The sequence below is a fragment of the Chrysemys picta genome, chromosome 15, assembly GCF_011386835.1.
Source record: "Chrysemys picta bellii isolate R12L10 chromosome 15, ASM1138683v2, whole genome shotgun sequence".
Taxonomy (NCBI): domain Eukaryota; kingdom Metazoa; phylum Chordata; order Testudines; family Emydidae; genus Chrysemys; species Chrysemys picta.
The window spans coordinates 25,042,993-25,185,749 of record NC_088805.1 but is presented as its reverse complement, the minus strand read 5'-3'; the positions used below and the strand labels follow the sequence as shown (position 1 = coordinate 25,185,749).

The window sequence follows — 142,757 nt, the reverse complement described above, 5'->3', positions numbered from 1 at the left end:
AAGTGAATTGAACCGGGGCTCTGGCATGAACTGGCACCTGGCCTGCCAGTGTCACAGTCACAAAATGAAGAAAATTCCTGCTGCTTTCCTAGCCATTTGCTGAGTTCTGGACCATAAACATCCCATTTTGGATCTATGAGCATATTGAAACCGGATCTAAAGCCCATCAGAACCTATGGGAACCTTTCCACTGACTTCAACGTGCTTTGGATCAGGCCCTTAGTGAATGAAAGATTTACTGACTGACTGACAACTGGCGAGTGTGGGCAACATTTATATTAACTCTGCTTACTAATATACTCCTCAGTTTTAGACCTTCTGGTCCCCTGGAACTAGGTACTTGGTGTGCATTGCATAGGGAGGGGGTTAAGAAGGCAGATAGGCGAGTTTGTTCTCTCAAGTCATTGAGTATCCAAGATCAGAAATCAGGCCGAAGGCTCTAATGAAACAGCTCTGATAAGTTGAATAGGAAAAGTGTTTGTACATTAATGAGTATTTACCAAAGTCACCAGACACTCACACGTGGCCAAAACTTAGTTCAGCAGCCAGTCACTTAAAATAATGCACAGCCACTCATTTTGCAAGAAAACGACATGCTAATTCTTTATAGTGGAGCCAAAGTAATTAGCCGTTACCAGCACAGAGTGCAAAATTATCATCTCGGTCACTGAAATGCGGCCCATCAGGCATAGCACAAAAGGTGCTGCAGAGATTGCACTCAAAGACTCCAGACCTGCTGATGACTAATTCCGAAGAACAGTTAATCAGGAACGCAGGCATTCAGAGACGAAAAGCTATGCCAAGCACATTGATCCCAAGAATATATTTAAGAAGTGACTAGGATATTAGCACTACTAGCATCTTTTTTTCTTCAATATGGTTATCAATTTTCTTTTTGCAATGCAGAGTTTACAGGCAGGTTTGTCTTGATTCACTGGAGTGTGCAATAAGAATACTGAATGACCCAAGTGGTTTATGTTTTCCGCAGCAGTGACGGAGATCAGTATATTTCCCATTACATTACGACCGAGAGGTGAGGGCCATAAATCTGATGCAAATGCTGCACTCTGGAGCATTTTTAAGTCATCAGTTGCCAGAGACCTGACACGTGCCAACCCGTACGCAGTTGTCGGAGAGCAGAGATGCCATTTTTAAAGTTAGTTTTTAGACGTTATTCTAGAAAGTTAGAATAAAAGAACCTAGTTAGAAAGAAAGCTTAGGGCCCAATTTTCAGAGAGGTTGAGCATCTGCAGTTCCCGTTGACTTCAGTTGGAACTCAGCACCTCTGAAAAGCAGGCCCAACTCAGCAACGCATTCCAGCTTGTGCGTAAGTCCATCTCTGTTCAGCAAAGCGCGTAAACACTTGCTTTAAGTCACACTGAGGTCAAAGCCGCCTTCCCACCAAACGGACGTCAAAGGAGAGCATACGCTTAAGTGCTTTTCTCAATCAGGGGCTGGGCCTTAATGATTTTCTGGATAGGGTGAAAAGGAGAATGAAAAGAAAAGGCAAAGATGAAAGAGAGTAGATAAAATCTTTGAGACCCAAGAAATTTTAAGATCACTGTATTTTTTCCATAGTGCTAATTATGTGCTCATTTATTTTTTACCTTGAATGTTTATAATCAATCATGTACTGCAACTGTATGTTTCTATACCAGTACCACTATTTATCACAGTGGAGGTGTGGAACCCAGGAGGTTTCGAAGGATACAGCTACACTTACACCACTACAGCTGTGCCCCTGTGGGGTTTCAGCGTAGACGTAATGCACCTCCCCGAGAAGCGATAGCTAGGATGACGGAAGAATTCTTCTGTCAACCTAGCACTGTCTACGCTGGAGATTAGGTCAGCAGAGCTACACCTCTCAGCGGTATAGATTTCTCACACCCTTGAGCGATGTAGCTTTGCCAATGTAAGTTCCCAGTTAGACCAGCCCTAAAAGTCACAGCTCCTGCAATTTATTCCTTCTTGTTAAATACCCACCCCTCGATGACATACATCTAGACCTTGCTTTGTCGAATGAATGCCTTTCACCTGTCCTAGTCAAAACCAACCAACAAAAACCAGCCCTGCCAACCTCTCCAATAATCATATCTAGTACGTGATGATTTTGCATGAAAGTTAAGACTAATCCATAGAAAGATATGTTCTTGACTCATACTGGTAGAAAGATGGCATTTTCTGTATATATTATTCTCTTATAGCCTCTTAAATACCTTTATTCTGGGGGAGGGGGATCTCTCAGGAAAATCCACTTTACAGAAGTTTGTTTCTGTGGGGCTAGAGCCAATGATAGAGCAGTGGCTAGGCCAATAGCCTAGAAGTTAAGCAGACCTGAGTTCAAGTCCCTCCTCCCAACAATTTCCCATGTGATCTTGGGCAAGCCACTTAACTTCCCTGTGCCTCAGTTCTGCATCTGTACAATGGGGATAATGCACTGCCATACTTCACAGGGGTGTTGTAAGGCTATACAAACAAAGATACTGGAATAATAGGGACCATATCAGCACCTGAGATAGCAAGACCATTAGCCTAGCAGTATTTGACCAGAGTAAGGTTGGCCCTGCTTTACCACACAAGTCCGCTTGGTTATAAACCATTTGTTACCTACATTGTGTCATTGATTTGTATCTTATAGCACCAACTTGACCCTAGACTCCTCCCAAAGTTAAAGACAATAATGTTTCCATGCTCCGTTTAAACTCATCCACATACTTACCGAATGGCCTTAATGGCAAGTCCCATCTCTAATGAAAGAAGCACATTGGCTATTCAACTCCCACCACTGGCTAATTTTGGAATCTTCAGTAAGCAGATTGCATCAAGCAAGGAGAAGTGGTAAGAAGTAGTCTTAAAAAAAAAATAAAAAAAATTGGTCCACGGATTGTCTTTAATTTCAATGCATCTAAACAGACTGTCCCCTATGGGGTGAATTTAAGAGTTTTCAAATTAAAGAGTAATGTTCTTTTGGCACTTTAATTACAAAGCAATGGGTAAGAACTTCTGTAATGTTCAGCAGGAAATTCAACTGCATAAGCAAATCAGCCATATTCTTATAAGGCTCCCTTAGCAGCTCTGGGACAGTTTCCAAATTGCTGCACCATGAACACTTAAGGAATCGTCTATGAACTCTAGTACTTAAACAGTAAGACGAAACAAGAAACAGCCTTCCAAGGGGAGCAGTGGGGGCAAAAGACATATCTGGCTTCAAGACTAAGCTTGATACGTTTATGGAGGGGATGGTATGATGGGATAGCCTAATTTCTACAAATAATTGGTCTTTGACTCTTAGCAGTAAATATGCCCAATGGCCTGTGATGGGGTGGGATCTGAGTTACTACAGAGAATTCTTTCCTGGGTGTCTAGCTGGTGAGTCTTGCCCACATGCTCAGGGTTTAGCTGATGGCCATATTTGGGGTCAGGAAGGAATTTTCCTCCAGGGCAGATTGCCCAGGGTTTTTTTTGCCTTCCTCTGCAGCAGGGGTCACTTGCTGGTGGATTCTCTGCACCTTGAAATCTTTAAACCATGATTTGAGGACTTCAATAGCTCAGACATAGTTTAGGGGTTTGATACAGGAGTGGGTGGGTGAGATTCTGTGGCCTACGTTGTGTAGGACGCCAGACTAGACGATCATAATGGTCCCTTCTGACCTTAAAATCTATGATTCTATGAAGATACTGCTCCATGTTGCTGCTTTACAACTTACATGAGAGCCCTGTCTTAAAAAAAATCAGTCATCTTAACTTTTCCTCCTATTGTGACCATTGTCTGACTATAGCAATATCTTAACATCAGAACTTCCAGAGTCACGGAGCAGAGGGGATAGCTAACAGGATACAAAGCCTTTCAATCTGAAGTATTAGTTCAAATCCAGATCACAACAGGATTTAGTGGCCTTTGTTAAATAAATTGGTGGTCTTAGTCCCATTTCTTTGTCACCAGTAACTACCAACCCCACAGGATGTCTCAGCAGAAATGTCACAAGAAGATCCTGACTGAGGGTAACGCAGAGATGATTTCCCAAGCAAGGCTGGTCTCTACTGATGAGCATGGTAGCTGCTATCTCTACACCTGGTAATCAGGCTCCATTCCTGAGCACCTACTTCACTTCAGAGGACTGTCTTGGGGACCGATGCAGCAACTCCACTGAAGTTGCTTTTAAGGGGGCTAGAAAAGCACACATATGGCTCAAATACAAACACATTTTATTTTCAACTCTAGTAGTTGCTCGTTGCCTTTTTTTCCAGACTGTTTCACATAAAGACAAAGGCCAACTGTCTCTGAAAGGACCTGACCCTCAACAAACATGAACCCTGCCAGGGAAACCTCATTTATTTTGATATCAGTAGGTGGTAGGCTGCGAGATCAGAAATGCCTCCGATTCACACTCAGTTGTGTTTGAATAATTTAGTGCCGTATTTCCTGGCCAATTCCCTGCGTATGTACATTGGGCTGAGAGATGACAGCGTGTGTAACAGCTCATTGAGTAGGCAGCTCGTTATTTCTAAGACCACTGATGCAATAGTTACATACCATTATGGGGTATTTTATATACATCAATGCGTATTACAGATGTGATTCTCCACTCCTTTGTGCTAGTTATGCTCGGGCTTCAACAGGCTCTCAGCTTTTTTGGAAGCTAGTTCCCTTCTTTAGGTGAAAAAACATGAATTTAGGCATCTAGCTTTAGCACCCAATTAAAAAAACCACAACCTTGAACATAACCTATGACCTACAGACTCTGGGAGAGATTCTCAGGTCTGCTGCATTTTCACTGGATTCTCTAAGGGTACGTCTACACTGGAGTCGGAAGGTGTCGTTTCCAGCTCAAGGAGACATACCCAGGCTAGCTCGATCAGAGCTAAACACACTAAAGACAGACACGTAGCTGCCATGGTATAAGCAGTAGGAGGGATTGGCTGCACTGAATACACGCCTAGGGTCAGGGAACAGATGGTCAACTAGTTGGTCCCGCCAGTCACGCCACAGCAGTTGCACTTCTGTTTTTAGCATGCTAGTTCTAATCAAGTGTGGGCACGTACGTCTCCTTGGTTTGGACATTACACCTTCCTGCTCTAGTGTAGACATACCCCAAGAGGCACAGCACAGATTAGAACTCAGAGCCCAGAGGGGTTAGAATGTATTAAAGCCAGCTTTACAACCTCCTGGCTCCCCTGGGGGGCATGTATGGATTGCAGCCCCACCCCAACACCCCTCTCATCCACCTCAGCCCTGCCCCGATCCACCCCCAACACCAGAGCTCAGAGGGGGAGGCTCAGAAGGCAGCCTTGCCATGGTCTCTGCAGTGCCTACATCAGGGGGTGGAGGGTGGGGGCATGAGAAATCTCCCCCAGCTGGATATGGGGCCTTTTAGGGCTGAAGTGCCATAAAGGGTCCCTTTTTCCTCACCTGCCATAAAGAAGCTGGAGCAAGGGCAAAAACCTGGCTCTCTGTAAGCCATCAGCAATCCTCTAAGCCAGCCCGGTGCCTCTAGCAAGACTTTTGTTGAAAACCTGACATTGCTTGCTCTAGCTTAGCCCTGGTGCAGCCAGGCAAGTAGCACAGTGCAACAAAAGCCACAGCAAATGCCAAATCTTTATATTCAAGCCTATTCAGCAAGCCCCTGCCTTCTACAGCTCCTGCGTCTCTTGGAGCAAATAAATAGGATAAACGCTCACTGTAATTTATTGTTCCGCTGAAAAGTTAGCCCCCGCTCAGAACCTAAGTGGATATACCCAGCCTATAATGCATTCAGTTGAACTGTTCAGAAGCCAGTTCTAAGCACCATGTGAAGTATTAACGTAAGTACAGTCCCCCAAAGAAGGTTACAGAAACAATTAAGAGCTCATTGAATCCTGGTGAACCTGCATTTCATTACCCTGTGAATAATGAGGATCTTAAACCAGTGCCACTTATAAGCATTTTAAAAAGTTGCCTGCCTGCCATTTCCTCTGGCGCAGAGCTGCCACCTGACGCATGGCACCGTAGCAGGTGAATCAAGAACACAGGTATGAATGTTCAAGTGTCAAGAGCATCTATCCCTATTGTCTGGCTGTGGGCTGTCACTCACTTGGCTACACTCCCCACTCAGCCTGCTCTCCTGGGAGCTATGAATGCACACTCACTGCAGGTCTTCACAGCTGAGTTAGCTCAGGTGATAGGCTGACCCAGGTGCCAATCCAGGCACTGCAGTATCCTACCCAGGTTGCTGTATCCTCACCGGCGCTGCACTCACCTGCACATGTTGCTAGGACTCCTGGGGGCCTAGCCTGTGATTCTTGCTGCAGCGACACTCTGATAATTGCCCAGTGAGATGTGGGAGAACTTGTCTGTTTTTCTGGGCACCCGGGGGGAATTGTGGGAAGGCATTGGAGGACTGCCAGCATTTGGGTGATTTAGCCTGCCTCGTCACTCCAAAACAGGCAGTTCACCAACCCCAGTGAAATCAGAATCCGCATTCCCAACCAGGCCAATTAGCCCAGGTTGAAAGCACCACCAAACTTGGGTGAGAGATGTGTGTGGGGACTGGAAAGGGGCTAGGGACAACACCCACGTAAACTCTGCAGTGAAGACACACCCTAAGAAGGGACCCTTAAATACAGTGGCTGAGGTCTAGCACATCAGGACCACACACATATAGGCCTCATCGAAGCTACACGTTCAAACCCCAGCAGTTCTGAAGCAGAGATGACTGTTTTTAGGGAAGGGCGGGCAGGAGGAGCAGAGCGCATGGGAACTAGGTGATAGCTGTAAGTAGTTTGGCAGCCCATTAGTGACCCTCCCTGTCTTCTGCTGCAGAAGCCGCAGGATCCTCACAGACTAACAGCATCTGTATGTAGTTAGGCCTTTTATGTTTGTATGCAAGTTACCAAACTCAGTTATTTGGAACCCAACTGGGTCTATGCGGTTTTCTCATATTCTTCACACTGTGTGGAGAGCAAAGACCTAACAGGAGGTATCATTTGGACAAGACCTTAGAAACAGACCCTCTCTGGTTTGTGGAGACATTAAGTTCTCACAGCCATTGCAAAAAGAGGCTTCTGGGAACAGCATGACCACATACAGGATGCCATTTTGATGAGCGCACCGGCCCACCCCTGCCAGCATGACCTCGCAAGCACCATGTGTGCAAGGTCACACCAGTGGGGGCGGGGCAGGGCATTCTTCAAACTGGGGTTCCCTGTCCGATACCAGACAAAACCAGAGGTGGTTTTGTCTGAATACCGGATGGACACAGACCTTAGGAAAGCAGGACAAATGGCCTGTCTGTGCTGAGTGGAGATATTAAAGTTGGTTACATCTACACAAACCCCACACAAACCGTGGGACTCTGTCCCCCTCTAGTGGCTGGATCACATACAAGTTTGGATCCAGAGTTTGATCTCCACTACTACTCACCCATTCAGGCTGTTGCGTTACAAGTGATGGCCCATGTATTTTGGGCCTCTTCCGGATGAAGAACTGTGCGTGTGTATATTTTACAGTATTATATATGTGTACAGTGATTTAGAGAGAGAAATGTTATTTTAAATACAAGCAGGCAATGGCATGCTATACCAATGCCTAGCACTACGGGGCCTGGATCTCATTTATGGCTTCAAGGTGCTACAATAATACAAACTAATTAATTAATTAATTAAATCCTGTGTAACAAAGTCATAAAGCCACCACCAATTCCCTAGTGGTTGTCCTGGACATACAATAAAGCAGATTATGCTACGTTATGAACCATAGTGCCAGAGGCGCTGACTTTCTGGTTTCCCCAGGGGTTCTTGACCCCACCCCACCCCCACTTCACCCAAGGCCCCACCCCACCCCTTCCCATCCCTGCTCCGCCCCCTCCCCTCCTCCTGCCCTGCTCCTCCCCTTCCCCCCAGGGCCTCCAGGACACCACTCAACAGCTGAGCCGTGGCAGGCGGGCGGCACTGGAAGGGAGAGGGAGGAGAGGGTTGGTGGGGCTCGCTGGTGGGCAGGAGGTGCTGGAGGGGTGGGGGAAGAGCTGATGGGCAGGGCCACTGGTGGGTGCTAAGCACCCACTATTTTTTCCCCAGGGATGCTCCAGCCCCAGAGCACCCATGGAGTCGGCACCTATGCCCAGTGCCATTCCGTCTCTTCCTCTTTCCTCAGTTCAGTGCCTCTCACACACTGCAGTGCAAGAAACTCCTACTTCAACACCCAGAACATTTGCAAGAACCAAAAATGTACCCCATCCCCCACTACCAACATTTGTACACGAGATACCAGAGGCAGCCTAAGAAACTGGGATTCACCAGGGGCGCTGGAACAATTTGCCTAGGTGGGGGTGCTGAGAGCCATTGAACCAAACTGTAAACCCTGTATATGATGGAAACCACTTCAAGGCAGCACCCCGAGTTCCAGAACCAATGAGAGTCACTGTCTGGAGAAGATACAAAGCACTTGTATTTCTATTCATCCCAGATGTTTAATAAAAAATGTTGTTTTTCTCATGTTTGCAGTGAAGAGAATGAGGTTTCTGGAAGGGTTCTGAGAACCCCTCGTGGGATTCTGGTTCAATAATTGCTGGTTATAGAGACTTTTTTTCCCCTTACGCATTATTGCCCTTGTAACTTTTTCTAAAGCAAACTGAAGATGAAAGCCCCAAGCTGCTCCCTCTCACCGCCCTCTGGGTATGTGGTAATTGCAACATGTATCACTTCAGAGCACCACATGTCTATCTGCAGAGGCCTGTGGATTTAAAACTACACCCAGCACTTATTGCAATAAAGTGCTTCGTCCCAAAGGGCTTTACAAGGCATGCCCATGCTGAAATGCACTCACCCCTGGGCTGGAATGAATTCTACTGCAGTAGTGTTTAGGAACACCAGTCTTGGACCTCATTGTGTCAGGTGCTGAACAAACAGAACAGAAGAACACAGCCAGATTCACCATTGCTCTACACCTTGTGCAAGCATATTGTGCACCAGTGTAAAACGATTGCAGAGGGAGTGTGAAACGGTGCTAGATCCAAAGGGTGACATTTACATCCACTGTGAACTCACGTAAGTAACCACCCAAAGTGCCAGGCAATGGAGAACTGGGCTCCAATTCAGCAGGAATTGGAGCCAAACCCTAGCATGGTGCTAAGCTAACGCTTTGTTTAATGGCAGCAGTGTCACTGGTGCTGTACAAACCTGGGCCCTAACAGCTTGCAAACCTAGAAGACGGATGAAACAGAAAAGACTGGCTATTCTGGGAAACCCAGGAATGAGAGGGGGGGAGCTAGGTTTTGGTGCACAGCACACTGGACTATACTGGGAGGTCCCCTATCCAAGTACCAGACTGACCTGCAGCTGCATAGCTTGAGACCCGACAAGATCAAAGCCGAAGAATGGAGACTACTGTAGCAACATGTAGTGTGCAGGGGCACTGGAACAATTAGCATAGGGGGGTGCCGAGAGCATTGAACCAAACTGTGAACCTGGTATAGGATGGAAACCACTTCAAGACGGGGTTGCAGCAGCTGCAGCACCCCTAGTTCCAGCTAGGGTGACCAAACATCCTGCAAGCGCTGGATGGAGGCCTGGGGGACGCAGGGGAGCGAGTCCGGCCTGGCCCCGAGCACAGGCAGGAGGGCGGGGCAATACCTGCAGGGGCAGCCCCGGGTCTGGCCTGGGGAAACCCGCTTCCTGTACGCACCCATGGGTGGGGGTGGGGGGGCAGCAGCTGCCCGCGCGGGGACTCCGACGGGGCTTCACCTCCCGCCACGTGGAGGCAGCTAGGGTGACCAGACAGCAAATGTGAAAAATCAGGACAGGGGGTGGGGGGGGGGGTAATATGAGCCTATAGAAGAAAAAGACCCAAAAATCGGGACTGTCCGTATAAAATCGGGACATCTGGTCACCCTAGAAGCAGCGGCAGCCCTGTTCGTTCGCCTGCGTGACCCGAGCGGGACGGGGGGGCTGGGACCTGCTGCCTCCACTCCGGGGCCGCCTGCAGTGCTCTGCGGGGCAGCTGGGCGCGGGCGGACCCGGGCACACTCGGGGTGACGGGATTGCGTCGCCCCACAGGCCGGGCTGTAGGGAAACCCTGCCCCTGGGCGGAGGCAGCGGCAGCCCCGTGCGTCCCCCTGTGGGACCCGAGCGGGACTGGGGCCTGCTGCCCCCACCCCAGGGCCACCCGCGGGATTGCACCAGCTGGGCACCTTCCCCTACGGGGGGAGGTGGAGATGAGGCGAGCTGGTGGACGGGGCACTCCCCTCCCACCGCCCCCCCACGTCCCGATATTTCAGTTTTGTCATCTGGTCACCCTAGTTCCAGCCCCTAGGTTAGTGTTCTGTAGTAATGCCCTTTCCTCATTATACAGGTGGTGGGCCGGGGCCCCTTGAGTCCCCACCAGACCACGATTTGGGGTGCTCTCTTTCTAGCAGGACAGAGGCTTTCCCCTGCTTGTGGCATTCAAGGGTTTCTCTAAACAAACAAGATTCTTTCCCTCCCCCTCTCCAGGGGCAGGGAGAATCAGAGCAAATAGATAAAGGTGCTCAGCTTACCCGCAGGCTCCAGCATCCAAGATCAGGGTTAGGGCCTGTCCTTAAGCCCCCTGCTTTTGGGAGCCCCCGCTCTGTACCTGGTCCCTACAGTCTGAGGGGCAGCAGAGTCTGCAACGGTCTTTTCCTCCTTGCTGCTCTCTCCCAGGCACAGCAGGCTTCCCCTGATTACCACCCCTTCCTGGCGGGGGCTTTCCTTTTCTAAGCTTCCTGTCTCCAGGCCCAGCAAGCCCTCAGGTGTGTCCGGTTAGTGCTGGCTGAGCCCATAAGAGTTCGTTAGCCTTCTCTCTGCCAGGGTGCAGGCGTGCCCCCTCACGTGCCTCTTGTAGGAGGATTTGACTTATTCACATGATAGTTGCGCCTCGAAGCCTCAAGAGACTGGAGCCCCATTGGCAGGGCCGGCTCCAGGCATCAGCTAAGCAAGCTGGTGCTTGGGGCGGCAGATTGTTGGAGGCGGCATTCTGCCCAATCCTAGGGTGGCACGGCCGCTTTTTTATTTTGGTTCTTGTTCCGCTCCGGCCGCCCTGTATGGGGCGGCGGTGCGGAGAACCAGAGCGCCCTGCAGGGCAGTCCTCTTCCTTCCCTCCCCGCCGACCGGAGCGGAGCCCTGGCGGCAGCGCAGCGGGAGGGGCCGCGTGGCAGCGCCCCTGTTATAGCCCCCTTCTCTCTCTCTCTCCCCCGCCCGCTGCCCCCCCCCAGCCAGTCCCCCTGCACCCGCACGCCGGCTGCACCGCAGGTTTTTTGGGTTTTTTTTGCTTTGCCGTTCTGGCCGCCCCGATTTTTGTTTTGGTTTTGGTATTTTTGTGCTTGGGGCGGCCAAAAAGCCAGAGCCAGCCCTGCCCATTGGGCTAGGCATTGTACAAACACATGTCATGGGCTAGTCTTAGCCCTGACCAGCATACAGGCTAAATAGACAAGCTGGGGAAAGAAAGGAAGGGAAAGAGACACAAAGAGATGAGCTCAAAACAGGTCACTGCAGACAGCAAATGAGAGGCAGAGTTCACATCAGAATCCAGGCCTTCTGAGTCCCAGCCCAGTGCTCCATCAAAAAGGGAAAACATAACCCCGCTCTGTCTTCTCCTCTGCCTTGTGCTGTCTGTGATTTTAAAAAGTAATTTTACTTTTCATTAAGTATCAGTTGCTGGGGGAGAAGGAGATGACAGCGCCTGGGAGAAAGGGCATAAGTGCCCCCTATTCCTTCCCATAATAAAGATCCCGCTATTTAGACAGGAGACCAACTAAAACCTGGAGCTGAACTTTCCCCAACTCTGATGAAGTTTGGATCCAGATGTGAACTCTGGAGCGTGAGTAGGCTCTGACATAACGCAATGCCTCCCAGCCAGAATGCTGGAGGGGGCCCATTCACCTCTCACCCATTCACAATTTCAGCCAGCTAGGAACCAGAGCATTCAAAGCACTAGACCGCTTTAAAGCTGAGTTATATACACACACAAAAACACACACCACATTTGTGACCACTGCTCCTTGATTTATTGTATATTTCAGCCAGTCAAAATGCAGCTGGTCAATAACGGTACAGTCATAAAGCATCACTCAGCTGCACCAGCAGCCCTCAGATAAAATGATCCATCGGCACCCATCACTTGGGATAGGAGAAATAAAGGCATTGGACTATTGTCCCAGGATTAATGCCACCTGCTGCTACGACAAACGTCCCAGCGTTGCCTCAACATTTATTTTTGATAAATGATTTGACTTTGCCTTGACACTTCTGTAGCAACAGGAGACTGTTATCCTGTGACAATGTTTTATTCTATTGACATTATCTCATAATTATAATGTGAGTAATGTAGAAAAGAGAGAGAGACAGACCACCAATGGCTCAGATGGAAGTTGTCATAGTTTATCCTGTCAGGGTGTCTTGGAAAGATTATACTCTGCTGTTTTATGAACCGGTCAGCTTTGAGACGCAAAGAGCTCATTAACAAAGGGCCGTATGCTCAGCTGGTGTAAACCGGCGTGGCTCCACAGAAGCCGTGACAATTTATGCCAGCTGAAGATCTGCATGTTGAACGACATCCACTTGCCTGGGATTCAAAAAAAGAACAAAACAAGACATGCAACAGGGAAGTGGGATTTTTGGGGAAAAACGTCATTTGCATATTTTTTTAGAATGAGAATTTAGCAAGATTCAAAAAGGGATTGGACATTTACATGGCTCTCAAGAATATTCAGAGTTATAATTAATTAGAAAGTTTTTGGATGGGATATTAAACCTCATGCCTGAAGGCTTGAGCCAACTATTAGACATCAGGATGAGACGTAGTGTGGGGACAGATTATCGCACAACTGCCAACGGCAGGGTTTGGCACCTTCCTCCAAAGCATGGGATTCTGGCCACTGTCAGAGACAGAATACTGGACTAGATGCACACGGGGCCAGACCAGAGTTCCGAGTTCCTAGGAGATGCTGCTGCATGGTGGGCAAGTTTATGCTCTGCACTGATTGTTTGCTAGAGTTTACAAAACTGTTTTGCATATGTTGAATAATGGCTGGCGTTAATTTAATAAGAAAGGACATCCCACTAAGGGGATTCCAAAAGCAAAATCTAGGCAGTCCCATTTATAGTCTCTTTTTTACACAATCTCTGGTTTTAGAACACAGACTGGGAATTCCGAAGGAAGCTCCACATGGGACATGGGTACTGAACTCCCTTAAAATACGTAACTAATATAGAAGCCCCGGTCCCATAGCGAGTCTGCCTTGGTGGATCCCTGATTGGATTGGAGCCCGATAATAACCTTACTATGAAGGCATATCTGTCTTCAACACGGGTGGCACTTCACCTATTTTAAAAAAATAGTCTGTACAAAGAATACCCAGACAGCAGCATGACAAAGGCCACACCTACAATGAACTAGTAAATTTAAAAACAGCAAACGAATACACCACTCCACCCATTCCAGCAATACCTTCAGCCGTCTCCAAAAGCCCTAGCCCATAGATGACCTTTGCAGCATGCCCCGAAAGTCAGAGGGGAGCTATTTTACACCAAAAGGGTTCGGGGAGGGAACAAGTTCTAGAACCTAGAGGCTCTTGTGGAAAACGGCATGCCAACAACCACCGCTCTTTTCTATCGAGGGAGATCCAATTCAAGTGACCATACCGCCAGGAGAGTAGTGCAATGATTCTGCTAGAAAGGAAACCTGCTAAAAAGGTGATTCAAGTCTCAAGTTAGAGAGGATCTAGTCCATTTTGGAGCCCACAGGTCGGCAGCCATGTTTAGCTGTTGTAGTCAGATACTTCCCCTTTACATTTCTAAGGAGTCCACTTCTGTAGGGGTGTAGCTGCCACTTTGGGAGGCAAAGTGATGCTGTAGGATAGAAAGGAAACAGACACTCTGCTCTCGCATGGAGACCTAACTGATTCTTCCTTGTTTTACACGGCTGCTTTTTGTGCATGGAAAACGTAACCTGGTGACTTTTTCTTTTATTGAACGCTAGAATTTCCAGAATATATTGATGTTCTTCATATATCTCTTCCCAAGCTGCCTTGATCCTGAACTGCTTGTTGTTTACAACGGTCATATTTATCAGATTCCCCCACAGAAGCAGTTGCCTTACTAATAGGTTATTCCAAATCAAGAGTATATCCTGCTAAGAAAAGGAACTCACACTTCATATCCTTTATAAATCCCTGAGTCAGGAAATCACATCTGCTCCTTTTAGCAAGAACACTGCAGAACATCAGGTTGGAGCTTTTGAACTGTCTTTGTAGAAAAACAAAATATTCAGAGAACTGCATTTTAATATTTAAACAGAGCCGATTTAATTAACTTCCAAGAGAATGCAGCTTGGTACTTAGCTACCAGGATACACATATATTTAGGACATGCAGACAGCCCTAGTTTTCATCTCCTACGGCTTACGTTAATGCATACCTATTGTCGTTGTTTTAATGCAGACCATCTAGAAGCATCAGCTGTTAAAACATTTAACAAAACAGGATAAGAAAAACTATATGGACTACCATGACATCTTCATTCTTCTTCTGCAGCCTCCAGATCAGGGGTTCTCAAACTGTGGGTCAGGACCCCAAAGTAGGCTGGTGTTGGCCCTGGGCCCCAGCAAGTCTGAAGCCCAAGCCCCACTGCCCAGAGCTAAGGTTACATGCCCCCCCCCCCAGGCAGAAGCCCTTGGGCTTCAGCTTTGGCCCTGCTGCCCACGGTGGTGGGGTTCAGGTGGGCTTGGTCTTCAATCCCCCCTCCTGGGGTCATGTAGTAATTTTTATTGTCAGAAGCGAATCACTGCTGAGGCAATGAAGTTTGAGAACCGCTGCTCTAGATTTTGGTTTCCTCAAATATCAATAGTATTTATTTGTATTAGTGAGATCAGGTTGCATTATGCCCAGCACTTTACAAACACATACAGATAGGTGCTTTTTGAAAATCCCAAGCAGGTTAAGTGTCTGAGTCTCATTGAGTCCAATGGGAATTAGGCACGTAATCCACTTAGGTGCTTCTGAAAATTCCACTAAGCACCTCCCTCCCTCGTTAGGCACTTAAATAGCTTTGGGAATCTGGCCCAAAGTGAGTTGAGTAAGGTCTGGCAGTAACTCAGTGGCTGAGCTGGAAATGGAACCAAGTGTCTTGGCTCCCAGCCCGGTGCGCTCCATCACCTTATGTCCAGACAGCAAACATGGACGCAGAGGAGAGTGGAAAGCAACTGATAAGACTTAAAAAAAAAAATTAAATGCACATTTTGGTCAGCAAAGTCCAGCAAGAGAGGAGTGACTCACTGGGGAACCTTGGGGGGGGGTTGGACATGATTGCTGGAAGAGGAAGTGTATTGTCACCACAACATGTAGCAATATTCAGATAGTTCCCATTGCTATTGACCTGCCAGAAGCACCCCGCGTTTTCTTCATTTCATGTCTCTGTCCGAGGGCGTGTTCGCAATGAGCGAAAGACACCCCAGCACAAAGAGTCACGACAAGGCCCACGTACCACTTTGGTCCCAAGGATTAAGCAGCGAGTGAACTCTGGGCTGGTCGTCTACACTGGGGGAAAATGTCACTCTCAGCATTTGACCTGGCACCACACTGAAGCTCTAATACAGAGGTTCCCAAACTTATTTGGCCTACCGCCCCCGTTTCAGAAAAAAAATTACTCAGCGCCCCCCTGGAAATCTACCTTCTTTAAGCGAACAAACAGAAAGATGCAGTGACAAATCTGTGTTCTTTTATGTATCTATATTTCTACCTACGTCCTACAATATAGTAAAGAAAGATGTGTTATTAGAATATCGCCCACGACATCAGGTATACAGTGGTTTTTGCGTAAGATGGCAAAAGACAACCAAACTAAAATACTAATGAAACTAATAAACTGGGTTTTGTTCTTTGCTCAGCATTAGATATATGTATTTGATATTAAACTGTCAAATATCAAACTAAATTTATCAAGAAATAATTAATTAAAAAATAATCAATATGCAATTAAAAATCAGTTAATAGTTTTAATTTAGTTTGCCCTTATTTAAATAATTGTTCCTTATTAACACAGGCCTTATTTACCAATTAACACTGATGATTCGATAGATATAAATAAATGTTAATAGTTAACATTTTTTTTACGATTTCATTCCCGTTTTCGTTAATATTGTAATAAAAAATATGACAAATATATTGACTGTACACTTCAAATAGTACTGTACCGACACAAGCCTGCTACGATTTTATTATTAGTAAGCACTAGAGACACAGAAACGTACGGTAGATATGTAAGAAAATGTATAAAAATACTCACATGTAAATTGCTGTTTTATTGAAACAACAATAATACAATTTGCTTTGTATGTGATCCGTAATCCGTAAAGATCGAAGGTATTGCATATGAATAAAAAAATTTAAATACTTGTTGCACTATTGTTAACCGCTTTTTACACAATTAAGAAACAATCTAAATTAGATTTCATACATGTCGCCTATTTATAGTATCGTATTGTAAACAAGTCATTACACGCACATATTCCTGCCGATGCATGCTGGACTTCCCGACAATGCGCGACATGCTCGCCTGCCAACACTTGCTTGTTAAGAGCTGTTGGTGGACTTGACACCTGATCGGTTATAATTTGTGAATTTATTTGGAAAATAAAGTAATCACTACAACTTTAACTCTATGTTACACAACAGATGAAACATGTACGAACGGTTTTTCAGAATTTTCGTATATTCTTTCTTTATGCTTCCACCGCCCCCTTATTTTTATTCAATGCCCCCCAATTGCACCCGAGGCTATTACTGCCCCCCTGGATCATTCCAGCGCCTCCCAGGGGGCAGTATCGCCCACTTTGGGAACCTCTGCTCTAATATAATTAGAGGCAGTTCGGGAACGGCTTGCACCAAACTGAACTAATGCACGCGATGCACAAAGCTAATTGATCACTAAGCTGTCACAGCGGAAACCAGCCCTCTCCTGGAAAGCCAGTTACCTCTAGGTAGTGCCCATTCGGCTGATCTTATTCTATAATTGAAGTCAGTCTGTGGTTGAGAAACTGTGGCTTTTGGAGGGCAGGGGAAGGGGCAGGGAATGTAGGTCATCTTAAATGAAGGAATACAGATGATGTGGATTGATTGTGACCCTCTCCAGAAAGCGCACACAATGCCAATAGAACTGTCCTATTACGACAAGCACTGTACAAATATGAGAGCGACATTCCCTGCCCCAGAACTTACAGATAGAAAAAACAGAGAAAAAAAAAATTAAGATGCAGGTCATGTTAGCAGGGATTTCCTTACACCCCCCTGAACTCCTCCATCCCCCTAGTGGTCAACTGGTTACGTCATGTAACTAATGTTACCAATTTAGTCGTTTTCCACCCCGCTACCCCCGTAAACTCAAACATCCCCTCTAATTTCAGTTCCTGGGGAAGACTCTGCCCGTGAGTTACATTAGACCACGATAGAGCCGGCGTAGGTTCAGTACAGCGCGACATAGGCCGACACAGCCTCTCCCTTGGAGATGGTCAAAATCACTCTTCTACTGAGGCATGAGCCCTTGGTCAAGACTTGAACAACCTCTTTCAGAAGTGGTTACCAAAGATAAAACAATAGGAAAGACTTTTTATGTCTAAAAGTAACCCTGGCTCCCAGGACTTCCATCCCATTGATATGCTGCCCTTGAAAAAGTCTGTCTACACTGAAGTTAAACACCCACGGCTGGACTGCGCCAGCTGACTCGGGTTCAGGCTGTGGGGCTGTTTAATTGCAGTATAAACTTCCGGGCTCAGGCTGGCACCCAGGCTCTAGGACCCTGTGAGGTGGAAGGGTCCCAGAACTTGGACTGCAGCCCCTGTCAGCTGATACAGGCCAGCCACGGGTTTTTAAATTGCAGTGTAGACACACCCCAAGACTCTAGTCAAATACACCACTTCCCTCCCCTAATCTGACTTAAACATTCACCCTTCTCCAGCAAGAAGCCATCACAAGAGTCCCTAACTCAAGGATAGACTGGGCCTTTTGAACATGCTCATGTATTGTTTAGCTTTAGCCTACAGCCCATGCCATGCCCACATGTCGTACAGAGATGCAAAGGACCTACTATCAGCTGTAGCTTTCAAGGGTTACTTGACATATGATGAAATAGATCAAGTGTAAATGGGGATTTACTAAAATTGCTAAATCCTCTGGTTTCTTTCAGAAGTCTTGCAGCTGGGAAGCCAAGCTTCCGATCAATTATTTGCCTTAGGAGGTGGCGGGAGAAGGGTAGGCTTTTCAAGCCAAAGAAGATCTGAAAGGTGTGCCCCTAGTGCTGCCCTCCATCGGAGCTGATGCATGTTAGCTGCACTAAGCCAGGTTAAGCCCAGGAACGAAGGAACATAATCTATACAGACCTTTCCCTCCCCCCCCCCTCCCCAGGATGGACAGGATTGGTTACCTCTGTGAGAATCCTACTGCAGGGATCTCAACCTTTCTATCCATTGAAGATTGCAGATGGTAAGAGCGATAATCTATATAACAATCACTCCCCTCCCACTAGCCACCACACAACATCCCTGGAGCAACCACAGCAACAGCTTTCATGGAAAAGTAACATTGGTAACCTACTTCAAGTGCATTAAAAGAAGCTGAAATTGCATTAACAGGCATACACAAGGAGAAGTCAGTGCCATGTGACTAGCCAGATGTCCACTGCTTGAGAACCACTGTGCTAGAGTAGAATGGGGAAGTCTCACTCTTTGCAGCCCAAACAGTCTATTCAGTGATGTGGGATGAAACACAATTACCATTCCTGGCATGGCGAAGCTGTGTGAGGCAGAGCGCCGAAGTAACACACAGGAGGGGACTCCTTATTCCTAAGAGGAAGATGGTTTATAAAAGGGCATCACACAATCAGTGCAAAAAAGTCAGAGCAACTCCCTCAGGGCTTTGGGAGTGGGGATGTTCATGGTTTTGAGGGCAGAGGAGAAAGACAGGAGTTGGCTCATCAACTATGATTCACCAGTACAGAGCGTAAAGCTTTAACCATTTGTCTTTTCTTGGCATCGGGGATCGTCTCAGTGCAGCACTAGGCACATCAGCGCATAATAAATAAAGCTATACCCACAAGAAGGGTACTTAGGACAAGACACTAGAAGTGCTTATCCCTCCGAAAACGAGAGAGAGAGAGAGAGAGAGAGAGAGAGTGTGTGTGTGCGTCTGTCTGTGTCTGTGTGTGAGATAAAGAGGGCCAGCCCGAACCTGCAGCTCAAAGCACTATTCCAATGGATCCAGCCGGTGGCTCATTCGATTTTCTAGAAACATGGAGCCAAACCAAAGATTGACTTGGAAAAACAGAGAACATCTCGGCAGGGGAGGGGGAGTTTCCTTTAAGTGTTCTTAGCTTTGGGGAAGAGATTTGTAATCCCTGGCATTCCTTCACCGTCAAAGAAATTGAGACAAAGGGTAACTCTCACTTCTGGTCACATCCAACCTAGAGAATTTAGTCTGCTCATCATCATTTGCAGGGGGGTGGGTGGAGGAAACTCAGACTACCAACCTCAGCGGGTGGAAGATAACGGAGGGAGCATGCAGCTATTGTACAAAGGAGCAAGAAATGGAGATGTGCTCCTTGACACCCCGGAATCAACAGGAGGCTTCTGATGGGAACTGCAGGCCCCAAGGAACAATGGCTCACAGATGAAAGAGACAAAGCAGCAGGGTGCTTACCCAAGGAAGAGGTTGCTGCTTTCCCAGATTTCTGAAAGCACAGAATTAACCCTCAAGTGCAGTCAAGGAAGTTCTTGGCAAGAGATCAACAACTTCAATAAACCTACAGACACAAGAATACCACATAATCATTATATACACACACACACACACACACACACATACCCAAAAGGGTGGCAGTCTTTAGACTATCTAGCTGCAGTCAGAGAGTTTGGTATAAAGCAGAGGTCGTCAACCTACGGCACGCGCGCCAATTCCGAGTGGCACGCTGCTGCCTGCCCGGGGAGAGGAGGCGGAGGAGGGGCGGAGGGGCCTGAACGCACCACGTTGTGGGAAGAAGCGGGGGAGGGGAGAAGCTTGGCTGCCGCAGGACCAAGCTTCTGCCTCCTGCCCCCGCAGGGGGGAGGGGTCCCGGCCCCCCGCCCCACTCAACCCCCGGCCCCCCCCCACCGCTCTCCCCTGCGGGGGCAGGAGGCAGAAGCTTGATCCTGCGGCAGCCAAGCTTCTCCCCTCCCCCGCTTCTTCCCACAATGTGGCGCTTTCCGGCCCCTCCTCCTGCTCCCTCCCTCTCCCTGCCCGCGATGGCCCTTGCGAGGGGGAGCGGAGCCGAGCGCAGCGTGCTCGCTGCTCCGTAGAGCAGGCAGAGAGAGGTAGGGACGGGCCTTGGGGAAGGGGGTGGATCAGGGCATATCCCTCTCAGCCCCCTGCCATGAGCCGCTCAGGGCAGGAGACTGGGAGCACCCCCACGAACCGAGCACCCCAGTCCTCTGCCCTGAACCCCCCCAACACACACCCAGCCCTCTGCCCTGCACCTCCCACCCCTCCAGCCCTCTGCCCTGACCTCGAGTCACCCCCAACACCCAGCCTTCTTCCCTGCACCTCCACACACACCCCAGCCTTCTGCCCTGCACCCCCCCCACCCCTCCAGCCCTCTGCCCAGACCTCAAGTCGCCCCCACACCCAGCCTTCTGCCCTGCACCCCCACACCCGCCAGCCTTCTGCCCTGACCTCTGAACCCCCCACACACACACATACACCCAGCCTTCTGCCCTGCACCCTCTGCCCTGTCCCCTGAACCCACTCCCCCAGCTCTGGGGTCCCGGCTGCCGGCCCCTTGCCAGCCGGCGTCCCAGCCACAGGCCCTGCTCAGCCCGCTGCCAGCCTAGGAGAACAGAACCCCAGGTGGGAAGCGGGCTGAGCAGGCTGGCAGCGTAAGATCAGCATTTTAATTTAATTTTAAATGAAGCTTCTTAAACATTTTGAAAACCTTGTTTACTTTCCATACAACAATAGTTTATTTATATAATATAGACTTAGAGAGAGACCCCTTCTAAAAAACGTTAACATGTATTACCGGCACGCGAAACCTTAAATTAAAGTGAATAAAGGAAGCCTCGGCACACCACTGCTGAAAGGTTGCCGACCCCTGGTATAAAGCAATTAAGGCTCAGCATCAATCTCAGGAACCAGCAGCTGCGTGGCGCACATCTTCTCCGGTGTAAAATCAGCCTAGAGCTAGAACCGCCAAGGCATCCTGTCCCAGCGTGTGCTAAAACACTCCGGAGTACCAGTAAGAAGCTGCCCCTCAAGGAGCCATCCTAAGCAAAGCAGGTCAGGAATTTTCCAATGAAATGTTCTTTTTCTTTGGAAAACACCGCGTCGTTGAAACCAAAACGGTTCGTGGTAATGGATCAGTTTCAACAAATGTTTTGCACAACGTATCAAAATCATCAAAAGATTGTTTTGACATTTTCAAAATGAAAAGTTCGGTTTTTCTGGCTCAATATGATTGTTCATTATAGTAAAACAAATAAAAAAAATGGTCGAAACTGAAATGATAGGACCTCACCCACCTGGTCTCTCTAATATCCTGAGACCAACACAGCTACAACACGACTGCATCCATCTGAAATGAAACAGGATTGACCTGAAACCTTTTTTTATTTTTTTAAATTTTTGGATCATAATTTTTGAGGTTGACTTTTTGTCCTAATTAGGTATGGGAATATTTTTCAATATCTCAAGAATTTTCACAGGACAAGACAACTGTTTCCTGCCCAGCTGTACTTCTAAACCCTGGTCTTTCAAGTAGCCATTTTAAAGTATCTCTAGCAATCATTTACCTGCATTTAGCAAAAGTCTAGCTCAGAAACTCTATGCCAGAATTTCAGATCCAAGAGAGCAGAAAGGCCTCGACTTCAATCCACATCTTTTCCCGCACTGCATCCCAGCATGCTGGGCTTTTACAGCTCACAAAGTGGTACTCTGAAGGTTAAGCAGGAAAGTGTGGACCCCACTTGAAAGACATGATCTAAAATGGACACTTTACAATGATAGCATCACTCATCAGAGACAATCTCAAAACACTTTTCCTTAAGCCAAGGGGTAAACATACTTCCATGTTAGAGACTGGGAAACTGTCAGACAGCCTGGTTAAGAGGCATTTCAGAGACAGGGAATTCCTCTTTTCCTCCTCAATCTTCTGCTCTCAAATCAATAGATACCATCGCCTCCACAGTCAATAGGAAACATTTGACAGTAACATTCAAGTTGTCAGTGACCCCTAATGGAGGAAGCAAGAACATACTTACACAACCAACTCCTTAAGTTCAGTACTGTACACTCCTTTTTACTGCTGTCGGCTTGCAAACTATTTAAGCTCCTCACTCAAATTCCATAAACTCTGTTTGCTAGCTACTGCTTCAGATGTTCCAGCAACACTTCACATGTTGTTATAAAAGCAAACTCAGCCTATGTACTTAATCACGACTGAATGGCTGCGAGACTCAATGGCCACTAGGAAGAGGCAGCCCGCGCAGCTGAAGAATTAGCATTGCAGGCAAACTGACCAAGGCACTGGGGATGAAAAGCAGGGCTCGTTCTCTCTGCACTTCATTTGCAGCCACAGGACTGCAAAGTAAAAGACACTTGGAATAACTTTTACGTGCATACTTGAAGAAGTGCTCCCGGCAAGGTAGAAGCGTCTCCCCTGTAATTCCAGCCACAGCAGAGAAAGAGATCTGGGAGTAGCACGGTTTTATAGGTAAGCAAATAAAGGGATTTTAGAAGGGAACATTTGAAAAGGCAGGAGGGAATGTAGCCAGCTGGTAAGAGCTTGGGACAGTGGCGAGTCAGGCCTCCGTCCCTGATTTGCAGCACAACCTTGAGCAAGACAGACTGAGGCAGGAGGATGTTAGCTGCAAGCACAGGTATAGCATTATTCACAGTGTGGGTATCTATAGTTTGCCAGGCACCATCAGCATGCTCGGAGCTGCCAGACAAGACTCTTGCTCCCAGGAGTTTACAATCCATGGCCCTCATCCTGCAAAGCAGTGGGTTCAGGCCATGCAGGAGCCCAGAGAAGTGCAAGGCTCTACCCGTGTGCATCACGCTGCAGGATCAGAACCCGAGACAACCCAGCCAAGCCCCCATTTAGAGTGGTTTGCAGTCCGCGGATGAAGGTGCTATGAAAGCGCAAGGAATAAAACTGAGAGTCACAAAATGTTTCCATTGGCTCTGGATTTCAGTGACACAGCTCAAGGTTATCAAAGGAGAACACAACACCATGCCATAAGTCTGCTTCAGAGGCTGCACAATACTAACCCCCCCCTCTCCCCCATGAAATTTTGTTTGCACTGGAAAACAAACTTTGATTTCCACCCCAGAGATGGCTGCCTTTCAGCCGTTGTTTAGAGAACACGTTGGAGTCACGGTACAGAAAATAAAATATGACGAACTTTAATCAAGAACCTTTGGTTCTGAGGAGAGTTGTCCCAGCATGTAGTAGTGGCTATGGTACCTCAGAGAGAAGGCAGGTGATGTACTTACCTGGCCCCAGCACCACAGTGTCTGAGCACCTCCGCGTCTTCAATATATTGATCCTCACAGCACCCCTGTGAGGCCGGGCAGTGCTATTATCCCCATTTCGCAGATGGGAAGCTGAGGCCCAGGGAGACTCAATGACTTGCCCAAGGTCACACAGAGCGTCTATGGTGGAGTGGGGACTTGAACCTGGCTCTCCTAGGCCCCAGCCTAGAGGCACTGGACCATCCTTCTCTCTCCTGCTTTTCAATGACTGAGATACTATGCTTATCACAGGCCCCATTTACAAGGCGCCAAAGCCTTTGGGATTTGCCCGGCTCTGGTTTTGCAGCTGAGCCCATTTTCCGGTGTGCTTTTAAATAAATAAATAAATAAAGACGCAGTAGGGTTCACTCATTACAAGACAGAAAGCCTGAGGGGAACACGGTTTTAGAGCATCGTTCGTACAGTCTGCATCCCAGCAGGTTCAATACAGTGAGTCTTTGCCGGATCGGGGCCTTCAATACTGTATATTGATGAGTGAGGCAGAAAACCGAGTGAGACAGACAGACGAGGGGCATTATTGTAAGCATGACATTTTCCTTGTGTTCCTTAAAGGCCAATGGCCAAGCCAAGCTGACCGCACTTTGACTGATGGCAGCGGCCAGTGCTAAGGTGGCCAAGGAGCTTACCGGGCCACAGAAGAGCCCTGCAAACTCCCAGGGACAGACGCCATACTGCCCCTCACAAGTGCGCTGCCTTTGTGGTACGTGGGTACTGAGCTGGCTGGCCACGAAACCTGGTGTAACTTACAGCAGCCTTCAGCCCGGCTGCCCCACCTCCCAGAATCTCCATGGTGCTCCTCTTCCCACCCCGACACATCCCCTCCCGCACCTATGATGGGTGCAGCAGCAGGACATGTAGGTGAATCCTCCTCTGTAAGGGTCAGGCCCCTGTCCGGTGCCTGTGCATTGCCAGAGCCGTATATAAGGGCCGGGGTGGGGGCCAGAGCTGGGCCTGGTGGCTCTCCTCACTCAGTGCGTGTCAATATGCAGCACTCATCCTAGAAAGGACATCACAGGCCATTACATCCAAAACAACTGCCTATGCCATCTTTCACTCGTTCGTTTCTGGGAAAACCCGTTCATTTCTGGGAAAAACAAACTTAAGACACCCCCAAAGCAGCATGCGTATCTCCATCGCCTCCACCCAAGGGGCACAGGTTTAGAAATAAAACCCTATTTCCAGGGGGAGCGATATCCCCACTTGGGATCGTTTGGGGGAATGTTTTCTGCAGGGACAGAAACTGCATTCCCAGCAAGCCTCTGAACAGAGGGAGGGGGAGGTCCTGGACTACGGCCCGCGTGGCACTGTGTAGTTTGAGGGCCTGGCGTGCACCGACAACACGAGCATCGCTTTTCCCTCGGGGGAGCTCCTCCCAGTGCCATGCACTCAGTCTTTAACGGAGCACGGCCAAGTGGGACAGAGACCACCCAGAGAGGATTGCAGCGGCTTGCGCACACATGCACCATGGAACGGTATGTTGATGGAATCTGAATCCATCCCTTCTCCTGCCAAAAGCCAAGCAAGGTATTCAAAAATAATCCCTTTCTTTAGCTCACCTGGAAGGCCTGGCTTCTAGGGGAACCCTGGCATGGGAAGAGAACAGCATGGAAACAGTGCGTCTCCTCACCCACCCCCAGCAGCAAAGAGAAAGCAACCCAGCCCAGACACACCACCTGTGCCTGTCTGAGTGACACTTTCAGGGATGGTCCCAGCTGGGGCAGAGCCAGGCTCGGATCTCATTACAGGTGACCTCCCAAGGGGAAAGAAGTGGCCTGTACCCTCTCTGTCCATCATAAAGAAACAAGAAAGCCTGAAAGGTTTGGTCAGAAGGGGTTCCCTCCCCAAGTACACACACTTGTTTTTCCAAATAAGAACTTCAGCTCTTACCTACCCTGGAGGAACACAATGACTGAAAGCATAAAAGGTAAGCACCTGGAGTGGGGAGGAGAATGGGAATTTAGTCAGACCACTTAAACCCAGTTGGTGTTTTCAATTCCTTATTTAACTCCAGTGGCCAATAAACATTTTGGAGACAGGACATCTTTGTTAAATATTCAGCAGCCCTCCACCCTTCCCTTGAGGCAAGAACTGACAGTGCGCATCTCTGAAACTCTCCAAATGTCTCCAGCCAAACAAAGGTGGTGGGGGGTGTGAGAAGCACACTTTTTCTGACAGACGGGGAGATGGGACGGACTATACAATCCAATGTTTTATATCATAAAGATCAGAGGGAGCAAAACCCCATCCCTAACCCCTTTTTTTTTTAAATCCTTTTTATCCTAAGGGATGAAGCGTCACACTGCCAAACTAGTGACGATTGGGCCAATTTCTGCAGTCGCCAAACAGGCTTGTGTCTGGAGTGGCTGCTTTATATACACACTGCACGCTCGCCATGCTTGTGCACCGGGCTAGAGAGATGCCTGTTTAGCTGGGATTTGATGCCTGTATCAGGCCACAAGCCTGTGGAAATGAGCAGCGACCTAGGCTCCACGTCTCACATCTGGGAGGAAGGGCCAACTAGCAAGGCACCCAGAGCAATCACAGGCAGAATGACCTGTGCACAGCCAGCCACGGCCCCGGGCCACACAGCAGAGCTTTACGTTAGTTCTGCTCTCGGAGAGCTCGAGTGACTGGCACTCAGCTGCCCAACAAGCCCAGCCAACCTTGGCCGTGCTGCAGGGGCAATCGTTATGCAAAGGGCAAACCGTCCCTGAACAATTTCTTCAGCGTATCAGGCCCACATGTGCTTTTCCCCCAACATCCAGCAAGTGCCTCATCCTCCGTCCAGCTGTTTTCCTCCTTGGACAGAGGCCAAATCCAAGAGAAACCAGGCTCCACAATGATGTTCAATTTCCCTTCGCACCTCTGAGGCTGGTTCCCCCCCATACTGCAACGCAGCCTCCTCACCGGGTTTGTTTGTGGCCCATATCCCCAGCCTTCAGCAACCGGCCCAACGGCCCTGCAACCATCTGCACCAGCAATGCTGCTTTGACCGCAAGAGGAAAGAAGGAGAGCGTTCCATGGCTAGATCCACAGCATGGTACCTTCCACCCCACCTTGCAAGCCTAGATCAGCAATAACTGCGGAAGGTGCCCTGTCTACAGATCGGTCAACTTCAGCATGAAGGTTATGTGCAGGGGAGGTGGGGCTCCTGTAATCTTGACTAAAGCGCCCGATTACCACCCTCCCCCCAGCCAGACTTTCATTGCCAAGCACTGTGGTCAGTTACCAACAAGCAGTAACTCTGAGTTTTCTCAATGGCTCCACAACCAAGGAAAGTGCCCTAGAATTTAGACTAGGGTTTTCCAAGGAGCCTAAGGGAGTTAGGTGGCCCAATCCCAGTGCAAATTGAACATCCAACTCCCTTTAGCATTGTCACAGGAGCTTTAGAGTCCAACCGAAAGCCCAGCAACACTGTTAACTACATACACCCTCTACCCCGATAGAACCCGACCTGATATAACACGAATTCGGATAGAACGCGGTAAAGCGGCGCTCCGGGGGGCGGCGGGGGGGGGCACGTTCCAGCACATCAAAGCAAGTTCGATAGAACGCGGTAAGATTTTTTGGCTCCCGAGGACAGCGTTCTATCGAGGTAGAGGTGTAACTGCTAAGCAACGCAGGGCCTGAGTTTTCTTACATGGGTGTATATCAGGAGCTAGTCCCCTGAAAGCTCTGGTGTAATACAGGTGTCAATGAAAGAAGAATCAATCAGCAGAAGGGAGGAGATTAAAATCATATTTTAGAAAGGACAAGACCTAGGAGGAAAGAAAGTACTTCCAGTAGATTTAGCTTCAGATGGGCTGGAATGAGACAACAGCAATTGTCTGTGTCACACAGGCAAAATCAGCCACTGGACAAAGTGCAGCAGATTTTTTCCAGGGCTCTTAAAAGACGAGCCCTCAGGCTTTCACTCACATTCACCATCCTGCACAGCTGTAGCTTTGTGTTACCGCTTGGGTACCGAGGGGTCTTCTGGCACAGAGGAGGTGGAATTGCATCATGGTTACATTGAGCTTAGCCTGGAGGAAGTAGTTCACTGGCAAAGCTTCTGCTCTATAATGCAATGCAAAGCAAAGCAAAGCAAAGCAACTCCCCCCCATCTAGAGAATGAAGGGAAAACATACACCTGTATGACGCTAGGAAGTTACACTTAGGGCTACTGCTAAACCTTAACAAGCCTGCTAGGTTTTTAACACAATCCAACGAGCTGGGCCAACCCCCTCCACTCCTACACCTGGCAGCGCTTGACAGCCAGCCTGGACAGGTGTATGGGACAACACAAAGGGCAAGGCCATGGGAATCAGGTCCCAGAGCTCAGCCATTTGGACAGTTCAAACCCAACCCTTTTTCTGCCTCACCTGGGCTTGCCTTTGTGCCCATTAACCTGTTACAGGTGACTTTAGCTGATTTCCTTGGTTCCAACCCTGGGGCTTATCAGATTGCTGACAGCCCCAAACTGGGCTATAATTAGCACTGAGGAGAAGGGAATATAAAGGGAGAAGAAGGGCTAGAGGGATGTGGCAGTGGGAAGAGAAAGTAATGATCATCTTCTGTTTATAAGGTGCCTTTCCTGGATTCTCTCAGACTGAAAAGCGGCCACCTCTGGGGTGGAACGTGGCAGCTGTTTAAAACCATACAACAGTTTAAGGCAGGAAATAAAGAAGGTCACATTCAGCTGACACTGCAGAGGGAACCTAGTAACAGAAAATAATTACCCAGACTCAGTTGGGTGGTTGCTCTTCCTCTTACGGACAGTGTGACGGGCTCTTCAGTGATCACAACTCATGGGCAGTTTTCCAAAGGGTGCAGAGAGAAAGAGCAGGATAAAGCAAAGGGGCAGTAGAGACTTTGCAGCTGGATCAGAAGAGCTTTGGCTGGCTCTGTGTAGAAAATGAACAACAGGTGCGTCCCCAACCTGCCTTCCTCGCTGCTGACCACCTCCTCTTTGAAAGTGGACCCTGGAGCCCCAGTGTGAGTGTATTAGAAGTGCTAATTAATGTACATGCCCTGAGAGCAGTCTCTGGGGAAGCAGGCTAGGCTGGGAGCAGGCCTGTTGTCACAAAAGCATAGCATCTCCTCGGCTTTCAGGTTTTGGAGACCCCAGCCTCAAACAAAAGGAAAGAACACCGGAGCCCAGGCTGACACCCAGTCCTCTGCACTAACCACTGGATAATACTGTAATGCTCAATCACTCGCTCTCAGCATTCCTGGTCACAATAATTCTGAGTCAAATGGGCAAGTGAGCTTTTCAAAGTGAATTTGCTCCACTTCAGTTCATCAGGAGACAAGCCACAGAGATTTCTGTTGGTTAAATGCATTTTGATTAGCAATAATTCGTTTATTTATGGGCATTTTTATGGCACTAATCCCCATCGAACATTAATGAATTGTGTCTCCCATTCTTTGCGTGATTTTTCAGGGGCTAAAGCCCTGCTCTTCAATGAGATTCAGGTGCCTAAATACCTTTGTGGATCTGAGCCTAAGTGACTTGCCCACGGTGACATGAAGTTTGTGGTAGAACTGGGACTAGAACCCATATAAAACATGTTCCAGACTCAGCTCTAAATCACATGCCTCTCTGTAGTATTTGACGCCTGAATGACCCAGAGGATTGTTGACGGGGGACTGGAGAGAGTCTTTCTTCGCTGGGTCCCTCCTAGAAGTGGGTCTGAAGCAAAATCCAGGCCTGAATCCTACTAAATTTGAGGGCATATGGATCTGTTTTGTCCTATTTCTAGAAGTCTCTGAGTTCAACTAAGGCAGGATGGATAATACCTTTCCAAAGGAGCCTCCCAAGGCTCTGTACAGTAACATGAGATCATTCTAATAATTACCAAGCTGATTTTGGCCAATTAAAATCCTCAGGAGAACATGAATGTCTTTAACTTAGCTTGGAACAGAGAGCGAGAGAGGCTGCTGACCTGACAGCAGAAAGCAGAGGGGGCACATTAACCAAGGCAGGGGTACCTGCTGTGCTTCATCTCTATTTGCGGACATAATAGTCCTGTGGCCAAGGAACAGAATGTACACAGCCGAGTGGAAAGGAAAAGGAAATTGGCCAGGGAGAGCGAGTCAGGGCCATGAAAGGACTTGGAGGTTGCTCGAAGCATTTTAAACAAATTGGAAACTTCAGAGGGAGCCAACGAGGTGGCTGAAGCACGGGGGAAATAGAATCAGAATGCTCCGAGCCGATGAGTAACCATATTGCAGAGCTGCCGACCAGCTGTGGCTTCCGGACAGCGTGTGCCGAGAGCTGGAGCAATGCAGATCAATCCACAAAGGCACAAACAACCAGGACGGAGGCAGCCGAGGCGAGAAAGTGGCTTAATCGCCTGGTGAGCCTTGTCCATTGATCAAAGATCTCATTAGCGGGCTTCGAGCAGAGAAAAGGGATCCTGGACACTTACATTCTATTCCCAGCTCTGCCACACCCTCACAGCAATGCTCTGTGCCTCGGTTTCCCCTGTTGCAAAACAAACATCATAAGGATGCTCCCCCTTCATCTCCAGGGTGTCGTGAGCCTGGCTTGTGAAGTGCTTTGAGATTTGCTGAACATCTAGGCAACTTATATGTATCTATGGAAATTATTATACAATCTGAGATTCACATTTTGACTGGGTGGGTGGGAGTGCGAAAAAGGAGCCTAGATGTCAGGTGGGAGCAGCTCCCACGTTCATCAGAAATGAGCATTCACCATTTCTGAAGTGCCCAGCTGCGTCTGTCATGCTGCTAGGGAGGGAGCCAGGAGATGCTGCCACTTGGAGCTGCGGAGAAAACCAAATCAAGCCAGGTATTGTTAGCCCAAGAGAGGTGAGTAGGCCGGTGAGACAGCACGTAACCACTGTGCTGAAAGCGGCACGCCCAGCCCACCCCTGAGATAGCACCACCTCTTAGCTCCACTGATTCAGATCTTGTGAATATTCTGGTCTTGCAAGTGAACCCCAATGAGACAAGGGACAATAAAATGATCGTGGATGACATCAGTATTGCATCATGGCTGCAGTCCTTAGCTTTCCCTTCAGTCTGCAGGTGTTACTAGCGGAAGAAGTGCTGCACAGTGGTTAGAACAGGGGCTTGGGAACCTGGTTCTGTTCCCTGGCATGCCACTGACTCACTATATTGCATTAAGTGAGTCATTTAACCTCTCTGTCCCTAACCTTATACTTGGCTGTAAAACGAGTATGTTGATGGAAGAGGTGGGGCTGTATGTGCACCATTGCCCTCTACTGAACAGAATCAGAACTGCTCAACTGTGTGTCATGTGCCCTGCACTGCTGACAGCTAATGAAGGTTCTCCAGATGGAAACTGTGTTTTATCCCAGCTGTTGCCATGTTGTTCTAAGTGGCTGTGTTGGATGCAGCAAAGCAACCACCATGAATTCCTAGCCAACCATAGATCTATTGCAATATAATAGCGCCTGACCCAACTGAGTGTTTGGGAGACTTAATCGATGTTCGTAAAAAACTTGAAGATCTTCAGGCCCTTTAAACATGTGCAAGGTGTTATTGTCCGGGGCACATACTGGGAAGAATCAGAGGTTAAAAATGTATTGCCAAGTGATAGGAAGCATTATTAAAATTGTCCTGTGAGCAGCTGCAAAGGGACGAGCTGGGTCGTCAGACAGACAAAACAAGATGAAAAGCTTGTACGTTCCATCCTTTTCCCTGCATTGGGAGATTAAATTAAAACTTTATACAAAGTTCCCTTGGCTCAGTCAGTTTTATCTGCCTACAGCACTAACAGCAGCCGCTCCACCCTCCTTGTATTACTGGACTGGGAATGTGGGTTTGCTGACATAAAACATTCATCCTACCTCCCATGTACCAACAGTGCCCCCCAGTGACCACTCGGATGTACTTCTAGCAGGAGTTGTTTCCTGAAAAACCCTATTTCATGCCCCATGAAACTCAAGCCCTCAGGCTTTTATCAGTGATTAATTATAGGGTAGACTTCTAAATCTTTTTATTCCTCTAGATGAGGCTTTACAAACAACTCCACATGATTTACAGAATACTGCTTTCCAGTCTACGTAAAATCCACTATCTGCTATTTTAAAAAGACACTAGCTTGTCCATTTCAGATTTGTTTGCAGAAGCGTCATAGTAGCTCCAGCAAGCTCTTGAATAAGTGAGGCCTTTAAGTCATTGCTGCTGGTCTGGACACTGTCCTAAAAGGCTGGGGCAGCCTGGAAAAATGTCATGTTCCTATTTCACTTGCTTAAAGATCATATGGCTAGAGTGATAGTGATATATGTTTACTTGCAATATGTTATTCAGCCAGTAGATATCTCCATGGTCTAGCGTTCCAGACAGCGGAGAACCAGATAAACAAGAGAAACAAAGCTGGCCCTCAAACTCCGTGTCTGTAGTTAGAACTGTTCTCTTCAATAAATACCTCCTGATTAATGTAGTTCCACGCAGCATGACGGCAAGAGAACAAGCCTGGAGAGGGGTCCCAGAGGTGGGGTCTAATATTTGTACTTTGAAAGACCACTGTGAAACTAGAGTTCCTATTTTTAAAACAATTCCTTACCTCTTAGCGGCTAGGTACTTGGTAATGAGCATGCTAAAATTCAGGTTATTTATAGGAGAAACTAGAATAAAACCAACTTCCTTCCTGGGAACTGGTTGGAAGTTTTTAGATGAGGGTGACCAGATGTCCCGATTTTTGGGTCTTTTTCTTATACAGGCTCCTCTTACCCCCCACCCCCTGTCCCGATTTTTCACATTTGCTGTCTGGTCACCCTATTTTAGATAGTAATTTCTGAGCACACAATGGTGCTTAAAATAATGCAGCAGCACCTCTACCCCTATGCTCCCATCCACAGGACATTTTGCAAAAGAAAAAAAAAGCATAAGGTGGCCCCATTGCCTGGTTTGTCAATCACCTGCCCCTCCCACACACACACCGTATGCAGAGACTGGGTGAGCATGGTATTTCTCAGAACTTTGGCACAATAGAGATGGTGACAGACTGTCCCTAGGCAGTGTTGGTTTGTTTTTTAAGGGCTCGTGGTGGCTTTATACATCCCAGAATGACAGACCTCAAACAAACAGAGGAAATTCAGCTGGTTGCAGGAGGGCGGCTGCTTTCTGAGGGCAGGGTGAATGAACATCACAGCAAATTTTGCAAGTACCATTTACGATGGGGCGAGAAGAGTGTAAGGAATGCAGGGCTTGCACAGCCATCTCACTGCATCCGTTTTGGAGAGTTAATATTCCCCATCTCCGATACACAACTCACGTAGCACAGGACCAATGCCAAGCTGGGCATATGGTTCAAGCTACTGGAGCCCTGTAAGCAGATGGGTTAGCGGCCATTATTTCTACTCCCATAGCACCTATGAAACCGTCTGTGTAAAGACAGTCAGGCTTAGTCTACATTGAAAATGTTTTACTGCTATCACTATGGGGTGTGATTGGTGTATGTGCATATATATATATATATATATATCTACTTGCACCAACATAGCTATGCTGGAAAAAGCCTTCATGCAGACAGTTATACCACTCACTATAAGGGATTTTATAACAGTATAGCTTATTTTGCTTCAGCAAATGCTACATTAGCCTAATGTAGGGGAGGGATAGTTCAGGGGTTTGAGCATTGGCCTGCTAAACCCAGGGTTATGAGCTCAATCCTTGAGGGGGCCACTTAGATATCTAGGGCAAAACTCAGTACTTGGTCCTGCTAGTGAAGGCAGGGGGCTGGACTTGATGACCTTTCAAGCTCCCTGCCAGCTTTCTGAGATAGGTATATCTCCATATATTATAAGAATTTTTATAGACACACATAACTGCATCAACATGGGGGGAGGGGTTTGCCAATTTTGCTATGCTACCGCAGTAAAAAAAATTTTTTTTTTTTTAAGTATAGACAAGGTGTAGGAGCAGAAAGGGACCCATATGCACAGACGGGAGAGAGTTATTTTAAATGATCAGGTTGCTTTGGGGTAGCAAAGGCATTACAGTGATATGGTTATGCATTGATATTAAAGTGCTTTCAATGCAATGGCTGAGCTAACTTCACTGTTTAAACATCATCTCAATGCCCTGCACCCCATCCCCTCTCTGCATTACCTTTATAGCCCTGGATGGGGAAGGACCCACACATCAGGCAGCCAGTATTTTGCCTTTCCCTGGGAGCAGCAAGGATTTTGAGTCTGGCCCCACCCACCTACAGCTGATGCCCACCCAAAGAAGAGGGTAGATTGCCACTACGGCTGCTGCACCTCGAATTGCTCTGATCCCATCCCAGGGCTACAGACAATTTTTACCAGGGGAAGGGTTGGGCTAGAATTAAAAATATTAGCTGTTGAATGTCACTTTAATGAGGAGTTTTGTACCGTGACTAAAGTTGTCCACTTTTAATAAAGCTTCTGTTCCCAACTCACTGTTTCCTTTGTTAAAGCAACTCCTTCAATTTGGAGAGCCCCAGCTGGAGTCCACCCCCCACCACCCTGGGTGAGGGTCACCACTCTCACAGAGGGGACCTGGCCTAGATCCTGTTAGTGCACAAGACTGGAGCTAATGAACGGTAATTCCTAGACCTTGTTCAATTAATGATCAGGCCCTAGCCCTAGAGTTCCAATGGAGGAGCAGTGCTGGCAGCGAGGTGCAGCTGTCCCACCTGTGCCACCCAACACCCGCATGCCCCAGGGCCCCAGCTTTGTTATTGCATCAGACTTCAGAATGCTGCTGGGGGCCATGTCCAGAGCCTGCCTGCCACTCGTGCATGGCCCCACTGCTGCCAACCTCGAGAGATTAAAACATCTGAGTCGGAGCCTCCTGCACCCTGCCCAAAGATTTTGTTTAGCGAGGACACAGTCGTTCTTGTTCTGTCTTTTGACCTCCCCCACACCCAGTCTGAGCCCCACGTGTGCAGGTCACACCAAGCATTGCTCAATCTCCCGTTTGCCAGGTAATGGGATGTTTGTTCCTGCTGCCCAGCAATTAATTCTGGCCCCATGAGCACCCATCACCCTCCCCTCCTCCATTTCTAGGGCTCTCCATCCCCTTCTCCCAGGCCTGGGGAGGCTCCAACATGGTCCCCTCTCTCAGGCTAGGGAGCAGCTCCAGGGGCTCTTCTCCTGCCCAGCTCTGGGGCTGCAGAGACAAGGCAGGAGCAAAGCACCTGGCCTGTCCCCATGGCTCACAGGTGAGGAGAGGCCTGGGACCACTGTGAGCTGCCTCTCCCTTCCTGAGGGTGCAGTGGGAAGGGAAGGGAAGGGACTCAGAGATGCAAGAAGCTCTACCCTGAGCATCAGCCATAGACTGGCTCCAGCCCCTGCCAAAGTCATGGGCCTTGGGAAAGTGGTGCGAGTTGGCATGACTGAGGGTAGAGGGAGCTAGGAGAGGCAGGATACTCGGAAAAGCTTTTGCCCTAGGGTACAGGCCCTCACCCCTGGAAGAGTTAGATTCTCCTCTCTTCCCCTGCTCCGGGGGCCTGTTGGACTTTTAGGGAAGGACACGATCCCACCCTGACTTGCAGAGTGGTTCGGAGGCAGGGGACTGCTCACCCCTGCTTTGACATGGGCACTCACCTTAGCCTTCAACAAGCTGCTAGGGAAGGAGGACACTTGGTGTAGGATTGGGCCATCCACAGAGGGAAGTGTATTAAACCTGCGCCCTGCCATCAGCCCCTCCCAGCTGCACTGGTGGGACTTTAGCTGCATCTACATAGGCAAATATGGGGGTAGGGTTTTTCCATTTCCTCCCTCCCCTACTAGAAGCAGCCAGGGAGGCCCTAGGGCAGGGGTGGGAGGTGGAAATAGGCCCCTCAACAGAAGGTTAGGGCAAAGTTAGATGCGGTCTTTGATGTTGGAACCTGTGCACAGATGTCACATCCTAACCCCAGGTCACATCCAAAAGTGACAGCTATGTGTGACATTAACCACACTATTTATACACCTCAAGAAAGAGTCCTGCTTTGAGTTGGGAACATTTTATTTTGCTCTTAAGCAGTTGGACCTGGGTGATTACACTCTAAAACCTTTCAGTTCCTCAGCGTACAATTTGGCCTGAAGACAGAGGAAAGTTATCACAACAGTTTTAGATGTATTCTTGAAAGAAGTTTCATTTTTTCCTAAGTGCTAAGGACGGGAAGAGTCTGTTCAAAACTAGTAAGACATACATCACAGTGCAAAGTGCAGGCCTTTCTTGGGCATTTGCTACTTTAGAAATGTTCCATCTTTCTCCACGCAGATTCAGTAACTTTCCCTGCTACTAGCATTTAAGTGTTAGTGGTTGTATTAAAGTAGCATTTTTCCCCATAGAAAGGAGAGAGTGATCAGCACCAGCACCTCACACCCTTCAGTAGTGCAGACAGTTAAAAGATCTATAAAACCCTCAAGTCAACCTAGAATCCAAATGATGGTTATTGGATAGTGAAAGTTTTCCAGTTGTCTAATGTCCCATTTGGTAATTGCCATCAGATTATAAAAAGCTGGGTCTTAACTAATGACTCACATACATGTGTTTGGCAGATTTCAGAATCCATTTTATGGACACAGTCTTGACCCCTACTAGAGCTACTTGTATTCAGGCATTGCTAGCTCATGTTCCTGTTGGTTGTGCCTTGTATTCCACTTAGCCTCAGCGCCCAAGAGGGTGGGTGTTTTAGACAAGGCCACAGATCATTTGACTACTAGGATTTAACTGATTAACACATGGATACTTGTCGGTATCCAGCTAGCACCTGGGTTCCCTTCTCCTCCACCCCAAAACACAGCAGCAAGATGCAGGAGGGACTTTGGGAACAACCTTCCATTAAGGGAATGAAGCAGCCAGAGAGGATTCACTTAAAAGTTCCACTATTTGATACAGTGCATCAAATGGCACCTAAAGCCACCTTAAAGGATAGAAGCACCACAAGTGACAGATGGAACACAGCCATGGATGGGCTCAGGATTCCGAGCAGAGGCCAACAACTATGCTTTGGCCAGGGCTTCTGCGGGTGCCCCGAATGCTTTAATAGTCTCAGCCTTCAAGCTTTACTGTCCTTGTATTACAGGCAAGGGGAGTTTTCCTAATCCAACGTACTGCCTGCTACGCCAGGGAGGCTTCTGGCCCAGCCATCACTGGTATTAAAGCTTTAGCTACAGAAAGATGGTGGTGGGGGGGGGGTAGGAGAGAAGAGTAATAGCCCCATAGAGCACCAAAAAGGGAAGCTACCATACACTTGCTCCACTAGGGAAGTCCAGCTATAGCTTGACAGAATGCAGAGTTGGCTGGAGATCGGAGGTGGGGGTGTGTGTGACCTCTATGAGAGATTTGCCAAGAGTCTAAGATCTAAGCTAGTGTCTCGATACATGTCCCTCAATATACCATACCTGCTGGGCACGCCCAGCACTAGCACAAGAGCCGTAAGACCAGCGCAAAGTTTAAGCCACAGGAGTGGTTTTCCTACCATTCGGGTGTATTTCAGCTGTTGCTGGTCTGCAGCATCTAAGGCGCCCTCAGAGCCACCCACTAAGAATTATGGAATTGCCTGACGTGGCAAAGGCTTTACAGGGTGGAAAGCTACAGGGAACACGTTACCTACAGAATGACTATTTTCACTCTGCTGTTACAAAACAGGCCCCAGATCTTCTTGGCTGGAGTGTGACCTGCCTCTCATTCTATCAGCTAATTTTCAGTTCCCATCCTTAAGTGTCACTGCAGAATAGCTCTTACCCATGGTGACATTTTACAGTGTCATGCTTAAAGACATTTCTCATTATTCTGTTAGTCTGATGTCATGTGTGGAACAATGCAATGCACCTGGTTGGCTCTGTGTAGGTAGAAGAGCTCTGCTTAATTTGAAATCCAGGGAAAAACTAAAGACTTGTAAAGAGTAAGTGGTCACCATACAAGTTAAAAGAAGTCAGTGGCTTCTGCATGAGTGCACCACAAAAGTACAGGCAGGATAGCCAGGGAGCTAAACAATATTGCTTTGGCAAAAAATCAAATGAGAGCCACTGCCCTGTGTCTAAACAATGGCACTTGGGAACCAACTAGCCAGATAAACCAAGATGCTCATTTTGGAAAAACCCACTACACTTTAAAGTAGTGATGAATGAGCCTTCAGTCTAGAGCAGCACCCCTCCAAAACTGCAATCACAACCTTGAATCTTACACCCGTACATGGCTGCCTAGCCTAATACTGGTCTATTAAAAAAGTTGGCAGCATATGTCTCTTAAGATGTGTGGCATGTGAGAACAGATTTCCACTCACTCAGTGAACTTGAGCAAGTGAACCCATCCCCCCCCAGATCGGCGTGAACGTCAGCCAGTGTAGATCTATTTAGTAAACACCTCTCCATAAGCCTTGAGCAGCCCAAGTTGTTAAATACAGACATTTTCCTATATTAAACCAGTCATTTCTACACCACATGTAAGCCTTGTTTGCTTTACAGGATTAGCTATTAAAGTGCCTATTTCTTTTAGGATTCTCATCTTCTAGGTGGAAAGACATTATGTGGGTAGAGGAAAGGACTCTGCAGGGGATTAGCCAGCAGGTATTCTTCATCCCTGCCAGGCTGGAAGTAGCAGGTGAGAGGTCTCAGCCCATGCCAGCCCCAGGCCAACAAATGTTGAATATTTTGTATTTCAAAAGCTAGGACTGAACTGGTTTTATCCTCATCTCATGTCTTGGTGCAGGAAGCCTGAGCTGTGGCAATACAGTTCAATAGCCTCGGAGAGTATTTTGTGCCTCGCTCAAGATTGTTCAGAATCAGTTATTTTACCCAACTCTGCATCTCCTTTCTAGGATTCTGCCAATGGACCCAGAGTGAGTCTGATCCCTAAGCACAGTCACGGGTACCAGTGGGAATCACCCTCCTGTAAGACTGGCACTTCAGGCTTCAGCAGCATCGTTCTGGTTTGTTTTACTAGCGTCTTGAAGGAGTGGTGTTGTTTCTGAAGACCAAGATGGTTCAGTCTGTGGGTCTGGCTGTTGTGGGCTCTTCTCTCGGGCGTTTCTCTGAATGAATAAAAACAAGGACAGGTGACTCAGGGTGCAGCTAGACACCAGCACTGGCATCACACAACCCAGTGACTAAAGATTTACATAGGATACCTGACAGTATGTTCAGCACTGGAATTTATCATGTAAAAACTCCAGACTAATCTGCAGTTTAGTGACACCCACAAAGGGGGAGCCAGCTGCTCCCCCACAACATGTCCCATTCAGAGACCAGAAACTGGGTGTTTATTAACCCACAGCTACTGTCCTCCCAAGGGCAGCAATAAACACTGGGATGAAGTAAATGCTTAAGAGCACCAACACATGGTCCATTTGCTCACAGAACTTTCGACACAGGTTTCAAAACAAAGCCAGGATGAAACAAATCTGGAGAACTACAGGTTTCAAGAGGGGTGTAAAATTGGCATTTACAACAGTAGCATCTCAATGAGACAGTAAATACATCAGGCATTCTAGATTAATACATTACCCCAGCAACCTATAGCACTTGGTCCATTCCTGGGCTGTTCCATCCTGCCAATGAAAGTTTACTGCAAAAGCCTTTTGCATAGACAAACAAGCTGTATGGCAACTTAACCCCAAAAGCTTTCCAAAGTAAGCATCATGCATGAGCACAGAGTGACCTGGTGACTCATTCTTTAGGAAGTGGTTGACTTACTTTTCTGTAATAAATGAAGAGCAATCCTAATGTATGTAAGCAGTATGAGATAGTCAAACTAATACTGGGCCACATCTTGTCAGAGTATTCTTTAAGTCTAAAGATCAGAAGCAATACAACCCTCTATTCTGCCTAATGAGAGAAGTATTCTCAGCTCCATGTGGGGGCTCCATATTTGGACAGAGCTCCCACCGGGACCTCATGGAATCCCAGGAGAGGCCCCTCCTGGGAGATTTTTACCCCAAGGGAGGTTAAGCAATCTCAGGCTGCTCCACCTGGAAAGTACTTAAGTGTGTGTGTTAGACTCCCTTTTAGGAAGGGCTCTTTTCTGGATTACAGGGCCTTTAACTGGAGTATGTCTCTCGAGCCACAAAGCGAGCACACATTTAAAAGGTTGAACAGTTCAACACCTTGATATAGAAGCTAAAAATATTTAGCATGTGCCAAGAAAGTTTTAATCAATCCATTCCTAATTCACCGCCTTTAAAAGTGTTGCTTAGTCTCGACTGGTGTTGACTGTATCTGTTATAACACTTAAGACTGAAGAGTAACAAGTTTTGGTCTCCAAATTCATTTTCAGATTTGGCCGAAGTGAGGCAGATCCACAGGTGTCACCCAGGCTCTTGTAGGTCATTGCTGATTTTACCCCCCCTCTATGCCCCAGCAAGCAAACGTTCTTACAGATGATAGGACCTCACCTCCATGCCAACTGTCACATACATCTAGCCAATATTGCACCCACCTCCAGAACTGCAGCTAGTGCTTCCCAGGAATCCACCAAGAAGGGGGTTTTGAAAGAAGAGTTACCTGCACCTTCTCTTCCCAACACCTAATGAAGTGCGATCTAAACGCATGCAATAGTCCCATTTCCTAGTTTAACCCAAAGCAAGCTTATTGCCACAGAGCATGAATAAAGTTTACCAAGAGGGCGTGTAGTGTACATGTGAACATTGAGCACTTTAGTTTGATAGATTTAAGCAACATTTCAGCAGATTTATCAAGTTAGCATTGTTTAGAGAAGAGTTTTACCTTTACTGGGTACCCACCTACAGGCTGGCTTCCTGCAGCACCGTCCCCTTAACTGATGTCAACGGTTTTTCGGACAAGGCCTGGTCGGCCTCTTTAGTCTTTTTATTGCTACTCCAAAATAAAAAGCATTTTTCCTAGAAAATAATCAGGCTAGTTTATGTTGTATTTTAAAAGACATTTGGAAGATGTTTCCACTTGAAAAAGGGTGGCTGTATTTAAGTTGTAATCATGGTTTACTTAGTTACTAAATTCTAGTTCTTTACACGGAGTTTAAATTAGAGCTACAACTTTATTAATCTTCTTAAAATAAGAACAATCTGTACCAAGCCATCTTTAAAATGGTCTGTTCACATTTCAGACTCGAGAGACTTCTAATGAAACATAAGAGGGTTTGTTCAGTGGATCGGGATTGTTGCACACAGTCACTGCATGCAAACTTTGCTGTGGTTGTTTTTAAAGCTTTTGGTTGGATTGGTGGGACAGACAGACACCATTTTAAATTGGCTCAAGTTATAATTCAGAATCTAACTTTGCATTTAAGAGACTATTTAACATTTTCCAGTATCTCATTGAGGTTGAGTAAGCAACAGTGCTCCCTCTAGAAAGCTGCTCTGGGAAATGAAGTACATTTTATATGCAGTTGCAAGAATTTAAGGAGATTTCATAATGGATCACAGATGGATTTAGAGCCTTTGCCTTAACCACAGGCACTCAGTCAAGAGCATTCTGGCTCTTCAGAGGGAGGACTGTGGTTGATTAAGCAATCTATTAAGAGCTGATTATTAACACTTCACTAGAACAATCAAGAATGTACCTTAAATGCAGCTTTTATTTTGACCTGTGTTGCAGTTTGTATTATGCATCTATTGATCACTATGTAGTTACATAACCCTAAATGCTCAACATGATTCCCTTACAAATTTATAGGGCCACTTCCAGGTTCTCTGCTGTGATTTTTGTTCACTCATTTTTCAGTGGGTAAGAAGAAAGTTTCTTGAAGTCACATTTGGTTGTGTAGCACCAATACAGGCTCAGTTGTGGCTTTGCTGGCAACACTAGTTGCTCACCAATGGATAATTGCAACTGCCTTGTGCCTAGGATTCTCTTTTGCAGATCAGTATTCACAGTTTGCTACCAGAGGCCTCCATTCATGCAAGTGGCCAATTGGAGTTCGTTGACCCTATACTGAATCCCCATTGGTAGAGTGCTCCCTGTATAGGATACCCATGTTTTAGGGTCTGTTGTGGTGTTTGTGTTAAAACCAACTCCTGTAGAGTGGCCACTGGAAGGAGCTGTGAGACAGTGTCTGACAGCAATACACTGGTTGCAATTGCTCTGCATAAACACCCCCACAGGAAGTTTTGGGCTGGGCTTCCCTACAGAGTTAACTAGGTTCCTTGCTCTGCGCTCAAAGCCCCGCCTGCACCTAAGGGTGCAAGAGCTGGATAGAGCAGGGGTGTAAAGTCTCAGACCAGCATAAATGTGGAGTAGCTTCTGGTTTCCTTAGATTCCAAGGCTAGGGGGGGACCATTGATCTAGTCTAACTGCCTGTATCACACAGGCCATAGAACTTCCCCATAATATTTCCTTTCAAACTACAGCCTTTTTAAAAAAAAACAAAAAACCACACCCTTGATTTAAAGGATGCCAGGAATTGAGAACGCACCCACAACTCTTGTTACATTTTCCTATGGTTAATTATCCTCCTTGTTAAAGTACGATCAAAGTCAATTGTGTGGTTCCCACTTTATGCCAAGGAATAGCAGCACTTTTGCTTTTCACATGATGGCGCTCACTACTAACAGGTCAGTCACTTGTACAATAGTTTTGATCATCATTTATGCCAGCTAATTTACTAATCTAAATCACTTCAGAGAACCATCAAGTGAATCAAACACTATTGAATCAGTTTCACTATACAGTAAATGGTTTAGCTTTAAGATTACAGACCTGGTATTCCTTTGGAATTGTTCATCCACGCTCACTTTGCAACAAAGGGATTTGGAAATAATATGCCCAAGTCAATTATGCTGCCGTGTGGCTTAGTTTAAATCCAATTATTTACCACTTGGAAAACCCTGGCAACTAGTTAACTGCTGATATTCAAACCCATTTTAAGGTAAGTGGGATAAGGAACAGCCTGCCATGTCTTTAGTGTAGGCAGAAGTCAGGATTGTTTCAAGGATTTAAGGACTGGAGGGTAAAGTAGGATCTGCTTGGGCATCTGTTGCAGATATCACAATTGCAGGCAAGTTGAGCAATTTAAAGCCAGAATCAAATGAGCTAGTTGGGAGGAGTATGTACACACACACGTGACTTGCTAGTCAATAACCAGGAGGCTGTTTTAAAGCAAACAGACTATTTGGAGTCTTTCCAGGTGCACATTTTGGGGCCAAAGTTCAAAGATGTCATCATCAAGGGTTGTTTTAAAGCATTAACTTTTGGCATCTTCATGCGTTATCCTCATGTTACACAGCAATCCTCAAGATTACTCCAGCACAGTAAGGGAGTGGGATCACCCCATACTGTCTCTAAGTCCCAAGGCCACTCATGTTGAAGTATCCTATATGCTGCACTCTGAGTAAACAGCAGATTCTCAATACCACTTGATGATCCTCCTCAAGAGAAAGGGCCCCAGGAAGTTTTCCCATCTTAAGTGTACCTGGGAGGAACTACTGCATATGTACACTGGTTTACAGACTTGTTAGGAACTTGGGAGCTGGCTTGAGTCACTAAGGCCTGGTCTACACTACAGTTAGATTGACAGAAGCTGCCTTGCATCGACCTAACTACATCCATGTCTACACTTCAGCCTTGTCCCACCCACGTAAGTGCCTTACTACACCAGCATAACTACTCCACCTGCACGAGAGGCTAATTTTGGTGTAGTTAGGGCGATACAGTGTCTGTGTAAACACTGTTACTTACATGGGTTGGCCCCTGCTCCCAGGAGGGAATGGAGAGGTGGGGAGGGCAGCTTATCAGGAACTGGTGGGCTCTCAGCTCCCCACACTGCCCCTCTGAGGTTGGTGGAAGTGCTCCTGGTGAGAATGCAGACCACCAAGCCAAGGAAGGTAGAGCGGACATGCACCACTGTAGTAATTACTGGGGTGGCTGTAAGTCGACCTAACAAAATTCAGTGTCGAAATATCCTAAAGTTGCTAAATGCACAGAATCCATTGCTGGAGTCTGAAGTCTAGAATCTGAACTACTGTCATATTGCTGCCTTTGGTACTGGGGGGGCAGGAGGGGAATAGGAATCAGGGTTCCAGGAAAGAGGGAGAAAGCAGCTCATCCTCTTCTTTCCTGCTTGCTGCATTGAACATAGTGAGCTCCTGGCCCTATTCCAGTCTATTTTACCCACTGCAAAAGGATCCCAGCCACTACAGAAAGTGGTTGCAGTCCAGACTTCTAGGAGGTTTAGCAAACCCCACTGCTAAGGCACCTAGTGATCTGAAATAGAGATGTCACTCAGTGACAAGCAGCAGCTAGGCAAGGGAATATCTTTTACTGGACCAACTTCTGTTATGAACAGAAACAGACAAGCTTTTGAGCTCGAGGTCATCTAAAGCAGCGCTCTGTGAGCTTGAAAGCTGGTCTGTCTCTCTTGGCAACAGAAGTTGGTCCAATAAAAGATATTACCTCACCCACCTTGTCTGGCTAATATCCTGGGACCAACTGCCACAACACTGTATAATAAGCCAGACTTCTGGAGAGTAAGCTTGGGGTTTAGCTCGTGAAAGGAAATGTTCATATACTTTGAGCCATTCAAGCAATAACTAACAAGCATCAGTGGCTACTTCAACACTTGCTCTGGTCAGACCAAAAAAAGAAGGGAGAGTGACCTTCCCACACCTATCACATGGCGGAAATGGCTTGTAGGAATGTTGATGAGGAATTTGGAGGCAGGGCTGGAAGATACAAGACAAAGAAGCCTCATTGATCTTAGTGTCAGCTAAAAAGGCCCACTCATTTGTTGAAGTCTTTCAGGTGTTCAGAGTTAGAAGTGAGCAGAGGTGAGCAATGCCCCCTAGTGCCTACTTCGCAGCAGGGAGTATGGCCATCAAGTATGACATCTCAAGACATCTGCAATCTTACATTAGATTAACTAGCACTACAATTGAAAAAAAAAATCAGAAATTTCTGGATTAGGTTGAAAGTTGGCATCAGTTGATTAAGCCATGAGTTTTGCCATTTGCTTGTTCCTACCTGTCTCTTTACCTCCAGTACAATGGCAGCAACAATCAAAGCGACACCCAGACCGATGCAGATATATTGCACATACTCCAGCACAGATGGGATCAGTACCAGGTTGGTGTAGAACTGCTTTAAGACTGAACCTTCAATGGCCCCGCTCTGCCCAGAAGAGAGTAGTTTTCAGTGGTAGTTTTGCAGATCATAGTTCACAGCACAGCAATTCTGTATTAGTGGTGTCCCTGCTTCCTCTAAGGCATGGCTTGGAAAACTTATTTTGGCATAGAGCAATTCAGTGATGTGTAAGAAGTTAACAGACCACAAGGAAATAAATGCTAGTCTTTAAAACAGAAGCTGCATTGAAGTTTGTACTACCAATAGTAGGTTTAAGACTTCCCGTAGGCATTTTAACTTGTAATAAATGCCTAGGTAGCCGGGGCTAAAATGTTTGGGCTAGCGACATTAAGTTTTATTCATTTCATTAAGTGAATAATACCCAGCATGCCCTTCCAGCTTGTACAGCTGGTAGGAGTTTGCCCACCTGTGTTAACTTGGGAGACCTAGACCGAGAAGTTAAGCGAGAATATCACTGATGCTTTCTAAACACACAAGTGATCAGAAGAGGTTACGCACTCAAATTGCAAGATTAAGTGTGCAGACAAGTGTTTCTAATCCATTTATGCAAAGTTCCAATTAAGAACAGTGCAGCTTAGACCTTTACTCCAGTTGCAGTTTCTCCAGTAAAGACATGTAACGCTGCCCTTCTAGTCCCTTCCCACACTGCTCTCATTACAAACCATCTACTTCTTCCAACTGCCCCTGCATTTCCTCCTTTTCAGTACAGATTTTGCATGGTTAACATTACTTTTCCAACCAAGGGGAGTCAATCCAACTCACCTCTGCAAACCAAAGTATAGGCAAGACAACCGGCTTGATCTGTCCTGTTTGACTAAACAGAAAGAAAGGTTCACACTTATATTTATAATCAGTCAATCGACACATACCAGCGTTATGCTCCAATGGTTTCTAAGGAGCTGGTCAGTTTTTACCAGACATTTCAAAATTTGATAGGCCTGAAGACAATGGAAAAAAGTTGATTTCCCCCCCCTCCCATTTCAGTGAATTCTTTCTATGCAATATTAGGTCTGATTAAACTGCTCAGATGCAAAACTTTAAAGTTGTTAGTTTTTAGGGGAAGAACTTGAATTTTAGTTGATGTTTAATAAGTACAGTCAGCATTTCCCAGATATTACCGTAGTATCTGAAATACCATGGTTCTTCCCTTAGACTTCCAAAAGGGATCACTTTGGAAGCATTGAGTTTAATGGGAACCTCTGTGCTTAATCCAAGAGTTGTTATAATGCATTCTGGCAACCTATGTGGTACTGGAAGTGTAGGTCATAGGTGTTGCTGCCTCAGCTAATTGTTAGAGGCTGGAATAAACCTGGTCTAGAGAGCGCAAGTTTACCTCCTCCTCCAAGAGCAAGTAACCTACTGCTCCAAGAGCTATTGCACCAGATTTCAAGAAGAGCTCAGCACCCAGTTTGGAAGTCTGGCCACTTGTTTTGATACTTGAGTGGCAGGAGCGTGCTTTTGGAAGGCCGACTGCAATTGTGAGCACACAACATTTCAGAACTCTGACCCAGGGAGTCTACTTTGTATTTCATTTGCAACAGGGCCATCAGAACACGGATGCTATTGCATGACTAGGCACTGCTCCATTCCAAGCTCTTAAAGCTGCAGTCTGGTGTTAGGCTATGTCTACACTAGAAATGCTTTGCCAATATATCTCCTAATGTGGATGCAACTGTAAAAGCAAAACTGCACTTTGCACCAGTATAGAAGCCACCCCCACTCCAAGTGAAACAAGCTACACCGGTAAGAGCAGTTTTGCCAGTATCACCGTGTCTGCACTTGGGTGTTCTGATGGCATAGCTGTGTCAGGGGTGTGAACACCACAGCCATGTTGTCAGGACTCTAGTGTAGACATAGCCATGAACTGGTACAGAGGTTTCGTCCACACAAATAGCTAAAGCAAGATAAAGAAGAAAGCCAACTGAAGAGGCATATACCTGCATATGGTGCGTTACATGGGGAAAGCCACATGGGGCTTGTCTGTTCATGAGCTCAGCTGAGTAGAAATGTCTCAGAGAAGGCACTGGGCTTTGAGGTATTTTTATGACAATATCTTGACAAGTTTAGGTTTGACAACTGACGTGAAATTGAGGAATGGGATTAGACAGTGAATAGATTGTACTACATAGAGCTGGTTTTGGATCCAGAAGAATTATAACAAAGAAGCTATTCAAACAGCATTACATTTGTGAAGCACGTAAGCCACATGTCTCTTGGACATCCCCAAAGCAAGCTACTTACCTTATGCCAGAGACCTTCTTTATATACAGACTCAGTTGCAGCTTGATGGAGCAGTTCATTGGAATTCCCGTGACCTGCATTAAAACAGGAAACCAAGCACATCTCAGCAATACTGCCTGGTGTTCATGTAGAAGAAAGCTCTTTTTTAAAAAAAAAAAAAAACACCCAAACCACTAACAGAATTGCAACACGTGAAAGCGCCTAGCACATGCAAAACAGGTGAGGGAAGGAGAACAGAAAGCGGGTAAACGGCTCTGAGGAAGACCTTGCCTTAGGAGGCAAACTGTATCATTGCTTTTCACTTTAAGCCTGGGCTATGGGGAGTGCTTAAGCAGAGACAAGGTGGTGTGGCAGTTGAGTCAGGATTCAGAAAACAGAACAGAACAGTTTTCTAGGAAGATCATAACCTCTTCTGGGAAATCTGATGAGTTAGCAGAAGAACTCTGCTTTCAGAAGGTACTTGAAAGGGTTCTCCAAGGTGGGCGACCAAACCATTCCTCAAATCACAAGACAAGATTAAAAGCCAAAGCTGGCACAGAAGAACTGCTACTACTGATACAGAGTAGTGCTAACAGAGAAACACTGTAGCAGACCAATATTGTCAAGTCAGCACACAGCAAGGCCAAATAACTGACTTACACTCTAAAAAACAACAAGTCCTTGTGGCACCTTAGAGACTAAAATTTGGGCGTAAGCTTTTGTGGGCTAAAACCCACTTCATCAGATGCACTCAAAGGCCTAAAGGCAAGTTGGCACTATTAAGAAATTGGGTGTTTGTATCCTAGTCTAATTTATGAAAAGATAGTTTTAGTGCAATGTCAGCTTGCTTTGACGTTTAAGAGCATGAGTTGTCTGCAGGGCAATATCCTAAGTGTCAAGGTGGTAAGATGCACAAAAAGCCCTGTCACTGGGGAATTTGGCAAGCGAACGACCACCCACACAAGGTTTCATTCTTTGATTCAAGCCACTTACTAATCATTTAGTCACATTACTTCCACAGTGGTGCCAACATCCATGAGGATGACTGACAGGTGTTTAGATACAAACTGTTGGACTATCAAAACATCTGCCAAAATGATGTTACTATGGAGAGTTAAAGCTAACAAGATTAAGGCTTTAGTAGGATTGCAACATCACTACAGCATCCTGTCTATGGGTAGCATAATACTCATACACCTATTTAATATCTTCCCCACCCTCACTAGCCTTTCCCACGCCTCTGCTACTAACCTTCAATAGCTTTGTAGTGCGAAGCAACAGAACATTATGAATTGTGCAACTGAGGTTTTATCTCCATGGCTCGTGTTTATTACGGCTATTTTAATTAAGCCTTATTGCCATGGACTTTATTTTATGGTCTACACAGATCAGCAAGTAATGGGGGAAAATTAATCTTTTCCTTTTAAAGAGCCAAAGTACACTTCTCTGCCCAAATAGTGTAAAAGCCATGGACTGATGGCGCACAGCCGTAGTCGCAAGAAACTGCTTAGCTCTAGACCAGGGGTCAGCAACCTTTCAGCAGTGGTGCGCCAAACCTTCATTTATTCACTATTTTAAGGTGTTGTGTGCCAGCAATATATTTTAATGTTTTTAGAATGTCTTCCTATAAAACTAAAATATAGAACTAAACTATTGTATGTAAAGTAAATAAGGTTTTTAAAAGGTTTAAGAATCTTCATTTAAAATTAAATTAAAATGCAGAGCCCTTCCCCCCCAGACTGGTGGCCAGGACCTGGGCAGCATGAGTACCACTGAAAATCAACTCACGTGTGCCATAGGTTACCTACCCCTGCTCTAGAAGAGCTTACCCCTCCTTATCCCTGAAGATTGACAAGACACTTGCATGAGAGCTATTGTTTTGGTTAACCAGAGGAGTTTATTTTAAGCCTGTGCATTTGTCTAAAGGCAGGCTTAAAACAGCTCTACAAGTGATACCTAGAAGTCAGAACACAGCCCCTTAATGGGGTCAAGATTGCTTCATTGCCCTGCAACCCAACCTCTGGTAAGAGCACCACTGCACGTTGTAAGTCCTATAGCTGCTGGTCAGGAGGCGATCCTCAAATTGCATTCTCTAGAGTTTTAAAAAAGCCTTTAGAGAGCATGCCTTGGTGCTTGTTTCCTGGAGAAGCCCTATAAAATATGGGATCCAGGACAGCAACTGGACTTGAGGATTGACCTGGTAGCCTACCAAGCTGGAGGTAGGTATTATACATTGGAAGTGGAAGAGAAACAGGTGAGAAATAGAACAAAGTCACAAGAGGAGCCAGCAAAAGCTAGTAACCAGAGGGGAACAGAATAAGGAAGATTCCCCCAGAAGGTTCAGTTAAGTTTTAGAACAAAGTTTAAGTTTTAGGATCGGCTCATCCAAAAGTGTGTTGAAAGGGGGTCCAATAGCAGTAAGAAGTGCAGGATGCAGCAAAGTATTTATTCCTCCACGTTTGTAGTGACAACAGCCTGTCAGGAGGGCACCTACAGTTATAGCTGTTGCAGTCACTAGGAAGTGTGCCCTGTTTGTACATTTGAGTATGCCACTGGGCTACTTCTCACAGCATCAAAATGGCTTTGCTCTGTAACTTCATGGACAGTATTCCTGTTTGCACCACAGAGCAGAGTCTTACTGCCTGATACTAAGGAAGACCACGACATTTCACCCACTACAATAGGTGGGCAGTCAACTCCAGGTAAGTATTTCTCCAGGATTAGCTGGTGCTCGTCAGACCTGTATGTTGTCTTGACAGACTGTGCAAGAGAACAGCTAAGTTCTGACTAGCTACAGCCTAGTGCAGGTTCTTGGTGAGGTTTGATGTGCAGTGAGGAAGGGGGGAGAAAAGGGTTTGAACCTCATTTATTCTCCCTTAGCACATATTAGACTTTTATTCACTAATTTTGAAAAGCCCCTTAATGGACTGAGAAGTCATTCCCAGCAGGGCAATTAGACCAGAGCCATCAACACATTTATGCTGGTGATGTGTCTATCTGGCACGCTGTACTTTGCAATTCTCTGACAGTAGATCAGTGAGTTTGGTTTTACAGCCATTTTATCTAAACACATCTCAGCAATAACCATTTAAAATCCTTGTACTATGGAATCTGCTCTTGTGCCAGTTTTAGTGCCAGAGTGTGAGTAAGTTGACAGGCAGCTAATGTGTGGCGCTGTCTAAAGCCTACACTGAAAACATTCCCAGACACCTCTTTGTGCAGAGCTTAGACAGAAAAACCATCTAGAGTCATTCTCTCAAGAAAGCCTGCATGCGACTTGAAGCCAGCTCACCGGATGAACGTCAAGGAAGAGCCCATGCTGCTCCTTATTGGGATGTAATCCATCGACAGCTTCCACCAAGACAGGGTCAGCATCGTAGAAGTGTGGGTGGGATATGAACACTGGTGCATCTGAACAGAGTTAGGTCACCTTAGAGGGCTTGCATGAACATGCTTATTTAGAGGAGTTAGCCGGCTAAGAAAACGCAGACAAGATCTTTTGGGTTGGAAGCTGGATCCTGGGGTGTCTGCATCCCTCCCCTGGCCCCCAGCAGCCCACCACCCCATGCTCCAGACTTGGGTAGAAAAATTAGTCCTAAGCCTGCTTTGGCAGAGGAGTGTGAAGGAGATTTCCATACCTTCCCTGGCAGTTTATTCCATTGCTTAGTGAAGCTTAAAATTTCTTAATCCTTAACCTACTTTTTCCCCTGCAGCTTAATCCAATCACTTCTCACAGTCCATGTCGATTTAATGACACTGTCATCAGGCATCTATGCATTTGGAGATTGTGAAACCTCTGGCTTCACAAAACTGGACAATTACCTTTCTGGGGCCTGCTGTTCTCCAGAGAAACAGCTGAAAGGTGATTTGGCTTCAGCTTAGCTCTTTGTGTGCCCCCAACTGATGCATTTCTCTCTTCAATTGTGCTTAACTATTTCCCCTCCACATCAGGTTAGAGATGTACAGCTTGAACACAGGACAAAAACCTTGCATGAAAATGTATCTGTCCTTATTGCTAATCCCCTGGAAATGCTCAGGATACAATGAAGGGGCTTTTGTACAGCCTATAGACCCATGCCATCTCTGTACACAGCACAAGCCAAGAGTAAAAGGCTTGGTTCTAGAGGGCAACAGTCACCGAGTTCTCGTTAGGATCTGGATATTTGCAATTTTTAAAACCGATTGCATGGGCAACAAGTGCTGCCAGAGGTGGCATGCCAAAAGGTAATCTATATAGCCCATCAAAAGTTGTGCAATCTCAAATTAAGACCTGTTGCCTATTTTTCTTGGGCCATCACTGCCTTACGCAAGGCAACACAGCCTAGAATGATCTTTTAAAAAAGCCACACGCAATAGAATTAGAACTGTGCCCATTTTGTAAGTTAGAGGTGTAGCATAACTGCTTGGAGCAAAAACAAGTATCCCAAGTATTTTGTCACCTATTTTCATTGAGCTTTACAGAGACATTTGTAGTAATTCTAGAAAAAGCAACAAAGAGTCCTGTGGCACCTGATAGACTAACAGATGTATTGGAGCATAAGCTTTTTGCATGTGTCTGAGGAAGTGAGTATTCACCCACGAAAGCTTATGCTCCAATGCATCTGTTAGTTTATCAGGTGCCACAGGACTCTTGCTTTTTACAGGTCTAGACTAACAGCTATCCCTCTGATATTAGTAATTCTAGAGTGACTGACAATATCCTAAAACTAGTTCTTGATTTTCCTTTGTTTGTTTTAAAGCTTCAGGCCCTCCTCCCCACCTCCTTGCACCTTACTTTACTTACACAGGTGAACAGCATGGGTGAAAGTGCTACACAATCGGAATTCCCCAGGCATGCTGCCATTGGTAACTAGTTGTATTGCTTAAGCAGTAGGAAGACCATAAAGAGATTTGCCTCAAGGGAGTGATGGGAAAACTACTGCTTATGGCTTGAGATTAGCCTAGCCAACACAAGAGTAGCTAGGGTGCATTCTCTGCAATGAAAGGGAATGGACTGCATTGCATAATAGCTCTGTCTCCAACTGCTATTGGAGAGAGACTGACATACAACTCACTCATTCTACAGGTGCTGACATTCTGGATTCCAGATTCCCTGCAGGGGCAGAAGCCTTCGTTTGGGGGATAATCTGTTCCGTTAGCAAATAAAGTCTTCGGAGCCACAAAGCGATAGGTCGGCACCCCTTTAAATACTCCAGACTGCTCATACACTAGCTTCATGGATCTAGAGAAATTACAGTGAAATATTAGAGGGAAGGAGAAAGCTTTTCTTACAGATAACTAAGGGATGCAGATGAGCTGCTTTGTGGGGTCAGCGGACTATTCGATGGGCCATATCTGCTCTCCCTTGTTTAGTCTCAAGTTTAAGAGAAGGCTGTCAGGAGAAAGTTCACCCCTATTACATCTGGGGCATCTCTCTCAGGGGTCCTGAGCAGTGGCACAAACAGTCTATGGGGCACTCTGGTAAGAGGGGAATCAGGAAAGAACATGTTGCTGCACTCAAGCAGGACCGCCCAGAGGATTCCAGGGGCCTGGGGTCTTTGGCAGTGGGGGGGCCCCTTGCCACCGAAGACCTGGCACTTTGGCTGCAGGTCCCGGGGTGGAAGAACCCCCCGCTGCAGGTCTTTGGGGCACTTTGGCAGTAAGTCCCGGAGCGGAGGGACCCCTGCCGCTGGAGACCCAGAGCAGAAGCAGCTCCGGGCGCCCAGTCCCTGCAAGAGTTTTCCGGAGGGATGGGGGGGTTGTGAAGAAACCAGAGGAAGTGAAGGACCCTGCTCCAGGGGCCCTGAAAAATTCTTGTGGGGGCCCCTGTGGGGCCCAGGGCAAATTGCCCCACTTGCCCCGCCCTGCACTCAAGGAAAGTGAACAGGGATGCAGAGAAGATTCCACGCCCCCTTCCTCATGTAGTTTCACCCATGTGACTCTAGGAGTCAGAGTCCGTCCAGTGGGAGAGCTCTTCCCTTGTCTAGTTCTGGGATAGCTGTACTCAGAGCATGTTACTGACCCCTTGATTGGAGACTAAGTACTTAACCCTGCATTCTCCCTTCCAGGAAGCCAAGTTTTTTCTCCTACAGGAAGGGCAGGTGATCCCGATAGACAGCAGCCTGCAAGGTTCACATAAATACCATGCCAGGCACTGGGGAAACATTCTGTATAGGCATAGTGTTAATTTCAGTTTGTAAGAGCATGAGAACAAGGCAAGGGGACTGAATTGGAAGTGACCAATGTCATTTCCTCACTGGGACCCACAACACCATGACCTGACTGGAGCACGTTGGACTCCACAGGCTTCCATATGCAGAGCGAGCTATTTATTTGGAGGTGAGTGGTGACTGCTGCATGGCATGGAGTGCCAAGAGAAACAGACGGTTACTTTGGCCTGCAGGTTATTGCTCATCCTTGGAAGGGGATCTTTTGGCTTTGTTAGAGAAAGCTAAGGCCAACCGATTATCCTTGCTCGATTCTCACAACCCACATCTCGGGACTCTTAACTACTAGGGTGCCCAAACCTGGGTCCTTAGCACTAAGTTATCTTGGTATTACGGAATACCTTCGGCACACAGATGTTAAGTTTCTATTTTAAGACACCCTTTGGCTTAGTGAACTAGTTTGCATGATAACTGGGAAAAGTTAAAAACCAAACGTTTTCTATTCTGTTTGCTGTCATAGCAAGAACTTACTGTTTTGCATTGCAACTGCTACCGAGTAATGCAATTAGTGTTGTCAGTGTTGCAGACTGAATCAGTTTTGAAATAAATGAACTTCTCTGCCCCAGCGATGCAGACAATGCATGTTAAACACTTTATACAAATATCAGGACTCTTTCCTGTTCACTCTACTGCCAGGAAAATAACCTCCTGGCTTTTCAGCCCCTATAGAATCTGTGGAAATGCATCACTGCTTCCAACTGGGCCATTCCAAGTACTGTTAACAATAAAGGTCACCACTTTAATACCAAAAGGGACATGCTGCAGATCCTTTAAATTCAGGAAACAGCCCAAAGGCAGCAATTGGAGTAATTAAGCTGGTTAGAAAGTGAAGAGTACTTTTAGCTTCCCTGAAGTTACTTCTGCAATTGACTTTCCTAGAATTCATAGAAGCTGAAACCAGATGGCACCACAGCAAACGTGGTCTGACCTTCTGTCTAACAGGCTGTAGGACTTCCCTGTATTCATTCTAGCTTGAAATAGAGCAGAGAGGAAAAACACCCAGTCCTGATTTTTAAGGAAGTTTCCAGTGATAGAGAAACCACAGCCACCCTTGTGAAGATGTTGTAATGGTTGCTTACCCTGTTAGAAGTTCGCACCTTATTCCTAGTCTGAGTTTATCTAGCTTCAACTTCCAGCAATTGGATCTGCTATACCTTTGTCTGCTAGGTTGTTTGAGTCTTTGAACACAGCTGTTCTAGAACATTTGATAGTGTGGTCTACAGGCTAAAGCAGAGATTGGACTAAGGAAGCCTTGATTCTATTCCTCTGCCTTGCATGATTTCCAGCCTCCATTTTCCCCTTTTGGGGATGCTAATATCTGCTCACCTTTGAGTTTGCACTGGTCTACTGCCTTTTCATCATTTTTTGAGAGCAGCAGATCTTTTGATAGTAAGATGTGCCCAATCAGACAAACAACTGTACTCTGAATATCTGAGATCACTTCAGAACTCTACCTTGAACACTGGGTGGTAGTTGAAGTTTAGTTCTACAAATCAGTGTTATTTTAGAGGACAGGTGAGTTATAATGAAGATAGCTATTTAACTAAGCAAGACCACACGTCTTCCAGCAACACTGCATTCTGAAGCTGAAGACTTTGCACTTCCAGTCACGGTTAGACATGCAGATACAGCATACACGACAAAATTTAAACTAATCTTACCGACAGGCATCAGGACTATAAAACTCTAGAGAAGAGGAAGGGGTCATGAAAGGAGGCCACATCTCTCCAGAAGTCCCATTGATCATGTTACACTCATTGGAGTGCCAGTAATTCACCTGCAAGAAAAGTTGCAAGAGGAATTTAAAAGCCAGACTGACAGCTATGTTAGCCAAACAATTTCCTCTATATTTTAGCCTTGAGTGGTTTGCTTGTTCCTCATCCTCCACTTCAAAATAACGAGTCTTCCAGCAGTTCTACTTGGTAAGCAGCAAAGCAAGAGTTCAAAGAAGTCTAGAAAGCTCAAACTAGACCTTTCAAAAGAGTGTCAGGTAAACCTTGTCTCCCATCCAACAAGAGGAATCCAGTCCCTCACTATTTAAGATGGACAATTCATGCAGTGGTGCCTCCTGAGATGTCATTTCTTGCCAGAATAAGCAAGAGGTGGTAGGACCTCTCTAGAGCTCCACAGGTGCTTGGAAGGTTTTTTTTAAATAAAGGGAATGAAAAAAGGGAAGTAACGTTAAGAGGGTCTTCAAGTTTCCCCATGCATGAGTGCCATCTTTATGTTTCAAAGTCCCATTTCCCTCCAAACGGACTTTGATGCCCTCATATTTGAGGAGAGGGCAAATAAATACCAGTGCTTCATGACAAAATAGATTTAGGGAATCAGAGGCTAGCATTGCTGACTTCTTATCTGGGAACAGCAGGCTTTGAATTGCAGCTACAAAAAACCACACCCCACTTTGTAGGGCTGCTAAAATTGGCCATTAGACAGGCAGTAGTATGATCCAGAGGCCGCTGGAGAGTTTTTCCACTTGAAGTTGCATCACTACCAAGTCAGTCTTACTAAAATATCCAGAGTTTGAAAAAAAGCCTGAGAACTTGTTAGTCATTGTCTTGATTGTCAGTGTGTTATTCACAGGAAGCCAATATTTATTTAGCTTGCCTTCTCCAAGCACTAACCTTCCAGCTAGGTTACAAGTCTTAAATCTTAGAAGGGGGTCATGGTGCAATGTTTGAGACCCCCTGATCTGACAAAAATAATCAAGAAACAACCCCAGAAGGGGGACTGGAAGCCTGAGCACCGCTGCCCTTGGGGGGTGGGGAGGAGAGGGCAAAGCAAAATCCCACTGGCCCTGGTGGGGGGGGGGAGGGGGAGAAAAGGGGAGAGAACAAAGCCAAAGTCCAAGGACTTCAGCCCCAGGCAGGTAGCCTGTAACCTGAGCCCTGCCACTCAGGGCTGAAGCCCTCAGGCTTTGGCTTCGGCCCTGGGCGGTGAGGCTCGGACTTTGGCTTTGGCCCTGTGCCCCAGCAAGTCTAAGCCAGCCTTGGCAAACCCATTAAACCAGGGTGGCAACCCACTTTGGGATCCTGACCCACAATTTGAGAACCCATCTTAGAACTTTGTCTAGCATCAGGCACCATTTTAACTTCAGGTGAGAAAAAAACCACACAGTCAGCCATAGAGAGCTCTCGACTGATTAGCAGAACGTTGTTAGGCGAAGAGGTGTCATTATAGAAAGCTAGAGTCGCTTTCTAGAAAACAAGGGTACATTTACCTTTTTTAATCCATTCCATGTATCCACTATGTGGATCTGATTGATGTCTGTGGCCCCAGTATACACAGTGAACAGTCCTGTATTCGAGTTGTTAAACTGTACAAAAAAAAAAAATGAATAACTTCCCCAGACCCATCCTATGCAGCAAGATGACAGCCTGTGGCAGCATCGCTACCTACGTAAGCTTAGTTCTGTGGACGCTGTCTGAAGACTAACCAGGTTAACAATGACTTTGCTGACTAACTCCTTCCTAGGTATGCCTAGGGACATTTTAAGTGCCTCCCCTGCTGGGGCAGTGCGGCCTAGTATTTAGAGAAGGGGAATGGGAGTCAGGACTCCCAGGTTCCATCCCAGTCTTGGCACAGACTTACTATGGGACCTCAAGCAAGTGTGCATCAGGTCCCCTATATGCAAGACAGATAATACGGAACAGGAATGTGGGAGGCTAAATGAACTACTGTTTCAATGCAAGGTTGCAAGCAGTGCAGAAGTGAACACAGCAATACTTAGCTTCTTGAAAGAGATGGGTTATGAGACACATGTCCTTGTGGGCGACATTCACCTGCATGAACAATCCTATGTTGGTAAAGGGGTAACCTAAGAGTTGGTTTTAATGTTACCAAGCATGAGTTTACTTACATCTATAAATAAGCCAAACTTCCCCTTGAAAGGGATCAAACCGGGCACAAAATTGTTCAGCACGTCTATAAGCGGGTCGTCATAGCCCCACAAGATCTCTCCCACAGTTCGGTTCATAAAAGCGTCCTGTCCCAAGCCAGCCAGTGCGCCACTTATTAACACCTTCAAAAAGTGAGGTAGCTTCTCCATCATAATGGCTGCGCCCTAGGGTAGAGAGAGATTCAGACAGCAGATACCAGGATGCCATTTGGTACAGGAAGTGAATGTTAACAAGTAACAAGTGAAAGTTAGTGTCGGCTCCATTGTTCAGCCAGCGGGTCTGAAGCTCCAGGATGGATTCCTCAAGCCAGAGAGTTCTCCCACAACTTGAGCCTTTTGCAGTTACGGTGTATCCTGTGCTTGCAGTGGGAGGTAATATTTTCTGCTCTGAGTTCTGCTAAATTCTCATTCAAATCCCATGTGACCCCCTGGTTTTACACTGTCACAAACTACACTCACCCTGGCTTAGCTAAGACTAATGAACCAAACTCACCATTTCTCCCCCTGCCCCTCATCAATTCCCTGGAAACACCCATTTGGTTTTAGAAAAAAACAGACCCCAGTGACACTCAATCACATTGTAACAAGGTCACCAATTATCACAATCCAAGGTACTTTCAGTAGTCCTCTGTGGAGAAGGCAGGGACAGTTTGAAGTGCTAAGGTGATGCTTTCTGTACATGCTCCAGTACCACATGGTGTGAGCAGTGGCTCTTGTATTGTCCAAGAGCTTTGTTGGAGAGACTTGATGCTGGCTTCCCCCAGCCGCTTTACCTCAGCGCTGGCTGCAACACACCATTGGTTTAATAGGATACCCCTCATCTACTTGAGAACTGAGCCTGCCCCCCAAAAACACACCTGTTCTGGACAATTTCATAGTTGCCTATACCTCCCCCCTTTTGCAGGAGTGAGCTATTAACACCCCACCCTTCACTTCCAAGTTTTGGAAGTAGGGATGAACAGGGTAGTATTGTCTGAGGTGGACTGCTCCATTTTGGGTTTTGTGGCTACCCCCCCCCCCCCCCCCCCCCCCGTCATCTGTATCTTGACAGAATGCCTTTATTCTTGTCAGAGACACATTTTGCTCAATCACCCCTCCTGCTTACCCAAGAGCAGGTGATTACAACTGTGCAAAGCTATCAAAATACCCACAAAGAGAGAAACAAGTTCCTCACGTCCTGTAGGCCACAGCAGCCATACGGAGCCTGTCCTGGATTAGTCTAGTGTCTATAGCCTAAGCAGGGGAATGCACAGCCTTTGCAAGGCAGGCTGGTAGATTGTCATTTTAGGGTGCTGCAGCAGGGTAACTCTCCCAACCCCTGCAGACACAAGAGTAAGGAATACCCCTCTGGAGTTTAAAGTAGTCTTACCATCACAAGGATGTTTGGCACAACAATGTAATCCTCTTCCATCCCATCAGACAGGTCTGGCTGGAAGAAAAATCTCCGGTATTCCAGGAAGGAAACTGTACCATTGTCATGGAAAGTTATATTGGTTTTATACCTGTATTCTCTAGTTAAAAAAATTAAAAAAGCAGGCATAAGTAATCATAGGGGCACTTTCCCCAACAGCTCCAGATTACATTTCTCCAACTCCCATGTTGCAGGAGTCAGAGCAAAGCTCACACAACCTGCTAAGGTTTTGCTGGCATGTTACTAGTGCCCTTTCAGCTCTGGCTTCATTAACTCCATGGCTGAAGTTGCTATTAGGTTCTCTTCTGCAAGAGTAGGTGCTTATCTGGCACTTCATGAAGTATTCTGCAGGAACCATTTCAAGAGATTTGGCTTTGAGATGGGGGTGGGAGGAGACTTGTGGTGGGAATATAGCCATTATAACTGGCCACCTCTCTGCTGTTTTCAGTCTGATCTAAAAGAGAGTAGTACTGAAGCACTTCTTGAACTGCAGAAGGCCAGCTCTAGTACAATTCTGTGCAGAAGAGTGAAAAGCAGAGGCAGGAGGCAGCGGATGTAGCAGAGAAGAAAAACAGGAAGCCAGAGTGAAATGAAACTTGAAGGAAGGGAGTCAATTGGGGAACAAAGTAAAATCAGGCCGAGAGAGATAAGATGAATAGCAGAGTGCCTGGCTACTTGATTTAATACCCTTTGCTAGTGGAGAGAGTCTGTAGCTAGCAGACAGCGATCTGAAGAACCAATACATTCTGGGAAACACTGGCTGTTTGAAGATAGCTACTGGAACCCATCTAGGACAGCAACTATTTGCTATTAGTACCTAGTTACCCTCCAAACCAGTTGGCAATCAATGAAATGCAAACTGCTTCTATGAATATTGCCCCCTCCTCCAATCTGAGGGAAAAAAACAGTTTTGTCTGCTACTGGCTTGCACAAATTCAGCAAATCAGTGCTATTAACGAGGGGCAGGAATGCATGACCCTACTCACTGGGGAGCCCAACAAAAATGAGGCCACATGTTAAGAATTTATCTTCCCCTCCCCAAGACAGATACCAGCACAACATCTAGCACATCCAACTGGCAGAATTCCCATGCGGATTTAAGTAAAGATCAGGGATTCAATTCAAGATTCATGTGGCAAGTACAGTACAACAGACCTGCTCCACTGGGCTGGGAGTTTTTAGTTTGTAACACAAAGTGGGCACCTTATAGGATTCTGAAGAACTAGCTAATTATGCAGCTTTGAATCAGTGGCAGCCCAACAGAAAGCCTTGTATTGTATGGGCCAGGTAAGATTGGATGCCCAATAATTACAGCAGAGAAAGGACAAGAGTCTCGATTTGCTTTAAGTAATCCTAATCAGCTGGAAAACAGACATTTATATTAAGCAGCTTTGCCTTTATTCATTCAGTTTGTAGACTCATAATAAACCCATTCAAAAACTGAAAGCATGTTAAGGTATCTCAACCTACAGGCGGTCAACATGGTTTTAGCAGAGTGCTGACTTGCCAGTTCTGATGGCAACTCCAATGCATATATACAATCAGGCTCCCAAATCCTACCCAACCAAAAAAACGCTTTAATCCCAAAGAGCTAATCTTCCCACACAAGCTTTCTTGGTCTACTGAATTGACTTTGGGTACGAGTTTGTGCCAGGGATGTCTGATAAGATTGCTGTTAACAAATGGGAGGCCATCTGGTCTAATGCCTCCCCCCCAAATGCACCAAAGCCAAGATTTTCAACAAGTTATTGGTTTTTGGATGTACTCCTTAACACTTCTGCTCCCTTTAAAAAGGGCCAGATTTCAGAAGGTAGGAGCCTGGTACTTCTGGAAAAAAAATCAGGCTTGTTAAGTGGGTGGGTGGGAGGGAGGAAGGAGTGCACCTCAATTTGGCTGGAGTTTAAAAAAAACAAAAGTAGTGCTTTCAGCCCAAGTTTTTACAATGCATTTTTCTCCTGTGCCTCCTAGCTGCTCCCTTGTTTGCTCAGCCTGCTTACAACCTTGATCATCTTAGCTAGCTTTGTTTTAACTGATATAGTCATGAGCTGGAGGATTAAATGAAGACTAAAAACAAACTGTTCCCAGTCTTGCCTTGTCTAGGTTCAGTGATGTACCAGACAGAAGCCCTAGCATGGATTTCAACTATTCCTCCCCCCAGATCTGCATCACTCAGCCCCACGTAAACCTTCACCAAGCTGGAGCAGAACTCCAGGAATAAGAGTAACAGTGAACGCTTCATTTCTGCTCAGCATGCATGCAGGTGATTATGCCAATAGCAATACTAGACCTGTAAACATAGGGCCCACGCTGATTCACCACTGGCTTGGCTCCCAGATGAATCTCTTTTGGATTCAGCACCTCAAAGAAGTAGGCTGACAGGTAAAAAGGAACAGGAACGTCTTTCCACATACTGAAGGCGATGCTATTGGGATCGATCCTCACGTTCTGGAAGAGAAAGCAGACATTTGGGCTAGGCTTTATCGCACCTGTATTATTGCCTCTCACAGAAGACAGTGATTTTACTGTCATTGATGCAACCTGCTCATTATGAAGCAGCTTTTAAAGTGTACAAGACAGAAAACAGACAAGCTATCCTTACATTGGTCATACTAAGAGCTAAGCTGGAAGAGGGTCTTCATATGCCAAACTTTTTTTGCACAGTTAAAGCCCCTTGTGACTGTGGGGGAGGATCAGCCTTTCATTGAATTAGTGAGAACTAGCCTGGATTAACAAGTACAACTTGATCAAATAGAGCAGGTTAAGAAGATGCAGGCAGCCTGGTCTTCTAGGGCACTGGGGCTGCTCCACTTTGCGGTCCTTGTTTTGGATTTAAATTAGTCATCCCTGTACTACCACCTTCAACACATGCACATACAGTGGGCTCTTGATATATGGAGCTTTGATCTATGGAGCTGGCTTTGAGTCACTAACTCACACCCAGTGTTCACACCACACTAAATGCTTACGCTATCTTTGAACAAGCCAGCACTGGAGGGTAGAATCATGTTCAGACTAATTTTCTTCACACCTGGTGCTCTGCCCTGAAGTGCTTACAGTCTAACGGCACCATGGATGAATAAACACAGCTGAGTGCGTGGGATAGGCGAGCTTTGGGAAACCTTTGCACATGGGGCTGTTCCAGACATAGGGGAAGGCGAGACAGCATGAACTAAAGCATACGCGGAGAGCGGTGGAAATAGACAGAGGGAATGGCCAGGACAGGAGCACAGGTGGTGCGAATAGTGCAGGAGACTGTTTTGCCATAAGCTGCTTTATTTAAGACAGTAATTTGAGCGGCTACAACATGCTTCCCTGTAATCTCCCTGTAATTGTATTCAAGCTGTAACAAGCCATGGTAGGAGGTACATGTCAGCAGCACTGGCAAGAGCAATCTGGGTTTGGAGGAAGGAGATAAAGCCCTTGATCATGCAGGCTGATCTACATGAGGCCCACTGACTCCCAAGGAACCCTACCTGCATGGATCGAGACAGCTTCGCTGCTAATGGGATCCCCCCAGGGATGCAAGACTGCTGTGCCTCCTTAACTCTCTCCAGCCTGGGCTGCCTCTCAATGCCTTGCTAGTGACCAGCAGCAAGCCCCTCCAGGTGTGTGATCACTCAGCACAAAAGCATGTGGAGCCCCCACCCCTGGCTAGATTGCATGAATGCTCCCAGAGCCACTCATGTATCAGACAGAGAAAGGCACCAGAGGCACATCCTCCCAGCACTGTACCCCAGGAATAGACAGTCTTGCCCTGCTCAAGATGGGCAGTGCAGATTTATGAATCGGTTCACCACTTCAAGAATGGAAAGTGGACATACACCAGCCCTGAGCAGATTTGCCCACACTTCATACAAACTTACAGGTAAAGACAAGCAGTAAAACCAAGTGTATTGACCACAAGAGTTAGATTTTAAGTGATAGGCAAAAAGTCAGAGTTAGTTACCAAAAGAAATAAAACAACCATGCAGTCTAAACTCTCAACCCTATTAGACTGGGCAGCAACGAGACGAAGCAGTTTTTCCTCACTCCACTGGATATTGCAATCCTTAATATACAGACTTGTTCCTTAAACTTGGGCCAATCTCCTCTGCTGGGGTCTTCAGTGTCTTGGTTGCTCGCAGTGTAGGTTGGGGCAGGAGAAGGGCCCAGTATGTGTCCACTCTGTTTCATACCCTCAGTCCATGTGCTTGGAAAACAAGTTCAGGCATGTCTGGGCATTGCGGAGTCTCCAGACAAGATTGAGCAATCCTCTAGTGTGGCCTCATGCAGGGAGTCACTGAATTGTAGCGGCCTTGATGGACAATGGTTGATGGGTTGTTTGAAACCCTGCCTGGGTGTTGGTTACTTTCCTTGCTGTTATCTCTGGGGAGCTAATATCTGGCTGATTCCCCAACTTGTAGCCTGTTTTAGTGACAACCAAACAATTCTCATAACTTCATATGCATTAATGGTATACATATGTGGATAGAGAAATTACTTTCAGCAGGTCATAACCTTTCCCTAGATAGCTTACAAGGCATGCTTTATATGCAAGATCACAATTATATAAAAAATTAGGAATATGGGGTTACAGGATGCTCCCCCAAGGTAAAGCATGTCACAGGTATATCTGGGAAAGGGCACTGCACTCTCTACTAAGGGGGTGGGCAGAGGGAACCTTACAGCTTGTTAAGTTATTGACTGTCAGGGACTCAACTGATATTGAGAGGACATTGATTGTGGTTTCCTCTGTTTGAAAATTGTCAAGTCCTATTTGGCACAAGATCATCAAATGGGCATCAGAGCATCAGCTTTGGTGTTTCCCCTCCAGTGGGGAGTTAAGACACTACTCAGTCAGGCATAAGGGAGGAAGAGAAAGGATAAGCTACACAACTTCACTTGTTTGTCCTCAGACAAGCAAAAACTTCCTTCAAAATAAGGAAGAGGAGGAGGGTCTATTAAGTAACATGGGTCAGACAGCAGAAAGCAACAAGATTTTAGCTATTCTAATTGGAGAAGTACTTCCACCAGATCCAGATTACACAGAGCCTTGCTTCCTCTGACTGTAACCCATGTCCCAACCTACCATCAAAGGTGACATGTCTAGTTACCAGGTGGACTCCAACAAGAATGTTCAAAGTCTGGTGTTTCTTTATAAGCATGCATCAAAAGAAAGGATCATAGAGAGGGGGACAAAGGAAAGATGGCTTGGCTGAATATGCCTCTGCTATATTATGGAGACCAGATTTTGGTGTTCTAAGAAGCATTTCCAGGGCTTTTAATGAGAGATTTTACAAAGCCTTAACTCTCAATAGTCCTGAGACAGGCAAATTGTCTTGAGAGATTTGCTGTAGGCCAGCATCTATGTATTAAAATACATATGAAGATAAGGTCCTTGCCCCAAAGATTTTACAAGCCCCAGGCACACAATGCTCAAACTGAAGTGGGATTGGGGATGGAATTTTGCTCTGCTGGGTCAGTTAAAATAAACCCCATCTTATGGGGAGATCAGGGTCAACAAGCAGCCTCTCAACAAGTAAAGTTGGATTTATGTTAAGAGTATCACTTTTGATATTTGATTTGGTGCATGTTCAATGGTTAGTTTCACAGGGGGGAGGGATAGCTCAGTGGTTTGAGCATTGGCCTGCTAAACCCAGCATTGTGAGCCCAACCCGGGGGAGAGGGTGGGGGGCATTTTGGGATGTGGGGCAAAAATCTGTCTGGGGATTGGTCCTGCTTTGAGCAGGGGGTTGGACTAGATGACCTCCTGAGGTCCCTTCCAACCCTGATATTCTATTTGTTTCCTTCCTTTGTAAATGGGTTTAAATTCCATTCAAATGATTAAGTAACTCAAGACACTTATGGAACCAGATTAAAGTTGTTAATAATCAGTTAAGGAATTTCAGCATCTATCCTGCTTTGTGCAGTTTTGTTCCATGACTAGTATAGTCTTGAAAAAGGAAAGCCACGTGAACGGCTTAGAACTCTGCATCCCATTGATAATTGTACATGATGTCCATTACTAAACCGGACTTAAGATGCTCTGATTATCTGCAGCAGAGTCATTTAAGAACACCAGCAGCATTTTGCAGTCAATATGTGAACAGCTTTAAAGGTACCCCACTTTTGCCCCACCAATGCCCATTCACTGTGGTCCCCATCAGGCACAGGGCTGGCCACAGCATCTTGGGAAGGCTCATGCTAACTCAGTGGGCTCATTTTATAGGGGGTGGGACAGAGGAGGTCTTTGGACCACCATCAGCCTCTGAAGGGGCACAGAAGCAAAGCACAGCTGTTCTGAAGGAAGAACCTTCTGATCAACAGGGATATGCCCTCCACCAGGTCCCCAGCCAATGGAAGGCTGTGCACATTTGACAAATGGCATTCAGATTCTTCCAGTCCCTCCACTATAGAATCCAGAGTCACCTGCAATATTAAGGTAAGTGCTAGGGTCAGCCACCCTATCCTTGTCACTGAGCTTGGAGAGATTGGACATCTAGTAGGAAATGGTGAGCAGAAAGTATTCACTCAAGTGAATCCTCTCTTGTTTACCCCCCACTACACCTGTTATCACTTTATTCCTGCCTTGTCTTCCATTTATAGGGCTGCTATCCCATGCTTTTATAGCCAATACTTTTCAGTCTCTGAAGAGCAACATCTCCTCTTTTCATTCCTGGAATCTTATTCATCCCCTATTCCGTTGTCCACCCTCCTCACCTGCTTGTATTCTCCTCTTCTGCCTCCCTTGATCCCCCTGTCCTTATCCCACCTGTATACAATACATGGCACTTAGTGCTTCAGAGACACTCACGACACCCCAGAGGCAGTAAGTAGATATCTGATTTTACCTACAGGGATGCCAGAGTCAAGTGACTTGAAGGCCAGAAGTGACAGAGCAGATATTAGATGGCAGGAGTCCTCAGCTCTCAGTTCCCTGTGGAGCTGCAAAAGGCAGCTTGAGGTTAATTGGCAGATACAGCAGAAAGGTTGTAGTTTGCATTAACCTGGCATTCTATAAAAATACTAGAATCTACTGTTGCGTGTGTACAGCAAAATCATCCAGGCAGCTGGTATTAAAGCCAGCAGTGAGCACTGCATGAACCATTCACATACCAGATTTTTAGCAAAACAGAGCCACTGAGTCAGGTAGGCCTTAAGACCTTTCGCAATGAATTGCCCCTGCAATGTGTACACTGTCTGCCACTGATTAGGTGTATTATGGATCCTCGGATACTGGCTACTAGATTAAGTGACCCAAGGCCTGACCATGAACAGCAAATTTTGTTTGTCATCCCAAACTGGTATGAGCTATTCACAAACAATGCTCAAAGCTTGTTTTGTAACTACCAGTTTAAGCCTCCCAGATCCATAGCTTCCTTTCATACAGTTCTGCTTGTACAACAGCAATTTAATAGGACTTACAATGTTGTCATATGGACTAGCCTTACTCCAAGTTAGGCTTCCCCTCAAATTAAGACAAGCTTTCAAATATCTTATGCAACAGATAAAATATTGGCGATTAAGTGTTTGACATTTTGGACCGCGGAAGTTACAAGAGATTTTAGACCTCATGAACGTATGCCATAGTTGAGACAGCATTAAAGCTCAGAGGCATGAGAAAAAACTTTTAGCTGATATTGCAAAGTGTTTCTGCTAATGAGTCATTAACAATGGGATTAAGCTTTGCCAGAACCCTGGAAACTGTGATAAAGATGTTACAAGAGAGACTAGTAAACTAGTGACAAAACATGATTGCTGGAATAAGCAAGTCCAACCATCTTTCAGTAAGTGGTCTGCAAAACTCTGGCTGACAGACTGCATGTGTCCAGTATTGAAAAAATTAGTTTAAATGAACTTAGGTGAGCAGGGAAGTATTTAAGTGGATTCTTCCAGCTAGAAGATCTCCCAAACACAACCTGCACCATAGCCAATAGACCCTTAATCTAGTGCAAATTCTATTTGTATTTGTTGCATTTGCAGCAAGCCAGTGCTATGGAGCCAGCAATCTCATCCCTGGGGAAGGGAGTGAAATAAGAATGTGGTGCTCTACAGGGATAACTTTTAAAACGGTTCTTTAATGGGCTGGTACAGTCCTCAGCCAGCAGGATGGAAGCAGAGATGCCCATTCACTGGAAGGGTTGGAGATGGGGAAGGATTCTTAGGGTCACTGCAAGAATACAGCCGAGGATAGGAAAGGAGAAAATAAAAGAACCACCACTACCCAGTGATTCTTACAGCAGCAGTTTTACTGAGCACACACCAAGATTTGTTTTACTTCAGATCAAGTGGCTCTTCATGTGATGTGAGCGCAAAGATTGAATTTATGAACCAAAAGAAATGCCTTTCTACTGTGAAAGTGAAATGAATTATATTAAAGAAATAGAATGAATTAAAGAATGCTGTATGTACCTTTAAGTAGAAATGAGAAATGCTGCAAGCCAGGGGGGCAGGAAAGCAGACATTAACTGCTTAACTTGCCACTTAAGGGCAATTGGTGAAGCATTAGTCTTAGATCGATAAGAGTTAACAAGGAAGCAGGATATGCATATTATGCTCCATGCATATTTTATAATTTTGCTCTCTGTCCCTTTGTTTAGTTCGCACCCTTTTATCTGTATAAATAAGACTGAATCTTGCATGGAGGCTCACATTATCTGAATGTATTAGCACAGCGCTCTGCTAATAAAACAGAGTGGTCTGACAAACTATGAGTCCTGAGTCTAACTTTGACACTACCTAAAAACCCTGAGCATTGTCTTGCTTAGTTCAACAGTTATATCATTTGAGGATTATAGAAGTTTCATGACGCACATGAATACCAGAAAATAGGATGACCTTCCACTTTGTGCTACTGCTTTTTCATGCTTAATGGTGAAACCTAGTATCATATGACATTGTAGATGTTGGGCCACATGACTCATCTGGTGGCATGATGTCCTTTGGAGGAGGAGTGTTAATTTTTGCTGATTATTTAGAGTACTACAAAAAATAGCTAACAAGCGCCTAGAAGTCTTTCTGAATTATTTGTGGCTATCTAGGACCATAGCCAGGCAGACATCCATATTTCCAAGCAAGACAATCATGCTGGTCTATTTTCCCCACTCTGCTTAGGAATAGTGGGATTTGAATGCTAAGCAGATGCTCACCTGTCTTCCAGGACATGTGACTGGTTCTCCTACCACCCCAAGGCAGTGATTCAAGTCACCAAGTCAGTCAAGGTTCTCCCACGCCTTCCCACACCTTACACAAGCTATTGCCTCACTCTACTGCCAGAAGGCAAGTGTTATAAAACAAGAGCATATGGTCTGTCAATGTTCTCTATTGCTGCAGCACTCGGTCTGCTGAATTTCTGCATATGCCACCCAAAGAACAGCTCTGCCTTGCTAGCAAAATGGGCCAGTGGAGTAATGGATCCTGCATCAGGCCTTGGCAATGTGAACTTAAGTGCAGCAAGCAAACCCAAGTGTGAATCTGACTGTTCCCAACCTAGTGCTCTGATCTCTCTTCTCCACATCCCTCCTTACACCAGGAGTTCCATTTGACTTCCAGCTACCAGACGGATCATGGAGGAGTGGGGGTGGATTTTATTGATTCTCTGTTACATTGTGAAAGCTAGGATTTTTAACTGTAGACACACTTAAGCCCAGACCCTCCAAAGTATTTAGGTTCTTGAAATCAATGGAAGTTAGGAGCCTAGCTACCTTTGATTGCCATAGTGCCTTTCCTCACTTTGGAAATAGTTTGTGCCACATCTGAAATTTGATCCAGTGGGGTTGCATGGACATAACAGAAGGGAGAATTTAGGTTATGCTTAATGCCTTATTCAAGTGTTGGGATCTTTGAATTGCTCTACTGGAGCTCTGAGTGTTTCACACACTGAAGCATCAGGACTCTAGCAATCATCCTTGCAGATACCCTGGAGGAGTTTCTAGCATGGCTGCAGATAACTACACGGCTGCAGATAACTACACATGTGCCAGACCCCTTGGCCTGCATGCCCCCATTGCAGAAGGGAAGGAACAGTAGAAGGACATTAGCTACACAGCATTAATTGAACTGTCAGCTTTTAATCCATCTTAATGCTTCTGAAGACACATGGCATTTTCAGAACTTCCTGGGGAGCTAGCCAGAGAGATTCCACTACTGCAATAAGGCATTAATCAGATCAATCAAAAGCTCAGATTCATTTACCATAGGGGTGGGACACTTGACTGGTCCAAAAATAATTTGTCAACTATTGGTCAAGAATGGTCACATGTCAAAAATGGTCAAATATTTTAAAGCACTAATTTACTAGAACAGTAACAAAAAGTATTACTTGATGGTCTCCAACTGGCTTAGCCTTAGATAGATATTTATGTCTAATTAGCAAAAACCCAGATTTAACTGAGTTATTTTAGCTCAAAAAAAATGTTAGACAGTGAAATGAAGTCCCTCCTGGTTAGTTTCTATAGGTTTGTCTTATCAGTTTAGACTATAAACACTTCAGGGCAGGGACTGTCTTAACTTGTTGAATGTGTTTTGTAAGCCACCACATAGGTTTATGGCCTGTTATACAAAGAAAGAAGGTGTAGAAGATTCCAGCCAATCAAGAGGCTTTATATTCAGTTATTTTGTCTCTTCCCCTCCCCCTGCCCCACATCCACTGCATGGCATAACAGGTAGTAAAGTGACATTTAACCAGCCTAACAGGATATCACAATGCAATCAAATATTTAGGTGTCTGCCTACATCAAGGCCTTCTTGCCAGAATATTTGACAATATTTAACAGATCAAGTGACATCATTTGACCATGCTATATGATGTGTCGTCGTAGGTGTGTCAGTCCCAGGATATTATAGGGATGAGGTGGGTGAGGTCATCTCTTTTATTGCACCAACTTCCATTGGTGAGAATTTTTGAGCTACACAGAGCTCTTCTTCACATCTGTGTAGCTTAAAAATGGTCTCCCATCAACAGAAGTTGGACCAATAAAAGATATGACCTCACCCACCTTGCCTCTATTATTTGAGCAGTCAAGTGATCCATTTGCCAAGCCTTGCTCACACAGCCAAGCCTGCTTTCAGTTACCACCATGCAACTTCACTGAAAACATAATGTGACTCAATTCGGTAGCATTCTGGGGTGACTGGGTCAAAATCTATTTTAAATGTCTAGAGGCCAGAAGTCTTCAGGCAAAAGAGACTCCATGAACCTAAATAAGAAAGTCATGTTTTCACTGGTACAGTTATTCTGCTAGAACATAGCCTTCTTTCCCCCAGTAGACCTTGAATTAAGCAGTGATTGGCTAGAAAGACTGTTCTGCTACATCTAGATCAGATGACTATAAATGCTAGGGATGGGCAAATCAAGCTGAGATTTTACTTATCTTTAGCCTTCTTTCAGATATGGCTAAGGACACCTCACCTACAAATGAGATTCCTTTCACTCAACCCTCCAGGAGACACCGGACATATTTGCAGACACAATCCAATGCCGGAGGAGACCAGCTCATCTGAAGCAGCCTTCAGCCTGCTCTAATCAGAGCACAGCATCATCTGATGACACCACCAGGGTCTCTGGACTAGAAAACAGCATCAACCAACCACAGACACAGATTGGGGGAGTTCTGTTTGGTAAGTCACAAGCAAGCAACTGCTTGTAAGTAGTCTCAGTTCACTGATCATAATGGAGGAGCTTTTAATAGTACAAGTCCTGTTAAGTGTGTATTAGACTATTTGGACACAAGGGAGCTACTTACATCTTAGCATCTCCTGCTCTTCCTTTGAACCCCCAAGATCTGCAGCACATGCTGGAATTGCTCAAGACCATTTTTAACCTGGCATTACAAATCCCGGAATCAGAGGGTTTTTTTTTTTTTTTTGGGGGGGGGGGGAATTTACAAAGATGCAAGTGGCAGTTGGGGTCTAAGCCATTTATATCTTTGAAAGTCTTCCCCTAAAACTGTAGCGTCCGACAGACTGTTTACTCTAGCACTGCTAGACTGGACTGGAGATCTAGAGAAGTAGACTGGAGATCTAGAGAAGTCTCCCTACAGGGACGAGATTAATTCAGCCCTTGGCAGGAACATCATGAACAGCTTTCTAGACTCCATAAAACCTGTGGAAAGGGATACGGTTAGTTCAGATCCATTAGATGGAAGCCTGCTACTTAACTACCAAGGATCGTAGTAAATGTCCTTCCTGTTCCTCCCATGCAGTCATGGCTGCTGTGTTCCATGCTATAGGTGAGGCTTGAAGCAGTTCATGTAGGCATGGTTTGCAGAGGAATACAGGAACGCAAGCTAGAAGAGTATACACAACGTGTATGGGAGGGGGCACAATTTCTCACAAAAACCACAAGCTCAGAAGACAATACTGTAGGTTTTCTTGAAGCAACAGAGCTAGAATAAGTGAAGATTTAAATCCTGTTGGAAAGGAAGGGTCATCAATAGGCCACAGGTAGAGTCTGGCAGCTCTGCTGCAACCCTGCTGAACTCAGCATATTCCTTTATATGCACCCACATGCTTCCCCTCCCACTCCACCTCTGCTCAGGGAATCTGAAGTGCTTACCACCATCACCCACCCAAAAGCAGCAAAGTTCCATTTCCTTCTAAGCCACAGACCTTGTTGCTTGCCTTTGGCTTTCCTGGGAGGAAGGCATGTATTGCACACTTCAAACTGGGGGGTTAATTAACACTTCCCACCCTCCACCCCCACCTAGATGTGACCCTACAAGATACTCCGCTATTCCCATGCAATCAGTTTCATGTTAAAACCACCACCAATGAAAGATGGGCATTATTTGTTGGGTGCTGAAGAATTAGGAGCAAGGGTAGAGAGCTAGCAGCCCCTCCCACCCCAGATCTCGGACATACTGAGATCAGCTGGTCTCCTGGGAGTGAAGGGATTGATGCAATCAAAGAAAGCCGTTGTAATGGGCTTTACTCAAGCAATTAAAAGCTAGGAGATGCACGAATAAATAACTGCTCAGCCCCCCTCAGTCATCAGAAAGGGGCCCTGGTTAACTCACTGGAAACGGTTAGTGCCGGTCATATGACGCTCTCCTTTGATATTCAGCCTCTGCTCAGCTGCACATCTCTCTAGTTCCAGCACATTATTTCAGATGAGAAGCAGCATTTTCAGCTAGCAGCCACTGAACCTTTTGTGGTAAACGCCGACTGCTACAGTCAGGAGCACAGTGCCATATGACCTGACATTTCCTATTGCAACAGGAAGCAAGGCTGTCAGCCTTCATTAAGCTTCCTTAGCCAGCATGAACAGCCCCCCACCCCCCCAAAATGCATTTAGAGCAGGGGTGCTCAACCTTTTTCCTTTCTGAGCCGCTCCCCTTCCCCCCCCCCCCCCCCCCAACATGCTATAAAAACTCCACGGCCAACCTGTGCCGCAATAACTGGTTTTCTGCACATAAAAGCCAGGGGGGCATTAGGAGGTAGCAAGCAGGGTAATTGCCTGTCACAGGGCCCCCCCATGAAGCTACATTGCTCAGGCTTCAGCTTCAACCCTGGGTGGTGGGGCTCAGGACCCTGGGCTTCAGCCCCATGCAGTGGGACTTCAGCTTTCTGCCCTGGGCCCCAGCAAGTCTAATGCTGGCCCCCTTTGGAGGCCCCCCAAAACCTGCTCAAGACCCCCTAGGAGGCTCCAGACCCCTGGTTGAGAACTATTGCTTTTACTTCCACTTGCAACAGAAATATTTTGTAAGAAGTTGTACCAGTAGCATCTCAGATTCACTGCTAGTTAGAAGCGCGGGGTGAGTAGCTGGTAGAAATCTATCACTAGCAGTGACCTCAAAAGCCTATAAAGCCTGGCAGCTGTAGCCCAGAAAACCTATTCAACTGAACAGTTTTGCTGCAGGACATTTGTTCATTAGACAGTTGTCCAGCAACATTGCCTGCAGAAGCAGTACAAGCTTGCTAAGTAAGCCAGTGTTTAATTCAAGTCCAGAGAGGGACCTGCAGTCATGTAGCAGTAGCAGAGTGAAGTACACGTCTACCCCAATATAACGCAGCCCAATATTACACAAATTTGGATACAACACAGTAAAGCAGCACTCTGGGGGGTGGGGCTGTGCACTCCGGCAGATCAAACCAAGTTCGATATAACGCCGTTTCACCTATAATGCAGTAAGATTTCTCCCCCCGCCCCCCCCCCCCCGAGGACAGCGTTATAGTGAGGTAGAGGTGTAGTAGGACTGATATTGTGGAAATTAGGAGTTAATCAGGAACCAGCCCCTAAATTAAAATATCTGCTAAGAATTAACATTTCTCTCAATATATAGGTGGTTATTTGACCCCCCCCAAGCCACTCCTTTACAATGGTTATGACAGCTATGTTATATCGGTGCTCTCTGCATAGGCTCTACCCAGGGGCGGCTCTAGGCACCAGCAAAGCAAGCACATGCTTAGGGCAGCCCATTTGCAGGGGCGGCAGGATCCAGCATGGGAGCTGAGAACCAACAGGGGGCCCTGGGAGCTGTAGTTCCTTGGTTAGCTCCCTGCCTATAGAGCCAGCCCTGGAGCAGGGAAAGAACTACATTTCCCAGCATTCCCTTGGCCACTACCAACAGGAAAGAGGGGGAGGGAGTGAGGTAGCTGAGACCTCATGCTGCAGCCTGCTGTGAATGGAGAGCTGCGCTGTGAGTAGGGATTCCATATTTTAACATTCAAAAAATAGGACACTCCACAGGGAGGGAGGGTAGCCCCACCCTGCCACCATCCACTCCCTCCGACTGTCCCCCACAGAAACCCCAACCCATCCAACCCGCCCTGCTCCCTGTCCCCTGATCACCCCTGCCCCTAATGGCCCCCCAGGACCCAACCCCCTATCTAAGTGCCGCTGCTCCTTGTCTGGATTGCCCCCTCCTAAGACTGCCCCCAACTTCTGCCCTAGGACCCCACCCCCTACCTGTCCCCTGACAAACCCCCAGGACTCCCATGCCTATCCAACCACTATCTGTCCCCTGACTCCCCTCCCCCCCCCCAACCCCTGACCCATCTAACCCCCCTTCTCCCTGCCCATGACTGCCCCCCTGAACCTCTGCCCCATCCAAACCCCGAGCCCCCTTACCATGCCACTCAGACCAGCGTGTCTGGCTCCACGCAGTGCCAGACACTGCTGCATACGTGCTGCCGTGCTCCCCCGCGGAGCCACAGTCTCCCTCCCCCAAGCACCTGCCTTCCAGATTGGAACTCCTCAAAATTCAGGAGTGCTCAAGCTCAGTTTGGGCAGCTGTTACTTCATTTCTCCCAAATCAAATATACTGATCCACTGTAACTTGCTGTAGAAAAAGTACAATAAAATTGAGCAAGAAATGCTTCCTAGTGGTTATTAGGACTGGAATTGCCATTTTCAACAGACATTGCCTTTTGTTTGTTTGTTTAAAAGGAAGACAGTGATATTGCATTGGCAAATTCCCCATAGAAAGAAAGAGTGGAACAAAAGAACAATAAAGGCACCTCAACTTTTCCTCATTTATGTAGGACAGTCTTATAATATGCATCCAGATATCCTCCAATCACACAAGCTGAAAATTGTTCCACTTTACTGCAGTTCTGTAACCATGCGGGAACCAATCCTGTCTGTGTTCTGTGGACATCTAAAATTCCTGCTGAATGACTTGCCATGGGAGCGTGTTACCAGTGACCCAGGGCTGTGGCGGAAGGAGGGTGCAGGTGGGGGTGGGAGAGAGCCCAGGGCTGGGGCAGCAGGTGGTGTGTGGGGGGGGAGCCCAGGGCTGGGGCAGCAGGGGTGTGCAGCGAGGAACCCAGGGCTGGGACGGAGGGCAGTCGAAATTTTTTTTTTTTTTGCTTGGGCGGCAAAAAAACTAGAGCCAGCCCTGGCTCTACCCAGCTTACTTTCATCCAGTGATTCTAGTGTATCACCATATCAAGTATTTGTATCACCAACATTCACTAGATCAAGCCTCTTAACCCTCCTGTGAGCTAAGCAAGTATTTACAGATGGACAACAAGTCAAACATGCATGGTGTGTGGAGGACCATTGAGACAGAATAACTAGTTGATGGCATCACACAAAAATGTTCCCAGATCTGGAAAATCTCTGGGGCAACCCAGCAGGCAGCACCTGATGGGGGTCAGGGCACACATCCCTTCATGCATCAGAGTCTGACAGCTGGAAGCGCTGGGGTGTCTTAGTCCATCCTGACAACATGGCCAAAGAGCATCCAACACAGCTTTGGAATATAATGAAGGAAGGAAGGCTGGATCTCTGAGAGGCTGACATTTTGTACAAAGTAAATCACTAAGGTCATGCAGCAAGTCTGAGACAACTGGCACTCATGACTGTCCCAATCCCCCTTGTCACCGCACTACAACCCTGCTGGTACTCCATGTTTTTAGTCAATGTAGAACACTTCCACAGTAAAAAACATACAGGGGCAAGTATAATTGACCTATTTAAACTAATGTTCACTCATGCTGGTAAGAGGCCAAGCTACCTGGAAGCAGTTAATCAGTAGCCCTAGTTACTGACTGCTGGTCTAAAGACATTTTAAAAGATTAAGACTTGCATATTTTGCATCTATTACTGTGTTTATGATAACGAACCTCACATCAGTTACACAAGTATAAATTTTGCAAATGGGATAAGAGGAAGGAGAAATAAGATTAAAATTAGATCATGCTAGTAAGAGGCTGAGGAAAAAGGTGGGGGGGGGAGGTCTCCTCAGTATCCCATTTCTTGCTATCCTTGCCACACATCTTGAAGCATCAGCCAGTTCATCGCACTCTCTCTTCCCTGGACCTTAGATACTCTTGATTCTCAAGTCAATATCACATGTTCAGGTATCCCATTTAACACAAGAGAACCTCTTGCTGCCAGGCACCTGGTATTATAATCTTTGACCGGCTACATAACAAGCCTATTAACTGCACTAGCATCCTAGGCAATGCACTGAATACGCTGTTAAGATGATCTTTGACCTCAGAAGCAAGCAGCAGCCGCCACCACTGCCACTGCTAAGTGGACTCTACCATTGCCAGTTCAGGAAGTTCAACAAGCAGCTTTCCAAGGCTGAGCACTTCCTACTATTGAGAGCAGTCGCCCAGGGCCTTGGAGACTAGTAGGGGAAAGCCCAGGAGGAGACTTCAAATTTTTCGCCAAACACCCTGTAAGGACAGCACCACATTACACAGATACTGTAACCAGGAGCCTGCTATCTAGGTACTTGTATTCAAGGCCTGTGAGGGCCATACAAGCACCTACTCCGAACACATATGGCCTGAATGCTGAACTGCACCTCAAGGTTTGATTCAGCCAAACCTAAAGAAAGTGACTTGTCACCATTTTACAGGAATAAAAATGCCCTGAAGTATAGCATTTCCTTAGGCTGTGATTTTAAAGGAGACTAAGGGATCCCGACAGCCATATTCTATTGGCTTTAAAGTGGATTTGGGTGCCCAACTCCTTGGCTCCTCTGAAATCCCAGGCTAAAAGGCGCTAGAGAGTGTAACAAATACTTGTTTTAGGACACTAGTGTAAGTCTCTAGCTTGTACAGTTTCCTGAGGACTCTAAATACTGGAACAATCTATGGCCACTTACAGCTTTATGCCTATCACAAAGCCACATGCCATGGACACCACTGGAACTGACAGCAACAGATCTCAGATCCTCCTACTCCAAGAGGACAGGCCTATCACTTGAGCTAAAGAAAATCTCCTTTAGCTCTTAGCAATATAGGGCCTATGTCTCAAGTGAGCAGCTCTGACTATCCAGATGAATGTAATCAATAACGTTGATCTTTCACCACAAGAATTATGAGTCACCCATGATGTTAGTTACTGGACGCCGAGGGCAAAACCTGATAAAAGATGTCAATATTTTATTAGTTAACCTCAAGTTTAAACAAGTCCTATGCAGGCAGGAGGACATGTTCCCATGTCAAAATGAAATTTAAAAAACCTAATGCAAAGTTGAGAGAAAACTTAAAATCACACTGCTTTGATAGGGAAAAAGTCACCCTCCAGTGAGCTATTCTCAATGGCAGCATACCACTTACTTTTATATAGCATCTTTCGTCTCTGAAGGATCCCAGACTAAGGAGGGATAGAAGAGATTTCAAGTACATAAAAGGTTATTACAAGGAAGAGGGAGAACAATTGTTCTCGTTAACCTCTGAAGATAGGACAAGAAGCAATGGGCTTAAACGGCAGTGAGAGCTGTTTAAGTTGGACATTAGGAAAAACTTCTTAACTGTCAGGGTAGCTAAACACTGAAATAAATTGCCTAGGGAGGTTGTGAAATCTCCATCATTGAAGGTTTTTAATAGCAGGTTAGACAAACACCTGTCTGGGATGGTCTAGATAATATTCAGTCCTGCTTTAGTTCTGCCTTGAGTGGAGTGGACTGGACTAGACTAGACGACTTCGAGGTCCCTTCCAGTCCTACAATTCTATGACCTTATCTATACTAGGCAAGTTTGAACCATTGCAGCTTCATCAGTGGTAGCACTAGAGTAAAGCAGGCACAAGGTGTTTTTCTTTGTTTTTTTTTTAAATCAAAACATCATCTTTCCCTGCTTAAAGAGGGTCTACACAGCACAGGGGGAAAGATTCCAGCAGCCACCAGTTAGAGCTAGCAGAACATAGGTAAAGTATTGGCAGGAGAGCGAGTCAGATGAAACAACTGGCCTGGGAATCTGGAAGCTCCGGAGTCTCTAGCCCCAGGGCAGACTCATGGTTTGGCTGCTGTCCTCAAGCCACAGGCCTGGGAGCCCCAGCAACTTTGGAGTGAAACTGGCATTCTTCTGACAGTCACTGTTGCAATAAACAATGTCATTCACTCCACAGTGGTAGGTTGGTCTGGTGGAGCAATTTTTCATTTGGAAACACCATTTCAGAACATCTGGTTTTGTTGTCGTTCAAAACTGAACCATATTTGGAAATAGCACAAAATTTCAGGGAAAAGGAACGTTGCAGCTTTGCTCATAGCCCTAATTGGTTCAGGTTTGTGAGGTCTACTTATATTCCTTTTGTGCTAACCCTTCTGGTCTTCTATTGCTACCTATCCCATGGACCAAATACTTCATTTTCATTAACAAATGCTGCCGTTATGTCACTTAGCAATTAGAATTAGTGTTGCTTGGGAAGGGAATGGAAACCTTAAAATATACTACAGCACAGATAGTTAGTGTTAGCACGAACCCAGAGCTTTCTACAGCATCCTTCACTTTAGGAACGGTTAGCATTCTGAACACATAAGGGGCAATCCATGATGCATTATAGTACTCAGTAAAGCAATAGTTTACTGAAGTGCCCAGGACTTGGGGGTCATTAGCATTGCTCAATATAGTTACCAATGCATTTTAGGGGGTCAGGAGGAAGCATGGAAGCAGAGAGCCCCAGCATCCAGACATCACTCCTGTAATGCTGGATGGGAAGGAGGGCAAGTTTTAGCCATTTGCACAAGGAGTAGAGAAGAAAAAAATAATACACTGTGGGAAGTGCAAGATCCTCACACCCCAGCCTTGCTCATTGCCACCCTCCCACCCCCTTCCCAGCCATCCCCAGATGAGGGAGAAGAGGAGTGCTTCAGGTAACAAGCCATGGCTGACCAGACCTCCCCAGTCTGTCATTTGTGCATCTGAGCCCAACTCCTCACATTACCATACATAAATACTTCATGTCAATAGTATTTGCCCCTCATCTCGTTTACTCCTTACAAGAACTGACTCATTTCTACCTTAGTATCCTCTATGGACCAGCTTTACTGCTTATTTATTTCAGGGGGAGTTAGAGGGGCCAGCAGCTGGCAGGATCAAAGAAGAAGAATTCACTCATTAGAACAGAATTCATGTTCCTGTTGCAGGAGACACGGCAGATGGGGAGTAATCAATCAACCCTGGGCTAGCTGGGGTTAGTCTGCACTTCAAGCCACAGGTGTACATTTCAATACCCAGACAGCTACAGCACACTTTTCCTGTCCTGTATGCCCCCCTCCCCTCCATCTCTGTTGGGTGAGGAAATTATTATCGACCTAGCCCTGCCAGGGGATCAGAGTAGGTGACCTAGGGAGGTCCCTTCCAGCCGTAGACTGCTCTGAGCCTCAGTGGGGGGATTTGAAACATTAGCCAGGTCAGCACCTCAGCACGCAGGGAGCTGGAGCTCGAGAGAGCTCAGTAAGGCGGATCTGGAGGCGAGGGGGCACGATACAGCTAGTGGGGGGCACGATACAGCTAGTGGGGGGGCTAGGGGATGAGGAGGAACCTGGGCACTTGGTGCCACTCCAGCCTTTGATGGGGGGCGGCAAAGGGGACGCCAGACCGGGTCGGCCCAGCGCAGGATGCAAACCCCCCACGGCTCCCCCCGGGCGCGGGTCTCACCTTGATGACCTGGTCCCGGACCATGCTGGGCAGGACGAAGAGCAGGACAAGGCCGCACAGGGCGAAGACCAGCCCGGCCAGCCCCAGCGCCAGGGGGGCTCTGCGCCCCGCGGGAGCGGCCATGGCGAGCGGAGAAACGTCCCGCACAGCGCAGCCACCAGCCGGGCCTCGCTGCCGGCTCTGCCCGCGGCTCTGCTGCAGCCAGCGGGGGGAGAGCGCGGCCGGCCGCGATTTTATTCCCTCCGGCCGCGCCGGGACCGCCCCCTCGGCCGGCTCTGCCCAGCGGTCGGCGGGGAAGGGCCGCCCCCGCCGCGGGAGACCCGGCTACAGCGCCCCGCCTCCCTCCCCGCCCCGAGGGTCAGGCGCCTGGGGAGCTTCTCTATTCCCCGCCCTCGATCCTGGGGAGCTTCTCCAACCTCACCTCCCCCACGATCCTGGGGAACTTTTTTCCAACACCCCCCCCCCCAGATCCTGGGGAGCTTCTCTTCAACCCCCCCCCCAAGATCCTAGGGAGGTTATCCAACCCCCCCAGATCCTGGGGAGCTTCTCTTCAACCCCCCCCCGCAGATCCTGGGGAGCTTCTCTTCAATCCCCCCAAGATCCTGGGGAGCTTCTCTTCAAACCCCCCCAAGATCCTGGGGAGCTTATCCAAACCTCCCCCCCCCAGATCCTGGGGAGCTTATCCAACACCCCCCCCCCCAGATCCTGGGGAGCTTCTCTTCAACCCCCCCCCCAAGATCCTAGGGAGCTTATCCAACCCCCCCAGATCCTGGGGAGCTTCTCTTCAACCCCCCCCCGCAGATCCTGGGGAGCTTCTCTTCAACCCCCCCAAGATCCTGGGGAGCTTCTCTTCAAACCCCCCCAAGATCCTGGGGAGCTTATCCAAACCTCCCCCCCCCCCAGATCCTGGGGAGCTTATCCAACACACCCCCCCCCAGATCCTGGAGAGCTTCTCTTCAATCCCCCCCAAGATCCTAGGGAGCTTATCCAACCCCTCCCCCCAGATCCTGGGGAGCTTATCCAACCCCCCCCCCAGATCCTGGAGAGCTTCTCTTCAATCCCCCCCAAGATCCTAGGGAGCTTAACTAACCCCCCCCCCCAAGATCCTGGGGAGCTTCTCTTCAAACCCCCCCCCCCAAGATCCTAGGGAGCTTATCCACCCCCCCCCCAGATCCCGGGGAGCTTCTCTTCAACACCCCTCCCCAAGATCCTAGGGAGCTTCTCCAACACCCCCCCCAGATCCTGGGGAGCTTCTCTCCAACCCCCCACCTCCTTCCCCAGGATCCTGGGCAGTTTTTCTCCAACTCCCCCCACTAGAGTTGCCAATTTTGGTTGGACTATTCCTGGATGTTTCATCATGACAGTCTTTAATTAAAGATTAATCTTTAATTCCTGGACACTCCAGGGTAGTAATCATGGAGGGTTGGCAACCCTATCCCCCACCATCCCCCCAGGATCCTGGGGAGTTTTTCTCCAGTCTCTCCCCGCCTCCTCCCTCAAGATCCTGAGGTGCTTTTCTCTAATCCTGCCCCTCCCAACCCCCAGGACAAATACGATTCTGGGTTGTTTTTTTCCCAGCCATCCACTCCAACAGACCCGTGAGAATCTGTGAAGTCTTGTATAAGGCACTGGGAATTCTTGTAATTTTTCTCCCTTTGAGCGAGTCCTGCTTCGTTACAGGTAGGTGTCCAGGTCACACAACTTCCTTGTCATTTCGCACTCCGTCTCAGTAGAGAGGCCAGGAAGCAAACAGGCCCTGGAAGCAAACTAAGTTCCCATGCTAGAAGTACTTGTGGGTGCTGCCAGCACCATAGCTGAGGTCCACTGGCAAGGCAGAATTGATGGGCTTGCACTAACGCTGTCCTTTCAGTGTCCTAGGTTGTGTCGGTGAATAAAGAAAGGCTTTTGGTCTCACAGCTGTCAAGCCCACGCTTGCTGCAGCACTGACATTCATATAATTGTTTTTTTTTTTAAATCAAAACCTCACTAGTACCAGGCCTTATATTTAAAATCAGGGGTCTTAATAAGGTGACAAAAAGCAAGCAAAGGTAAGGACAGCATGAAGGCCCTCAATCGTGCAAACACACATGCTTTAACAGTAAGCACGCAACTTTTTCCATTATGTACTACAAACTTCTGAACTACTTAACTAGGCACATTCATAAGCATTGGCAGGGTGGAGGTCTACCACAGCTGCTAGTCCCACACTCAGCATGAGGCAAAGATGCAAAATTAGCCGAGGGGACAGGTCCTTATCCAAAAACGCACGTCAGGGGTTCCAAGTGAAGCTTTTTGGTATTATGTTGTATTTCTCAATGTGTAAGGTGCACGGTATCTGCAGGATTGCATGTACAATATTTAAAAATACATTAACACACTGCAGCAACTGGTTTGACACAATAAGGAACTCAATGAGCCTTCAAATCCAGGAAAATACAGGGCATCAGTACCCACTTTAATATACACTCAGCAAATAACCTATGTAAATAGGCCTTGGAGCCTGCCCTGAAGTCAGCAAACACAGTTGCTGAGTGTATTTCCCATGCTGTTCTAGTCCTTTTGAGCGCCGGGACGTGGACAGGCACTAGCTCACCCACTGCTAAAAGCCCCTTCCCCAGCCTAGAGAGGAGCTACTGAATCCAGAACCCAACCAAGTTTGGGGGACAACAAAGGCAATAATGGGAACAGGGGTGGGGGTCAAAGGGACAAAACCAGGGAACCAGAAGGGGAAACCAAGCAGAGAACCCCAGACAGCGCCCATTGCTCCTCAAAGGCATCGAGAGAGTCAGCGGATGCTGCCCAGAGGAACTCTGCCTGGATACGTGAGCGGATAAAAGAATGAAAGACAGCCCCACAGTCGCAAAGCCTCCCCTCTGCCAACCTCCTCTCCCTGGTGTTACAAATGGCCAGGAGGAGGTTGACGAGGTGGTCCCGCGACTTCATGGGGCCTGGGATCGGGTGTGTGTAAATAAACAAGTGCAGGGAAAAGTGCAACCAGAACCTCAATAAGAGGTTCAGGAGAAGCCAGAAAAGGGGCTGCAGCCTGGTGCACTGAAGGTACACATGTGCCAGGGTCTCCCTCACACCACAGAAGGGACAGGTTTCTGGGACGGAGATGAACCGTGCCAAGTACATGCCTATACTCACGGCTCCATGTTGGAGCCGCCATCCGATATCCCCGCAGGCCGCGGGACAGAGATGGAATATAAGCTGGCCCACTGGGGTTCCCCACACTCTGCTGCTGGTAAAAGGTCCCACCATTTGGTATCTAGGCAGGACACAAGGGTGGGGAAATGATGTGTGTGCAGCATGAGCACATATTGTTCTAGTAGGTGAGAGGTAGTCCCATATGTCAAAATGCCACAGCTGGCCCTGAGTATCTGCCTATAAAGGACCAAACTGCACATTGGAAGTTCTGACCCAAATGTTCCTACTTAGGCCCATCTCTACTTTAATATATTTATTCTCTGTTAGCATTGGGGAGAACAAGATTTAAACTGTTCTTAGATAAATTTTAAATGCAGCTGATAGCACTCCCTGTTGTTAAGGTTGCCTGACACTTCCCATTAGAGAGGCCCTGTTTTCAGTTGCTTATAAGTTTGCCCAACTTTGAGCATTTAGGTTGAAATTTTCCACACTAGGTGTCTGCGTCAGGATTTTATATATAATTACAGTCAAAACAGTTTAGCCATTTCCAAGAACAAAGTCAGGAAAAAATATATTGTTTTGGAATATATTTTTTACAAAAAAAAATGTTAGTGACTCTTTCTTTGAGAAGCTCTAGCATGCCTATGGTTTGGAGCAGGAAGCTGATATATGACGGGGATGGCCTTTGTGTCAGAGATGTGCCTTTTGCTGTCCTTGGGAAATCCACCCAAATTTTGCCAAGTAATAAGCATTTGAAAAATGTGTTTGCACATGCTCAGTAGAGTCTTCTGGGACAAGGAACCAGGGATTGGGGAGACTGAATTTAGATGAGAAGCCCAGGGAAAGAGACCAGGATCCGGAATCAATGGAGTGAGGGAAGATAGAGAAGGGAGACACAGATGGGATGAGGATGACCAAAAATCAACTGTGTAACAATTACAGGCTCAATTTTGAGGTCTATACTGAGGCAAAACTACTATTAGTTGGTTCCAGCTGGAGTTTTACCTAATAAGGACCATGGAATTGGGTCCATTTATGCAGAGCCCTGTATTCTAAATTGGCCAACCTAACAAAAATCCAGTTCAGACTGTTCTATAAAATTGTTTATGAAAGTCAGCAAAAGGTGAAGGCAAACAGACTGGTTCTAACTAGATTAAGTTAAACAACCCTGATAAGTAATCTTTTCCAAGGCTCCTAGTGAAACCACATGTTGAGATGACAATGAGCTGAAAGATTCTAGAAATGGGAGGAAATGTTTACTGCTGAAATCACTGAAAAGTGTTTCGATAGATTAATGGTCATGGGATGAAGCTGCAGCCTCTGTGTGGCCATTCAAAGGAGCCAGGGGGCCAAACGCTGCAAGCTTTACTGGGATAGCTGCCACTCCAGTCACCAGGAACCCACCATGACGCTCCAGGGCCTTCATCGTCCTGATCTTTAACAATGGCTTAACGCTATGAGGCCAGAAAGGGGGGCTCAGACGACATCACCATCACCTTCGGCTAAATCCAGGATGTGAGACTTGGGGCTTGTGGACACTACAAAATTAAGTCGACATACAGCCACCACAGTAATTAAAGCAGGGGTTCATGTCCACACTTGCTTCTTCTGTCAGTGGTGCACATCTTCATCAGGAGCACTTCCAGACTGAAGTGGGGCATTGTAGGACACTGACAGCTGGAGGCTGGCAGTCCTGGGGCTGACAGCCTCAGCTGTAGGTGCAGGGCTCCCAGCTGCCCTCCCCCCCACCTCCCATGCCTGGCTGACAACTTGGGCTGTCAACACCCAGGCAGGTCTCACAGCTGTGAACCCAGCACCTGGCTGTCAGCTCTGGAGTGGAGGGAGGGCTCCAGCTGTCAGCCCCATTCAAAGAGGACAGCCAACAGGTGATGTAAGTAGCACAGTCTACTCACATACTGCGTCATCCTAACTACATTGACATTAGTGCTATGCCTCTCATGGAAGTGGAGTTATGTTGGTGCAGCTGGCCACTTACTTCAGTCATGTACTGTATTAAAGGCTTTTGTTCAATAATAAATGTTATGCTGTTTTGTGTTTAATTAAATTGCAGTTATAATAAATCATGAGGAAAAACAAGCAATGAATCATTCACCATTTTCTAATGCACTGAAAACAATTAAGAATGCAAAAATATTAAGCTATGTAGTTGCTTAAATTGATTTATATATAGTGTTCCCTCCCAGGAAGCAAAAATAGGTACCAAAATCTAGTGTAAAGGCTCTATTTAGTTTCAAATCAGCATGTTCTAATGTTTATATTAAGCAATGAGAATGCACCTCTTTAGAAAATAATTGAAATACAAATAGAAAAGTTTATTAAAATGGATTTAAATTAATCTATCCTGATTCTTAGTCTTTAAATAGTGCTTACGTTCAAAGCACTGCAATACATTAGTTTATCATGCACTCGGAAGTACATCACGGGCACTTTCAATTAGAAATCACTGCTTTGAAGTAGAATGGCACCCACACCATATGCTCCCCTAGGACAGGAGTTGGGAAAAAAAAAATTGAAATTGTATTGTGACTTTATGTAGGCTGAACTCAGCCAGAGGACCTGGCCTATCATTTTTTTAAATGGTTTTACATCTGCGGGTTCTCTTCACCCCAATCATTTAGTGGGGGGATCAAGCATCCTCATTTTTTATTACTGTAAGGTTATTGCTAAATGTAGCAGCAAGATACATTTACACTAGAATTGAGGCCTTAGCTACAGTGTACTCTATACCAGTGGTTTTCAAACTTTTTTCTGGGGACCCTGTTGAAAATTGTTTATGTCTGCGACACAACAGAGCTGGGGATGAGGAAGTTGGTAAGGTCTCAGGGGTGAGGCCCGGGATTCTGAGTGTGGGAGGGGGCTCTGGGGTAGGGCCAGGGATGAAGGGGTTCAGGGTGCAGGAAGGAGTTCCAGGTTTGGTGGGGTGCAAGGCTAGGTCAGGGTTGAGGAGGGGGTCAGGGCTCTAGGCCAAGTGGTCTGGGGCACAGGAGGGGGATCAGGGCTCTGGGCTGAGTCATCTGGGGTGCAGGAGGGGCTCTGGATTTGGGGGGGCTCAGGGCTGGGGATTGTGGCATGACTTGCCTCTGGTGGCTCAGTGGCATGGCTGGGGTGCACCACAGACCATGCTGTGCCCCAGAAGCAGCCAGCAGCAAGTCTGGCTCCTAGGCAAAGATGCACAAGTGCCTCCACATAACTCTCACCCGAAGGCACTGCTCTCACACCTCCTCCCCCCCCCCCCAATTGGCTGGAGTGCAGAGCCAGTGCTTGGGGTGGGGGCAGTGCAGGGATCCCCATGGCCTAAAAGCCAGACCGCTGCTGGCTGCTTCTGGGGCACAGCGCAGTGTCAGAAAAGGTAGGCACTAGCCTGCCTTAGCTGGACAGCCCTGCCGACAGAACTTTTAATGTCCCGGTCGTCGATGGTGACCAGAACATGGCGACCCAGTGCCTTACATCTTATGACCCACAGATTGAAAAACACTGCTCTAATACACTAACCTTAATGCTTACTTGACATATGGCCAACTCATTGCAGCTATTAAAATGGATTCCTTCCCAGCATGCTGTAGGGGTCTGGTGAGACTACCTTGCTCACTTATAACTGGGTTGTAATTTTTTTTTTAAATGGACAAGCTGTTTTTATTTATTCTTCACAGGGCAGATTTGTTTAATCTGATTTACACATTGGAATACTAGAAATGACTATCAAACCTGAGAACTGCCACAACTTCACATCCCCATGCATCCTTGCTTGTTTCAAATTAAGGTTCTCCAAAGCAGGTACTGTGCCTATATATCTGTGCACATTACCTAGCACAAAAGGGGCCACAAGCACAATAGCAACCTTTAAAGGTTAGTCTGATTCTACTAACCAGTAGCTGATACAGCTCAGCCACAAGACACTAGATTCCAGACATCTCAGAAGTACCTTATGATTTAGTGGCCAATATTACCACCTTTACTAACAACGTACAAGTTTTTACAGTTGGATTAATGTCTATTTACCAGCTGTGTCATTTATTATACAATTCTAGTGCACTGAATCACATCTGACTAAATTAGTGCACCTTTACATTTGAAAGGGACAGACAAAAAAGTTGTGAATGCAACAACTTTATTGGAACAAGGTGCAGTGAAATTTTTATTCAGATGCTAGCAGGAGCAAGTTCAGTTACCGCCCCTTAAACGCAGGACCAAGTGCAGAGTGGATTCTTTCTGGATGTTGTAGTCGGACAGGGTGCGCCCATCTTCCAGCTGCTTTCCGGCAAAGATCAGCCTCTGCTGGTCTGGAGGAATGCCTTCTTTGTCTTGGATTTTGGCTTTGACATTCTCAATGGTGTCGCTGGGCTCTACCTCTAGGGTGATGGTTTTGCCCGTCAAGGTTTTCACAAAGATCTGCATACCACCTCGGAGGCGCAGGACCAAGTGCAGAGTGGATTCTTTCTGGATGTTGTAGTCGGACAGGGTGCGCCCATCTTCCAGCTGCTTTCCGGCAAAGATCAGCCTCTGCTGGTCTGGAGGAATGCCTTCTTTGTCTTGGATTTTGGCCTTGACATTCTCAATGGTGTCGCTGGGCTCTACCTCTAGGGTGATGGTTTTGCCCGTCAAGGTTTTCACAAAGATCTGCATACCACCTCGGAGGCGCAGGACCAAGTGCAGAGTGGATTCTTTCTGGATGTTGTAGTCGGACAGGGTGCGCCCATCTTCCAGCTGCTTTCCGGCAAAGATCAGCCTCTGCTGGTCTGGAGGAATGCCTTCTTTGTCTTGGATTTTGGCTTTGACATTCTCAATGGTGTCGCTGGGCTCTACCTCTAGGGTGATGGTTTTGCCCGTCAAGGTTTTCACAAAGATCTGCATACCACCTCGGAGGCGCAGGACCAAGTGCAGAGTGGATTCTTTCTGGATGTTGTAGTCGGACAGGGTGCGCCCATCTTCCAGCTGCTTTCCGGCAAAGATCAGCCTCTGCTGGTCTGGAGGAATGCCTTCTTTGTCTTGGATTTTGGCCTTGACATTCTCAATGGTGTCGCTGGGCTCTACCTCTAGGGTGATGGTTTTGCCCGTCAAGGTTTTCACAAAGATCTGCATACCACCTCGGAGGCGCAGGACCAAGTGCAGAGTGGATTCTTTCTGGATGTTGTAGTCGGACAGGGTGCGCCCATCTTCCAGCTGCTTTCCGGCAAAGATCAGCCTCTGCTGGTCTGGAGGAATGCCTTCTTTGTCCTGGATTTTGGCCTTGACATTCTCAATGGTGTCGCTGGGCTCTACTTCCAGGGTGATGGTTTTGCCCGTCAAGGTTTTCACAAAGATCTGCATACCACCTCGGAGGCGCAGGACCAAGTGCAGAGTGGATTCTTTCTGGATGTTGTAGTCGGACAGGGTGCGCCCATCTTCCAGCTGCTTTCCGGCAAAGATCAGCCTCTGCTGGTCTGGAGGAATGCCTTCTTTGTCCTGGATTTTGGCCTTGACATTCTCAATGGTGTCGCTGGGCTCTACTTCCAGGGTGATGGTTTTGCCCGTCAAGGTTTTCACAAAGATCTGCATACCACCTCGGAGGCGCAGGACCAAGTGCAGAGTGGATTCTTTCTGGATGTTGTAGTCGGACAGGGTGCGCCCATCTTCCAGCTGCTTTCCGGCAAAGATCAGCCTCTGCTGGTCTGGAGGAATGCCTTCTTTGTCTTGGATTTTGGCCTTGACATTCTCAATGGTGTCGCTGGGCTCTACCTCTAGGGTGATGGTTTTGCCCGTCAAGGTTTTCACAAAGATCTGCATACCACCTCGGAGGCGCAGGACCAAGTGCAGAGTGGATTCTTTCTGGATGTTGTAGTCGGACAGGGTGCGCCCATCTTCCAGCTGCTTTCCGGCAAAGATCAGCCTCTGCTGGTCTGGAGGAATGCCTTCTTTGTCCTGGATTTTGGCCTTGACATTCTCAATGGTGTCGCTGGGCTCTACTTCCAGGGTGATGGTTTTGCCCGTCAAGGTTTTCACAAAGATCTGCATACCACCTCGGAGGCGCAGGACCAAGTGCAGAGTGGATTCTTTCTGGATGTTGTAGTCGGACAGGGTGCGCCCATCTTCCAGCTGCTTTCCGGCAAAGATCAGCCTCTGCTGGTCTGGAGGAATGCCTTCTTTGTCCTGGATTTTGGCCTTGACATTCTCAATGGTGTCGCTGGGCTCTACCTCTAAGGTGATGGTTTTGCCCGTCAAGGTTTTCACAAAGATCTGCATACCACCTCGGAGGCGCAGGACCAAGTGCAGAGTGGATTCTTTCTGGATGTTGTAGTCGGACAGGGTGCGCCCATCTTCCAGCTGCTTTCCGGCAAAGATCAGCCTCTGCTGGTCTGGAGGAATGCCTTCTTTGTCTTGGATTTTGGCTTTGACATTCTCAATGGTGTCGCTGGGCTCTACCTCTAGGGTGATGGTTTTGCCCGTCAAGGTTTTCACAAAGATCTGCATACCACCTCGGAGGCGCAGGACCAAGTGCAGAGTGGATTCTTTCTGGATGTTGTAGTCGGACAGGGTGCGCCCATCTTCCAGCTGCTTTCCGGCAAAGATCAGCCTCTGCTGGTCTGGAGGAATGCCTTCTTTGTCTTGGATTTTGGCCTTGACATTCTCAATGGTGTCGCTGGGCTCTACTTCCAGGGTGATGGTTTTGCCCGTCAAGGTTTTCACAAAGATCTGCATTTTCTGTACAAAAATAAAAGTTATTGAAGTATAAGTATATTTTTGGACTCCAAAATACTACAGTTACATCACAGGAAATCACGAAGGCATGACTTTACCCTCTCACTTAATTATCAAGCAGTGGAGAAAGAACTTTTGACACCAATACACACATTGAATTGCAGCTCCACCTCCCCCACCCACGTAGGCTACTTCCTCCTCCCAAAGCTCACGCCAGGGCCCTGCTCCAGTCAGTTGTGTCACACTGAAAACGCCACTGCGTCAGCACGGCTGGTCAACCGCGCCCCATGACATGGGATAGTCCGCGCCAAACATTCCCGCTTACCTCGGCGCCCAGCAGGTCTGGTCAGGGCGGCCCAGCTTCCGCGGGCGGCGGCGGTCCCTAACCCCGCCCCCAGACAGGCCGGCGTCAGAGGCAGGGGGCAGCCCGTGGCCATGAAGGGGCGGGGCCTTCCGCGCGCCCAGACCGCCATTTTAGCGCAGGTCCGACTCTAACGCCCCCGCCCCCCACCAACCAGGGAGCCGCCATTCGTCGCTCCGAACGCAGCGAACCTTTTCCCTCAGGCCGCGCTCTATGCCCCCCCACCGCGCTGGGGCACAGCCCCCCCCCCCATATCTCAGTCACCGCAGAGGGCTGGCTCCTCCCCCCCTCCCGCCAGGCTCCTCAAGTCTGACCACCGACCCCCCCCTCACCCCCAATATACGGGACGGCCCGGGCCCCATACCGCCCCCCTCGGCAGACGCAGCCCCCGGGCTGGACTCTCCGCCCAGCTTCGGACCCTCTTTGCCCTCAGGCCGGACTCGCCCCCTGTCGCTCTCCACGGAAGCCCAGCAGCGAGGCAGGCCCGTTCCCCAGCCCCCCCACTCACCGCAAGGACGGCGCTCCAGACAGACAAACGGTCACGTAGAGTCAAGCGGATCTAAATGCGTCATAGCGCTGGCGCGACCCTTATATAGGCTCTCCCGCCCCTAGCTGAGATCCCTCCGCCGGGGACTATCTCGTCTCACTGCATATATGGCGCGCGCAGCCAGCATGGGGGCGGGGCGAGTTGCGGCCGTCAATGCGGAGGAATCAGCCGGCCGCTCAGTGTGTGACATGAACTGATGACGGGAATGGCCAAGGAACGGGAGATGGAGCGTGGAGTAAAACCAGGACTGGCATTACTGCCTGCCTGGGACGGGATCTCAGCTCAGCCTGGTTCTCTGAGCAGGGACTAGGCCTGGGGAACACGTCCATATGTGTGATTGTGTGTTGGGCTCCGTGTCTCATTGTGTGTCTGGGTTGTTGGGAATCTCTACATGAAAATGAATGTGGAGAAAAAGAGCAGAAAAAATAAAATAAACATGCAGCATTGTGCATTCTAGTTTCACCTGACAATACTTCTATTCTCTGGGATCCAGACCCTGAGGTCAAAGGGGGCCTGAAACACAGCAGAGTTTCAGAGTAGCAGCCGTGTTAGTCTGTATCTGCAAAAAGAACAGGAGTACTTGTGGCACCTTAGAGACTAACAAATTTATTAGAGCATAAGCTTTCGTGGACTACAGCCCAAGCATCCGAAGAAGTGGGCTGTAGTCCACGAAAGCTTATGCTCTAATAAATTTGTTAGTCTCTAAGGTGCCACAAGTACTCCTGTTCTTTTCACAAAGCAGAGTGGGAGAGGCAGACTGGGGGATGGTGACTGCCAGGTAGGGAGGAAGATCAAAGACTTGGAAATGTGAGAAAGACAAGGTGGAAGAAGAGTTTGTCTGGAGTTCCCCGAAGTGGGCCATTCTGTCAAAACATACAGAGCTTCAACAAGGCCATAACAAAATCTGGCATTGTTTGCATGATTCATTGAGATGGTATTTAGTTCACTCCACCTACAAAATCCTTCCTTTGCATGTACCCAAAAGATACAGCTGCCTAGCAGTTGACACACAGAACAAGGAGTGCTGAAAACCAATTGAAAAAGAACTGAAACCCAGCAACAGCTACCTGATTGGTTTCAGGCATACATTCACATGACACACATAGAAAGAATTTACAGAAGGAGGGGTTTCTCTTTGGGGAGTTATTTCAGCCTGTAAGTGGGTTGTAAGCTACTTCTGTATTAAAATTTGTGGGCATTCTTAATTATAGAAACATAAAAGACTTGAATAGAAGCTCAAATTTAGAAGGCCAATTACCTAGTCTGAAAATAGGCAGGGATGTTAGGCTTATTCTGTTAGTTATCCGGTGTGTATTTAGGCAGGACTGATTTTAAAATGATCAACTCTAAAAACTGAAGAACAACCTATTTTGCTACAAGATGGCGTTTCACAGCATGATTAGATAAATAATGGGTACTTGCCTAATTTTCATGCCCTATGTGCCATTTATCTACCTTAGTGGTGTAGGGCCTAGTTCAGGGGTAGGCAAACTTTTTGGCCTGAGGGCCACATCGTATACATCAAGCACAGGCACGGTGGTGCCGGCGTCCCCCGTATGGGAGACCTCTGTGACATCGCGGTCATCACGCACGCCTTCCGCCTCCTGACGTGCCCGGACGCCAAGGTGAAGAACGTTGCAACGACCGCCCTGCACGCCGCCACCGAGAAACGAATCGGCAGACCTCCCTCCGACCGAGATGTGGCCACCTTCCTGAGCGGCTCCCTGGACGGCGACTTTGCCCGGGACAGGGGCGATCTCGCCTCGCTGTGGACCCGCGCCCGCAATGGCACGCGCCGGCTGGGAAAGCGACTGGGCTGCCGCTGGGAATGGAATGAGGAACGGCAGGAGCTGGGAGTCCTGATACCGCGGATCGGAATGGAGGACAACATCATCGTCACCCCCGGAGCCAGAGGTGTGCTGGAGAGATCCCTGAAGGCCGCCGTCCACGCGCTCTACGTGGACACCCTGAAGAAAAAGCCGGACCAGGGTAAAGCCTTCGAAGTAACCAGCAAGTGGGACTCCAGCAACCACTTCCTCCCCACGGGCAGCTTTACCCGGTTCACTGACTGGCGGTTCATACACCGCGCCCGGCTGAACTGCGTCCCACTCAACGGTGCCATCCGCCACGGGAACCTGGACAAACGCTGCAGGAAGTGCGGGTATGTCACCGAAACCCTGCCCCACGTCCTATGCTGCTGCAAGCCCCATGCCAGAGCCTGGCAGCTACGCCACAACGCCGTCCAGGACCGACTAGTGAAGGCCATCGACCCGCGTCTGGGAGAGATCACTGTCAACCGCGCCGTCCCCAGCATCGACAGCCCGCTGCGCCCAGACATCGTCGTCAAGGACGAGGTTGGAAAAAAGATCATCCTGGTCGACGTAACGATTCCGTTCGAGAACAGGACCCCGGCTTTCCGTGAAGCCCGAGCCCGCAAGCTCGAAAAATACGCCCCCCTGGCTGACACCCTGCGGACTAAGGGCTACGAGGTGCACGTCGACGCTCTGCTCATTGGGGCCCTGGGTGCCTGGGACCCGTGTAACGAACGCGTGCTGAGGACCTGTGTGGTGGGCCGTCATTACGCACGGCTCATGAGACGCCTATCGGTCTCGGACACTATCCGTTGGTCCCGGGACATCTACACGGAGCACATCACCGGCCACCGCCAAAACTGAGAGTGAGCCGGGGAGACCTCGTGCACCCAAGACCCCCCCTGCTGGACTTTATCCCCTGAGCCCTGAACCCACCAAACCTAACTGAATCCCACCACGTGAGGGTCACCCCATCCCCATGACCCAGCCCACTTACTTATACCCATGACTGTCTCTACTTCCTGTATGGATGACAGCCCCTCACCGCTTATCGGCTGTTTCCTGATCCCGCCCACCGGTTACCCCCCCCCATTGGGGACATTGCAGTCTGTATATACTATGTGTGCTGCCCAACCCCAAATCACTAACATCCCCCCTATACTCTGTATGTTACCCCCAATGACCAATAACTGACGCCTCAAATTTCCTGTGTCGTTTATTTTTTAAATATTCTCTAATAAACTTTAAATTGTATGGCAGGTCATGAATGCTCACAAATTTGGGGTTGGGATGTGGGGGTGGGGTGAGGGCTCTGGTTGGTGGTGCAGGCTCTGGGGTGGGGCTGGGGATGAGGTGTAGGAGGGTGCTCTGGGCAGGGACCGAGGGGTTTGGAGGGTGGGAGGGGGATCAGGGCTGGGGCAGGGGTGAGGGAAGGGATGCAGGTTCAGGTTGGGGGTGTGGGCTCTGTGGATGAGAGGTTTGTGTTGCAGGAGGGTGCTCCGTGCTGGGATTGAGGGGTTTGGAGAGTAGGAGAAGGATGAGGGCTGGGGCAGGGGGTTGCGGCGTGGGGAGAGGCTCAAGGGTGCAGCCTCTGACCAGTGCTTACCTCAAGTGGCTCCTGGAAGCAGTGGCATGTCCCTTCTCTGGTTTCTATGTGTGGAGTGGCCCCTGACTCTGCTAGCGCCGGAGCAGGGCCATGCAGCTGCTTCCAGGAGCTGCGTGGTGCGGCCCCCAACCCTGCACCCCAGAGCGGAGCCATGCCACGGCTTCTGGGAGCTGCATGGTGTGGTCCCTGACCCAGTGCCCTGGCTGGAGTGCCGGAGTGGTCCCTGCCCTCGCTGGAGCACCGGAGTCGAGCCGCAGGGTGCAGCCCCTGACCCGATGCCCCGGTGGAGTGCCGGAGCAGGGCAAACCCCAGACCTTGCTCCCCAGTGGGAGCTTGGGGGCCGGCTTAAAATGGCTCCAGACCGCAGTTTGGCCACTTCTGGCCTAGTGCCTGGCACTATGGGTGAATTTCCCCTTAAAGACAGGTTTCAGAGTAGCAGCCGTGTTAGTCTGTATCCGCAAAAAGAAGAACAGGAGTACTTGTGGCACCTTAGAGACTAACAAATTTATTAGAGCATAAGCTTTCGTGGACTACAGCCCACTTATGCATCCGAAGAAGTGGGCTGTAGTCCACGAAAGCTTATGCTCTAATAAATTTGTTAGTCTCTAAGGTGCCACAAGTACTCCTGTTCTTCTTTTTCCCCTTAAAGCTTGACTCCTGCACTTAGATCTGTGGGGTGCCCCACTAGTGCAGAGGCTTGTGCTACAGACTCAGATTGCAGGCCTGAATCCTTAAACCCTGATTCAGAAAAGCACTTAAATGTGTACTTTGTGATGCTTTCCTGAATTGATACTAAGATTGTAAACCATGTACTGCAGGAAACTTGTCTTCAGGCTTGTCTGTAAAGCACTTTTGGTTCAATACACTTATGAATAATAACAATAAATAGTACATAAGACCTATTCTTACCATGTTGCCAGAAACATCATTTCATCGCTTTGTCAATATATGCAATTTATATATTCATGCTGGTCTGGAGCACCAAAAACAATGGGTTATGCCGCTGGCTGTTGTTAAAAAATTAAAGTAGGTGGGGGAAGAAAAACAATGGAGATGCCGGGGATTGAACCCGGGGCCTCATACATGCAAAGCATGCGCTCTACCACTGAGCTACATCCCCTTCCTGGTTGGTGGTGGCTCAGAGAAACAGATAGATTCTCGCCTTGAAAGAGCGTTTCGAGTTTACACTCAGTCTGGCCGAGCGGTTTCTGTGCCACGCACTTCGCCGTTCGCCCTACACACACCCCAAACGCGAATGTAAACTGTGTGCAGCACCACAGCACTCGTTTTCAGCCGCGTGTTGTCCCGCCTGGTTTTGTAGCTGCAGAATAAGGCTGCAATGCGGGGAGATAAGCTCTAAACCCCAATAGCGGGACATCAGCGGGTGGAGGGTCCCTGTCGATTGTCTTTGTCTAGGAAAAACAGCAAAAGGCTCTACAAACAGTGAGGGGGAATCAAAAAGAATTCAGCCTCCCCGTCGGGGAATCGAACCCCGGTCTCCCGCGTGACAGGCGGGGATACTTACCACTATACTAACGAGGACTAGCTAAGCGACCCCACCCCAAAGCCGCTATTCGAAGCCCCCACCCTGCACGGAGCTGCAGCCTGCGGCGCGTGCTGCTCGGCCGGGCAACATGGGCGGGCGCGCGCTCCAGGCCGCTCTGTGCAATGAGCCTGGGAAATACTCTGTGCAATGAGCATTGCAAACCTGCCCACCGCCGGGAAGTGTGAGAAACGGGAGCAGGTTTTATTCTCTCCCCCCCCCCAACTGCACGTCCTGACAGTCTCCAGAAACCCTGAGGTCTGGCTTGGCCAGCCCCTCTTGCTGCCCATAGCAAACGCCACAGTTTCGTTTGGCAGCACGCTTGCAAAGCTACAGCACACCCCGCATAAACAAATCACATCTCCCCCCCAAAATGCGTCAGAGGGCTACGAGGTTTGGCTAGTTCTTCCGCAGTTCCAGTCTCACCACACCGCCTGGCAACCTGAATGGACCCCCCTCCTAAAAAGGAGAAAAATATCTGCCGAAACCCGGGATCGAACCAGGGACCTTTAGATCTTCAGTCTAACGCTCTCCCAACTGAGCTATTTCGGCAGGTAATGAAAACTGTGGCTGAGTTTGAACACCACCCTACTGTCTAGAAGCACTTAATCATGTATAGCAGATTTTGGGGGGGGGGGTTCCCCTCATTTTTTGAATGGTCAGCCAACCACCTCACCCCAATCTTGTTCTTGAAACCCTTTTTTAAATGCTCTTTCCTTTATACAATAAAAGAGCAAGTAAGATGCCAGCTGTGAAGGATATTGCCATTATTAATTCATTAATAATACTTATTAATTATTATTCATAATGAATTCAATACTAATTAGTTGCTTTAGCATGTTGATTTGTCACATTAACCGTGTTATGTTCTGTTGCACTGTGCAAATTTTGTTCTTTTGTTACGGGTTGTTTCATTGTGTTCCATCAAATGTTCCATGCTTCTTCTAATAATTCCCACTAATGAGACAGGTTTCAGAGTAACAGCCGTGTTAGTCTGTATCCGCAAAAAGAAGAACAGGAGTACTTGTGGCACCTTAGAGACTAACAAATTTATTAGAGCATAAGCTTTCGTGGACTACAGCCCACTTCTTCGGATGCAGAAGAATCAAAGCAGATTTTCACATTCCAGGCTCACCCTAGAATGCATGAGACATTGGAAACTGCAAGCATCAGGAGCCATCAGAAAATTATAATTATTATTATTAAATTAATAACTTTAAATAATTACTCCTTTAAATCATTCTGAGAATCACAGGCAACTCCCACTGACATCAACAGACCAGTCCTGCTCCCATTTAAGTCAGTGGCAAAACTCCCAGACCTTCTCCGATTTGAACCAGGTCAGGCCTAAACAGTGGTGCAGGTGCTCAGCCCAATCAGGGTCTTGCAATCCTCTTACACCAGTCAAATGTGTGTTTATTTAGCCACATACAAACAAATACTCTGTTGCTTTTCTTTTCTGAGCAAGGAACAGCCATGTTTATCCAGCGCTGGTAGTGAGAGACTAAATACACAACAATGAGGAAACGCGTTAGGATTGCCACAGCAATCTTGTGACCACTCTGCACATATGTATTATGGGCCAAATCCTAACCCCTTCACTGCATGTATCCTACTAACACAAGGTGTAGCTAATTGTTTGACAACATTCGGGTTCATGCTGAAAAATGTTCAAGAGACCAAATATCCAAATTTGTCTAAAGGCAAAGCAGTCCACTATGAAAAGGAGACATACAGACCCTCCTTCCTGGAAGCAATTCTTCTCTCGCAGCATGTTCCCCTTACACAGACGGTCTGTTTCAAAGATACGTGTTCCAGCTAGTTGAATTTATAGTATGATGTTATAAGTTACAAAACTCTTTACGCCCACCAGTTTGTAATAGTCCCTTAACGTATTGATTTGTTCTGGCTTTTTTCTTATCTCTGTTTTGGACACTATGTTCCAAACCAGTTGTGGGGAGAGGAACAGCCCGATCTCTGCTAGGAATCACCAATCATGTATCTTAGCTCAGGGGTTCTCAAACTGGGGGTCAGGAGGTTATTACATGGGGGGGTTGTGAGCTTTCAGCCTCCACCCCAAGCCCCGCTTTGCTGCCAGCATTTATAATGGGGTTAAATATATCAAAAAGTGTTTTTAATTGCTAAGGGGGGTTGCACTCAGAGGCTTGCTATGTGAAAGGGGTCACCAGTACAATAGTTTGAGAATCACTGTCTTAGCTTAACCGGCTTCCTATTTTCAAATGCCAACGCTGACTTCAGCTTTGCAAAGCGCTGTGGGATATTTGACATGGGTAAACAGTATTGTGGGGAGAGGATAATACATTCAGTTACAAGAACCTCCCAGCAATCTCTATAGCTCTATCTATATTTATATATACGCACTATAGTGCGTTTATACACACACACAATACAGTGCGCACGGCACTAGTGTGGTGGTTTCCTTGTCCCAGGGGATTAAGCAGGTGGTGGTCTGCTGCAGACAGTGCATCCTTACAGTGCTTCAAAACTGTAAAATCTAAAAGTTCAATCAGTCAGAGAGCAGAGCAGAGTGGCCATCCCCCTCTGACATTCTGGGGTGCAGTCCAGACAGTGAGGGGTGTGTCACCATTGCCCTGCAACCTGGGCTGCCTCACAACGCTTTGCTGCTGTAGCTCCCACCTGGGCCACTCACAATCAGCCAAACAGCATGCAGGTCACACCCTGATTGTCTTTATATAGCCACAGCCCTGGTCCAGTTACTCTGACCCTAGCAGCCTGTCCCACCAGCCCTGCTGTCTTGCAACAGCGGGTGATCCCAACACACTCCGAGTCTTGAATTTTCCCCAAAACACGTGTGCTCTGCACTTTCCATCCCTCTCCTGGGCAGTCCAGATATATTCGGTCCATTGCTCCTCTAAGGGATCAACATACAACAGTTTGCCACCGTAAATGGAGTTACCCACAGAGTTCCCAGTTTTGATGAAAGAACAAAACAGGCTTATTTAACTACCAGGAGACAGGTTTTAAGTGAGTACAAATATACAGTCAGAAATGGTTATGTGAGAAATATAATTTTACAAGCTGCGGTGGGGGAGGTCCAGGTTGGATATCAGGAAAAACTATTTCACTAGGAGGGTGGTGAAACACTGGAATGCGTTACCTAGGGAGGTGGTGGAGTCTCCTTCCTTGGAGGTTTTTAAGGCCCGGCTTGACAAAGCCCTGGCTGGGATGATTTAGCTGGGAATTGGTCCTGCTTTGAGCAGGGGGTTGGACTAGATGACCTCTTGAGGTCCCTTCCAACTCTGATATTCTATGATTCTATGATTCAAGATAAAATTCTTACCACCTGCTTCCAGCAACAGGGCTGACCAAATTTCAGGCCAGGATCTTGCCCAAAGTCCAATGGCTGCTTCTTTTGTCTTCTTCGGTGAAAAGGAAAGAGATGGCTAGGGAGAGAGAACTTGGGGTGGTTTTGCCCCTCACTTTTATAGTTTAGTCATGCTTTGAAATGCATTTTCCTGAGGGTTACCCAGAGAGAAAGTTCATTTCCACTGCAAGGTTGGAATCAAGGGATCTGGTGGTGAAAGAGATTGCATGCTGTTGTTTGCTAAGAGGCAGATCTGTTTGGTCCTAAACAGTTCCTTGCCAAAGAATGGCCACTTGATAGGTAATTGTCCATCAGCTTTGATGACACCTGGCTAGTGTTGTCAGCTGGTTCTTTGTCTTTCAGAAACAGGTTTACCCACTGCTGGGACTTGTCTGGTAAACACACGTCAGTGATCATTTCAGCTTATGTTCATAAGTCTACATATAATGTTGCAACACACATGACATTATTGACTAGCGAGTTATTAGTTTTCAAACGATACCTCACAAGGCATACTTTGTACAAAAATTATTACGATAGCCTGTGGGGTGTGAATAGAGAGGTGCATTCTGCCCCCGCAGTTTATTACTCCATTAATTTCAAAGCAGTTTCCATTTCTCTCATCTAGGTTACATATATATGGATATATATGTAGGTTATCCATACATCAAACCTTTTTACAGCACAATAATGTTTTGAATGGAGTTGCATCTCTGTCACTGCAGTAACGTCTCCTGCAATAAATGACCCCACACGGCAGGCGACCAATTTGGGGTGGAGGACATCATTTTTGGAGGTATACCACTGAAGCAAAATAATTTACAAGCAACAGTTGAACAGGCTGCTTGGCCCAAGATGTTTCTGTGCTAAGACTGGCTTGTATCAATGATGACACGTTTCATGAAGGGTTTGGGTTTTTCCTCCCCATCCTCAAAGCCCAAATTCTCCTTGAATAGAAGAGGAAGGAAATAAAAACGTGGTGGCCTCCCCGTCGGGGAATCGAACCCCGGTCTCCCGCGTGACAGGCGGGGATACTTACCACTATACTAACGAGGATGTACCTGAGGAAAGTTTCACCACAAGCTGTGATATACCGGACACGCGCGCTGCAATGCAACCAGCATTGCCTTTTGCTGTATGTGCGGGGCTTTTACTGCACAGATTCCTGGGCCAGCAGCTGGGCTTTACCCTGCACCCACGCTGCCTTCTGTTGCACGTCTATTGCACGCACAAGCAGCCGCTTCCCCCCCCACAGCCACAGACGCGACAGGCTGCACAATTCGCAGCGCGGATAAAGCGCCTGGCGCGCGCCAGAGCCACGGGGCTGTCCAGGTAACGCCGCCTGCAGAGGGAGTCGCGCGCGGTGCCTGGTGCGGTGCCTGCAAGACCCTGTGCAGCCGGGGAAGCGCCGGTAGTGGTGCACGTGGCCTGGGGGGCAGGTAGCGCAGCGCCTGGGGCGAGAGGGCTGCAGGCTGGGGCTAGCAGCGGAGGGCGCCGGCTCCGTGCGGTACAGAAAGCCGGGCTGGGCGGATGCTGTCTGGGAAGGCTCGCAGTGGAGGGAGCGGATATGGGGCCCCGGGGGGAGGAAGGTGTTGAATAGAAACCAGGCGTGGAGAGAGGGGACCCTCTGTTGCTTTTTAGCCTTGTGCATCCAGGTAGCGTGTCTTTGCAGGGCTGTTGCCACGGAGGGGATGTAGCTCAGTGGTAGAGCGCATGCTTTGCATGTATGAGGCCCCGGGTTCAATCCCCGGCATCTCCACTTTTGGGGCTGGGCTCGCCCGGGAAGGCGGCAGCAGAATTTTGCCTTCCGCCAACTCGCTCTGTCGGGGTTGGCTGCGTGTCACGAGAAAGCGGCCAAACCTCGCGGAGTAACCGCGCGCGGCAGGCAGCCCCCCAGCAATGCACGGGGGGAGCTGATGCAACCGCATTGCAACAAGTGCTGACTCCTGACGCAGGCCCCCAGGGCCCTTAAAAAACCCCATCACCCCCCTGGGGTAGTGCTGCTTAGGTACCGCGTGCAGTAACATTTTAAATCAATGGCCTGTAGTGGCACTGCAAACGATACACTCGGATATGATTCAAACTAGGGCCCACGTGTAGGGTACGTTATTTCTACCACCCATGCCCATTGCTGCCCTCGCCCCCTAACTCGCTTTAAAGCCAATTGATGAGGCCTGAGCAAGGGAGTTAGCAATAAGGAGCATCGCAACAGTAGGTGAAGGGAAAGGGAAGTGTAGCTAGTGGTTTAACCTAGAGAATGCAAAACTCTTCCTTCCTGCCAACGGACTCATTCTGAATGTGTGGACGGTGCAAGAGTTTTTCTTTGCCACCTCCCAGGGAAGCGTGCCTACTGCTTCCTTTCAATTCACAATGCTGGGGAGAGGGTCCAGCTGAGGTGCATTCTGTCAGGCTCAGTGCAGAATACAGAAGACGATCGATCAGCCAGACGGTGGTGGCAGAATTGAGGGTACAGAAAAGCCTATGGATAAGGTTTATCACATTGAGTCTGACTGTAGCAATTTCATTTAAGCCTAGACTCTGTGCAGAAAGAATAGCAAATATGGCAGGCAACAAGCTTGGCTTTGCAGAAAAATCTTTGGGGAGCTTAAACACAAAAAGGAAGCTTATAAGAAGTGGAAACTTGGAGAGATGACGAGGGAGGAGTATAAAAATATTGCTCATGCATGCAGAGGTGTAATGAGGAAGGCCGAAGCACAATTGGAGTTGCAGCTAGCAAGGGATGTGAAGGGGAACAAGAAGGGTTTCTACAGGTATGTTAGCAACAAGAAGGTGGGCAGGGAAAGTGTGGGATCCTTACTGAATAGGGAGGCAACCGAGTGTCAGATGATATGGAAAAAGCTACAGTACTCAATGCTTTTTTTTTTTCCTCAGTTGTCACAGACAAGGTCAGCTCCCAGACTGTTGCACTGGGCAGCACAGCATCGGGAGGTGAGCAGCCCTCAGTGGTGAAAGAACAGGTTAAGGACTATTTAGAAAAGCTGGACATGCACAAGGCCATGGGGCCAGATGCAATGCATCCAAGGATGCTGAGGAAGTTGGCTGATGTGATTGCAGAGCCAATGGCCATTATCTTTGAAGACTCGTGGCAATCGGGGGAGGTCCCAGACTCTTGGGCACTATATTTGCCTTGTTCCATTGTTAAAAAGGGAAGGAGAATCCGGGGAACTACAGACTGGTGAGCCTCACTGCACGCCCTCGAAAAAATCATGGAGCAGGTCCTCAAGGAATCCATTTTGAAGCACTTGGAGAAGAGGAAGGTGATCAAGAACAGTCAACATGGATTCACCAAGGGCAAGTCATGCCTGACCAACCTGCCTGCCCTCTATGATGAGATAATTGGCTCTGTGGATATGGGGAAAGCGGTGGATGTGATATATCTTGACTTTAGCAAAGCTTTTGATACGGTCTCCCACAGTATTCTTGCCAGCAAGTTAAAAAAGTATGGATTGGATGAATGGACTATAAGGTGGATAGAAACCTGGTTAGATCATCGGGCTCAACGGTAGTGATCAATGGCTTGATGGCTAGTTGGCACCCGGTATCAAGCAGAGTGGCCAAGGGGTTGGGGTTTTGTTCAGCATCTTCATTAATGATCTGGATGATGGGATGGATTACATCCTCTGCAAATTCGCGGATGAGCGGTAGAAACGCTGGAGGGTAGGGATAGGGCCCAGAGTGACCTAGACAAATTGGAGGATTGGGACAAAAGAAATCTGATGAGCTTCAACAAGGACAAGTGCAGAGTCCTGCACTTAGGATGGAAGAATCCCACTGCTACAGGCTGGGGACCAACTGGCTAAGTGGCAGATCTGCAGAAAAGGACCTGGGGATTACAGTGGACAAGAAGCTGGATATGAGTCATCAGTGTGCCCTTGTTGTCAAAAAGGCTAATGGCATATTGGTCTGCATTAGTAGAAACATTACAAGCAGATTGATGGAAGTGATTATTCCCCTCTATTCGGCACTGGTGAGGTCACATATGGAGTATTGCATCTAGTTTTGAGCACTCCACTACAGAAAGGAAGTGGACAAATTGGAGAGTCCAGCGGAGGGCAATGAAAATGATTAAGGGGTTAGGGCACATGATTTACGCAGAGAGGCTGAGGGAACTGGGCTTATTTAGTCTGCAGAAGAGAAAAGTGAGGGGGATTTGATAACAGCCTTCAACTACCTGAAGGGGGGTTCCAAAGAGGATGGAGCTAGGCTGTTCTCAGTGGTGGCAGATGACAGAACAAGAAGCAATGTTCTCAAGTTGCAGTGGGGGAGGTCTAGATTGGATATTAGAAAACACTATTTTACTAGGAGAGTGGTGAAGCACTGGAATGGGTTACCTAGGGAGGTGATGGAACTCCATCCTTAGAGATTTTTAAGGCCCGGCTTGACAAAGCCCTGGCTGGGATGATTTAGTTGGGGTTGGTCCTGCTTTGAGCAGGGGATTGGACTAGATGATCTCCTGAGGTCTCTTCCAACCCTAATCTTCTATGATTCTACATCAAGGTGTTTACCAGATAATTGCCTTTCAGTAGTTCCATATCTTGTTTGCTCAAATTACAAGAGAGGTTTCTCCTCCTCCTCCAGTTGCCAAGTTATCCCAGAATCTGAAAAGCAGGGTTGTGCTCAAGCCAGCCCAGAATGAACACTAATCCAGTTTAGGCTCTGCTACTGTGGTCCTGTTCCGGTAAGAACAGTTTGCAGTTCCAGAGCTGCAGGCTCTACAGTGCTAAGAATAAAAACTGTAACTGACTGAAGCAGATAGACTGTGAATATACAACCAGGGAATAAAGCTGTTGAGGAGGTGCCATTATTACATAATCTTCTAGGCTCAATTGCACTTTGAAGTTGTGAACTGCTTTCACAGTTAAATTCTATAAGTGAAGAAGTTTAGCCATTGACATTGGCTTTTGTTGTCATCGGTGTCTCACGTCGTAGTCAACATATGAGAGCCAGCTTCTTGTAATCGATCTTGAGCAAGTGTAAACTGATGAGGGATCCACAGATGTGCCCATGTCAGGCAGACGTGACCGCATGCTTTTGTCACAGCCTGCTTTCTTTGCTCAGGCTTCTCTTTGGCCTTGTTCTGTTCTGCAGTGTTCAATGGTTTTAAACACAGACCAATAGATCAGCTGCCATCCTGATCTATAGCAGCAGCAGCTTCCCCCCCCCCCAAGTATTTGGGTTGACTTGGCCACCTTTTAGGTGAGCTCTGAGTGTGCCCTTACCTAGTTTTCATTGACCTCCCCACATACGTGTTCCCATTTTCAACTGTCCACATAATATGTCTTGGGGGGATAGTGTATCATCCATATGTACCAAGTGATCAGCCCAGCAAAATTGATAAAAGTAACAAAATGCTTAACCATTGAGAATATTCATTGAAATCATTAAAAAAAAAAAAATCAAATTCTGCCACACCTATTTGTGGTTCAAAGTTTATGTAAAAAATACTTAAGAAAATCAAGTTTAATTTCCTTAGGGACCATTTGATTTGACTTTGGCAGTATTAAGGAAGGGACTCATTAGAATTAGCCATGATTTGTATCCTGTTTTGCTAGTGTGCATCATAAGGACTAGGGATGAAAAATGTTAACCGGTAAGCGTTAGTCTTACTGGTTAACCTGCCTTAACCGTTAACCCGCACGCCGGCTGGCCGGCCTGCCAACCCTGTGACGGCTGGAACAGGCCCAGCCCCAGCAGCTTAAATTGGCGAACTGTTTAAACCACTAAAGATATTTTGTTTAAACAGTTAACTTTTAACCATTTAACTAATAAGGACATGTCTAGCACTCTGCAAACCTGCTACAAACAGGAAAAATTAGCCAGCAGATATAAAAGAAATAGACAACAGTTTTAATTCACAAAATCCCCTCCCAAAATATAAACAATTTTTACATTTTTTTTACAATGTATAAACAGTTTCAAATAGCGATTTATGGCCCTATTTCAATAACTGCAGGTCTCTAGTAAGGCTAAACCCCCCCTATTTTATACACAATAGCTCACCACATTTCTAGAGAGACACACTGAACAGTCAGACCCCAAACAAAGCTGCATCAGCTTTTTCCACATTTAAATACACCTCCAGTTTAGTTTGGGATGCTGACTTGCCTATGCAAGGAAATCATGATACCTTTTTATGACGCTTTAGTCAGGCTCACTTTCTATATTAAAGATTATTTCTGTAAAATAACCTAAGGCATCTCTCACATACTCTATTCCCCCTTTGCCCTCTTACTTTTCAAAAAGAGTTTTCCACTGTACAAACTGACAATATAAATAATCATACAGCATTTGCCGACCAAATGAAATATGACCAGCACCAATTGGGTTTTTGGGTGTGTTGTCTAGCAGGACAGTAGTCTTGGAATTCTTTCCCCACTGGGGCTAGACACAGGCAGGCTGATTGCAGAGGGAAGTTGCAGAAAAAAAAAACAGTTGGAGAAAGTGATGAGACAGGAAAGGAATTTAAAAAAGGAAAAGAAAAAGTGGCTTGAAGGTGGGAGGTTTATGGCTATCCTGGTTCTATGGTGAATTCAAATGACAAAAGGAATACTGGAACATGAAGGGGCTATATACTCATGTGTCTTGAACTTCAGGTGTGCATATGAGGCGTTCATTCTGGATGATCAGGAACACTAGAGAGATTTTTTGTTTTTTTTTAAGCTACAGCATACCACGGTCACATACAAACCCCTTTACTTGCTCAAGTCAAGTACTCTACATATCTGCTGTAGTCCAATTGACTAATATAGTCTAAAAAGAAGCTTTTAAGAAAAATCAATTAAATACAATGGATAAAATTACCCAAGAGATAATAAATATTACAAAACACCCTAGCAAAACAGGCTGGTAAGCTGTCCTCCATTAGTAAATCAGTCTCTCCCACCAAATATGGACTTTCCTTTTGCTTCCGAGTCTTCCTAGAAAAAGGGAGTTCTGGAGAGGTCTGTGAGATAGGGATTATCTGTAGAAGGGAAATCTTGACAATTCACAATGTCACAGGTGGCCAGCGTTTGGCTACATCATCGTGCATAACTTCGGGGATCCACTGGCAATATGCAGACAGCAAGTCTGAAACAGAAAGATATGAATCATCAGTCCACAAGTCAAAAATAGCTAACAGCAGAAGAGGGTCTACTAGAAGGCAGGGCTCTAACAACTGGGGCAGTTTGATCACGCTTTCAAGAGAATCTGTAAAAGAATTAGACTCTGCTTACAGCCAGTGGGAAAAAATATATAGTAATGGAAGGCTAGATTCTTTCAATTTCTCTGTTGCACTGTGTCTTCCCAGGAAAGACTAAAGAAGAAACTCCTTTGCACACATTCATCCCAGAAGAAATCTCAGTGTTCAGGGCCACAAACTTGAGAGAGAACTTTTCTCCCTGAGAAAGGTACAGCTGAAGTGTTGGGGCATCTCTGCTTTTTTGTGACTAAGACAAATCATCATTAAATCCAAATTAAGGCCCTGATCCAACAGAGTACTTATACATGTGTGTAGTACCATTAACTTGGATGGGACTATTCCCAGGATTAAAGACAAGGGCTGGGGTTTAAGAGTGAACAGGAGTACATAGAGAGGTACAGGACTGGAAACCAGGAACTACTCAAAGCTCTCTCTGTGACCTTATACAGGCCACTAACCTTTGCCTCAGCTTCCCCACCTGTAAAAATGGGTGAAATACTTGTCTGACCGTTAACACTTTTAAAGTGTTTTAATGATCTAAAAGTATGAACAAGAATGCAAGAGTTATTGTTCAAGTTAATACTGGGAATCCTATTAGGAAAGGATTTTTTACTCCTTGCAGCATCTGGTATAAAGGTCAGATTATTTGGTATGCTTAATATTGTGAAAAATAAATTTAATTGGCACAGGAGTCTTCCTATAACATGGCCATTTTGTGACAGAGCTGCTACAAATCCTATTTACAAATCCAGACAAATATATTACAAAAAAAACAAAAACAAAAAACAAAAACTCAAAAAACAAAAAAACCCTTTTCAAATATTCATTTCCAGAGGATGACAGTTTATGAACTCCCATAACTCTTCCAGTCCTACTGGAAGACCAAAATCACAACACAAACTACCCTAATGAGAAAAGCACTGAAAATGATTGCTCTTTTCTCTGGTAGGGTATTGTCTGTTCCTTTAGTTAAAGTTCGAAAGACCAGCTCTGCTTGAAATCAGGTAAGAACCCTATGCTGGAATGGTTAATCGCCACCACCCAGCAAACTAAACACTTACACTTGGGATTTTTTTTCCATGCAGCCAGCAAAGCATCATGACTATCAGCATTTTCTGAAACAAGAGCCTTCAGCAAGATTTCTGTCCGGGGCTGAAGCCTGAGTGAATTCCAAAATGAAAGGGGATCAAATATAGATGTGATATATAGATATGTTAATTTATTTAACTATATTATGGCTGCATCTCTACTTTAGTGCTTGCAGTCTAGTGTTCTGCATTTGTTTTATAACAATACTGATTAGAGGTTAGATGTAGACATAAAACATGTAACCCATGACTAAAGGGACAGTCCCAACTTGAAATCTACCACTGTTGTATGCAGGGTTGCTGTAGCCATGTTGGTCCTAGGATATTAGAGAGACAAGGTGGGTGAGGCAATATCTTTTATTGGACAAACTGTTGGTGAAAGGGATACAAACTTTCGAGCTACACAGAGCTCTTCTTTGGGTCCGGAACAGGTACTCAGAATGTCACAGCTAAATACAAGATTGAACAGGGAGTTTAACTTAAGTAGTTAGCACATATTCAAGGTGAAGAAGGCTGTTAACACCCCTGTAGTCATAGGATAAAAGTCATAGGGGTGAGTGGGTTCCAGATTGTTGGAATGAGTCATAAATCCAGTGTTTTTATTTAGACTATGATTTTTAGTATCTAGCAAAGTTATGAATAAAGAACAGGAGTACTTGTGGCACCTTAGAGACTAACAAATTTATTAGAGCATAAGCTTTCATGGACTACAGCCCACTTCTTCGGAAGCATATGCATCCGAAGAAGTGGGCTGTAGTCCACGAAAGCTTATGCTCTAATAAATTTGTTAGTCTCTAAGGTGCCACAAGTACTCCTGTTCTTTTTGCGGATACAGACTAACACGGCTGCTACTCTGAAAAGTTATGAATGTAAGCTCCCAGGTTCATCGTTTGAAAATATGCAGGTTTCCTTTGAGAATGAGGTCTGATAGGTCAGATATAGAGTGATTGCTCTGTGAAAAGTGTTTGCCCACAGGTAATAGGGTGTTTCTGTCTTATCTTTTTCCTGTGTGAGCTCATTTGAGAGTGTTGCGATAGTAGTTATGGGGGGCATTTAGTGCACTGGATGAGATACACCACATGTTGTGATAGGCATGTGTAGGTGGATGCATCTTGAAAGGTGTGTTGTGTGTGAGGGTGTTGATCATTGATAGGGCCCTATCAATGAACTTCACGGTCCATTTTGGTCAATTTCACAGTCATAGGATTTTAAAAAAAATAAATTTAATGATTTCAGCTATTTAAATCTGAAATTTCACGGTGTTGTAATTATAGTGGTCCTGATCCAAAAGGAGCTGTGGGTGGGGTTGCAAAGTTATTGCAGGGCGAGTTGCTTTTACTTCAGTGGTGCTGCCTTCAGAGCTGGGCAGCTGTAGAGCTGCGCTGCTGGCTCGGAGCCCAGCTCTGAAGGCAGAGCCGCCGCCAGCAGCAGCGCAGAAGTAAGGATGGCCTGGTATGGTATTGCCACCCTTACTTCTGCACTACTGCCTGCAGAGCTGGGCCCTCAGTCAGCAGCCGCCGCTCTCTGGCTGCCCACCTCTGAAGGCAGCGCAGAAGTAAGGGTGGCAATACTGTGATCCCCCCCACAAAATAACCTTGCAACTTCCTTTTGGTTCAGGACCCCCAATTTGAGAAATGCTGGTCTCCCCCGTGAAATATGTATAGTATAGGGTAAAAGCACACAAAAGACCAGATTTCACGGTCCATGACACGTTTTTCACGGAAATTAATTTGGTAGGGCCCTAATTACTGTACTGCTACAATGTCATGCCACAAAGGGCAAAACCTCTTTGGAACGTCTATTTTGTTAGACGACTCAAAATGGTGTAGCTGGCTAAACTGTGAAGAAAATTAAATACAGACTCCCAGGGACTGATCCTGCAAATAGTTACACACAAGTAATTTTACTGGCACCAATAATCACACTGAAGCCAGAGTATCTACTCATATGTGTAAGTCTTTACAGGATCCTTACAGTTCACCAGTTTCGCTTGATAAAGGCCACTGGCCTTAGGTTTGCTAAGACAATTTTCCTTCTCTCTCCGCTTAACAATTGAGGTAAATATCTTTGTACTCTTCCCAGTTTGGAAGTCCCTCTCTTTTAAGAAGGCTCAAGGGACTAACACCACTGCTGGGTGGCATGACAACTGTTTAGTCGATTGTTTTAACAACTTACTTGGACCATGTCTTCAGCATTGTGAGCGGACTGGACAGCAAACAACGCTTATAAGAGCCCAGCTGTTTAACAATCTAAAATAAATATTTGCATTTGTTAGACACTTGCCATAAAGTAAGAGGATGCTCTAAAATGTAAGGGGAAACCATGCAAGTTGTAATACACTTACCTTTCCTTCCAGTAAAAATTTGGCAAAGTATTTGTAGCGATCGATACCCTCTGGGTAATCTACCTCCACTGCTGGAAGCTGCCAGCCTACTCGATCTGGAAAGACAGGTCATATTAGGTCTTCTATTTAATTCTCAACGTGGATTTTTCCATCAGTGTAAGATTGCAGAGCACAAAGAGACTTTGCAGGCATTTAGAGAAATGCACAGCTAGTAACAATGACATTAGAAGTCCTCCAGTATAGGACAGGATGTGACACACATCACAGCAATACCAGTGCCTAGAGGTTAGTATGCTAGCAGCTCTATGCTAACTCTGGAGAACCCAGTGGAGATACATAAGCCATCTCAAGGCATGTATAACATTCATGATTAGCAGGGTTCAGTCCTTTTGGACATAAAGAGTTTTTATTCCATGGCCTTACAGCCAGTAGGGCAACACAGAGCAGTTTTTTGGGGAATGTAATATGCATCAGAGCTACATTCCAACATGCAATGCTTCAAGAAACTTACAGAAAACACTTGGTCTGTGGCATCTTATTCTGCCTGTTTCAGGGCAATAAAATGGAGGAGGATTTTCCAAAGGTTTCCCAAAGTGACAGTACGGAGGTAGCAGGACTGGGATCCATTCAGATTCAACGGCCGAAACACCTTCAGAATAGAAACACATACTACAAAATGAAGCATCTTTGCCTTCAGAACAATCTGTTCAGTACTGTTTACGCAGGGGTAATGTTCAGTGAAACTCGCACTCACTGGAGGTGAGCTCCTCAGACGGGTTGCCTCAGGGTCCATTTGAAAGTATCCCCATGGATTCCAGCACAGTTTTGTTTGACCTAGAGTCAAAGGAGAGCGGAGAGGGACTCTAAGCCCTCGTTTCAGAGCCCAAGCCTCATTCTCCTGCCCCGCACCATTTTGTTGGGTGGGAGGGGAGGCACAATCTGACTTGATCAAGCCCATTTCTCTTTGGCTGCTCTCTGGAAAGCAGCTGCCAGCCATGGGGCTCTAGCTCCTCTTTTGACCACCTGGCTCCTTTGAAAGTCTTTCTCCCTGCTTAGGGCAGTCAATTGGGGGTGGGAGGAGAACCACCCAAGCGGTCGGAGAGAATGCAACGTACATCTGGATGTCGTTTTCCTAAGCCAATCCAACTCTGCACCTAGGAAGGGAAAGACCACAAGGAGCCAGAGAGGGGTGGTCTAGGATATTGTGAAACAAGGAGGAAATCAGCAGCAACTTCCATGGCTGCCTTGGGGAGGCCCAGAGCCACCAAGGGCTGGCCGCTCTGGAGGCTGTTTCCAGCTGGACAGGGCTCCTCGGTCCTGGAGATACGTCAATGAGAAGTTAGACACTGCCATCTCCTGATTCCCACGCTCCTGGCCAGCACCAAAGGGCAGGTGGGACTTGTGCTGTGATCAAGTGAAACACTCTTCTGATTCCATAGCGAACTGCTGGACAGATCTGAAGAGGGAGGAGCTGAGCAATCTTACCTTTCATGTACATTTGAGTAGTTTCAACAATTTCTTGATACACCACAAACTCTGGGAGTTGTTTGAAGAGGACAGAATTCGGGTGGATAAAGACAGGGTCATCCAGCAGAGGAGTCTTAAAGAAAGCACAAAGGACTCAACATGAACGGTAGCATGAAAGGAGACTGTGATGATTAGCAATCCAGTTCCTGGAGAGCACCTAGTTTAAATCCTTCACCAATGTTCTCTAAGCGATGGAGATTTTTGGTTACACCCTGGTTTTCTGCATCACCTTCCTTCTAGGGACCTCACAGTGCTTCGCAAGTCGCCATTCATTCTGCTTCCCAAATTTTTGATGAGACACCATAGAAAGTAATCACCCCAGTCTAGGAGTGGGGTATCTGCAGCATGGAAGAGTTAACTTCCTATAGCGACACTGGAGCAGGGCTGGGAACAGAGCCCCAATCCTGCGTTTGGGCCACTGGACCATGCTCCGCATAGAACTCTTATTTCTAGATCACAGAGTTACAGGAGGAGGGTGATGGTCAAACTGAGCCATGCCACTCATCTTTACCTTGTAGGCATTTTTCCATTTCTCATCCAGAAGTTCCTCCGCCTGGATCCTTCGGGCAATATGATCCCCTAGCCCCGCCAACACTATCTGTCTCAAATAGGTCACCTGGGTCTCTGTGGGAGGCTTCATTTTTGGATCAACGAAGAGGCCAGCATCGGGGCAGACTGAATTCACTGAGGAAGAGCAAGAGTGTTAAGATTCTCAAAGTTAGAAAGAAAAGAGGATCCCAGTTAATTTACCACTACCTGAAGATAGGTAACCACTGGCTTCCTCTCTAAAGCCATGGATATTTGCCACGGAGACTTAGCCTCTAGTTAAATTGGGTTTACAAAAAATACCCCTGTGGTGAGCCACAGAGCATGGGCTACGCTGCTGGCAGCATAAAAGGCTGCACTGTGCTGAGCAGAGAAAGCCCAAGCCTGCAACTGAGTTATCTGCTGCTAAATTTTTACCTGCTGTCGTCAGCTGCCCCCGTAAGCGCCTGATTTCCACCATCGCTTTGTATCGCAGCCCATTTGCTTCACAGAATTTAGGAGTACACCCTGCATACTCACAGGCCCCCACAGCTCCTGGAAGAGAATCTTTATTCAGCAGGGAAAGAACAAAGAGCTTTAACAAAAAAGCCAACTGGCTTCCCAAAGGTGAAACTGATTAGGCAGCAGAACATTTTCCCCCAGCGGGATAGTGAATCCCATATTTGTATCTATTCAGGTTTGCTCATTGGCTGGAACCAGCCTGGAGGATGCACCGATGAACATAAGACAGAACACCATCCTCCAGTGGCAAGAGATGGACTACAGGACTCAACTTCTGTGAACAGCAAGTAGCCCTCCTTATACAGCATTTCCCTTTGCTACGGCACTATGAATCCTTTAGCTTTGTATATCCGATTACGTTGATTGAAATTAAACACCTCCCCGCAAGAAACAGTATGTTCAAGTCACTGGCAAGAGATACCTAACATCACCATGAGGTCTCCTAGTTTTTGAAAAGGCCCTTGTCCAGCCCAGATCCTTCGCATCTGTATAACTCTTGCTTTCTTCCCCTTGAGCTTCTCCGTCTCTTCTTCACTTACAGCTGGTCTAAACCAAAAGCACAATCAATACACTCTAAAGCTTTCTAGCAAGCACCATCGGCCATGTCAAAACAGCTTTGTATTTTCCCTTCCAGTAACACTAAACACCAGACAGACTGATAGAAAATTGGTAGTAAAAAGCTTGTCTAAAACTGGAAGATAAAAAGAAAACCCGGGAAATCAGTCGGTTCATTATCTCAGGCTGATCCAAAAGAGATAAAACTGGGTGACTAGGAGAAGAAAGTGCTGCCCCAACACTCCAGTGGTTGTTCTACCACATGGGAGAATGGACCGGGAATTCCAAGCCTGGTACGCCATCCCCAGGAGTATTAAGAGGCTACAACAAAGGATATGGGACATTGCTGCTGGTGGAGCCGGTACTGCAGCCTATCAGAGAGGTGTATGTCTGAACAGGGTGTTGAGGAAGTCATGGGACTAGAGACTCAGACTCACCACCATGCCCCTGCCTATATATGGACCCAATTCCCCATCCAGCAAGTGAGACTGAACGGGAAAACACAACTCCGAGTGAGAGGTTTTAAAAAGCTAAACAGTTAGTGCTGGGGATCAGACAGACAGCACGCTGGTCATGTTTAACAGAATATCCTGCCTCTACTCTGATCTCCCCTATAGCTTTCCAACTTCAGGCTACTGGCAGAATGACCACTGATGTCAGCTATACATGGGTTGCATTGTCTTCTGTTATCTGTAACTCTTCCGCAGTGCAATCACAAGACAAATGTTAGAAATGGGGAGAAAAGGGCTCTAGGGATCTACAAGGCTATAGTTTTAATTAATGCCACCAAGCACAGAATACAGAGGTCAGTCAATGATACTTCACTGCCACCTTCATGCTTAGCTCTACAGGCACTAGTTTCATGGGGTAATCATTAGAGATGCTGTATATAAGGGGATAAAACAAATATTTCCCTGTCCAGCTTGTCTCTCCAGCTTTGGCTGGTATTCCAGAAAGCAATACCTAGGCACACTTTAAATGGTCTCTGGTGCTAAGGGAACCTATTTTTACTCCAGCTTAAGCCACTCACCTCTCAAACTCCTCAAAGAGCTCTCGAACGGTCATTGCCGACACTATGGTAATGGCATACGGCAGGCAGTCGTGCTGTTTACTTAAAGCAAGCATCTTAGCGTAGCGTGGGGCCACAGGAAAGGACGCCATGGTCACGCCCAAGGGACTAATTGGACAGCTCAGCTTTGCTATCTGCAGATCTTTCAGCCTGGAAGAGGCGGAAACCGAGTCATGTGATAACAGCATTTTCCCCCTTTCACACAAGCTTTTTCTATAGACTTTGAGTCGCCAGCTGTTTACTGCACACTTGCACTTTTCTCTCTCTGATTGCATATGTGACTTTAGTAGCGATGAAAGACTCCAAATTCAGCCTGAATGCCGCTCTTCCCAACACTGCTTCCGCCCTGCCCTGGAGGGACCACCTCCAAATGTCATTCTCAGTCCTGGGACTCTCCGGGTGTGAGCAAGTGTGGGAACGGCAGCAGGAGTTAGGCTGAAAAAACAATTCATTTCACAGAACAAGAATCACATGGTGACAGTTTCTGGTCCCTAGAAGCCTGGGCTGCATTTGAAACAGTCACTACGGGCTGATTTACCCAAATTCACAGCAAAGGGATGGCATTGGTTTTAATTCACCCCTTTTGTTATTTCATAGCAAGTCCGCGTGCGAACCCTCATTTCAGAATAAAAGTGTCCAATTTTGATGCAGCTGAAATTGATATTTTTACTGATTTAGGTGAATATCAAAACAGGGCACTTATTCCAGAGTAAGAGTGGCCACGCAGAAGCTCGTGGCAAAACAACAAGAGGGGTGAATTAAAACCTGCAAGCGTGTGGGGTAGCCAAGGGGAGCTATTGGGTCCCCTTGTCTCACCTTTATATTTATCGGCACAAATATTACAAGGCCTGGAAAAGCCTCTGAACGTTATTAACCAAGATTTCAGTGGTGCATGAAATGTTCCCCATCTGTACTGTGCTTCAAGAGCTGTCTCGATTCAAGGTGCAGTAGAAATCCAAGGAAGGAGGAGCAAAACCCAAGCCATTAAAGTCTGAATCAGTCTCAGTTTGGCTGGTTTAAAACACCAGATTATTACAGACCAGGAAGTGCAAAGGATTCTGGGAAGCAGCCCGGCTGACAAACCTGCTACAGCATTGATACCAAGGGGAGACTGTCAGAGAACTGGCACAGAAGGGAGACCGGCAAAGCTCCGTCTCACTATCACGTAAAAGACGATGTAGGAAAAACACCCCACTTGTTGCTGCTTCCAGCCCCTGCTATAATCCTCAGTAAGTCATGGCTGTGAAAAAACTTGTGGGAGACCTCAGGCACCCTACCTTCCTGTCTTGGGTGGCTCCTGCAGGGCTCCAAGCGCTATCAGTAGCTCTTCAGCAGCTGCAAGTGCCTCTGTTGGAGGCGGGGTTGGAAAAGGGAAGTTGATCACCTAGGAACGCAGGAAGAAATGAATGTTTAACTGACACTGAACAGAGTTCGGCTGTCGTTCATCTGAGACAAGTCCTCTTTGGTTCCAAAAGGCAACAGAGGCAATATATTTAGGAGAACTCCCCAGCACAAAGAGAGACAGACAGACACCTGGAAGGGAGTGGCTAGAGCACGCGATTAGGAGTCTGGAATCCAGGGTTTTAGTCTCGTCTGTGACTGAATCAAAGTATGGCCTTAGACAAGCCTCTTGAAAGCCTTTTCAGAAGTGCTGAGTAAAGGACTGGCTCCAGGCACCAGCGAAGGAAGCAGGTGCTTGGGGCAGCCAATAGGAAGGGGCGGCACTTCCAGATCTTTGGTGGCAATTCGGCGGCGGGCCCTTCACTCCCTCTCCAGCAGCAGCTCAATCTTTTTTTTTTTTCTTTGCCGCCTAGGGCGGCAAAAAAGCTGGAGCCAACCCAGAACTCCCAATTTAAGGCAACAAGAGTCTGGGGAGGACTCAGAGTAGGAGCCCTCTGAAAAATAAGCCCTTAGCCTGGGTGTTTCAGAGTACCCCTCTGTAAAATGGAGATATTGCCCCTCATAGGGAAGTTGAGAGGCTTAGAGGACACCTGTGAAGTTAACATACACAAACAATGGACATGTAGGCTTTATTGCTCCTTTTGTATGAACATAACCTCAGGTCTTTTAAGGAACAATAGATTTCATTATTTTATTGGCCCCATTTTGTAAAATCCCAGGTCTGTGCTTTGCTGGCTGTTTTCATGAGACTGTTGATGAAAACGCACGGCGCTCGCACAAGTGGAGATGAAGCTGTGAAGCCCATTGAGGTCTGATGCAATGCATTGCAAGATCAGAGCCGAATACAAACCAAGCCCTGGGACTACAACATAGCACCTCCCTCCCCCCCATCTCTGATACAAGGCACAACGTATCCTCACACCAAACAGGCAGCGGTACAGCAATTTATGCTTATTTCTGGCTCCCAGAAGATACTGAAAGAGTGCTAGAACGTAAAGCCGGCTTTTCGGCTCACCTTTTCAATGTTTAACGCTTTCATCTGTAGAATCAAGTCTTCCACAGGTCGCCTTGTAATTTCCGGAGGAGAAAATTTCTCAAAGTCACTGAAAACTGCAGATGAATAGAGCCTAATGAAAGAGAAACGTTGGTTAGAGACGGATATGATATCTGAACCCAAAACATATACGTCACAGAGATGAAAACAAAAGCAAATAAAGTTTTTTTTGTTTTTAACATCGCTTTGGATGAAAAAAAAAAAAAAGTGAATTTTTAAAGGTTTAATCTTCAGATTTTAAAGCATCTTAACCACATTTACATCTAAAATACCACACAAGAGAGATCAATTCATCTTCATGCATAAAGCATTAAGACAGCGTCATTAAATGGGAACTTGACATAGACTGTGTTCACAGATGTTTCTAAAATGACAATGGTACAAATTAAGCCAGCACAAGCGCAGCTCAGTGTCTCTGTCCCTCATTGCCCTGCATTTTCATCCACTAGATGAGGTCTCGCAGTCAACGTATTGTACTAGGTAGCTTGTGGAAACGATCACGCTACATCTATTTCAGTTAAATAAAACCTACCAGAACTGCTCACTATGCTGTGATAAAAGGTTAAGGCAAGCTAGTGGGCTAGCTGAGCGGCGAATGCTCTGCAGTGCCACACCAGTCATTCCGGTCTAGTTCCTCCCACTGAAGTCTCATTCCTTGATCCAGAGGCAGCTAGCAATGCTGCAGTTAGGAAATCATGACTTCTTCTCAAAACTCTAGCTGGCTCTAGAGTCCCATCCAGATCTCCTTTGTTGCAAAAACAGCGGTCAGACAAGGGATTTTCAGGAAGGCATCCAGGAGTTAATATCCTGCAATCCTTTCCCTCTTTGCTAACATTATCTAGGGGTTCTCTTTGGGCTGGGCAGTTCCATTTGGATCATTTTAACTGTTCCGTATTTTGGCTGTTTTACCAAATGGTGCTTCAGTGCCTTGTGAGAGGTGCATTCTAAACAAGTGAAGGGCATGAAACGAGACCCAGAGGAGCTGTCCGATACACAGTGGCAAGTGTTGGTATTTTCCTTTCATTTGGCTGCCCAACAAACAGAGAATGGTTTTCAGACCCTGACCCCTCCTTTGCGAGAAGCCTACGGAGAGGGAACTGGCTAACCTGTAACAGTGCCCTGGCTCCGTGCGGCCAGCTCGTCCTGCCCGCTGGTTTGCAGATGCTTGAGACGTCCAGGTGACTCTGAAAGACGAAACCCCAGTAACTTTGTCATAGAAGCGTTTCTTGACTTTCCCGCAGTCAACCACGTATTTAATGCTGGGGATAGTGAGAGATGTCTCAGCCACGTTGGTTGCGACAACACACAGTCTTGTTCCAAGAGGAGGAGGTCGGAACACCTGTAGCAAACACAGTTTGGCAGATGAACCGCATTGCCCGTAAAACAAGTTAGTGAAGTCAACTCAGATAAGCTGGAACAGGGGTGGCCAACCTAAGCCTGAGAAGGAGCCAGAATTTACCAAGGTACATTGCCAAAGAGACACAGTAATATGTCAGCAGCCCCCCATCCGCTCCCCCCGGCTCCCAGCGCCTCCCACCCACTGGCAGCCCCGATCAGCACCTCCCTCTCCCTCCCGATCAGCTGTTTTGTGGCATGCAGGAGGCTCTGAGGGGAGGGGGAGAAGTGAGGGCATGGCAGGCTCAGAGGAGGGGGGCGGGAAGGGTTGGAGTGGGGACAGGGCCTGGGGCAGAGCCAGGGGTTGAGCAGTGAGCACCCCCCGGCACATTGGAAAGTTGGCGCCTGTAGCTCCAGCCCCGGAGTCGGTGTCTATACAAGGAGCCGCATATTAACTTCTGAAGAGCTGCATGTGGCTCCAGAGCCACAGGTTGGCCACCCCGAGCTAGAAAGACAGAAGCGATCACAATGAGAGTGGCCTCACAACGTGTGTCCTGGTGTGCGAATTGAACACACAGGTCAGCAGAGGCCTGTTTTCTCCCCTACCTGAATCTCTCGCTGGTCTGCCCACTGGAGGCTATTTCAAGATGCTAATTTTAGCACACAAGCCAAGAGCTGTTACATACATTCTAAAGTCAGGTACTGAGAAGAGTCACTTATTCCCGTGCAAATAATCCTTTACCTTGGCTTGCTTTTCTGGTGCTAGTAAAGAGTAGAGTGGGAGCACGTAGAGTGGAAGGGAAGAATTGGACTTTTCACCTGTAGAGAAACAAAATGGCATTCTTAAAAACATGGCAAGCAAACACTAGGCATTTCATTCCCAACAGCGTCCTGACAAACTAAACTTTTATACACATTTCAACCTGAAAAAAGTCAGATTTTGTAAATCACTTCTTTTAAAATTGCCATCAGAAACCCTGCAATGAGAAACCCACGCTTTATAAATAATGGTTTACACTACACATCCTAAAGTGCTAACACACCAGTTTGGAACCAAAGCAAAGAGGACAGGTGCCAGTAACTGTTTCACATATTGGTAAGTGAGGTTTGTTTTACATATGTGATTTTCATTTCAAAGTATCAAACCTTCTTCTAGTCCATCATCCCCCAAATCTAGGTCAATGTCAGAGCCCACAGCATCCTCATCATCATCCATTTCAGCTTCTCTGTCCTCATCACCTTCGTCCACTGGCAAAACGGAGTAACTGTTCAGATCGATTTTGGGTAATGGCTAGAAGCGAGAAAAAGGGGAACCATTAAAAGCCTTTCTAGATTTAATATTAGCAGTTGTGCAAAAGGCCATTAAAAGCTTTTAGAAGCCGGTAATAAATGCAACTCTAGGGTCTCAATCCTGAACTTCCATTGATCTCAAGATGCATGGGGGATTGGGCCTTAAATGGTTTCATCCGTAACTGAGGGGAATCAGGAAAGACAAGCCAGTTAAATGTTTTTAAGGACGTGTTGTGTAGAAATGATGTTTTGTACATCAGGTTTCTCCCTTCCCCACAACCCTCCTTCAGGCAATTTTACCAATCAGCGTCTAAAATCAGAGAGCAAGATTTTAATAATTTAATGACAATAAAGTTCACATCACTTATACGGTCAGCAGCAAAACACCAGTTTTCCTCACAAAGGAATCCTGAACCCACGAAGTCCAGAGTTCCTTCCATTAAAGTGCTAATTTATTAGTGCTTAATAGTGGAAATCCATCTCCCCTCCTTGTAATGCCCAGGGGTGCATTAAGCCCTCTCCCTCAACCAACCACTTGATGCAGCAGTTACAAATCTAGATCAAAGTGGGATGGAATTCTTTACTTAAGGGACAGCCACACAATTGCAAGTTGCTTATAAATCAGACCGAAGTATTTTAAAAAAAAAAAATCTGCTTAAAACATTCTGTTTTCCTGAGCTATACACAAACGAAAGCCAAAACTGAACTTTCTTTTCAGGTCAACAGGGGTAACCTAGATTCCTGCTCTTTTGCAACAATTATCCACTGACACGAGTGCCGGTTCCATTCACATTTAAAAGATATTACCATAGTTTTCTTCTGTTTGGATTTCTTAAATTTCCTGGTTTCTTCGACTGATTCTTCCTTCTCTTCATCTCCTATGAAGAAGCATGTGGGATTCTCAGAGTGCTGAAAGATGACTCTGCAGAGCAGAGCTTAACATTGCTCTAAAGAGCTCATCATTCAAGATATCAAAGCAAAAAATAGCTAGTGACCAAGTGGTTGAGGGGGCCTCGGGCATTTTTGTTATGTTAGCGAATCACAGTACATCAGTGGCAGATTGCTCTGAAGTGGTGCATTTTGAGGAGGACTCCGAAGCAGAGGATTAGCTTTCTGCAACAGGAGAGGATGTGAAAGTGATCTTCCATTTTAGGAAACTGCACCATTCCTTGCAAGCTCCTGTAATCAATGCAAGGCTGAAACAGTGGCGAAATGCAACAGACCCCAGGGGATTTAAGGAGGACAAATCACACACAACACAGAAAGATCTGTTTTCTCAAAGCTGAAGCTGAGTCATCAGGAGGTCTCTCCCCAAGTTTATTTCTGGAACACTCATTGCTTAAAACCTTAAAAGTAAACTCGCATCTCCATACGATGTAACAGTTAAAAGTTAGCAGCCCTTTAGTCCCTGGAGTTACCTTCAGTTTTATTTTTATGGAATGGAAAGGCTTTTCTTAGTCTTCTACAGAGCGAGTTTACTTCTGCTTGGCCTGTTAAGAACACCAAAATCCCTCCTGCAACAGAAGACAGATAGTTTCAAAAAGGAAATCACAGAACTAGTGCTCACTCTTCAGAGAGGACAACGTCAAATATATCCCAACTGTGGAATATAACGCGTGACCCACTTCACAATTCCTTACTAACACATGTGAGAAATCATGCAGAATACCACAGCATATTTAAGTATAGGCTTATTCTCCAACATCCCTTGCAAGGAATAAAGTACAGGAGACAGTGCTGCTGGTTTTTATGGGTTTTGTTGTTGTTTTTTTTAATAAATTTTTTTTAGTCCACTTAGACCCTTCTGGCAAACATTTTAAGTGTAAAGAATTTGAGATGCTGAAGAGTTCTCTGCAGCAGTCTTACCTGCGGGTAACATTCGGTGGATTTTACAGACTTTTCTAAAACATTCCCCATTGTAGTCATCTACTGGAGTCCTCTTATTAAAATGAACAGTCACAGGGAATTGCCTTGCATCTACCTAGAAAGGAATCCAACAGGAAACGAGCCTCATTTTACGATTACAGCAGAAGCGGGTTTTACGTACTGTGGTTCAGGGGGAATCAGAAAGCTCATTAAAAGCCTTGACAATGTGTCCTTTCACACAGTTAAACAGATATTTCACCACACTCCATAGAATTGGCTTATGCATTTGTTTTAAATAGCCCAGGTTCTTGTAAACCATTCTATTTCTTCTCTGTATTTAAGCTCATTTTTACTGTTTTGACCCTCTGAAAATGAGTGCAGCAAATCATCTTAAAAAAATAAAGAGAATGAGAATACATGGGAGATAACCCAGTCCAGCATTGCTTTGGTAAGTGTTCTAGCTGAAGCCCCAGTGTCTAGCATATTGTTAATTTGAGACCCTGAAGACCGGAAGCTCACTACAACCAATTTGTTTGGCTTTTGCCCTAGGGTATAACAGTATTTTTCATACTACAAAGACCTTTCCAATGAAACTTTACGTTCAATCAACCAGAATTACCACTTTGAATGGAGACCTCTCTTTCCAGTATAACTTTCTAAACAATCAAGGGCTTAAGATTCCTTATATCTAGCTTGCTACCCACAGAAAACTAGCTGTAACATTTAGTGCAACCAACAGAAAAATCGCAAACATCTTGTACTCCTACTAAACACAAACGGCACTAAATTAACATTAAAGAGACTTCAGACTTCAAAGCAAGAATGAAGGTGCTAATCTGGCCTCACGGTGCCTTTCACCTTCAGTGCATTGGCAATATCAGCACAGCTCTGAATACTAAGTTAACTGCTTCAGCAGAGCCAACATTTTGTAGGTTACCAAAAATAGCAGGCATTTCTCCAGCCCTTACCACACAAACTGATGACAAGTCAGTAGCATCAGAGACTCAAGAGAGCTACTTAGAATCCAAAAGGCTTTTTAAAAATTATTGTCAAAATTTGAGGGATTCCACTCTATGAAAAGTAGAACTCCACTTGGATCATTTTCTAAACTGGAACCGTCGGTGTTTTGAGACCACTTTCTTCAGTGGGAGCTGGAATTCTTAGCAAGAGAAGCCGTAAAATACATAGTTCAAAAGAAATTACAAGCAGGACAATTGTCTGCAGCGCCATTGCTGAAATGACTAAATGCTGGCTGAGAGGACGGTAAATAACAGGCAGCAAAAGGAAAAATGCCTCTGTAAGGATCCAGATTTATAGAGGAAACCCGAGTCAGACCCCATTCATATTACAGCCCTGGCAGCAGACCTCACTAGGATCAACGTTACCTGTATAGCTGGAGGAACAGCAGGAAAGAGTTTCTGGTTATCAGTGAAGTCTTCAACACGAAGGGTGGCAGACATAATGATTAGCTTCATAGGCTGCCCTTTCTGTGGAAATGCAAATATGCAGCGTTATGCTGCAATCTGGCCACTTGTAATCAGTTATGTAGCACGAGACACATGCATGTGCGCTGCTGTAACAGATACCAAATATAAGCCGCTGCCCCAAAGCCCCCACAGTTTGAAGGCACAAAGTACAATATAAGGCCATAGGACAGTACAAAGAGAGGGCCAAATACTATGGTCCTTAGACAGACAAAAATCCTATTGGCAATCCTGACTCTGCCACAGACTCACCAAGAGGCCAGCCTTAAGCAAGGCACTGAACCTCCCGCTGCATGTCTGCACAGGTACAATGAAAACAAACACCTAGGAATTGTCATGCTAAATTAGCCAAGAGGTCCACTTACTCCAGCATCCCTGTCTCCAACAGTGGCCAGTACCAGATATTTCAAGGTACATAAGAACATAAGAATGGCCATACTGGGCCAGATCAAAGGTCCATCTAGCCTACTATCCCATCTTCTGACAGTGGCCAAAGCCAGCTGCCCCAGTGGGAATGAACAGAACAGGTAATCATCAAGTGATCCGTCCCATTGCCCATTCCCAGCTTCTGGCAAACAGAAGCTAGGGACACCATGCCGCCCCATCCTGGCTAATAGCCATTGATGGACCTATCCTCCATGAACTTATCTAGTTCTTTTTTGAACCTTGTAATAGTCTAGGCCTTCACAACATCCTCTGGCAAGGAGTTCCACAGGTTGACTGTGCAGTGTGTGAAAAAAATATTTCCTTTCGTTTTTTTTAAACCTGCTGCCTATTAATTTCATTTGGTGACGCCTAGTTCTTGAGTTATGAGAAGAAGTAAATAACACTTCCTTATTTACTTTCTCCACACGAGTCATGATTTTATAGACCTCTGTCATATCCTCCCTTAGTCGTCTCTTTTCCAAGATGAAAAGTCCCAGTCTTATTAGTCTCTCCTCACATGGCAGCCGTTCCACACCCCTAATCATTTTTGTTTTCCTTTTCTGAATCTTTTCCACTATATCTTTTTTGAGATGGGGTGACCACATCTGCACACAGTATTCAAGATGTGGGCGTACCATGGATTTAGATAGAGGCAATATGATATTTTCTGTCTTATTATCTATCCCTTTCCTAATGATTCCCAACATTCTGTTCGCTTTTTTGACTGCCGCTGCACATTGAGTAGATTCTGTCAGAGAACTATCCACAATGACTCCAAGGTCTCTTTCTTGAGCGGTAACAGCTAATTTAGACCCCATCATTTTATATGTATAGTTGGGATTGTTTTCCAATGTGCATTACTTTGCATTTATCAGCATTGAATTTCATCTGACATTTTGTTGCCCAGTCACCCAGTTTTGTGAGATCCTTTTGTAGCCCTTCGCAGTCTGCTTGGAACTTAACTATCTTGAGTAATTTTGTATCATCTGCAAATTTTGTCACCTCACTGTTTACCCCTTTTTCCAGATCGTTTATGAATATGTTGAATAGGATCGGTCCCAGTACAGACCCCTAGGGGACACCACTATTTACCTCTATTCATTCTGAAAATTGACTATTTATGCCTACCCTTTGTTTCCTATCTTTTAACCAGTAACCAATCCATGAGAGGACCTTCCCTCTTATCCCATGAGAGCTTACTTTGCTTAAGCAAGGTGAAGGACCTTGTCAAAGGCTTTCTGAAAATCTAAGTACACTATATCCACTGGATTCCCCTTGTCCGCATGCTTGTTGACTGCCTCAAAGAATATTAGTATATTAGTGAGGCATGATTTCCCTTTACAAAAACCATGGTGCAAGGTAGGTGTAAGATTCCCCTGGGGGAAGTCTTTTCCTAATCGTTCTCTTATATCTTGAAGGAGGAGGGTTTGACATCCAAATGTAATGGTGAATGTCCTCACTTTCTGAATAAATGTCTAATTTTAAATCCCCCCCCAGTTCTTGGACTTGATGTCTTGTGGCAGTGAGTTATGCAGGTTAAATGGGTACTGTGTAATAATTTGTTTCCTTTTTATCAGTGTTTAAGTGTTTTACCCGTCAGTTTCATGGATCATCCCCCCCAGTTCTTGTGATATAAGAAAAGACAAAAGGGGCTCTTATCTACCTTTTCTTTGCTATTCTTTATTTAATTTAGCTTCCTCATATACCTTTTTATTCATCTCATCTCCAAGCAGGAGTCCTAATTTTTCCACTCTCTCCTTTCCATGCATTTAATCATTTCGGTTACCCATTTTTGGCCCATATCTGCTCCCACTAAGAAGCGCAACCACCTCTGCTTTTCTTACCTTTCCACGAAGGGGCACGATGCGAGATAGGAGGCCAATCAGGATATCTGTGTACACACTTCTTTCATGGGCTTCATCAATAATGATCACTTTGTACTTCAAAAGCAAGAAGTCCTAGAAATAAAGAGGGAAGCTGAGTCATCTCATCACATCAAGTCAAACCTCAATCGGGTCTCTCTCTATATTAAGGTTGGGTTTGTCATTACGTCGAATCTATCTAGGTTTATATGACCCTCCCATTACTGTCTTATCTGAGCACATCACAATCTTTCGTGTACTGAAATGGATGGTCTTAAAATTGGTTGTGCCTCATGGGGGTAGAGGAAGGTCTGGTGGTCCAAATTAGGGATCATTTGTCCTCCTAACACCTCTGTGAGGTAGGAAAGTGTTATTATCCCCATTTTACAGATGGGAAATGAAAGCACAGTCTTAGTCTAGCCATAGTTCACCATCTAAGTGACTTGCCCAAGGTTACATAGGAAACCAGAGGCAGAACAGGGGCTTGAACCCAGGTTTCCCAAGATGTAGACTGGTGTCCTAATCCCTGGACCATTCTCAGTCTGGAGAATGTGATGAAGAAATCCCAACACCTATTCCTATGAAGGTCAATACAGCAGCTGAAACAAGAATTGTACCTCCAACAAGCATAAAAAGAATAATCATAGACACCTAGTCACCAAAAATACAACTTAACTGCTGAAAGGGGTTTTGTTTTAGGAAGGAACGCTTGCACTCATGGCAAGTCCTAGCAGGAATGCGTGGAATTTCTCTAGAGACATTAAATGCCTTCTGTTTTTTCATTGCAGAAGATAATTTACCTTCTGAATTTCTTTCAATAGCACACCATCCGTCATGAACTTAATTTTGGTTTCATCTGTAACGTTTCCTTCATAACGTATTTGATATGAAACTACCCTGTAGAGAAAATACATCAGTATTACACAAACAAAGCCACACACTTAAAAAAAAAAAAAAAAAGCATTATAGACCAAATGTAAAAAGCTGGGAAAGGAAGGAAAGTCAGAGTTCAGGTTAGAACGCTGTCTTCAGCCCATTTCAGCTACGACTTGGTACCACAGCATGAGGTGCATGGAAGATCACAGATTGCTTGAGTCTCCACTTCCCAGACTCCAGCACATGCAGAATTCTACTGTCCTATACAGGAACCTTTCCCTCTAAGAAAGCGGGATACAGAATAGCTTTATTTTCAACTAGCCCATTGTTATGGCACACCTGCTCTCCCCTACACACAGCACAGCCACGTCTCCTTCCCCACCTCCTCAACAATCCACTGACTCTCCAATGGGAACTATGAGGACTTGTTAACACCAAGACCACCATCGGTTTTTCTAGGGAGCAGCAGAGCCGAGTTCATTGAAAACTTCCTACGGTTCCTCTCAGGAAAGGCCAGCAGAACAGGCTGCAGTTAATCCGACCCCAAGATAACATCCCTCCAACCTCTCCCACGCAGCAGAAGATTTATACTAAGGGGAGGCCGAGTTCTGTTGTTTTTGACTTTCCTGGTTAGCCCCTGATCTTTTGGCCCTTACCTGTGTGAAAGATTCATTTCCTTAGCGACCCGATGAGACATAGACACTGCGGCTACACGCCGAGGCTCTGTGATTCCAATGATGCCATCGGAACTAGGACAGAGGAGAAAAGCTTTTTACAGACAAACCTAGGAAAGAGGACAAGAGGAATTCCTCCGGGTGGGTTTTGGGCTTGTAATACCACACATGCAGGTTCTCCTTTATTGTTGGGAGGACCAGGTAATCCCTACCAAACTGGCTCCTTTGGGGAAGAAGCCTGGGCTGGAGAGGGAATATTGCAGAAGCGGAATGTTTATTGCAATGGAATGAGACTGAACTGCGGAAGGCAGGCAGCATCTAAACTGCGCTGCCTAAACCTGTAAAAGGGACGGTAGCACCGGACAAGCTGCAGATGGTTTTTCACTACATAGAATGGTGTTTATTTCAATTTTGCAAGGAACATGTGGAGTGTCTTGGAGAGATGAACCCACCAGCTTTCCCCCTTAGATAACCTACCTTCACGGTGAGTGACAAGTACTACAGCCCTACTGTGAAAAATAAAAGTGATGTTTAAAACAAGGTAGCAGTTTAAAAAGCTCTAAAATAAATAATCTCGAGGGATTTTTGTGCAAACTAAGGACTGCCCACAGATTTTTCCTCCTTCAAGTTCATTTCACCTCCATCTGAGGTAGGCACTATTGCTGCTCATAGAGGTAACAGCACTAACACAGGAGTCTTAAGCAGAGACAAAATTCCAAAACCAGAAAGGGATGGAACTTAACTAAAAAAAAATATATATATTCTCATCACTTTTCAGTATAAAAGAACAGAATCCTACCTGGCATAGCCTGCTTCATACAGAAACTGAGGCACTTGAGTGGTTTTACCACTCCCAGTTTCTCCGCATATGATGACAACAGGATTCTCGTTAATAGCTTCCATGATAACTTGTTCTTCAGCGAGGATAGGAAGCTTTAGTCTCGCTTCCTATTGAAAACAAAATAGAAACTTTATTTTCAGTTTGTGTGTCTTGATCCCTCTTTCTGCTTGGCTTCTGAATGGGTCAAGCTCAGTAAAAAAAAAAAAAGCTGTATGAAAAGTCTAAAAGATTCAACCCATCATGGATTTTCCATTCCAAAAGTCATGAATGATACTTACACATACAGTCCAATACATGTAGGAGCAGAAGCGGCTATAGACCCCTCATATCTAGGATATTTTGGTAACACACTGCCCTCCTCATGGCTTGAAAAGTTATAAAATGTAGAGTAAAACACTGCCAGGCCAACCAAGAACTAGGATCAGCAAAATATTTCTTCCTGACTTCTCAAAAGGTAGTTGGTTACTCAAGCATGAAACTAAACCAGTGCTCTGATTTATTAAATTCCATATAGTCATCTAAGATTCACTTGAGTTGAACAACATTTCAAATGGAAACTCATTCCATAACTCACTATCATATATCTGCTCAGTGATAAGTGGACTCTTTCAAATTTCTGCAGAATTAAATCTATCTGAAACTACATTTAGCATAATGGAGAATAAAACCCAGTTTAACAATTAAGATTTTCAGTTCATTACACCAAAGAGTTTAAGATATCAGATCATTAATAAGTTACATTTTTAGAATTAGTGACAAATACATATGTTTTGAAACAAAACTGAAAGTCGTTTGCTTCTTTATTCACTTGACAAGCTCAAAGCCCAAAGTTGCGCAATAGCTGGTATCAGTAACACTTAAAGCAATGCTGGGAATGCACTCTGCACTGTTTGCAGTGCTTTCAATGTTACTGACTGATGCAGGTGAATCCCACAAATCTCCACTTAAGTATTTGCCAAGAATTAGTCTGATGGAGAGTGTCACTCCGATTCCTTGAAGAACATTTATTGTGACGAATCACTAACAAAGACTGACCTGTATCTCAGGTGACCTGTCCACTGGGATGAAAACTGCAGGCTTGGAAGATGGCTTATGAAAAGCTTTTTGAAGAGCTGGCGTGCTAGGAAGAGCCTGATCGCTATTCAATGGCTTCTTAATGCATTCTTCCACCTTTCCAAAGTTAAAGTTGTCAGTGGCTGTCTTTTCAATTGCTTCTTTATGCTCTTCCTCTTCATCCTCATCAGAACTATCAGAGGATTCAGGCTTCTTTTCAGCCTCCAGTTCCATATCTAGTCTGCGCCTTTTTTTATTTGCACCACTGATGCTACTAATCTTCTCCGGACACGTGGTGCCTGCTTCTTGTACTGTCCTAAAACAGAATATTTACACATTATGGGCATTTCCCCCCAATATAGCTAGCGTTTTCACACTTCAGATCCTCGCCCCCCCAAAAGGAAACCATCTCAAAGAACATGAGGCTGTAATAAGTCTCATTTTCTTTCTACCTCACCATAACTACCAAATTATTTTGACTTTAAATAATTTACAAATCTATCAAGTAATATTTATAGTAAATTAGGTGAAGAAACCATTTAAAGCAAAAAAAGGAATCTATGTGCAACACAGAGACTGAGAAGGCAAGAATATGCCTGATTCGCAACAGCAGCAATAGATGGAAGTTTACCGTTTGGTCTGGTACATGCGTTCTCCAATACCCAACTTGGAAGTGGTGTACAGAAGTTTCATTTCAGCCTCAGAAGCCTGGACCTCATTTAACTTACTTAGCAATTCAGCTCGCTACAGAAAAAATATATATAATCACTGTTAGAACTGCTGTACCAGCAAAAAAAATTCACTTCAAGTTCTATCTTACTCAGCTACCAAAATCAACTGGAGTTTAGCTTGAGTAAGGACTAGGGGACAGAGCCATACTCTATTTGCATGCTGGGGAAAACCATGATAAGTTAGAGAGACACACTATGGAGGTGTTGCTAGTGATCCCATGAGTAAGGCTGGTCAAGGATCATCATCCTACTTATTTCTCTACATTTTAATTGATGGAATTTTGTCTCATTTTGGTACAATAGGGGTATTGGAGCCTTTCATTTTGATACTCATCTTGAAAAAGGTAACATATGCCCAATGCTTTTTATTTATAAATAACGTTTTTCACCTTCAAAATACTTCGCAAATATTAGCCAATCCTCATAATACATCTTCTAAGAATCATCACTATTTAACTGATGCTCAAAGTGGTTAAGTGACTTGCCCAAAGCAGGACTAGACCCCAGAAGTCCAAGGCTCCCAGACCTGCACTCCTGCCCTCTCACTGCATTCTGATGTCAGTGGTAGGACTCTACTCAAACTTTGTCCATAGCCGCACACTGTACCAACAGTCCCCGGGTAGCTGTATACTTTTACCAAAAAAAAGCAGCAGTTAAATAGTGAACGCTGTTTCAATTTAAACTGGCAGCAGGCTTCAGTGTCAACCTCCCACTGAAATGCATGCGGCAGTCTACACAGTTCTTGACACTGCACTGGGTCACAATAAGGTGTCTAGACACACCTCTGCTCCCCCAAGCTGGTGATAGGCAGATGCTATAAAATGATTCTAAGGATAAAATCCTTGCTTATATTCCCAGGGAAGCCACTCTGGAATCCTATTGACAACAGCCCTGTTTAAACAGTTTTCTTTAGCATTGCCTCAACCATAGCAAGGCAGAGCCTTATGACCGAGATGCAACCTACCTGATTTTTCTTCTCTTTCTGCTCTAAAACTTTCTGCAAGATTTTCCTCTGTCTTTTGCTCAGGGGCTTCTTCTCTCGTTGCGTGTCACAAGCTACTTTTTTCGTCTTTGTCTTTTTAGCTGGCAGGACCAGGGCATTACTTTCATCCACTCCTTTCAGCTTTGCCTCATCTGAAAGTGTCGGTTTTGGTCAGTCACAGGCCCTAGATGGCTTATTTTTAACAGGCTTATTGCAAAGCTCGCTGCTTTTAAATAAAATGGCAATAGCAACAATTATATTATTGACAAAGCCAATAGGATGGCTGTGTAGGGAAACAATGCTCCTCTCCTTACGGTTGCTTTCATGATCCAATCCGTCTTTTCTTGTTTTTGAGTAATACCACTGTGAAAAAGGCTAAGTTTTCATAATCAGAACATTGTCCCAAATAATCCTCCCTTGGGAAGTGAGCACTACCCCTATTTTCATAATGAAGAAAGGGGTACACACAAGCTAGGTGACTTGTCCAAGCCCACACACCAAGTTAGCAGCACTCAAAAGCTCCACCACGTGGGTCTAAAACCGGCCTTGACTTTGATCTGAACTTATTGTCACCTCTTGGTGCTGCTAAAAGGTAAGTAACCCTGAATTTATCGATAGGCTTGTATCTGAGATTAGGGCAGGTACAGCACAAGCAAATGCAGTGCAAGTTTCCCCATACTGTCAATGACAATGTACCTCAAAACCATGACAGCTGAAGGTGAGGGGCAATTCAACCTTTTTCTTCAAAAAAAAAAAAAAAAAAAAAAAAAAAGAGACATTAGGGCTCAGCAGGAGTAACTTTTAGTGTGCAAAGGGGTCACCCATTCAGGAAGGAGAGTGAGCGTACAAGGGGGTGTGAGCGTGCAAGGGACACCCACTCAGGAAGGGGTGAGTGTGCAAAGGAGTTACCTATTCGGGAGGGGCTGAGTGTGCAGTGGGGGCGCCCATTCCGACCCCTCTCCCCCCGGGGCGGTCATACTGCGCCGGACTCACCTCCCAGCTCCAGCTGCACAGGCTCTGGGGCGGGCGGCTGCAGCCCCCCGGGGCTCCCCGGCAGCCGCGCCTTCCAGTTGTGCCTCTTGCGAGCTTTGCCCATGGCGGGGGCGGGCGGGCAGCGCCAGGAGCAGGGACCCTGCCCGAGACGGGAAAGGGGCCGCCGGTCGGGCTGGCACCCACGTGCGGCACCAGAAACAAACACTTCCGGGGTCGCAGCCCCAGATCGCGCGAGAACTGCAGGGTCAGGTGGTCGGGGGCGGGGCGAGAGAAAGGCGGACGGAATGATGCGGGGGGCGGGGCGTAGATGGAGTGACACAGAGCAGGAGAGGGAAGGAGATAGAGGGGAGGGATGGAGGGAGAGAGGAGGGGAGTGGGCGAAGGGGCAGAGGAAAGGCTGCAATGCAGAGTCTGGCTTTCCTCTCCTTTGTGTGTGCAGAGCAGACCAGTTGCACCTTTCTATTGCCCATAAACTCAGCAAACCAGCACTGGCGGTTTCACCTCTCAGATAAAATACAGCTGCAAGGAAAGTGTGTGTGTGTGTGTGTGTGTGTGCGCGCGTGTGTGTGTGTGTGTGTGTGTGTGTGTGTGTGTGTTTATTGCCAATAGCAACATGAGATTAGAATGCATGCAATGCAACTAATTGGCGCCCTCAGGTTCCTCACAAATGGCCAGCTCAGTATAGCATTTTGGAATCGTAAATATGCGTGTGAGTAGCCCCATGGGTTGCAGTGGAACTTAAGCAAAGTTTATCCATCTTGGAAGGATGAAGGGCGGAGTTGACTGTGCTAGTAGATGAAAGAATTGTTACTCAAAGTCATGCAAAGTAGCTGTTTCTTCAAGATGTGTTGTCCTGTCCACATAGATTCCACTTAGTGTGCACACCATGCACATGAGATTTGATTCCATTGGGGTTTTCATCAACAGAAGTTGGTCTAATAAAAGATATTACCTCACCCACCTTGTCTCTCTAATATCCTGGGACCAACGGCTACACAACCACACTGCAAACTACAAATCATATGTATACAATAACACTGAACTGCAATCATTTCTAGTATGGAAGCAAACTGGCATAATACCCCTCCATGCTAGGCACTGTACAAACACAAGGCATCCCTTGCCTGGATGATCTAAGTGTAAAACAAGGGACCACAGATGGATACAAATGGGGACAGCAAGATACCAGGGGGACGAAACTGTTAATGCTGAAAAGTAAGCAAACGTCCTACTTCTCACATGTACCTATGCCTCATTGCCAACCCCAAGTGTTCAAAAATCACAAGTCGGGCACCTCCAAAAATAATGAGATTTTATTTAAAAAAAAAATTGGGGTTCTTTTTATTTGGTTTCTGTTTTTTTAAGCTTTATGGTGCATGGTCACATTTTCAAGCTTTTCTCCACAATCATGAGGACTAGAAATTGGATGTTTTTGTTTAGAAGGTGATATTCTCACCTAATCACACGCTTCCAGCTTGGTGTAATTCTGGCAAGCCAGATGCCAGCTCTTACCCAGGCATTAGCTAAGAACTGACAACCTCATAGCTGGGGACCAGACCAGGTCACGTGTATGTTAGTTTTGCTCAAAATAGGTATTAGTCTTATAAGAATGTGTTTAGTGTTTAGACTCTGTGGAATGCTTGTAAATTGCTGCATGCATTAATCTCACTTGTAATGTTGGTATTCCATGATATAAGAAAATATGTAAGTTTTGCTTCATAACTTTGAAAATATTTGCTCTGAACTTATGAATTCATGAACAGGAATCATTCCCTACCGCAGGAGGCGGGAACAGGGGATGTTCTTGGGCATCATTGCCCGGTGCCCAGGACGGATGGAGGGACTCTGGCTCTCCACAGGGACCTGGGCTCCCCTGGGCAGCTCTTACCATGGCCTAGTTCCGGCTTGCGGCCTGGCCCGGGGGGTGGGGTGTTGGGGGGAAGAGGATGAGCAGGGAGTGGGGCCTCAGGGGAAGAAGGTGGGGCTCCTACATGTGTATATGTTTGCTTACTTTAATCTCTAAATAACATTTATTTTTCTTAGTTAATAAATAAACCTTTAGATAGTTTATTACAGGATTGGCTATAGGTGGTGTCTTTGGTGTAAGATCTAGGGTACCAAATGATCTGGGGGTAAGTGACTGGCCTCTTGAGACTGGGAGCAAATTACTTATTATGTGTTTTGTGTAAGTGACCATTTATCACTCAGTCCAGTTTGTCTGGGTGGCAAGATAGACTGGAGAGTCTAAGGGGACTGTCTTTGACTCCATGGTTAAGTGTTATAGTGACCCAGGAGTTCACATTTGTTACTGGCTTGGTAAAATCTAATTATAAAACACCCCCCAGTCTGGGGTCTCTGCCCTGTTTTGACAGTCTGCCCTGACGTAGACAGTGGCACTCACAGTCATGAGCCAGACAGTATGGGGGGGGTGTTAATAAAACCATCAAATATTGAGAGATATTAAGATCAAGAGATTTAGCAACACTGCAGTGCTCCTCAGGAGCAGGGTGGTACAGCTCTCCCTGTCCCCCAGACTGGGACAAGTTTCTCCAAGGACACAACTGTAGAAAGCCCCCACAACCCCTGCCCGGCCCCCTTTAGTCTCCCCTCCAAGGGCCACACTCATAGGATCCTGCTTAGCTTCCCTCGCGCCAGGTAATGTCACCCCTCCTCTCACGTCAGAGAAGAAGGCGGGGCTGGAGGGATGGGTCGGGCGGGGAAAAGGGGTTTTGAAATTCCCGCGTGCAGGTGGCCGTTGGCCGCGCGTTGTCTCCGCCGCGCGCCCCGGCTGTGGGAGGTCCTCGCTTGGGATGCGGGGGCCGCACTCGGGCTGCCATAGGCCCTGGCCCCCGTGGACAAGCCGCCGCCTCCTCCCGCCAGCGTCAGGCAGAGCTAGACCGTTGGTGCGGTGGCTGCAGCTGTTAGCTCGCGGCGGTTCAGCGGGGACAAGCCCGCCCAGCCAAACCGCCAGCAGGGAGTCCGCGCACCCGCGCCGGACACACGTCACCCATGATGATGTGCCTGCCCCAGCCAACCAACGCAGAAGTTGTCTCATGGGGGCCTGAGAGTCCCCCCGTGCACACAGCTGTAAGCTGTTACCAGACCTCCAGTAAATGCAGGGTCTCAACCAGACCTGTCAGGTCCGATACAGGGCTGTGGGCTCTGTCTACACCCCGCTCAGACACCCCCATGTAGGCAGCAGGCTGACAGACGCAAACAAAGTGCACCTGAAGGACACGGCCCCACCCTTTGTACTGCTGCACTGACAAATCAGCAGGCACCTGCTGCCATGGAATAGTGCTAGAAAGGAACAGGGTTGGGGAGGAAGCATTGCTGCTGTAAAATCTGTGGGGTCAATAATCCACCCTCTTTAGTCTTTTGTGACTTTTCCACAGACTAGATGGGCAATGGTCCTACAGCACTATCAGCAGAACTACGTGCAACTCTCAAGGGACAGAGGTTTGCAACAACTTGTATAGCATAGGTAAAAATAAAGACGCGCCTGCTTCTCTTAAAGGGCTTTAAGCTGCAGGGTTATCATCACAAACGATGCATGATGCAAATTTTCTCTAATTTAGACAGTCCGGTGCCATCCTACCTCTTTCGCAAATAGTACAAGAGTGGAGTTCCAGAAAATTACTTGCCTCCAAACAGATGCCTTGCAACAGAACAGTCTTAAGAGCAGTACAGGTCTCAGTGCAAAGTTTCAGTAAACATTTATTTTGTTTAAGCTTAGTCACAATACCATAATTCACTTGTGAAATCTGTCTACAAATAGTTAACTACATAATACATTGATCTGGTGGTCAGAGAAGTAATAAATAAAGCCATGTATAGCTCTGTAAAAATAAGTTTGATATTCATAACTACTTAAAATATCAGCAAAATCCAATATTTCCTTAAGGGTCATATGTCAAAAGTATGCATACACAATTTTCTTCTGAACAAATAATTTTACATAACAATTTGCACAAATTTAAACATGATCTAAACTTTAAACCTCATGTACAAAACAGGATTTGAAATTAAATGACTGACATCAGTGCTGAAAACTAGTGCTACAATAGCAAATATAATTCCTGGTTAAAAAGAAGAAAGATCAATTTTTAATGTGCTAATTGTAGTCACAGTTCAAGGGAATTATCCAAAAATTTAAAATACATGCAGATACAATAAAATCTTTATTCTCAAAAAACAGACAAGTAGAACTTACAGTCAATAACATCATTAGCTGCCAAAAACGCATTATTAGTATGTGAGGCAAATCACATTAAAAAACTTTACACCATCAAAAAGCTAAGGTTGGTACTGAGTCTATTTTTCACATTAACTATGCAACAAGTCTTTAAAAGCAAATCACAATTTGAAGAACACACTATTAAGTACAGTACTGAGCTACACCAGATTTTGAACATTGTACTCTGACATTCAATACCGCTTTTGAAAACATTACATTCTGAATACAAAACAGTTAACTACAGGTGAGGTGTGTACTTTAAGATAAATTGCTACAAATGTAAAGCTTTGCAGAATGTTGATGTATTGAAATACATACAGTAGTTTCAAATATTAGACCCTAAAGTATGACATATAAATACTTAAGATCTTTATGGAATTTCTGTTAAAGCCAGACAGCTTGAGGTCCATCATAAAGTAAGGTGACATTCTTCTAAGTAGCTGCTGAAGACAGGACAATAAAAAGGAGCAGTTTAATATTACTAGCCTCTAGAACTGATGACAGGATTTGTTAAACTATGCTAAAGAATGCAAAGATACTACTGCCCATCTCAGAATGAGCCGTTTAGTAATTAGAGCAAAGTACTGGGAGTCATGAGATCTGGTTTTATTCCTATCTCTCCCACTGACTTGCTGTGTGGTCGTGGGCAAGTCACTCAAACTCCGTGCCTCAGTTTACTCATCTGTAAAATGGAATGATTACATATCTTTGTAAAGTGCCCTGAGGCCCTCATGAAAGGCAGTATAACGCAGTCACTGCCTATGGAATGACTTATGAAGAATGGAGTAGAAGAGCCTAGTAGGTGAACAGTATAATTTTGTATGGAAAAGCATTTGTAAAATATATTTACAAAAGTAACTTGAGAACTGAAATACACCACCAGATTAGCCTTCCAAAAACATTTTAACTACTGTGCACATTAAATTCAGAGCATTTTCAAATACAATCATTTTTGTTTGTGCTCTTTCAAAATAACTACTTTTGAAGTTAGCAGACTATACACTGAGATAATTGAATATTGGGAAACAATACTGATGAAAATAGCCAATTTTAAATAAACTGCCTAAGCATATTTGTCTTGTCTATTTATAACATCTTAAATTTTCTACTGGGTTTAAAATGAAACATTTCACTCTGCATGGAATGTAAGTAAATACAAAAATATATTTTCCTGCATACAGCAGGGTGGGCAAGTTTGGGAGAAGAGTGTTGACACAAAAGTGCTGTTTTTACCAAAAACTAAAAAAGTGACATTAAAAAAAAGGACATGGGATTAATATGAATATAATCCAAAAGTAAATTTTATGGTAACATTTTAATGTAATTATGTAATATGCAACTCTTGTTATTCTTATATTTGTTTATCCTCAATACTAAATATAGATTACCTAAAATATAAACATTTTATGTAAAATATAAATCATATTCATAGAAAAGAAAACAGGCATGAATGTACAGACTTCAGGTGACAGTTACACATCCCTGTATTTCTTTATTTAGGACACAGTTATGCAAAACTGACTCATGTCACCTTCTCCCCCGGTTGTCCCATTGAAGACAGTGCAACTATATACTCTAGTAAGGTTTGTTTGCAGGCTTCAGTCCTTAGGCCCAAAATTCACATAGCACTTTGCTAAATTGGGGCTTTAATACCTAATTTAAGAGTCTACTTTGTACCCTGATCCTACAAGCACTACTGAGGGTAGTGATTTTTACTGTGAATAGTCCCGTTGATATCAATAGCACTACATCTATTAGAGTTCACAGGGTTGAGCCTGTAGGACCCTAACCTAGTTTTTAAAGTATAAGAATGAAGGAAAAAGTTTAAATACAACATTATTAATCTGGAAGCCTGCACATAATCATACAATTTATTTATTGTTTTATAGGCAAGGGCTGGTTTGTTTTTTGGGTTTTTTTTTTTTTTTTGGTTAAATCAGATACTTCGCAATTTTCAACAAAAACTTCGTAAGGATTCACAGTTTTTGCATTTGCATATGTGGCCACTGAGATGGCATGACGGATTAAAATGGCTCACACTACATACTGTCAATTGCACATTATACCAACTAACTAAGTTTAAGTGATCACTGACAAGTTGGTGCCAAAGGTCAAAAAACCCTACATTTTAAAATGCCCATAAATATGGATTTAAAAATAAATCATAGTAATACATGTTCAATATGACAGACCAAAAGAGAGATTAGGCAAGTAACATGCATTTTTTAAATAGTCTTGTATACTTCAGCATTAAAAATTAAAAGGAAATTTACAATGAAAATTCAATGAAATGTTACAATCCTGGTTAAATCCCAAATCGGCAAGTTGAAGACAGAATGCCAAATTCTTCTTAGGTGGTTATATGCAATTCCTCTGAAGAAAACAGGGACACGTGAAATAGCAGTTTTTGGCTCAGCACCAGATGTTAACACAGCTTTTTAAAAATATTAGAAACAGGTTCTTCTGTAATGATGGTGCATTTTACCTATTTAGGTATTTATACTGTGCTCATTGCTATGGTATAAATGCTTTCCCACCAGACATCCCCGGAACACCCTTGAAAGCACTGCATTACAAAAGTTAAATGATTTCTCAGACTTTCTTCCCTGAGGTTACCTTTGTCTCAACACACTTCAAGAAATCTTACTAAGTCAGTGTCATAATGATCTAGCTTGTTAGCATGATGAGGATACAAATACATACACCCACCCAAATAAAGTTGCTTCAAAGCTCTCTAACATCACTTTGAAATAATCCCCTATTTTATACACACTCCATAATGTGATTGACCTCCCCAAAGATCCACTGGGGACACGGACTTCAAGCAAAAAGCACCCATAAGACTTAAAATTTTAGAAAAAAATCCAGATCTTCCTCAAGATAGATTTATTGCTGCTTATTGGTCCTGAGAAAGCTTTAAGCAACAATACATTTGGAAGTATTTTATCTGCTGCATTTTTTGTTCTGAGGAAGCATGTGGGTCCTGAGATTTAAAAAAAAAAATAAAAAAAAAAAATCATATTTCTTGCTATGCACTCCTATGTGGAAAATGCTTTACGGTGAAGATCAAATATAAACTACTCAGCCACTGAAAATTTGCCAGCACACTACATTTCTTATCCTCATAGCAATTTTTGTTTTATTAAACTGCATTTTAAAAAAACAAAAAAACCGCACCACTGATGGCAAAGTCCATAGTATGAAAAACTAAGAAAGAAAAGTTCATACCTGTAGAATGTTATGGGTTCTTCATTTTGGACTGGCTTTAAAGGGCTTCTGATTTATGAAGTAACTCCCTTCTTGCCATTGAAAGCTACGGTATGATATTTTTTGGCCTGAATGTGAGAACATTTTTCATACTATATGAAAAGGCAACTTCAGGCAATGAAATAAGTCAACAGTAAATTAGAATGCTCACAACTTTGTAAAAAAAAAAAAAATGTAAAACGTGGACCCACAATCACTACTTCTCAAGAAAAACATTTGGTAGCTTGAGTAAGATTTTTTTTAATGTCAAATTTGCATAATGCTCAGCTCAGCTTCAATATTTTAAATAGATTACTCAATTTGCTTTTATAAAAATTCTACAAAAAAGATGTTTTTAAATGCTTGTAAAAGTAAGCGTTTTCACTGATAAAATTCTAGTCATGGATAAAATTCTCTGAATATACAGCTAACATCTCATATCTTATTTTACAAGTATAATGTTTCTGAGTGTATAGTCTAGATAAATTACTCTTATTCTTCTTAACACATGATCTAAAGTTTGAACATTGCACATTTTTATCATGTGATGTTTTGTTGCTTAGTAACTTTCAATGAGATAGTGCTTAGTAACCTTCTAGTGAGCTGGTGTAAAGTGATCTATAGGTTTTATTTTTCATTGGTCATTGGCTCTGTCCATGTTTTCCATTATCCTAGTAAGACGTATGTTCAGAAGTCTAATTTGACTGTCAATATGGTCAATCTTCTCCTCAAGGCTGCTGCTGCTGTTTCTCCTCCAGTAAAATCCAACGGGCCCAGTCATGAAGTAGACTGCTACAACAAAGCACAGAGGCAAAACTGCATGCTCTGGTTCTCCTTCATACTTCTGGAGGATGTATACACATGAGAGGGCAAACAGAGCAACTCTTACAATCCAGAAGAAGCGACCAAACAGCATATGTAAGACACAGAAGAAGAATCCAAGGAAGATAGACAAAAACCAATAGGCAAGTAAAACAGCACCAATCAGCAGAAGAACACGGGTAGGGTTGTTGGCAACTGCTGCAGGGCTGAAATAATGAGTCAGGTTGGAAGCTGAAAAATAAAAACAAATTTATGAGAAATTAAAAGATAGTTTAATTACATCAGGCAAAGGTAAGTGTAAACTGTGAGCATAACTAGTGAAGGGCCATATATCTGCAGAAGTTTCAAGGCTGCGGTTTCTAAAAAAAAAAAAAGGGGGGGGGAATAACCAAAGTACTGGATAATTATAAATATATATGTACCCCTGTGTGCTCCTTTCATAAAGCAGCAATCACTACATTATTTCTATGGTTGTGACTGAGTGAATTCACTTCAGTTAAAGAGAGGGCCACACTAGTCCAGGACATAAGTTTAGAACGAAGATCAAGGGTAAATATGGCCTTCATGTAGTAACAACGTTTAGATATTATTTGTTAAGCTGCATTCAGCATCACACAACAGAATAGTACATCCACCTTTAGGATCACGACTATTTCTACCCTTTGTTTCTTTTCATTCTCCCTCTGCCCCTATCTTCCTTTGTTTCCCTGCCCTTTCCCTGTGTGTCATTCCTTTTCCCCCTCTGCATTTCTTTCCCTGCAGCAACTCTCAGTTTACCCTTTGGACTTCTTCCTCATCCCATTCCATCTGATAAAATGATCAGCAATAAAATGACAACATGTAAAGAAATTAATGACAGGAACTCCATATGCATGCAAGACTGCTTAAACTTATTCAGCTTCGTGGAGTCTAGATCCCAGAACCATTAGAAAAATAATTTAGTTGGAAAAACATTATTTTAATTTTTAAAGTGTCGATTTTTTGCTCTATGGATTACAAGCACAGTCATCGTCATCAGAGAGCCAAATATCCCAAACTTTTCCTTCAAAATTCACACAACACCGGAGCAAGGTGCTATTTCCTAGGCAAGGTTTATAAGCACAAACGAGTGCGTCACCATATTAGAGCATATGGGCAAGCCACAGCAATATGCCCTGGTTTCGGAAAAGCTAGGCATTCAGTCAAACCAAAAAAAGATAGTAGTAGTAGAATGTTCTCTCCACGTCTAACCTAACTATTGTAAAGCACATTATAGAAAAGTGCTCCATTAACTTCAACATGGTTTCCATCGTTAAGTGACAAACTTAGTAGATAAAAATCCTCTTAACATGTCCCTGTTCCAGCCCCAATGTTTGATTTACAGCACCCCCAGGACCATGGGTCTTCTTTTCTCTCTTACAGACAGGAAAGGAGTCACATTTACAGAGTGCTCTATATGACCAGACTTAGCATTAAGAATGTTACAAATATCTCAAATGGCAGTAAGAAAAGGCAGAAATGAACAGCAGGGAAAACAAGAGAAAACTTAGGTACAGGCAAGGAAACAGACAAAATGAAGGACAGAAAAAAAAAACGTGAAAATACCGGGAAAAATTATGCAGACCTTTTTCATTCTTTTCTAAGGAAAACTTTCCAATAACTGTCCTCGCTCCAGAGAAATATTTTCAAGGCATCCTCATCATGCTAACACAGTAAAGTGATTAAGCTACACAAATCCTTTAAAAGTTTTATTTTCCAGACCCCTGCCCAGAGAATTTAGCAGTGTTGAGTCCTGACTGCAGTGCAAAGCTTTTCTCATATTGCTTTACCAATATACTTCACCCACTTCTGGAGTGTTAGAGCAGAGTTGGGATAGATGGAACGTGAGGGATTAAACTGTAAGAAAAGGAGAAACAAACTAGAGGTGGGAAATAGTCCCTACCAACACATTAGAAGGGGTAGCTACCTAAACCAGCCTTCACAGTTGCATACTCTAGGTGCTCTAGAAACTGTCCTCTCCATTCTCGTTAGTGGATGACACCCAGTCACAAGTCTCAAAACAGCCAGTGAAGAACAAAGATTAACCACTAACCCGTCCAGATTTAGAAAGATATGCAAGACATCTCTTTGCCCAGATTTTCAACTCTGTGAATTATCAGATCTTGGATTTTAGCTCACTGGTCAGATCTCTTTCCATTCTCTGCTTCAAAGCTACAGAATGCAGAGTAGCAGGATTGTTTTACTTCTTTTGTTTGGAAGTATTAATGACAAAATGTAAACCCTGAAAGTGCTTCCAGAAACGGTGGTGATGAATGATTTAGAAATGCATGTAATAAACAGGTATCAAAGATAATACAAATGCAAAGGTAATACATACCTTATTAATATTCTCCATCCTTCCCATACCTGTAAAAACATCCATAAGGATTATCTGCATAATTTTGGGTTTAACAGACATCACACTTACCATCAATTCCAAGAACATCCAGCACATCAGTCCATATTCTCCAGAAGGTGTCTACTAATACATCCACACCGTAAACAAATCTTTCTGTCAGCCTAGAGAAAAACTGTAAAATAAAATGCTGCTGTAAAGAATGGCCATTGGAAATCAACCTTGAGGGGTTTATGCAGTTTATTCAATTTTCAGTACATCTAAAAATATATATACATCACTGATTGATCAATCAAGGTACATATATATTTCCCTTTACCATAGTATCTGAGTGCCTCCAAGTATTTAAAAATAAATGTAGCAAATCTTTCTTCCCTTCCAGATCACAGGAAAAACTGAATTAACATAGTTTTTGTTTGCCTGCTTGTTCATGTGTGTGTGTTATTTGCAACAGGTTCATAACTGGTGTGTGAAAACCAAAAACTCTTTCAATGCAATTCTCAGATATTTACTGAAAACCTAACAGGTACATAAACAATGTGTTGGAGATCTACACAAAACTTTAATGACAGTGCAAATTATACTCATTCAATTCAGTAAATTAACATACCTTCATGTTACTATGATACAGAGGGAGTTAAGATTGAGAATTGTGAAGTTAGAAGACTGAATGAGAAAATGAGTACACCTGAAGGCTGATTTGGTTTCCTTTGGGAACAGCCTAATCTAAATTTGTTTTGAAGATTACAATACTGTTAGTCTCATTTCAGTCCTTGTGTGTATCCCTGAAGAATTTGACCTGAATCCCTGAGAAGGGTCAGACAACACTGTGGAAAAAACACCTGCATTCTCTCAATGGTACTGCCTTCACTGCTGTAGAAGTTACTCCAAAGGTTTTCAGGTCCAAATGTTGCCATTGTAGTGGCAGTCTTCTGAAGACTGTCAGTATAAACTTCCTTAACAAAAAGTTATCAAGATTATAGATGAAAAAGATGGATATTTGGCTCAGCTTGCTTCCTCTAATCTAGCACCTGCATCTTCCATGCTGCTCCCTAACATACTGCCAGCTATTGTGCAAGAACCTTCTCCTGGCCTCCTAGTGACATTCAGCTCAACCTTCCTCCTTCTCCATTTCAACAATCTTATCTGAACACATTTTCTTCTTTCCTTGCTCAGGTGTCTTGATTCTTTCCCTCTGATACTTTACTGTATTGAATACAAACAATTATGTAACTATATTTCAAAAAGAACGGTGACAAAACAGAACTATATGCTCTGCATAAATTGTTGACTATTGCTTCTAGTTTACTCTCCCAGCACTAGTTCAATAATTCATCCACATTTCTATTTGTAATAACAAGGAGGTGGCTAAGGATTTCTCATTCAATTTTTGCTTGGGATGCTAAGGCGTTCTCAAACCCTGTTTTTCTTTGCTTTAGAGCACTAGAGGTCAGAGGGCCACAGTATGAAAGTCATTGCCCACTGCTTCAGCCGCACGAACCTGCGCCAGTATCTGGTGGATTAGAGATGCAGAGCAGCCACCCACAGAGGGAGCCAGACAGCTCGCTGCTGCGTTGAGTTGCTCACAGGGCTCTTCCCGTCCAGCCCATGGTCCCTGTCAAGGCTCTTTTCTGCTGGTTAATCCTTACCATGGGGTCTCATTTAAGTTTTCGGGGAGCAGAACGTCTGCGCGGAGGGGAGCTGTTTATTGGCTCATAAACCACATGGAAACGTGCACGCACCAAGCCTCCCCCCTTCCAGCCTCCTCACACGCAACCAAGAGACCCTTCGGGGCAAGGAGGCAACAAAGGCAGGCGGCCTCCGCGGTGCTTTCAACGATTCCTGCTTCCACCCACCTCCACCCCGAGCGCGGCTCCCAGGCAGCCTTAGTCCCCCAGGGACTTGCGGGGCCTGCGACGGGAAGGAGAGGAGGGAGCCTGCGGGCAGCGCCCGAAGCCGGGGACGGGAAGGGCGACTGCGCGGGATGCGGGGTGGGGGATCGCCCACGGGACCCGCGCGTTCTCCTCACCCCGCTACAGGGGCTCCCCTGGGAGGGCCGGGGGGTGTCTCACCTTCTGCAGGGCCCGCACGTTCTCCTCGCCGAACAGGCTGCTCACCCCCTGGTAGATGCCGCTGGCCGCCCGGCGGAGGCTGTTCTGCTTGTCGGCGCCGCGGCTCCGGGCCGCCCAGGCTCCAGGTCCCACCACCTCGCCCAGCAGCAGCAGGAGAAGCAGCGCCAGGCCGGGCACGAGCCGCCCCCTGCCTCGCGCCGCCATGTCGCTCAGCCCGGCCAAGCCCACCTGGCGCCGCGCGCTGCCGCCTGACCGCCAGGAGCCTGTGGCCGCCGTTCCCAGCATCCTCCCGCCAGGCGGGCAGCGCCGGAGTCAGCCGCCGGCTGCAGCGCCCCCTGCGGGAGGCGGAGTGGGAGGGCCTGTGCCTCGGGGACGCCGGCCCACCCAGGAGCCCCCGGCGAGCCCGGCTCGGGGAGCCCTCATGGCAGGGCGCCCCTCGCCCGGCAGAGTGACGGGCACCGCTCAGCGGCGCGACACACACAGCACACCCCTGACAGCACAATACACACACTGCACACCCCTCCCCTCACAATACACACCCCTCCCAGCGCAACACACACACTGCACACCCCTCACCTCACAGTGCAATACACACACACTGCACACCCCTCCCCTCACAATACACACCCTCACAGTGCAACACATATACTGCACAACCCTCACCTC

At 46.1% G+C, this 142,757-nt stretch overlaps 4 protein-coding genes and 5 non-coding genes across 11 annotated transcripts; 1 reads left to right on the top strand and 8 right to left on the bottom strand.

The window, feature by feature from the left end:
- Positions 1 to 35,474: 35,474 nt before the first annotated feature.
- Positions 35,475 to 78,906, bottom strand: SCARB1 (scavenger receptor class B member 1). 3 transcript variants are annotated; one of them, XM_024101442.3, is made up of 13 exons: positions 78,585 to 78,850; positions 60,550 to 60,707; positions 58,221 to 58,362; positions 56,813 to 57,016; positions 56,174 to 56,269; positions 54,615 to 54,730; positions 51,802 to 51,968; positions 50,040 to 50,158; positions 46,769 to 46,842; positions 45,290 to 45,341; positions 44,408 to 44,554; positions 40,216 to 40,332; positions 35,475 to 38,508 (listed from the first exon to the last, which is right to left on the bottom strand). In XM_024101442.3, exons 1-12 carry the CDS (start codon positions 78,705 to 78,707, stop codon positions 40,216 to 40,218), a joined length of 1,515 nt encoding a protein of 504 aa, XP_023957210.1. In that variant the 5' UTR covers positions 78,708 to 78,850; the 3' UTR covers positions 35,475 to 38,508. The 3 variants fall into 3 exon arrangements, with proteins under 3 accessions (XP_023957210.1, XP_005299633.1, XP_008161708.1); XM_005299576.4 differs by lacking the exon at positions 40,216 to 40,332 and having other exon boundaries at positions 78,585 to 78,906; XM_008163486.4 differs by lacking the exons at positions 40,216 to 40,332; positions 78,585 to 78,850 and adding an exon at positions 71,258 to 71,377.
- A 6,937-nt stretch (positions 78,907 to 85,843) lies between these two features.
- Positions 85,844 to 89,557, bottom strand: UBC (ubiquitin C). Its single transcript, XM_065568666.1, has 2 exons — positions 89,297 to 89,557; positions 85,844 to 88,430 (listed from the first exon to the last, which is right to left on the bottom strand). Exon 2 carries the CDS (start codon positions 88,425 to 88,427, stop codon positions 85,914 to 85,916), a length of 2,514 nt encoding a protein of 837 aa, XP_065424738.1. The 5' UTR covers positions 88,428 to 88,430; positions 89,297 to 89,557; the 3' UTR covers positions 85,844 to 85,913.
- Positions 89,558 to 93,800: 4,243 nt separating this feature from the next.
- TRNAA-UGC (transfer RNA alanine (anticodon UGC)) lies at positions 93,801 to 93,872 on the bottom strand. Its single transcript has one exon. It is a non-coding gene; the product is annotated as a tRNA-Ala (tRNA).
- Positions 93,873 to 94,222: 350 nt separating this feature from the next.
- TRNAD-GUC (transfer RNA aspartic acid (anticodon GUC)) lies at positions 94,223 to 94,294 on the bottom strand. The gene has a single exon. It is a non-coding gene; the product is annotated as a tRNA-Asp (tRNA).
- A 480-nt stretch (positions 94,295 to 94,774) lies between these two features.
- On the bottom strand, positions 94,775 to 94,847 carry TRNAF-GAA (transfer RNA phenylalanine (anticodon GAA)). The gene has a single exon. It is a non-coding gene; the product is annotated as a tRNA-Phe (tRNA).
- A 3,778-nt stretch (positions 94,848 to 98,625) lies between these two features.
- On the bottom strand, positions 98,626 to 98,697 carry TRNAD-GUC (transfer RNA aspartic acid (anticodon GUC)). The gene has a single exon. It is a non-coding gene; the product is annotated as a tRNA-Asp (tRNA).
- Positions 98,698 to 99,328: 631 nt separating this feature from the next.
- Positions 99,329 to 99,400, top strand: TRNAA-UGC (transfer RNA alanine (anticodon UGC)). The gene has a single exon. It is a non-coding gene; the product is annotated as a tRNA-Ala (tRNA).
- Positions 99,401 to 103,488: 4,088 nt separating this feature from the next.
- On the bottom strand, positions 103,489 to 129,571 carry DHX37 (DEAH-box helicase 37). Its single transcript, XM_005299575.5, has 27 exons — positions 129,341 to 129,571; positions 128,330 to 128,499; positions 127,266 to 127,378; positions 126,617 to 126,950; positions 125,540 to 125,688; positions 124,723 to 124,815; positions 123,991 to 124,087; positions 123,173 to 123,286; positions 120,804 to 120,905; positions 119,419 to 119,533; positions 118,971 to 119,066; positions 118,360 to 118,430; positions 117,409 to 117,553; positions 117,005 to 117,081; positions 116,034 to 116,266; positions 114,889 to 115,000; positions 113,750 to 113,856; positions 112,434 to 112,622; positions 111,270 to 111,394; positions 110,765 to 110,881; positions 110,313 to 110,485; positions 109,760 to 109,874; positions 108,786 to 108,923; positions 108,275 to 108,369; positions 108,106 to 108,179; positions 105,904 to 106,001; positions 103,489 to 104,730 (listed from the first exon to the last, which is right to left on the bottom strand). The coding sequence occupies exons 1-27, from the start codon at positions 129,441 to 129,443 to the stop codon at positions 104,648 to 104,650; spliced, it is 3,438 nt and encodes a 1,145-aa protein (XP_005299632.2). The 5' UTR covers positions 129,444 to 129,571; the 3' UTR covers positions 103,489 to 104,647.
- Positions 129,572 to 133,031: 3,460 nt separating this feature from the next.
- BRI3BP (BRI3 binding protein) lies at positions 133,032 to 142,403 on the bottom strand. Its single transcript, XM_005299574.4, has 3 exons — positions 142,092 to 142,403; positions 140,092 to 140,194; positions 133,032 to 137,876 (listed from the first exon to the last, which is right to left on the bottom strand). Exons 1-3 carry the CDS (start codon positions 142,374 to 142,376, stop codon positions 137,458 to 137,460), a joined length of 807 nt encoding a protein of 268 aa, XP_005299631.3. The 5' UTR covers positions 142,377 to 142,403; the 3' UTR covers positions 133,032 to 137,457.
- Between the last annotated feature and the right edge of the window lie 354 nt (positions 142,404 to 142,757).

Bases quoted from the DNA above. Each gene is read 5' to 3' on its own strand.
- SCARB1 (XM_005299576.4), bottom strand. From the start codon at position 78,707: ATGGCCGCTCCCGCGGGGCGCAGAGCCCCCCTGGCGCTGGGGCTGGCC. The intron at 56,270-56,812 runs GTAAGTAAACTC...TTTTTTGTACAG, and splicing joins AGTTTGGCTTATTTATAGAT to TTTAACAACTCGAATACAGG. The intron at 50,159-51,801 runs GTGAGTTGTATG...AACTCTGTTCAG, and splicing joins TGTCAGCACCTGTAGAATGA to ATGCACCAGTGTTCATATCC.
- UBC (XM_065568666.1), bottom strand. From the start codon at position 88,427: ATGCAGATCTTTGTGAAAACCTTGACGGGCAAAACCATCACCCTGGAA.
- DHX37 (XM_005299575.5), bottom strand. From the start codon at position 129,443: ATGGGCAAAGCTCGCAAGAGGCACAACTGGAAGGCGCGGCTGCCGGGG. The intron at 116,267-117,004 runs GTAAAGGATTAT...TGTTTGCTACAG, and splicing joins CACCAGAAAAGCAAGCCAAG to GTGTTCCGACCTCCTCCTCT. The intron at 110,486-110,764 runs GTAAAAATTTAG...GCTCTTCCTCAG, and splicing joins GGGGCAGCTGACGACAGCAG to TGAATTCAGTCTGCCCCGAT.
- BRI3BP (XM_005299574.4), bottom strand. From the start codon at position 142,376: ATGCTGGGAACGGCGGCCACAGGCTCCTGGCGGTCAGGCGGCAGCGCG. The intron at 140,195-142,091 runs GTGAGACACCCC...TTTATTTTACAG, and splicing joins ACGTGCGGGCCCTGCAGAAG to TTTTTCTCTAGGCTGACAGA. The intron at 137,877-140,091 runs GTAAGTGTGATG...TTTATTTTTCAG, and splicing joins GGATGTTCTTGGAATTGATG to CTTCCAACCTGACTCATTAT.